The 144,179-nt window shown below is 45.3% G+C and overlaps 1 long non-coding RNA gene across 1 annotated transcript; it reads left to right on the top strand.

Moving 5' to 3' along the window:
- The first annotated feature begins 60,244 nt into the window (after positions 1-60,244).
- Positions 60,245-117,196, top strand: LOC147120463 (uncharacterized). Its single transcript, XR_015077854.1, has 3 exons — positions 60,245-60,438; positions 62,073-62,163; positions 116,892-117,196. It is a non-coding gene; the product is annotated as an uncharacterized LOC147120463 (long non-coding RNA).
- Positions 117,197-144,179: the final 26,983 nt, after the last annotated feature.

The following is a 144,179-nucleotide window of genomic DNA, read 5'->3' on the forward strand; positions in this document are numbered from 1 at the left end:
CAGATCCCAGGGGATCTGGCTCACACTTGCATGAACCTCTTCTTGTGGTTGCACACCAGCTGCGTATTGATGGACAAATATCCCTTGTGGTTTATAAAAATTCCAGGTTGCTGTGCTGGTGCTCGTATTGCCACATGCATGGTGTCAATGGCACCCTGTACCTGTGGGAATCCTGCCAGAGAGGCAAATCCGAGTGCCCGCTCATTCTGGCTATTGTCATCACAGGAGAAGTTTATATAACTCCCAGCCCTGGCAAATAATCCATTTGTCACCTGCCTTAGGCATTTTTGTTTATTCATTCACAGGATGTGGGTATCGCTGGCAAGGCCAACATTTATTGTCCATCCCTAATCGCCCTTGACAAGTTGGTGGTGAGCCACCTTCTTGAGTACAACTGAGTAGCAGATTTCCTTCCCTAAAGGACATTAGTGAACCAAATGCTTTTTTTATGACCATCCGATAGTTTCATGGTCACCATTAATAATACTAGCTTTTTATTCCAGATTTAATTAATTGAATTTAAATTCCCCAGCTGCCCTGGTGGGATTTGAACTCATTTCTCCGGATCATTAGCCCAGGCCCCTGGATTATTAGTCTATGCTACCGTACCCCAACATTTATGCACAACGGACTGCAAGACCCTCGAGATGTCTTCGGTAGCACCCTGGAGGGAACCAGAGGAAAAAAATTGAGGCTGGTGATCTTCACAGCCACTGGTAATGCATGTCCACCAGGTCCAGGGGGTAGCAAGTCTTCTAGGAGGCTGCAGTTGTCTCCCACCATCTGACATGATGGCCTCAGCCTGCGGAAGCACTGCTCTTCCGAGAGGTCAAGGAAGCTGAGCCTCTGTCTGTAAACCCTGTGACGTGGATAGTGCCTCCTGCGACCTCGGCACCTCTCCTGTGCTCCTCCCTCCTGTGTACCTCTCCTGTCCACTTCTCTCCTGTGCACCCCTCTCCTGTGCACTTGCTGATCCCACCACAGCAGATCGTCGCTGCCGTGAATGGTGATGGTCTTCCTCTTCTGGTGTGCCGTCAAACACATCCAACGTGTCTCCCATCCTGATCTCATTAGTTTGAAAGCCTCCAAGGTTGAAAAAAGGTGTATCCACAAAACACTCTCTGCCAAAAGATTTGCCAGACACCAGCTGCAATAAGTTAGCTTTTATTCAGATGGGCAAATGACAAGTTTAAATGGCCATCTTAGCTGCGGCTCAATCCGTTTCCCTGGTCAGTTTCCGGAGGCCCGGGAAAACCTGTGCTGCACGCGTGAAATTCAGACAAAGTTAAAATCAATTTACAAAGACCACAATAATGTCTCCCAAGGCTGTTAATTGCACCAATAACTACCCGCTCTCCTGTAATAATTAAATTACTGATTTTGGCATGTAGTTTTCTCTCTGTCACCAAACGTACTGCCATGGCCTCGCGTCTCCCTATCTCTTTAATCTCCTCCAGCCCCACAACCCTCTGAGATATCTGCGCTCCTCTAATTCTGCCCTCTTTAGCATCCCTGATTATAATCGCTCAACTATAGGTGGCCGTGCCTTCAGCTGCCCCAAGCTCTGGAATTCCCTGCCTAAACCTCTCCGCCTCTCTGCCTCTCTTTCCTCCTTTAAGACGCTCCCTTAAAACCTCTTTGACCAAGCTTTTGGTCATTTGCCTTAATATCTCCTTATATGGCTCGGTGTCAAATTTTGTTTGATAACGCTCCTGTGAAGCGCCTTGGGACGTTTTACTATATTAAAGGCGCTATATGAATACAAGTTGTTGTTGTTGTTGCATAGGAAAAATTATAGGGGGGAAATTGAGAATCGCCCCGTTTGGGCCGCTAACCTTTGAAAGCTGGAAAAATTATCGGCAGGCGCTAATGATTCTCAGCTTTCTCTAAATTCGATGTTAGCGCTCCAGGAAGGAAGTGGAGTGTTAAATCAAGCGCTCCACTTCCTTCCTGGAGCGCTAAAGGACGCAGGCAGGGCGTTAGTGGTGCAGCACTGCCGAGACCTGAGGCTCCTTCCCTCCCTTAAAGGGAAGGGCCATTGCTGCAGGCTTTGTATTGGAACCAGTTAGCTGGTCCCCAACAGCAGCCACAATCTGGCCCGATCAGCCCCATGCACTCCAGCAGAGCGCCGGGCTGATCGATCGCGGCCAAAGAAAAATGGAAAAAATTGAACTAATGCATTGCACCAATTTTTATACTTACCGCGCCAACATCCCCTTTAACTTGCATCCCTGAAGCGCCCGGCCTCCTGAACAACGCCTCCTGCAGCTGTCGGTGTTGTCATCCGGCGATGCTGCAGGGGGTGGAACTGAAGTTTGGGTCCTGGGCGCTACTGGGGCGATGCACAGGACAATGACGTCACAATCTCTGGGCGATGAAGATCGTGGCACAATGTGTTACCGCTGCCGCAAACGTCTCGGCCAATTTAGTGGGAGATGTTCATTTCGCCGTGCCCGGTCGGTAAGTCGTTAGCGCCTCGTTCACACCCCCTGGAGGCGATAACGGGAGGCGCTAAGGAAGCCAATTTCTAGCCCATAGAGTGTTTCTTCTGGTAAACAGGGCTTCTGTTATTTGTTTTATGATTGGTAGACTGAAGTTTGACTGGCTAATGTGGCAAATGTCATTGTTGGTTTAGAAGGAGCTTTTTTTTATTAGAATAATGCAGGTTATGAGCAATATTTTAGAAACGTTTAAAGTTATGAAAAGATGGAACAGGGTAGATAGAAGCAGACTGTTTCCAGTATTTGAGGGGTCTTGAATGAGAGGCCATCGATACAAGATTAAATGTAAGAGATTTAGAACAGAAATCAAGAGAAACTTCTTCACACAGAGATTTGCGAGATTGTGGAATTCAATTCCAGGGTTAGTAGATGAGGCAGAAACGATGTCAACATTTAAGATTAGATTGGATAGGTAGGTGAGGGAAAAGGGGATAAAGGTCATAGGAACAGGGTAGTTAAATGTGATTGGGACGATTTGCTTGCATGGAGGGTAAATGCTCAGAAGACTGGTTGGTCTGAAGAGCCTGTTCCTGTAACTCCTGTGTATTTCTATGTGAAAACTTGAGGCTTAGTAATTTTCAGAATAACAGGCAAATCTGTTCCTGTGATTGGTCTTGCTTGGAGGTCGAGCTCAAACAAATGTCATAACTCCATGACAATTAACCCTCGTGAAGCAAAGATGGTGAAGGCAAGATTCCTGAAACATTCCCAAATAGGTCTGAGGAGACTTGGCTCCTGGGATAGATTCAGTGTGTGCCAGATACGGAGGGATGCAAGCATACCTCCATTTGTTCCCTCAACCTGAACTCTTCTTTCTCAAATTGCCATTGGAAAGCCCAATGAAATCCCCATGCTGAGCATTATGGCTATTGTCAATGAAGCAGCTACTATCAACAACAGTGCAGTAGCAAAAAGTATCTTCAATAGCTGTCTTGCAGTGCAAAAACACAGCAAAAGGAAATAATCCTCTGAAGGTAATGTAGGTACAGCTGTATGAAAAGTTAAAAAGATGAGAACATGCAATGCTAAAGTAAACTGTCACTCACAGGTTTAAGGATCAAACTTCTGAAGTACAGTGCAGGAAATCCCAGCAGTTCCTGTTATAAATGGGTGAGCAGCGATAAAAGAGTGACTGGCTAAAAAAGATTGTGAATATTATTTGGGACACACGCTTTGTGCAAGGCCTCAAAAGTGTGCAAAAATTTCAGGTTGCCATATTCAACACTTTGTGAATCGGGCACTCAGGCCTACTCTCCCGATTGATAGAATGTGCGGGTGTGCTCTCAAAGTGAACCATTGTTGAAATGTCCTAATATTCCATCTCCAGCCCTCATAGTGACAAATGCAATTGACTTAAAAGTTATCAATGATAGGCCCGGTGTTGTCTGATCCGGTGTTTGATATGACTTGAACCAGGTAAGCAGATAAACTTTATGGAAGAGACATGTGTGACTGATGTACATGAGGTGCTCTCTCTCTTTGGATCATGTGAGTTGGCAAAGTCATATTACTGAAAATATCTTTGCATAACAAGAAATAACTGTTCCAATATTTATACCATTCTGTTGAAACTTGTATAAGTGTTTGAGGAAGCAGGAGAATTTTAATCAAAAAGGGTGTTCAATTGATTTGACTATCAACTACTGATTTAGTTTCATTCAACAAAGGTACAAATATACATATCCTGGTTGTTGTAGCCTCAGCATTCCCAATACATTCCTATTGTTTTAAATGAATATTTTTATTATTTTGCCAATTAATGCTGCTAAAAACAGCAGTGGTAGTCTTCGGATATAGCTTTGCATTGCCTCCTTGGATACACTTTCAGTGCTGAATATCCTTCATTTAGAATTCGCTGATGGTTTCAGCAAGCTGTGGGCGACTTGTGCACTCAGCACTATTGTATTGTAATCAATAATTAAATTTAGTGCTGACATGCATCTTGTTCATGCAGCAATCTCTGACAATCAAATCTAAGGAAATTAATCCATTTCCACTGGTTTGATACAGATGTTAACAGTAAAATGATATGAAGTGCGATCGTCATAGGATTATTTTGTTTGATTTTACATGATTGTGCAATTGTCCACGTCTTTATTAGTGAATTAACTGTCAAATTTTAAAATAAGTTTCTGCTGTTTGAAGATAATTACTAGTGTTGTAGACAGGAAAGCACTTAACCTTGTTGTGAAGTTGTCTTCAGCTATGGTCATTTTATCTTTATGCTGATAACTCAATATTTGCCTACTCTAAAAACAACAAACTACAAACAGCATGCATCAAAACAAATAAGGTAATGTGGGACATTATAGCTAATTTATCTGAAATTAATTTCCAGATTGTAATCTGCTTCTGATGTATTTTTTTTTTATTGTAACTTTCATTGCTTAAACATTCATCAAATAAATCACAAAAATTGTCCAATTTTTAATTTGTTTCCATATTCAAAGAATTTTTTTCTTGAAATGTTTTTTTCTAAAGAATGCCCCGAGAACCTTTTCAGCAAAACGAAGATACTCCTTCCTTTTGTTCCCCTTTGCAATACACAGTTTTGATTGAAAGTTAATTCTTGAACCAATTGAAAATCAGTAATCTGGAGTGTATTGGTAACACACAGAGGCCACAGGTTTGAGTCCCAGGACACGTTGACACTCAAATCTGTCACCATTGATTGTGGTAAGTGTAGTTCTTACATAGGCTACTATATAAGAACATATAAGGGTTTTCAGGAACTGGAGAAAGCCATTAAGCTAAATAAGCCCATTCCCTTTTCATAGCTTAACCTCATGTATCCATCTTCTTATCAGATCTCCAATTCCTTTTCTCTCCAGAAATACATCAATTTGCTTCTTTAACCCATTTTTGCTGCCTTCCCTGGTAACTTATTCCACAAGTCTGCTACTATTTGTGTGAAAAGGTTCCACCAAACTTCCCTTCTTACTCCTAACTTTTTAAATTGTGTCCTTTGGAACTTTTGCCACAGTGAGTAAGAATGGGTAGTAGGTGGGTTCCTGTCACAATGCCATAAATAAAACAACTTCAATGACCATATTGTACCATTATAAGTATGCTTCCTGTCAAGCAAGCACTAGGCAGCCTTGTTGATGCCAATGGAGAAGTTTGCAGTTTAGACTGCTTTCACCTTTCTGGCTGAAGCAGTGTATGGGCGGCAATATCAATGGTAAGGGAAATCACTTGGGAAAATGGTGAAAGAATTAATTGAAGGATCAAGTTTTTTCTGTATGTGTATAAGATAACAGATGCTCCAGAGGTTTCTACAAGATTATAACACCATAGGGAATTTCAGATGATGTCATAAACCAGAAGAGAAGTTGGTGCAAAAGCAAAATACTGCGGATGCTGGAAATAGAAACATAGAAACACAGAAGTTAGGAGGAGGAGTAGGCCATTCGGCCCCTCGAGCCTGCTCTGCCATTCAATGAGATCATGGCTGATCATCCAAATTCAGTACCCTGTCCCTGCCTTCTTCCCATATCCCTTGATCCCTTTAGCCTTAAGAAATATATCCAACTCCTTCTTGAATATATTTAATGAATTGGCCTCCACTGCCTTCTGTAGTAGAGAATTCCACAGGTTCACCACTCTCTGGGTGAAGAAATTCCTCCTCATCTCTGTCCTAAATGGCTTACCCCTTATCTTTAGACTGTGACCCCTGGTTCTGGACTCCCCGGCCATCGGGAACATCCTTCCTGCATCTAGTCTATCTAGTCCTGTTAGAATTTTATAAGTTTCAATGAGATTCCAAAATAAAAACAGAAAATGCTAGAAACACTCAGCAGGTCAGGCAGCATCTGTGGAGAGAGAAACAGAGTTAACATTTCAGTTCGATGACCTTTCATCAGAACTGTGCCAACACTTGCACCAAGAGAAGTTGGTACAGTGTTGAACAGCATCAGATCCTTGAGAAATGGCACACCCTTGAAACATACGTGTGGCTCATACTGTAGACCTGCTGAGTATTTCCACCATTTTCTGTTTTTATTGCATGCTTGCACCATCTGCAGCTTGTAAAGCAGAAGAGATTGTGGGATGAGGGATAAGTGGGATGTGAGAAGGAGGATTAGGTATGAGGTAAGCTGCTATACACATAATAAAACCGCTGCTACTGTGTGGAAATTGAAATTGCGAACGAATTGTGAGATGATAAAGGACGGATTCAAAATGGAGGAGGTCAGTATGTGTTCCTTTGTTTGGAAGACCACATGGACAGGAAGGGGAAGCACAGGGTGAAGAGGAAGTCACGCCGGCAGGACAGACCCACCAGAGGTGGTGGCACCGTGGTATACAGTCGGTTCGAGGCTCAGCAGTGGCACAGCGTGGACCAGCAGCGGGGTCGGGAGGACCACACTGCAGCCTATGAAACCCAGGCAGAGAAGAATTGCGGGAAGGAGGGAGGAGGACAGAAGGAGTATGTTTGTGTGTGTGTGCTAGGCCGATGTAGCAGAGCCTGGTCGCCAATCGTCTTGGATCCCCCTTGCCATTGGACCAAGACCTTGCTCTGTCAAGCCTATGTGGTAGCTGGTGTGCAACGGCCACCCCAAGTTAAAAGAATTTGCGCACAGGCATCTTCCACCCTTTAAAATGAAGTTTGGGACCTGGAACGTCAGGACCCTCATGGCAACCACCGTCTGCCCCACCTGTGACAGAGATTGTAGGTCCCGCCTTGGACTCATCAGTCACCTGAGAACTCATTTTTAGTGTGGAAGCAAGTTATCCTCGGTTCTGAGGGACTGCCTAAGAAGAGAAGAGAGAAGAAGAAGTGAATAAAAAAAGTAATGGGTAAAATTTCAGAGTCCGTACTGGTGACCAGGAATCTCACCTGCCCTCAGCGTGTATTGGATGTTTCTGGGAAATGCGCCTGTGATTTTACAAGATGCACTGGCGGTGGGTGAGGTGCCTTACCACCGACAAGTACTCTAAAAATTTAGGCTTTTTGGAGGTAATTTGCCAAATACATACTGGTGGGGGAAACTCACCCATTGTCACACATACCTGGAAAATTCTGCCTGTTGCCTGAAGTGTCTGGATTCTTACTGGGGCTCACTCATATGGTTTGATTCACTTCTTAGCAATCTCTGCTCACCTCGGCTCCTGCCTGCCCAATTCCCACTCCAATTTAAAATCAGGACTATTGTGAACTGCACATTATTATAATTTTATGAGTCCCCAGTTTCTCTAAATCGGGAGGGATATCATAGGTCCTGTCTAAATGCACTGCAGCGTCACTGTACTTTTTGGGGTGGTGAGAAGGATTTATTAGTTTGTGGTCCTATTTTGACCTTTGAGAGGTGGTTTCATTGTGTATGATGGTGCCTGAGTCCTGTGGGTTGCCAAAAATGCCTCCAACTCTACTCCTTTAAGACCCCCCACCCCCTTAAAACTTGAATTCTTGGCCATGCATTTGGTCACCCCTGCTAATCTCGGCATCTTTGGCTCGGTGTCCATTTATCTCACACTTCGGTGAAGTGCCTTGGGATGTTTTTCTGCAGTAACAGTGTTATATAAATACAAGTTATTATTGCTGCTGTTTTGTACAATATCTCTTGCAATTAATATTAGAGGTTACTGGCCCCAGTAAGATGGTAACAGAATCTGTTTGAATCAACGTCATTAGCTGTCATTGTGCTCATTCTTGGGGTGGTGGTGGGGGTGGGGGGTGGCGGTGGTGGGGGGAGTGGGGGCGGGAGCGGTTTGGAACCTCTATTTAATTTCTTATCTCATTCTTTATTTTATGAATTTTCTTCCTATTTTGTGTATCATCTCATTCTTTTGGATGTTTTCCTGGGGCTTGTCTTTCATTCTCAGTGTTATACTTAGATGTATATTCATTCCTGTTGGGAGAATATGCTTAAGAAAAAACACTCACTGGTGGAGCTCAAAATAGCAAGCGGCTCTGTGCTACACTGACATTTTTAGTTTCCAATATATTCCAGCTAGTAATAGCAAGCATTGTGACATTATCATCTGCTGACAAAGAGGGCTGCCCATGATTTATTCAAAGCAGTTTGAAAAGTGCTTTTATTGTGTAAATTAAATTATAAAAAATGAATTAGTGCTGGGAGCTAGACATTGGAAGAGTATTCATAGTTTAAACTTCAGTTATTTGGAACCTGGAATTTTCCTTAACAAATCTTCAATGGCAATATCTGCACAATGAAACTGAAATAAATCACAATTGGTTTCAAGATTAATTTACTGTAGTAAACGCTGCTGAATTTTATATTTATTAAGTACTTTGTGAATAAACGCAGCATTAAAAGCAAAGGGGAACTTTTTTGGCTTTTGTACAATGAAGCACCTTAGACAGTTATGTGGTCCTTAGTGCATCCATATGCCATCCAAATGAGAATACTGCAAATTCTGATACACATTGGAGCTGGAAATCTGTACCCCTGTTGACACATTCCCAGCATAATTCTGCTGGAAGTGCAGGGAAGGAGCTACAAATAGGGACCCAGATAGGCCAGGTCCTGGCCTCTGCTCCAAGTTTTCATGGGAGCTTGTTTGGGATAGAACTTCCAAATGTGTCCCCTGACATCTGAGAAGGCAGGGCTGGAGGAAGGGAATTATCAGGCCAAAATTGTCCTCATATCCAAATTGGCTTATATAAGAGCATTTGGTGTACCAGCACTTGGCCCAGCAGATGTGGAGCCCACCAAGGGGACCAGGTTTCTAGCCTGGCCTCCAGAATAAAAATGCCATTTGCGGAGAGAGATCAGCCCCCTTTCAAGGAGGTTAATAGGCCCTTCAAAAATTGCCACTGGATCTGGAACTGTTAGCAGAGAGGTGAGCTGCTGCCCAGCACCACAATACTTGCCCCCCCTTCTCCTGTTTACATAGCATTACATAGGATTACATAGGATACACAGCACAGAAACAGGCCATTCAGCCCAACCAGTCCATGCCGGCATTTATGCTCCACACGAGCCTTCTGCCATCTTTCCTCATCTAAATCTATCAGCATAACCCTCTATTCCCTTCTCCCTCATATGCTTGTCTAGCCTATCCTTAAATACATCTACTCTATTCACTTCAATCACTCCCTGTGGTAGCGAGCTCCACATTCTCACCACTCTTTGGGTAAAGAATTTTCTTCTGAATTCCCTATTGGATTTCTTGGTGACTATCTTATATTGATGGCCTCTAGTTATGCTCTTCCCCGCAAGTAGAAATATTCTCTCTGTATCAACTCTATCAAAATCTTTCATAATTTTAAAGACCTCTATTCAGTCACCCCTCAGCCTTCATTTTTTAAGAGAAAAGAGACCCAGCCCGTTCATCCTTTCCTGATATGTATACCCTCGCATTTCTGGTATCATCCTTGTAAATCTTTTCTGCACCCTCTCCAGTGCCTCTATATCCTTTTTATAATATGGCGACCAGAACTGTACACAGTACTCTAAGTGTGGTCTAACCAAGGCTTGATACAGGTTTAGCATAACTTCCCTACTTTTCAATTCTATCCCTCTAGAAAAAAACCCTAGTGCTTGGTTTGCTATTTAATGGCCTGGTTAACCTGTGTCACAACTTTTAGTGATTTGTGTATTTGTACTCCGAGATCCCTTTGTTCCTCTACCCCACCTAGACTCCCACCCTCCAAGTGATAAGTGACCTCCCTATTCTTCCTACCAAAATGTAATACCTCACATTTATCTGTGTTAAACTTCATTTACCAATTATATACCCATTCTGCAAATTTATTAATGTCCTCCTGTAATTTGTTGCAGTCCTCCTCAGTATTGACTATCCCCACCCTCCACCACCAATTTGGTGTCATCTGCAAATTTGGAAATTGTGTTTTTGATTCCAAAGTGTAAATCGTTAATGTAAATTGTGACCAGCAGTGGTCCCAGCACTGATCCATGTGGAACATCACTACCCACCTTCTGCCACTGTGAATAGCTACCCTTTACTCCAGCTCTCTGCTTTCTGTCCTGAAGCCTGCCAGCAATCCATTCTGATACTTGTCCCCTGACTCTGCATTCTCTGCCCTTGTTCATCAGTCTATTATGGGGCACCTTATTGCAGGCCTTTTGAAAACCTCAATAAATTACATCTACTACATTACCATTGTCTACTCTCTCGGTTACCTCTTCAAAAAATTCAATAAGGTTGGTCAAGCAAGACTTTCCCTTTTGAAATCAATGCTGACTATTCATTATTATATTTTTAGTTTCTAGATGTTCTTCTATTTTCTCCTTTAGTAGGGATTCCATTATTTTTCCGACCACTGATGTTAAGCTGACTGGTCTATAATTTCCTGGACATGTTCTATCCCCCTTCTTAAATATTGGTATTACATTGCTACCCGCCAGCCCTCTGGCACTACAACTTTTTCTAACAAATTATTAAATATACATAGTAATGTCACTGCTATCTCTTCCCTAGATTATTTTAAAATGCATGGATGTAATCCTTCTGGACCAGGGGTTTTATCCTCTTTGAGTTTGATTAGTTTATTTAATATATCCTCTTTTTTTATTTTAGATGCACTTATCTCATTACTAATCTCATCATCCAATGACATGTCCACCTGTTCTATCTCCCTAGTAAATACTGAATCAAAATAATTATTTAATATTTCTGCCATATCTCTATTGTTACCTGTGGTATTATCCTGTCTATCCCTTAATGACCCTATTCCCATCCCAGCCTTCTTTTTTATTGATGTGCCTACAAAATATTTGACTATTTTGTTTTATGTTCCTTGATAATTTAATTTCATAGTTCCTCTTTGCCTCCCTAATTGTTTTTTTGACTTCTCTCCTAATCTCTTCATATTCTCCCTTATCATGCACTCCCCTGCTGTCTATGTACTTAATGTATGCCTTTTTCCTTAGCCTCAATTCTTCCCTTATGGCTTTATTCATCTATGGTGTCTCGTTGGTGTTTAGTTTGTTCTTTCCTTTTAGCGGAATATATTTTTCCTGCACTCTGTTGAACACCGTTTTTAAATGTTTTCCATTGCTGTTCAACATCATTGTTTGCCAATATTGTTGCCCATTTTTTTTCCCAAGTTCTATTCTCAGCCCCTCAAAGTCAACTTTTCTTCAATCTATTAATCTGGTTTTCATCATACTTATGTCCTTCTCAATTATCATCTTAAAGCATGTTATATTATGGTCACTATTGCCTATATGTTCTCTACTTTTACTTACCTTATCTGCTCTGGTTCATTCCCCATTACTAGATCCAATAGCGAATCCTCCCTTGTTGGGCTTTTTACATATTGTTCAGAAAGGAGTCCTGTACACACTGTAGGAGCTCCATTCCCTTATCCCCTTTACCAACCTCTTCTGTCCAATTAATATTGGGGTAGTTGCAATCCCCCATGATTATTAATCTTTTTTTTACTCATTTCCCTAATTTGTCTGCATATTTCTTCCTCCACCTCCCTTCCACTATTAGGTGGTCTGTAGACTATGCCTATTAGTGTGATTGATTCTTTATTATCTTTTATCTCTATCCATATGGATTCTCTTTTGTCTTGCTGATAGTTGTGTCACTTTTTTCTGCTGTCATTATGTTATCCCTAATAAGTTCAGCTACTCCACCTCTCCTTTTTCCCTCCCTATTTTTTCTAAATATGTTATGCCCTGCAATGTTTAATTCCCAATCCTAAGAACATAAGAAATAGAAGCAGGAGTAGGCCATTTGGCCCCTCGAGCCTGCTCCACCATTCAATGAGATTATGACTGATCTGATCTTGGTCACAGCTCCACTTTCCCGCCCACTCCCCATAATGCTTGACTCCCCTGTAGCTCAAATATCTGTCCATCTCTGCCTTGAATATATTCAATGACTCCGCCTCCACAGCTCTCTGGGGTAGAGAATTCCAAAGATTCACGACCCTCTGAGAGAAGAAATTCCTCCTCATCTCCGTTTTAAATGGGCGACCCGTTATTCTGAAACTATGCCCCCTAGTTCTAGATTCCCCCACGAGGGAAAACATACTCTCAGCATCTACCCTGTCAAGCCCCCTCAGAATTTTATATGTTTCAATAAAATCACCACTCATTCTTCTAAACTCCAATGTGTATAGGCCCAACTTGCTCAACCTTTCTTCATAAAACAACCTGATTTTTCTGTAGCCATGTCTCAGTAATCCCTACTATGTCTGGTTCCTCACAGTGCATGATTGCCTCCAGCTCCCCTGTTTTATTCCGGACACTGTATGCATTGCTGTACAGTTTAATGCATTTTTTAATAAGATTTCCTCTCACTTTATGTTTAACCATCTTTTTAGACTTCTGTTCTATAACTCTATTTATTCCCTTGCCATCAATGTCCTCCCTTACTTTATTCTTTCCTATGCTCTCTTTTCCTGTTTTGTTTATATTTAGGCTGGTTACGTTTCTTGTAAAACCCTACCCCCAAATTACTAGTTTAAAGCCTTTGTCATCTCCCTATTTACCCTTTCTGTTAGGACATGAGCCCCATCCCGGTTCAGGTGGAGCCCATCCCATCAGTACAGCTCCTTCCTGTCCCAGAACTGGTGCCAGTATCCCATGAAAAGGAACCCCTCTTTCTCACACCAGCCCTTTAGCCACGTGTTAATTCTCCTGATCTGTCTGCTTCTATGCCAATTTGCACATGGCTTGGGCAATAATCTAGAGAATATTACCCTTGAGGTCCTGCTTTTTAATTTAGATCCTAACTCCTGATAATCTTTCAGCAGGACCTCCTCCCTGTTCCTACCTGTGTCGTTTGTTCCAACATAGACTACGACAACTGGATTTATCCCCTCCCTTTCCAAGTTCCTCTCCAGCCGACATGAGATATCCCTTATCCTGACACCGAGTAGGCAACACATCTTTGGGATTCTCATTCTTGGCTGTAGAGGACGCTATCTATCCCCCTAATTATAGTCCCCTATCACTAGCACATTTCTATTCTGCTCTTCCCCCCCTTGGACAGCCTTCTGAGCCACAGTGCCTTGTGGCTGTCCTCCCTGCAGTCTTTCACCTTGTCCTCACAGGTAGCGAGTATATCGTACCTGTTGGACAGGACCAGTGTCTGCAGGACCTCCTTCTCAACCTCTCCTAAATCACCGTTACCCATCTCCCTAACAGTCACACCCTCCCTTTCCTGAACCTGTGCTTTCCTCTGGGGTGTGACTGTATTGTGGATAAAACTGTCCAGAAATTCCTCCGCCTCCCTTGTGTCGGACTGTCTCCAACTCGCATTCCACCTCAATGACTCTGAGCCGGAGACATTCGAGATGGAGGCATCTCCTGCAGACCTGTTTGCTCGGGACAGTCTCGCTGTCCACAAACTCCCGCATACTGCAGTTCTTTGGGTGCATCTTCACATTTCATGTGTTATGTCAATAAGTGGTTTCTGAATTGGATACATGTTTTTCATCTCTCCCAGAACCTGCTGCTATAAAACCATCATCCAACCTTGCGAGGCAGCCCCAACTTGGCCTGAGCTGGGAATTAAAACATAGCAGGCTGGTTTTCCCAGCTAGAAGACATAAACAAAAAGTGAATATTCTGTCTGGATAGTGTAGTATGTTTTTTGTTAAGAACATAAGAAATAGGAGCAGGAGTAGGCCAATCGGCCCCTCGAGCCTGCTCCGCCATTCAATAAGATCATGGCTGATCTGATCCTAACCTCAAATCTACTTCCACTCTCCATCCCACCCGAACCCATGTGATCTCCTGGGAGAGGCGAAAAACCAGATAAAAAACCCAATGGCCAATTTGGGAGAAAAAATCTGGGAAATTCCTCTCCGACCCATCTAGGCGATCGAAACTCGTCCAGGAGATCACTCTGTCCCTGTATTTCCTGCAGTATTTACCTTCTGTAAAAGATGATCTCCACCCCAGCCAGGAATAGGCCCAATTTACTCTTGAAGGACTCCTAGCTGGCAGCCTGTTCCTGAGGTCTCCACTAATCCCTGTGAATAGAACCATCTCCTGAAATCTAACACAGAATTAGAACACAAGAAGTAGGAGCAGGACCAGGCTACACGGCCCCTGGGCCCGCTCCGCCACCCACAGGGCCATGACCGATCCGAACCTAGACTCATGTCCAATTTCCTGCCTGCTCCCCGTAACCCCTAATTCCCTTTACTTCTTGGAAACTGTCTATTTCTGTTTTAAATTTATTTAATGATGTAGCTTCCACAGCTTTCTGGGGCAGCAAATTCCACAGACCTACTACCCTCTGAGTGAAGAAGTTTCTCCTCATCTCAGTTTTGAAAGAGCAGCCCCTTATTCTAAGATTATGCCCCCTAGTTCTAGTTTCACCCATCATTGGGAACATCCTCACCGCATCCACCCGATCAAGCCCCTTCACAATCTTATATGTTTCAATAAGATCGCCTCTCATTCTTCTGAACTCCAATGAGTAGAGTCCCAATCTACTCAACCTCTCCTCATATGTCCATCCCCTCATCCCCAGGATTAACCGAGTGAACCTTCTTTGTACTGCCTCGAGAGCAAGTATGTCTTTTCTTAAGTATGGACACCAAAACTGTATGCAGTATTCCAGGTGCGGTCTCACTAATACCTTGTATAACTGCAGCAATACCTCCCTGTTTTTATATTCTATTCCCCTAGCAATAAAAGCCAACATTCCATTGGCCTTCTTGATCACCTGCTGCACCTGCATACTAACCTTTTGAGTTTCGTGCACCAAGACCCCCAGATCCCTTTGTACTGCAGTACTTTCCAGTTTCTTGCCATTAAGATAATAGCTTGCTCTATGATTTTTCCTGCCAAAGCGCATAACCTCACACTTTCCAGTATTGTATTCCATCTGCCAAATCTCTGCCCACTTACTTAGCCTGTCTATGTCCCTTTGCAGGTTTTTTATGTCCTCCTCACTCACTACTTTCCCTCCCATCTTTGTATCATCTGCAAACTTTGATATGTTACACTCGGTCCCCTCCTCCAAATCATTAATATAGATTGTAAAGAGTTGGGGTCCCAGCACTGACCCCTGCAGAACACCACTAGTTACTGATTGCCAGCCTGAGAATGAACCATTTATCCCAACTCTCTGCTTTCTGTTAGATAACAATCCTCCACCCATGCCAGAACATTACCCCCAATCCCATGATTTTTTATCTTGAGCAATAATCTTTTGTGTGGTACCTTGTCAAATGCCTTTTGGAAGTCTAAATACACTACGTCCACTGGTTCCCCTTTATCCCACCCTGTATGTTACGTCCTCAAAGAACTCAAGCAAATTTGTCAAACATGACTTCCCCTTCATAAAACTATGCTGACTTTGTCCTATTAAATTATGTTTATCCAAATGTCCTGTTACTGTCTCCTTAATAATGGACTCCAAAATTTTACCAACCACAGATGTTAGGCTAACTGGTCTATATTTTCCAGCCTTCTGCCTACTACCCTTTTTAAATATTTTCCAATCTGCCGGGACCTTTGCTGAGTCCAGGGAGTTTTGGAAAATTATTACCAATGCATCCACAATTCCTACTGTCACTTCCCTCAAGACCCTAGGATGTAAGCCATCAGGTCCAGGGGATTTATCCGCCTTGAGTCCCATTATTTTACCGAGTACCAATTCCTTAGTGATTTTAATCGTATTTAGCTCCTCCCCCCCTAGAGCCCCCTGTTTGTCCAGTGTTGGGATATTCTTAGTGTCCTCTACCGTAAAGACTGAAACAAAATATTTGTTCAGCGTTTTTGCCATCTCCATGTTTCCCACCATTAATTTCCCGGTCTCATCCTCTGAGGGACCAACATTTACTTTAGCCACCCTTTTACTTTTTATATAACTGTAGAAACTCTTGCTATCTGTTTTTATATTTTTTGCTAATTTACTTTCATAATCTATCTTCCCTTTCTTAATCAATCTTTTAGTTATGTTGTTTTGAGAAACTCTGTAAGAGAAGTTTGAAAAACATCTGGAATTGCTACACGTTTTTAGACACAGTATTCTGCAAAATAAACCTGCTTCTTAGCCCGTCATCAACCTCCTCCTGGGTTATTCTATTGTATAAGTAGATACTCAGGCATGTAAGAGATGTGGGATCTGCTTACAGAAGTCACTAAACCTGAGGAGGGATCGATAGCAGACCCTGAATTTGTAATAATAACCTTAATTGCTCTTGCACACTGTAATGGACAGTGTATCTTCTCCTGCTACAAGTAATAGAGTCATTGCTAAACTGCATCTCAATTTTTCTGCCACTTCTCTCCTAATTACTACCAGCATTGTCCTTTAGCAGATCTGGAATATTAGATGGTTTATTTCTTGCAGGGTGTCATTTCTAGGCAATGTCACCCATACTGACTCAGTTGAAACATTATACACACATTAGTATGTAATAGTTGAAGAACGAATTAAATTGCCTGAAAAAGAATAGCTTGTTTTTCTTCTGTAGTTACGTTAGCAACTACTACCTGAATGCATGCAATAGGAATGAAAGAAAAGAGCATAATTAAAAATATATATTTTATTAAGTGAGCAATTGGTAAATCACATTTACATCTTGTAGAAGTGCTCTTTCTGTCCTCCTTCAGTATCAGTACACTACTGGAAGTGGCTTGTTCATCTGGGTATTTCCACTTAGTTCTGTGGGAATCATAGATACACTGTTCAGCTGATTGATTATCTCTGTCCAAGCTTGCTTATTTACAAAGGGATTGAGGATATGTTCGAGCTGAAAATCGCTGCTCTCCTGACTAGTGTGTCTTATGCAATGAAAGGACATGTCCACTGCCCATGGGATCCAAGGGAAAGGGGCAAGTTGGATCCAAAATTGGCTCAGTGGCAGGAAGCAAAGGGTAATGGTCAACGGATGTTTCTGTGACTGGAAAGCTGTTTCCAGTGGGGTCCCGCAGGGCTCATTACTAGGTCCCTTGCTTTTTGTGGTATATATCAATGAGTTAGACTTCAATGTAGGGGGGCATGATTAAGAGGTTTGTAGATGATACAAAAAATTGACCATGTGGTTGATAGTGAGGAAGAAAGCTGTAGACCACAGGAAGATATCAATGGACTAGTCAGGTGGGCAGAAAAGTAGCAAATGGAATTCAATCCAGAGAAGTGTGAGGTAATGCATTTGAGGAGGGCTAACAAGGCAAGAGAATACACAATAAATGGTAGGATACTGAGAAGTGTAGAGGAACAGGGGGACCTTGGAGTGCATGTTCACAGATCCCTGAAGGTAGCAGGACAGGTAGATAAGGTGGTTAAGAAGGTATATGGGATACTTTCCTTTATTAGCCAAGGCATAGAATATAAGAGCAGGGAGGTTATGTTTGAACTGTATAAAACACTAGTTAGGCCATAGCTAGAGTACTGCGTACAGTTCTGGTCACCACATTACAGGAAGAATGTGATTGCACTAGATAGGATACAGAGGAGATTTATGAGGATGTTGCCAAGACTGGAGAATTTTAGCTATGAGGAAAGATTGGATAGGCTGGGGTTGTTTTCTTTGGAACAGAGGAGGCTAAAGGGAGACTTGATTGAGGTATATAAAATTATGAGGGGCCTAGATAGAGTGGATAGGAAGCACCTATTTTGCTTAGCAGAGAGGTCAATAACAAGGGTCCATAGATTTAAAGTAATTGGTATAAGGATTAGAGGGGAGCTGAGGAGAATTTTTTTCACCCAGAGGATGGTGGGGTCTGGAACCCACTGCCTGAAAGGATGGTTGAGGCTGAAACCCTAATCATTTGAAGTACTGCAACTTACAAAGCTACGAACCAAGAGCTGGAAAGTGAGATTAGGCTGGATAGCTCTTTTTTGGCCGGCACAGACATGATGGGCTGAATGGCCTCCTTCAATGCCGTAAATTTCTATGATTCTATGGTTGAAGTGCTGCTTTGCAAGCCAGATCTCTAGACTTTCTGATTCGCAAATCTGGAATACTGAATGGTCCATTTCTTGTAACAGTCAAGAGGTTCATTTCCTTCCTGTTGATGTGCTAAACTGTGATTATTACAGCTGAGTTCTGATTGGGCGATTTAAATTCACAAACATTTGGCATCCACGTGCTCCTGACAATGAGCTGCAATGTTCCTCTCGTTTCTAACTTGAGTGACTTGCAAGAACAACTCCACCATTTGAAAACATGCACAGGCACCGTCGCTACCTCGCTAGTGGTGCAAGTGTTTTTTTCACCCAGAGGTTGGTGGGGTCTGGAACCCACTTGGCACACAAGTCAGTGAACCTTCCCATCACCCCGGAAAATCTGCCAGAATCAAATGTGGAGGTTCTTGGTGGCCATATTTCACCACTTACATTGAGATGCACCACATTATGGATTTTTGGGGCCACTGGGGTAATTTTAACCTAACCCAGCCGCCGGGAAACTGATTTCAATGGAAAGTAAAATCGGACAGGGTAGAAAACGGGTGGACTACCTGATGTCGTCAGTTTCCCACCGGGCGGGTTAGTTTAAAATTACACACACCCCTCCCCCCCTCACCCCCACTGTGTCGACAACAGTAATAACTGAACTTTGCAAAAGGTTTAATTGATGCAATATGTAATCAACTAAATGTGTTTATGGTTTGATATAATGTAGGGAGCTGCAGTATTCAGTCATACCTTGGAAATGTTTTTTTTAAATCAAATTTGTTCCATTGCTGTCAAAGATTTGACTTTAGCTTTTTTATCTCTGAAATTTTACTGCTTCATTTAAGTATGAAGCTTGGTATTATTATAAACTGCTTTCAAGAGCAGTGTGGGTGTGTGTGCTAATGGTAAATCATACACAGATTAGTCATCACACAGCTAAAAAAAATACTTTGAAAAGCGATGTTTTCCAGTGCAATGATCTGTAATAACTCAGTCCCTCCTTGCCTGATAGAGCTGCAGACTAGGAAGATAAGCTTCATTAAGTGGACAAGCCTAGAAATGGTGAATAGATGAATAACTATAAAGCTGCCAAAGAGCTGAATTTCTCAGGTTCTTTAAATTTGGGCTAGAAATTCGTTATAGCCAAGGAATGGGTGGTGTCAGTAGAAAAGTTGGAGAATTAGTGCCAGGCACAAATGCTTTAGACTGCACGAAAATTTGTGCTCACTGCTCAATAAAATGATTGGAGTCCTAAATCAAGTCTTAAAACCCAAGCTCATTGGTGTTACACTTAAAGGGTGGACCAATATCGGGTGCAGTCTAATCGCAACTCATCATTGTCACAGGCTTTTTTCACTACTTAAAGGGAAGGTTCATTGATGCTGCAGCACCTCATTCTCAGCTTTGCTGGCTGTGCAGCTGTCTCAGCAAGCCAAAGCAGATGCAGAACAAGGAGACGAGCTGGAGGACTGAACCAGGTGTGCTCATGGCAGGTCCACACCCCAGGGAGAGATTCACTGATGAGGCATCGGAGGAATTGGTTTTCACTGTGGAGAGACGGAGGGTGGTGCTCTACCCGGCAAGTGGCAGGAGGCCTTCACCACAAGTCTTCCACACCATGTGGAGGGAGGTAGCGCAGCATTCCTTGGGCAGCACTGTGGTCCCCAGGACCCACACACAGTCCAGGAAGCAATTTAATGACCTCACTCGGGTGGTATGGGTGAGTGAATGCTTCAACAAATGCTACATACCACCATCTGTACCATAATCTTCACACACTGCCCAAAGCACCACACCCCCATCACTCACCCACCAACAATCTCTACCAAGCAACACTCACACCCACATCTCAGACCTTGCACACAATGACAGCTATTCAACTATGGCAGGCACAAGACTCATTAGTTATTAGAATTCATGTGATATGTGTGATACGTTTATAGATAAATTTATTAATGGTCTTTGGAATATTTTGTGGTTTCTCTTATTTCACCTTTATGCCCAGGAGGACGCTGTGATACGCCATGAGACAGGGATTATATGATGGGGATGTGGTGAGCTATGGGGATCTGGGGTTTCATTCATGTGTATCAGAGTCTGATGAGCTGGTCGCGGACAGCCCATCCAGAAGGCCGATTGTCTCGCTGCCTTCCCCCTCCCTCCTGTTCCTCCTCCTCCTCGTCCTCTTCCTCCTCGCCTTCCTCCTCATCCTCATCCTCCTCTGCCCCGTCCTCCTCCTGAGGTGGTCCCACAATCCCTGGTGGCAAGGGCTGCACCCTCATGATGGCCAAGTTGTGGAGCATGCAGCAGACCACCACGAAATGGGACATCCACTCTGGCGAGTATTGGAGTGCTCCTCCCAAGCGATCAAGGCAGCGGAACAGTTGCTTCAGTAGGTGGTTGGTCTGCTCAATGATGTCCCTGGCGGCAGCATGGCTCTCAGTATATGAGTGCTGGGCACGACTGTTGGGGTTGCAGAGGGGAGTCATGGGCCAGGTGGAGAGCGGATAGCCCTTGTCCCCAAGCAACCACCCTCGAGCTTGATGTGGTGGCTGGAAGAGTGCTGGCACACTGGTCTGGCACAGGATGAAGGCATCATGGCTGCTGCCAGGATAGCGGACATTGACATTAAGGATTTGCTGTGTGTAGTCGCACACCAACTGCACATTAAGTTAGTGGTAGCCTTTGCAGTTACAGAAGATCTCAGGATTGTTATGCGGTGCTCGCAAAGCCACATGGATGCAGTCGATGGCGACCTGCACCATGGGGAATCCCGCTATCCTGGGAAAGCCACATGCATGCTTGTCCTGCTTCTCTCTGATGATCCCAAAGCCAATGTAATTCCTTCTCCTGCTGTAGGGAGCCTCAGTGACTTCCCAGATGCAGTACTGGATGGCGAACTGTGAGCTGTTACCTATGCCTCCTGTTGCAGACTGGAAGGATCTGCTGGTGAAGAAATTGAGGGCCACAGTGACCTTGACTGCCACTGAAAGTGTCGTGGTCGCCCTGATCTGAGGCTGGAGGTCTGGTTGTAGGAGGTGGCAGAGTTCTGTGACCACCTCCTTGGTGAAGCAAAGCCTTCTAATACACTGATCCTCACTTAATTGAAGGCAGGAGAAGTGCTCTCGGAATACCCTCAGAGAGTAAGGCCTCCTGGTGAGAGCCCTGATGGCCGTTCTCCTCCCTCTGCGCACTTAAGAACATAAGAAATAGGAGCAGGAGTAGGCCATTTGGCCCCTCGAGCCTGCTCCGCCATTCAATAAGACCATGGCTGATCTTCTATCTCATCTCCACTTTCCTGCACTATCCCCATATCCCTTGATTCCCTTAATATCCAAAAATCTATTGATCTATGTCTTGAATATACTCGACGACTGAGCCTCCATGTTCCCATATTTCTCGCTGCCAATGCGCCCTCCGCCGTAGATCCTGGAGGGTGAAGTGGCATGCCAGTACAGCCCCCATTAATGTTACCAAGTTTAGCAGTTTGAATCTTTGAGGAATAAATGTAGCTACCTTTTAGTTGCCAGAAGATTCTTGATACAAAAGAATCTTTGAAGTTACTGAATTAAACTGTTGCGGTGGGTGAAACTAACAAAAAACCACAGAAACTGACAGCTGCGAGTGATTACTCATGATCCCTTTAAATAACATCCCTGGAGCCGGCTTCCTGGTGCTCCCCACCAGTTCTCCCTGTTGATGTTTACTCCAGGTGGTGAGGTAAGTGGTGAGGATTAATTTTGCAAATAGGCCGGTCAGTGAGAATTCCACGCTCACTGATGTCACGATCTACCTGGCGTTAACGTTCCCAGTGATACCTCTTACTGGCGGCGCTACGGGGGGGCCGAATTTGGCGTGCGCTGCTGCATTCGCCTCGCCCAGGCGGTACTGGTCTAGCACCCCATTAGCGTCATCTACTGGCACTAACAGGAGGCACTAAGGGGACGAATTTTTCCCCCTAATTTTCCAATCAGGTTTTTAGACATCCATAGAGATTATATATCATTTTATATTTCTTTCACAGGAAAGATTGGATACCCAGAAATAATTGTACAGTCAGACAATTTGAGTTTTAGAATGTATTTATGAATTTGCAAACACATCGAGGGAATTATAACCCCCAAGGATGGGTGAGTTGGGGGTGGGTGGGAAGGTAAAAATTGTAAAATTCTCAAACCTGACCCCAACCCGTTCCAACATTTAGGTTTAATGGAGCTGTATTTGGCTACATGCGAGTAACCTGCTCGACGGAGGCAGGTCGATCATTATCACATGCTAATGAGGCGCATTGGAAGATATTTCAACAGGGATTTGAACTTAATGGCCTCGATTTTCATTGGGCCGTGAGGCGGGCTTTTAGGCATGCGGGGGGTTAAAATCGCAAAACCTAGGGGTCGCGACCACCCCCCCCCGCCTGGTTCCCACCTCCACGCCATTTTAACCTAGGTGTGTCTGATTGACCCTAATCAGTCCCGCCTGCAACAGGCAGGACTGGTCTTTAGGGCCCTTGTACAGCACTGATTTGCCTTTATAATCCCATTTTAACAGGCCCTTGCCTGTTTAACCCCTTTCCCACGTAAAACACGCCTGGTGGGCATGACGCCTGTGAAACCTGGTGTGAACACTATTGGATTGTTGACTATCAGCTGCAGGTCCAACATTAAAGAGGATATTTGATCAGTCATCATTTGCAGGTGGCAGGACTTTGTTGTCTCAGGTCTGGGGGAACTTTTACCAGGCCTAGCCACATCTGTGGAAGGTTGTAGCCTTACACACTTCTCCAGTGTGATCTCCTGCGAGACCCCTCTCGCCACCCTCACTCAGCGCTTCTTCAACTGAGGCATCTACCAGAAGCATGGGAGGCCTTTTTTTCCTTCCCTTCTTGGCATTAGAGGACCTCCAGCACCAGGCGCGGCAGCAGCAGAACCAGGCACAACAGCAGCACCAGCAACAGCAACAGCAGCAGCAGCAGCAGCAGGAGCAGGAGCGACAGGCTGCTGCTCACCCACCTGAGGCAGCACAGGCCAGAAGGGGCCATCGCATGGAAGCCCGTTGGCACAGGAGATACCCCCCAAACAGGGTCTACAGACACAGGGTCAGCTACCTCAACATGACTGAGCAGCAGTGTCAAAGGCGGCTCCGACTTTCGCGACAGGTGGTGACTGACATCTGTGCAATGATACAGCAAGACCTGCAGCCCAGAGGACCAGGTGCACACTCCTTACCAGTGGCCATCAAAGTCACCACCGCACTCAACTTTTTTGCCTCAGGCTCATTCCAGGGATCAGCAGCAGACATCAGTGGCATCTCCCAGTCGGCCGCTCACACTTGCATCATGCAGGTAACCGATGCCCTTTTGCCCTCGCGCACAATCACATCCATTTCACCAAGGATCACACAAATGTGACGGCGCGAGCGGTTGAATTAGGTCATCTGGCAGACTTTCCAAGGGTGGAGGGTGTCATTGACTGCACACATGTGGCCCTTAGGGCACCCCCTTGCAATCCAGGTATTTTTGTCAACCACAAGGGCTTCCACTTCCTTAACATTCAGCTGGTGTGTGACCACAAGAAGGAGATTTTGCATGTTTGTGCCAAGTACCCTGGCAGTTGCCATGACTCCTTCATACTGCGCCAGTCTAGTGTGCCTCCGCTATTCAGTCCACCAGACCAACTTCACGGATGGCTACTTGGAGACAAGGGCTATCCCCTGAGGACTTGGCTAATGACGCCATTGAGGAGGCTAGCCAACGAAGCTGAGGAGCGCTACAACTGCAGACACATTTCCACCAGATCCATAATCGAGCAAACCATCGGCTTGCTGAAGATGCGCTTCAGATGCCTGGATAGATCAGGTGGAGCCCTACAGTACTCAGCAGCCAGGGTCTCCAGAATCGTCGTGGTTTGCTGTGCACTTCACAACATGGCACAGCGTCGTGGCTTGCAGATTCCTAAGGACCAAGTGGCTCCTCTCATACACTCCTCATGATGAGGAGGAGGAGGGCGAGAACGAGCATCCTGCAGAAGCCCATCAACCAGCGGCAGCATTACGCGAGAACATTGCTGCCCGGGATGCAAGGAACGCACTCATCCTGGCCAGATTTGCTTAGCCTAGTAAATCAAACTCTTTTGCCTCGCAGCTTCTTACCTGAGCATTGACAATGGCCAAGACACTGCGGATTCCGAGCTATTTGACCAGCATCCTGACAACTGCAAGTAATCCTAAGCCCTCAATGTGAAAGCCCCATTCGCGAAATGACACATGCCAGAACTGCATCAGTTGCCATCAGAATTTTTATGAAACACACAGAACTGATGGCATTTTTCCAAAATACACAGCATTTCACCCAAGTGACTACCCTTGTGACTATTTGTGCTTTATTTTCCTCTTACGCATGCTCCTACGTAGTGGTTCCCCTGTGGCTTCAGCAGATGTGGAGGCCCCTTGCTTACTTTCCTGCTGCTCCTGTCTCAACACCTTTGGCGGGCTTCCTCTGGGGTGGTGAGCATATGAGGGCTCGCCAGCAGTCTGCTGCTCCTGTGGCTGTGCAGGAGTTGAGACATCTATCTCCATTGGGTGTGGACTCCAGCGGGGCTCTGACCGAGGGCTCTGCAGTGGCATGGAAGTATGAGCACTTGGAGAGGAGCCCCCACTTCCTTGAGGTCTGCCACCAACCTCCCTCTCATGGGTCAGGTCCCCCTCAGTGCCTGCAAGTGGCTTGAGAGCAGCTTGCTCCACATCAGGGGGGCCATGGGGACCCGTATCTGCAATGGCAGTCCTAATCAGAAGGACCTCCATGAAGGTCTGGTTTCTCTGTTCAATAGATGCCCATCGCTCCTCAAGAGATGTCATTCTATCCTGAACACTCACCATGTTTTCCATACCCTGGCGACTAACCTCCTCTATGGCCGTAGCCCTCCTCTCCTCTACCGTAGCCAGCCTTACCACGGAGGCAGCAATCATTTCCACGAAGGTAGCCATCCTTTCCATGTTGATGGGTTCTTGCGCCACTGACTCCACAAAGGCTCTGCTCATGTTCGCTATGGACTCTTCCATTCACTCCACACTCGCAGCGACCCTGGAGACAAAACCTGCCAGAGACTCCTGCATCTGTGCATGGAGTTCCATCACCTCTGATCTTGCGGATGGACCCAAAGGCAGAGGGTCGACATGCAGCTGTGCCGAGCTGGCAGAGTCCTGCACCCACCGACGAGGACTCTCCACTGCTTTCCCTGTCTCCACAATCTGCTGATGCTCACTTGTGAGCTGTGATACACCAGGTGACAACTCTACTCTATGTCTCAAAGATCCCACCGAGGTGTGAGTGTCTGCGCTGGTGCTGGGTGCACTTATTTCTGATGACGCTGCGCCCCCAGATGTTGCAGATTCCTCTGAGGAGTCTGGCTGCTCAGGCTCTTCCTCCTGCAGAGTGGGGACGGGGGCTCTCGATGGTCCTGTGGGGGAGTCAAGGAAAAAGTTAGAGATGTGATGCCAAGGTTACATGCACATTGCATTTTGCAGATGATCATAAGTCCATATGATGTAGTTTCAGAATCATTATCAGCGACTCATGCAATGCCAATGAGAAAGAGGGAAAACTATTCTGTCACCAGCTTGCGGGGATGCTCCTGTCTGTCCTTCCCCAACTTCTGCTTCGCGGTCAGCCCCGGCAATCTCCAGGACACCTTCCTCCCAAGGGGTGAGCTGGGCTAATGAGGGCAGTCCTCCTCCTGTCCTGGCTCGCTCTCTCCTGTTGTGAGCTCTCTTTTCCTGCAATGAGGGAGACAAGTGGAGGTTGAGTGAGAATGAAGGAGTGAGTGCAGAAATTGCATAGCATAGATACTTAGAAGGAGACAAAGATGGAGTGAGTTTGCAAGACCAAGGGCCCTCCCTGTGTGTAGTCAGTTGTGTTCAAAGCATCAGAGTGAGAGGGAGTGTGAGGGCTGCATGGTGGAATAGTTCTGTGATTGTGAGCATAGAGAGAGAGGGAATGGCTAAGGGTGCATGGATGTGAGTGTCTAGTGGGATGTGCAGGAAGAGATTGCTAAAGCTGAGTGCTGGTGAGGAAAGGCAATGGGGAACAGATTGAGGGTGATGGAAACTTCATACAGTACTTACTTTTCCAGTGCGAAGAAGGTCATGGAATCTTTTCCTGCACTGCAACCACGTTCTGCATGTAAGCCCCAAGGAGTTGACTTAACCTGCCACCTCTAGCCACACAGCCTTGGTCTGGCTGGGAGGCCTCTTCCTCCCTGAAGAAGGGAAGAGGACCTCCCTGTGGGCCCTAGCACCATCCAGTAATGCCTGTAGTGAAGCCTCATCAAATATGGGCGCAGATCTGGCCCTCCTGCTGGCCGTTCCTCCTGCAGGCTCCTGTGCCATCTTAATGTTGAAGGTTGGAAGCCTGCAGAGGAAGCAAGGCTTGCTGTGGACCTTAAAAGCAGCAGCAATGATGACGTCATATTCTGCGACTTTCTGACTGGAAATACTCAATTGCCAAGGCTTCCCACATGCTGGAAATCAATTGGCCAATTGTGTTAAATTTGCATCAATCTCACAGACCCATTTACAATCGTGTCGGAATCACTACATTCGGGGAACCTGCCAATTCCCCGCACCTGAACTAAAATCAACCCCAATGTCTCCAGCACGGTTTCTTCGGGGCTCAGGAAACTCACCAGTGAAATGGAGGCAGGATTGAGTGGCACTTCATGATTTCTCGATATAAATAAAGGCTCAGTGGTTGCAGCTGCTTTCTCAGTTCCCTCTGGCAAATGTTTTGCAACAACAACTTGCATTTTTATATATAGCGTATTTAAAGTAGTAAAACGTCCCAAGGCACTTCACAGGAGCATTATCAAACAAAATTTGACACCGAGCCACATAAAGAGATATTAGGGCAGATGACCAAAAGCTTGGTCAAAGAGGTAGGTTTTAAGGCATGTCTTAAAGGAGGAAAGAGAGGTAGAAAGGCAGAGAGCTTTAGGAAGGGAATTCCAAAGATTAGAGCCTTGCCAGTTGAAGGCACGGCCGCCAATGGTGGAGCGATTATAATCAGGGATGCTCAAGAGGCCAAAATTGGCAGAGCGCAGCGATCTCAGGGGGTTGTAGGGCTGGAGGAGATTACAGAGATAGGGAGGGGTGAGGCCATGGAGGGATTTGAAAACAAGAATGAGAATTTTAAAATTGAGGTGTTGCTTAACCAGGAGCCAATGTAGGTCGGCGAGCACAGGGGAGATGGGTAAGCGAGTCTTGGTGCAAGTTATGACACGGGCAGCAGAGTTTCGGATGACCTCAAGTTTACGGAGGGTAGAACTAAGGAGGTCGGCCAGGTGTGCATTGGAATAGTCAAGTCTAGAGGTAACAAAGGCATGGATAATGGTTTCAGCAGCAAATAAGCTGTGGCAAGGGCGGAGTTGGGTTATCTTACGGAGATGGAAAAAGCGGTCGTAGTGATAGAGCGGATATGTGGTAGGAGGATTATCTTAGGGTCAAATGTAACACCAAGGTTGCGGACAGTCTGTTTTAGCATCAGACAGTTGCCAGGGAGAGGGATTAAGTCGGTGGCTAGGGAATGGAGTTTGTGGCAGGGATCGAAGACATGGCTTTGGTCTTCCCAGTATTAAGTTGGTTCTTGTAATCATAGACATGTTTGAGAAGTTTGGAGGTTTTCAAACGGACAACATCAGGATGGGGGCATCATAGATGTTTGCGATAGGACATCAGATGAGGAAGACAATTATCATCCACGGCAGCAAAGTTGTGCTGTGATGGGATCTGCAGGTGCACAAGAGAGAGGTGCACAACAGAGATCTGGACAACACAGATCCAGAGAACATAGTGGAGAGCAGCAGAAAGGAGAGCAACAGATAGGCTGAGATTGCAGGAGGCACTATTCACATGAGAGAGTCTACAGACAGAGGCTCAGCTTTCTTGACCTATCTGAAGAGCAGTGCTTCCGCAGGCTGAGGTTGACACAGTAGGTTGTCGTAGACATCTGCAGCGTCCTTCAAGAGCTGCTCCCTGCTGGACTGGTGGCCACACATTACCTGTTACTGTTAAAGTCACCACTGCCCTCAATTTCTTTGCCTCTGGCTGTTTCCAGTGTACCACCGGAGACATCTCAAGGGTCTCTCAGTTGGCTGCAGATAAATGTATAAGGCAGGTCGCAGATGGGATGTTTCTCCTTCTTCTTAGGCAATCCCTCAGAACTGAGGATGACTTGCTTCCACACTAAAAATGAGTTCTCAGGTGACTGATGAGTCCAATGCGGGACCTACAGTTTCTGTCACAGGTGGGGCAGACGGTGGTTGAAGGGGCGGGTGGGTGGGGTGCTTGGGTTGACGTGCACTCTTTCCGCTGTTTGTGTTTGGCTTCTGCTTGCTCCCGGCGAAGAGACTTGAGGCGTTCGACGCCTTTCCGGATGCTTCTCCTCCACTTTGTGCGGTCTTGGGCCAGGGATTCCCAGGTGTCGGTGGGGATGTTGCACTTTTTCAAGGAGGCTTTGAGGGTGTCCTTGAAGCATTTCCTCTGCCCAGCTGGGGCTCTCTTGCTGTGTCGGAGCTCTGAGTAGAGTGCTTGCTTTGGGAGACTCGTATCGGGCATGCGGACGATGTGACCCGTCCATCGGAGCTGATCGAGCGTGGTCAAAGCTTCGATGTTGGGGGTGTTGGCCTGAGCGAGAACACTGACATTGGTGCGTCTATCCTGCCAATGGATTTGCAGGATCTTGCGGAGGCAGCATTGGTGGTACCTCTCCAGTGCTTTGAGGTGCCTGCTGTACATGGTCCATGTCTCTGAAGCCTACAGGAGGGTGGGTATCACTACTGCTCTGTAGACCATGAGCTTGGTGCTGGGTTTGAGGTCCCGGTCTTCAAACACTCTCTTCCTCAGGCGACCGAAGGCTGCACTGGCACACTGAAGGCAGTGTTGGACTTCATCGTCGACATCTGCCTTTGTTGACAGTAGGCTCCCAAGGTATGGAATGTGGTCCACTTTGACCAAGGCCTCGTCATGGATTTTGATCGTTGGAGAGCAGTACTGTATGGCAGGGGTAGGTTGGTAGAGGACCTTTGTCTTATGGATGTTCAGTGTAAGGCCCATGCTCTCGTATGCTTCAGTGAAGGTGTTGACGATGGTTTGGACTTTGACCTCAGAGTGTGTGCAGACACAAGCATCGTCTGCATACTGTAATTCGATGACAGAAGATGGTACGAGTTGGATCTGGACTGGAGGTGACGGAGGTTGAACAGTTTCCCGTTTGTTCTGTAAATTAGCTCCACTCTAGCAGGGAGCTTACTGAGGGTGAGATGGAGCATTGCAGCCAGGAAGATCGAGAAGAGCGTTGGTGCGATGACACAGCCTTGCTTGACCCCGGCCCGTACATGAATTGGGTCTGTGGTGGATCCATTGGTCAGGATCACGGCTTGCATGTTGTTGTGAAGCAGGCGGGGGATGGTGATAAACTTTTGAGGGCAGCCGAATTTGAGGAGGACACTCCATAATCCTTCACGGTTAACAGTGTTGAAGTCCTTTGTGAGGTCAAAGAAGGCCATGTACAGCGGTCGGTGCTGTTCCCTGCATTTCTCTTGTAGTTGACGCGCCATGAAGATCATGTCCATTGTGCCCCTTAGTGGGTGGAATCCACATTGCGACTCTGGGAGGAGCTCTTCAGCCACTGGGAGAAGGCGATTGAGGAGGATTCTTGCGATGACTTTCCCTGTGGCAGACAGCAGGGAGACTGCTCTGTAATTACCACAATCGGACTTGTCATCTTTCTTGAAGATGGTCACAATTACGGCGTCTCTGATATCCCCAGGCATACTCCCCTCCTTCCAGATAAGAGAAATGAGTTCATGTATTCGCGCCAGTAGTGCTTTTCTGCCATGTTTTAGTGCCTCGGCGGAGATTCCATCTTCTCCTGAGGCCTTGTTGTTCTTCAGTTGTCGGATGGCCTTTTCAACCTCATGCCGGGCTGGGATTGTGCTGAGGTGGTGGCGGGTAGCATGCTGCGGGATGGAGTTGAGGACACTTGCGTCGAAGACAGAGTCTCGGTTAAGGAGATCTTCGAAGTGTTCCTTTCAGCAGGCATTGACTGCCTCTCTGTCCTTGATGAGTACCTCTCCATTCTTGGCCCGCAGTGGGGTAGGACCTTGGGTGCTTGGGCCGTAGGTAGTCTTGACTGCTCTAAAGAATCCACGCATGTCGTGGTTGTCGGTTAGCTGCTGGATCTCCTGCACTTTCTCCACCCACCATCTGCTCTTTAGGTCGCAAGTCTTTTGTTGGACCTCGGCCTTCAGGCATTTGTAGAGCTGCTTTCTTGCTCTCGAGTTCTGTTGCTGTTTCCAGATCAGGAATGCCTTGCGCTTGCAGCTTATTAGCTCCTGGATCTCCTGGTTGTTCTCGTCGAACCAGTCTTGGCGTTTCCTGGTTGAGTGACCGCACAGGTCACAGATGGAATGTTTGCAAGGGTGTCAACGTATGTCAATTTTCCATGTGAAGACAATAGCCAGAATAAGCGGACAGTCTGATTCGCGTCTCTGGCTGTCTTCCCACAAGTACAGGGTGCCATTGATTACACACACGTAGCAATGCAAGACCACCAGATGAACCAGGAGTTTTTATCAACCGCAAGGGATTTCATTCTATTAATGTACAGCTGGTGTGCAACCACATGAAGAGGTTCATAAAGGTATGCGCCTGATTTCCTGGGACCTGTCATGATGTGCAGTCCAACATTCCAAACCTCTTCGTATTTGGGAACAGAATTAATAGGGCTGGCTCTTAGGAGACAAGGGATTCCACCTTCAAATTTGGCCCATGACACCTGTGAGGAACCCCACCAATGAGGCGCAAAAGCGCTATAATGAGAGCCACATGACCACCAGATGTGTCATCGAGCAAGCCAGCGGAATGTTGAACATGCGCTTTAGTGTCTAGATAGGTCTGGAGGCTCACTTCAGTACTCGCCAGCGAGGATGTCCAGAATGATAGCGGTGAGCTGTGCCCTGCACAACATTGCACAGCAGAGAGGTAAAGAGGTGCAAGAAAATCAAGACGTTCATCAATCCTCTTCTGGTGATGCGAACATTGATTAAGAGGAGGAGAAAGACGTGGATGATGAGCAATATAAAGATTGGGCATCCATTGCCAGACCAGCCACATACATTGCTGCTTGGGATACCAGGGAGGCACGTTTTAAGGCTACAGATAAGGTATCTGTCGTCCTGTTTAAGGCAGCAAACATCTCCTGCATGGCCGTGGTCATGGCCTGCATAGACTCACTTGAGAGCCATGCTTGAAGCTCCAGGGAGGTGGCCACTCTCTCCATGGCAGACATTCTCACAATTACCGGCGACACAAATCCACTATTGTTGGAACTGGACTCCTCCATCCTCTCCACTATTGTGGAGAGCGTGTGTGGCACATCTGGCAGTATCTCGCAAAGTTGCTGCTGTACCTCCAGCATTCTCCTTGTCAACGATGAACCTTGGGGTTCTGCATTTGTGACCTGCTGAGCAGAGCTTGGAGAGGATTGGGCCGCCGGACTTTCCACTGCTGTCCCTGCTCGTGCTCACTTGTGAATTGCTAATCACCAGATGAAAATCCAACTCACTCTCTAACTGGACCCACCAAATGGTGCATGACCTGGTGGCCACACATGACTGTATGTTCTGTGATGGTGCACCCTCAGAAGCAATGAGGTCCTCTGCAGAATTGTCATCATGCATGTCCACAGACTATTGCTCGCGTGAAAGCCCTGGAAGAAAAAAGGGAGGGATATGAATTAGCCCTGGCAAAATAATAAGCTTGACAATCACCATACTCAGGCTTCTTATAGTTCAGTCATTGATGAAATAAAGTCACCATGTGTGTCAGAGATATTTTTAATTCTGTCACCAGGCATCTGCGAGTTCCCAGTCTCTCCATCTCCAATTGACAGGGCCACTTATCTCCATGGCCTCCTCCTCTGCATCTGTGAGCTGGACTATTTGTGGCAGCCCACCTCCAGTCCTGACCCTCTCACTTCCATTTTGTGCTCTGTTCTACAAGGGGCAAAAGAACAGACCTGTGAATGACTGAAAGTCACTTATTCATCTGATGGATGCAGTGCATTCATTGAGGGCGACTATCAGACAGGTGCATCACGTTGCATAAGGATTGGGGTGAGTGGCAGCGAAGGATGGATAAATGGGGAGGTTAGAAAGTGTAGGATCGGTGCTGTTCAAACTTAAGTGGGTGTGAGGTGTGATGTGATGGTGTATGCTTGGTAAGTCAGTGGCTGCGGTGTGTACCATCTATAAAATGCACTACAGCAACTTGCCAAGCCTTCTTCAACAGCCCCTTCCGAACCCGCGACCTCTACCACCTAGAAGGACAAGGGCAGCAGACGCACGGGAACACCATTACCTCCAAGTTCCCCTCCAAGTCACACACCATCCTGACTTGGAAATATTTTGCCGTTCCTTCATCATCGCTGGGTCAAAATCCTGGAACTGACTCCCTAACAGCACTGTGGGAGTACCTTCACCACAGGGACTGCTGCGGTTCAAGAAGGCGGCTCACCACCACCTTCTCAAGGGCAATTAGGGATGGGCAATAAATGCTGGGCTTGCCAGCGACGCCCACATCCCAGGAACGAATAATAAAAAAAGACAGAGTGGAAGGGCAGGGGCGGTGGTGATGGTGTTGTACACGACAGGATACAGGTGAATCAGCAACTGAAGTCACTTTTCCTGACCTGGCTAGGTCATTAAACCACTTCCTGCAATGCATCTAAGACCGGAGCACAATGCTCCTGATGCTCACCTCCTCAGCTGCCTCCAACCATGCCTTCTTGGTGACAGCAGCATGTTTCTTTTTCCCTTTGCTGTGGAAAATTATCTGCCTCCTTCTCCTGACTGCACCCAGCAGTAAGTCAAGGGAAACATCATTAAACCTGGGTGCTGGCCTTGCTTGTCCTGGATCCATGCTAAATCCCTCTCATCATCTCCTTCCAAAATGTCCTAGCTCCTCCAAATTCCATTTTTGCATTGGCCCTTTAAATAGTTGACTTGAGATCACAACATGTGGGTGCGCATCATGTGCAGCTTGGAGACACGAAACCCAGACGGAAAAATGTAATTAAGCAATCAACTTGAAATCAGAGATTCTTTCTGCTAAGTCTTCTTCCGGGTTTCACGCAAGCAAATCTTCCCCCCACCCCGCTCGGAACCCGCCTTTGCATTAATCTCTGGGCCATCTTCTCTCAAATACATTAGCAGATCATAAACAGCTTTTGAACTTAGATATTCTTCAATGTGAATTAAATGATGCTTCATGTACCAATAAGCAACTGATGGCATTTTAAAAATAAACATAACATTACACCCAAGTGACTACTTGTGCATTCTCTTCCTCTTACTCGTGCTCCTATGTGGTGCTTCCCCTGTGGCTTATGCAGATGTGGAGGCACCCTGCTCACTTTCTTGCTGCTCCTGTCTCGACACCTTTGGCAGGTGTGCTCTGGGGTTGCGAGCCTGTGAGGGCTCGGCAACAGTCTGCTGCTCCTGCGGCTGTGCAGGGGTTGAGACGCCAAGCTCAGTTGGGTGGGGACTCTGGTGGGGCTCTGACCGAAGGCTCTGCAGTGGCATGGTCGTGTGAGCGCTTGGAGAGGAGCTCCTACTTCCTTGTTGTATACCACCAACATCCCTTTCATGGGTCAGCCCCACTTCAGAGCTAGCAAGTGGCTGAACAGCACCTTGCTGAACTGCAGAGGGGCCATGAGGACCTGTTTCTGCACTGGAAGTCCTACTCCAGAGGACTTGCATGAAGGTCTGGTTTGTTTGCTCAATAGCTGACCATCGCTCCTCAAGAGATGTCAGTCTATTCTGAACAATTACCATGTTTTCAATACCCTGGTGACTAAGCTCCTCCATGGACGTAGCCATCCTTTCCTCTACCATAGCCATCCTCTCCTCTATGGTAGCCAGCCTTACTATGGAGGTAGCCATCCTTTCCACGGAGGTTGCCATCCTTTCCGTGGTGATGCATTCATGCGCCAACACCTCCACAAAGGCTCTGCTCAGGTTAGCGATGGACTCCTCCATTCGCTCCACACTCGCAGCGACCCTGGAGACAAAAACTGCCAGAGACTCCTGCACCTGTTCCTGGAGTTCCAGCACCGCTCTCCTTCTGGGTGGACCCAGAGGCACAAGGTCGACATGCAGCGGAGCCGAGCTGGGAGCGTCCTGCGCCCTCCGACGAGGACTCTCCACTGCTGTCCCTGTTTCCACCATCTGCTGATGCTCACTTGTGAGCTGTGATACACCAGGTGACAACACTACTCTATCTCGCGAAGGTCCCACCGAGGTGTGAGTGTCTGCGCTGGTGACGTGTGCACTTAATTCTGCTGACGCAGTGCCCTCAGAGGTTGCAGCTTCCTCTGAGGAGTCTGGAAGCTCAGGTTCTTCCTCCTGGACAGTGGGGACGGGGGCTGTCGATGGTCCGGTGGGGGAGTAAAGGAAAGAGTTAGAGATGTGAGGTCAAGTTTACATGTTCATTGAATATCGCAGATGATCATAAGTCAATCTGTTAGAGCATCAGATTCATTATCAGTGACTCATGCAATGTCAATGAGAGAGATGCCAAACTATTCTGTCACCAGCTTGCTGTGATGCGCCCATCTGTCCGTCCCCCGCTTGGGAATCCTCCTCGATTCCGGCAATTTCCAGGGCCGCCTCCTCCGAGGTGGTGAGCTGGGCTATTGAGGGTGCCCCTTCTCCTGTCCTCACTCTTTCCCTCTTATTGTGGGCTCTCTTTTCCTGCAATGAGGGAGAAAAGTGGAGTTTGAGTGAGAATGAAGAAGTGAGTGTAGGGATTCCATAGCATAGATGCTTAGAAGGAGACAAAGGGCCCTCCCTGTGTGTAGTAAGTTGTCATTGCATCACAGTGATAGAGAGTGTGAGGGCTGCATGGTCGAATAGTTAAGTGAATGTGACCATAGAGAGAGAGGGAATGGGTAAGGGTGCAGGGATGTCAGTGTCAAGTGGGATGTGGAGGAAGAGTTTGGCAAAGCTGAATGCTGGTGAGGAGAGGTGATGGGGATGAGATTGAGGGTGATGGGAAAGTCATACTCACTTTTCCTGTGCGGAGAAGGTCATGAAACCTCTTCCTGCACTGCAGCCAGGTTCTGCGGCACATAGAGATGGAGTTGACCTCCTGGGCCAGTTGCAGCCACACAGCTTTAGTCTGCTGGGGTGGTTTTTTTCTCCCTGAGGAAGGGAAGAGCACCTCCTTATTAGATCTTGCTCCCTGCCCCAGAGCTTGGAGAGAGGGCTCATCAAAGCGAGGTGCACACTTTTGCTTGCTGGTGGACATGGTCAGTTAATGAAGTCCTTCATACAATGTCCAAAGTGTTTCCAGTCTCCAGAAGAAGCAAGGCTGCTTGCAGGCCTTAAATCCAGCAGCATTGATGACATCATCGGAGGCGACTTTCAGGATGGAAAGACTAATTGGGCCAGGGGTTCCCACACGCTGGAAATCAAGTGCCCAATTAGGGGAAAATCGCACTTTTTTCCCACTTCACATCGGAGTCGGGTTCCTGACACGAAAACCACCTGACACACCCCCAGCCCACCCCAATGGCAAAATCCAGCCTTATGCGTCTAGATTTGGGTAAGGCCGGCTTCATCAGGATGAGACAGAGACTGTCCACCGTAAGCTGGGCAAATCTGTTAATGGGTAAAATGACAAAAGATCAGTGGGAGATGTTCAAAAAAGAATTTAAGGTGATACAGAACCAATTTATACCCCTGAGCCATGGACGACTAAAGAGGTAAGGGGCAGCATAAAACTATAAGAAAAAGCATACAAAAATGCAAAAAATACTACAGGTCCTGGCAAATGGAAAAGATACAAATAACAGCAAAGGGTCACAAAACAGATACAAAAAGGAGTATGAAAAGAAACTTGAAAGGGATATCAAAATCAACACAAAGAATTTTTACAATTAGGCAAAAGAGGGTAGTCAGGAGCAATGTTGGCCATTTAAAATCAGAAAGCGGTGATATTGTCAACGATAATAAGGAAATGGCGGACATGTTGAATAATTACTTTGCGTCAGTATTTACAGTAGAGGAAGAGAATAGCATGCCAGAAATCCCAAGGAAACTAATATTAAGTCAGGAACAGAGACTCAATAAAATTAACGTAAGTAAAATAACAGTAATGAAGAAAATAATGGCACTAAAGAGTGACAAATCCACAGGAGCAGATGGTTTCCATCTCAGGGTTTTAAAGGAAGTATGTGAGCACATTGCAGATACCCTAACAATCTTTCAAAGTTCTCTCGATTCAGGAACCATTCCTTTAGATTGGAAAATTGCGCATGTCACTCCAATATTTTAGAATAGCGAGGGAGGGAAACCAAGGAATTATAGACCAGTTAGCCTAACATCTGTTGTTGGGAAATTGCTAGAGTCTATAATTAAGGATAGGGTGACTGATTTGTGAAAGGTAGGTCATGCCTGACAAAACTGATTGAATTTTTTGAAGAGATGACTAAAGTGGACAGGGGAATGTCTATGGATGTTATTTATATGGACTTCCAGAAGGCATTTGACAAAGTCCCATATAAGAAACTGTTAACTAAGGTAGAAGCCCATAGAATTGAGGGCAATTATTGACCGGGTTAGGAAATTGGCTGAGCGGCAGGAGACAGGCAATAGGAGTAATGGGTAGGTTCTCTAATTGGCAGGAGGTGACTAGTGGTGTCCCGCAGGGATCTGTTTTGGGGCCTCAACGATTCACAGTATTTATTAATGACTTAGATGATGGCATAGAATGTAATGTATCCAAATTTGCTGATGACACAAAGATAGGCAGCATTGTAGGCAGTGTAGATGAAAGCATAAAATTACAAAGGGATATCGACAGATTAAGTGAATGGGCAAAACTGGAAAATGGATTTCAATGTAAGCAAATGTGAGGTCATCCACTTTGGACCTAAAAAGAATAGAACAGGGTGCTTTCTAAATGGTGAAAAGTTAAAAACAGTGAAAGTCCAAAGAGACTTGGGGGTCTAGGTACATAGATCATTAAAATGTCATGAAGAGATACAGAAAATAATTTAAAAGGCTAATGGAATGCTGGCCTTTATATCTAGAGGGCTAGAATACAAGGGGGTAGAAGTTATGCTGCAGCTATACAAAGCCCTGGTTAGACCACACCTGGAGTACTGTGAGCAGTTCTGGGTACCACACCCAGGAAGGATATACTGGCCTTGGAGGGAGTGCAGCGTAGATTTACTAGAATGATACCCGGACTCCAAGGGTTAAGTTACATGGGGAGATTACACAAATTAGGGTTGTATTCCCTAGAATTTAGAAGGTTAAGGGGTGATCTGATCGAAGTTTTAAAGATATTAAGGGGAACAGATAGGGTAGATAGAGAGAAACTATTTCCACTGGTTGGGAATTCTAGGACTAGGGGGCATAGTCTAAAAATTAGAGCCAGGCCTTTCAGGAGTGAAATTAGGAAACACTTCTACACACAAAGGGTGGTAGAAGTTTGGAACTCTCCCGCTAACAACAATTGATGCTAGATCAATTGTTAATATTAAATTGGAGATTGATAGATTTTTGTTAACTAAAGGTATTAAGGGATATGGGCCAAAGGCGGGTATATGGAGTTAGGTCGCAGATCAGCCATGATCTCATTGAATGGCAGAGCAGGCTCGAGTGGCTCAATGGCCTACTCCTGCTCCTATGTTCAAATGTTCTTTACCCGACTCCTAATAATGTGTTTGAAAAAGATGAAATAATAACCAGAGCTGTACCAAATGCTGGTAAAGGTGGCTGTAAGGAAAACCTATAAACATTAAAACAAATTAAGGTAAGCTAACGATATATTTACATGGCCAGTTTGAAGGGATAATTATAAGTCCTAGCCTTGTTCGGGCTACCCCAGATCAGACATATTCCCCAGACGTTCACCTTCAACTTAAATTAGAGATAGCCGAATTCCATAAGACACTTAAATGGGTCTAAAGGTTCAGGCTATCTCTCCCTAAAGGAAATGAACGACTGAAGATGTTACCGTCCTCCAGATAGCACTTTTAATAAGTTTAACTAGACTGTAGCCTTCCGGATATTATGAGGGTTCGGAATATCCCCCAGAATTCTGCAACTCCTTACAAAAGAGTGTACTGAAATTGGGTTCACGAGTTTATACAGAAATACTCTTTGAGACAATTCTAAAAATATATAATTTTATTTAAGAGCCGACATTCATTTAACAGCTGTTGAGTCAGTCGCAACATTAACAATTCAAAATACAAATAGCTCACATTTCTTATTTCTTACTTATCTCTAAATCCAGAACATCCACCAAAATCAAATTATAGTGCCATTTGATCCCCGAGACTCAAAGTTAAAAACTTACAGATGGTGCCTGTAAAGTTGAGAAACGCTTGGCTCGTTCAGTGACTTCTAACTTTCTGTTTGAAAAGGAATATCTTTTATACCCTTTTTGCAGTGGTGTATTCTTTGAAGTTCTCTGCTGATGTAAGCTAATTGTCTTTATTGTAGGGGGGCATCCTTTACCTGGTTTATGGTAATTTACATTCCTTTACCTGGTTTATGGTAATTTACCTGATCAAGCAGCCTTTTTTTCCACTGCACTGTGACCAATACTAATCAGTGGTTTCGAATCGCTAAACCCACCCTTCCAGTTCTGACTGGAGGAACTTATAATTAATAATATATTAAAAACGGACAAATGGTTTGGATGCAAGAAAGTCAAACTTTATTAACTAAATAAACTACACTACACGATCAATGTAATCACGGCAAAATTGCTTAGATGGGGAGGAAAAACGGGCATAACGAGGGAAAACGACTAAAATGACAATTCTAACAAAATCCCACTTTACTCCCCACCCCTATGCCTATCCTAAGTTGCCTTGTGGAAGGTCAGAAAAATATATGCTCACCACTATAATGCCAGCTCTGTGTCCCACGAGATCTTTACTGTCCTGAAGTAAAGAAACACCCCAGTGTTTTAAAAGTAAACTGCTGGTGTTCTTACTTCTTCAGACAGACTCCCACGCTGTAGAGGGCACATGGAGGCAAGCCAGAGAGAGAGAGGCCTCCGAGAAGCTATCTCTATATAGCCCAATTTTGGGGCCGAAATGTTCCCGCCCACATCTGGAATTTTCTGGGCTAAAACAAAGGGATCCAAACCATCCACTTGTCTGGGATGGGTTTGAATAAAGTTGCCATTGTCTGTGATGGCTGTCGATAAAACTGCAGGGGTTTTGAATGTGTCTTCATTCTGGGGCCGAAATGTTCCCGCCCACATCCGGAGTTTTCTGGGCTAACAAAAGGGATACAACTGTCCCCATTGTCTAGTAATGGGTGATTCAAACCCATTCATTCTTAAACTGTGTCTCTTCTGTAGTTTAGGTGTGTTTCATTGTGTGTGATGGGTTTTGAATGGAGTTGGATTACTATGTAAACAGAAACCCATTCTCTTGTGGTCATTGAAACCGCAGTCAAGTGGTTTTAAATCCCTTGTGCAAACATCCTTGTAAATAGACATCGATTGTCTCTGGAGGGAGGGGGAAACTCCCCTTTTGATTGACAGAATTTGACTGCCAACTTTGATCCTCCCCCTTTTCACAGACATACATGAGCTGCTTCCAAGCCCTTTGTCCTTGGCCATGCTTTTCTGATGGCCATTTTTATCCCTGGGCAATTTACCAAACTCAAGGGTACAATTTTTAATAAAAATGTACTGTCTTAAGGTGTGTGATTTTTTACAAAGTTCTTTGATTCCGGTGTTGTCCAAGTGCTGCTTAGCTCACGGGCCCCTTAACGCAGCCTTTTGCAGTTCTGGGCACGTTTTAAAACATTGTCCAACCCAGAGACAATTTAAATCACGCAGTCTTTGTCCACGATGTGGATTAATATTTCCCGATCTTCGGGGGCTGAGGGGATTTTGCGAACCCCTACATTATTGATACCTCTGTTGAATGCTTTCTATCTTACTGTCAATTCAACTATTGCATGCATAATTATGTCTCTACCTTTAGGTGTTCAATAGTTATCATAAAAACAAAATGACAGCAATGATTTCTGTTTGATGCCATTCTTATTGAAGATTTTCCATTCAATTCTTAATATTGGCTTTACTGGTTTTAGCAAACGTTGAGTCTCCTAACTGCTCCAAGTTCAATACAAACACAATGTAATTGCTTGGTGTATCTTTAGAAGTCATATCTTCAAAGTGTTCTTGTTGGTATCATATTTACTATGTATAAATTAAAGACACTTTGACTGAGTGTTTCCTTGTTTTCTAGCTATCTCAACTGGTTGCATATTTAATCGTGTTTCCTGTCTTCCAAGTTTAACACAAAAACTATTTGACCAGCAGGTGTTTCTTTTACTTGATGTCATCTTTTCAAAGGCACATGCCTCTTTTAATGTTTGTGTTTCTGTTCCACATGTTAGTTCATAACACTTTAAGCTGGGTCTTTTCATTGTGTTGGTTGCATACCCCAGACCCTCTGGAATCGCCAAACTGCCATTTCAATAGGGTAATTGTTTTAGTATATTTATCTAATTCCCATTTCAAAGCTTGTATGTTTACAACTTTGTTAAACAACTGATCTTTATCTCAGAAGCCTGTTTTCTGTTTGCAGCCTGTGTCTCCGAGGCTTTCCAGACTTTTAAACCCAATATATCATGTATTAATAATATCAGAATTCTGTTCATATTATGGTGTATCTTTCTAAAATATGGCTTATTCCATCACAAGTTGTCACTAGCTGCAGCTCCACTTCAGCAGAATATCAATGCAAATGAGACGTAGTTTTGATCAGTGGCTTCAACGGTAAAATAAAGATTGGAGATGACAGACGTGATTTTTAACTGCCTACAGGTGACAGTGGCCAAAGCACTCCAGCCTACTCCATACAGGCTAGTGAAGAGGTTTTGTGATCTTGCTCCAACTATTAGAGAAAGTACCCCTACCAACTAAATAGTTTCAATAGCTATTTTAGCCATTTGTGCCAATTCTCCAGGTGTTTATCCAAAGTTATGGTGGGAGATCAGGAAATTCCCTGCAGAAATTCCAGGCGAAGAGCTTTATACTACAGTTTACCCATGAAAAGTACGTCAACAACAATTTCTAAGCTCTTGTATCATCCAAACTGTTGTGATGTTTCTTTCCTTGGCACAGAACAATACATTAACTGAAAGTTAAATTGAAATGGGTGGTAACCAGGTTATCTCTAATCTTCTGCGCCAGAGCTATTTTATTTTCTGCTGCTACAGTCTATTAGAGTGCTTCATTCTCCATGCTTATGGCATAGGCATATTTTTCATTGACTTCAAGGTAGATACCCTTCCTAATGATAAGGGTATTCTACCACTTTAGCTCACATTGTAAAGCCACCAACTGCATATTTTGTAAAAAAATATTTTAAAGACTTGCTTTTAGTTGGCGGCCACTGCTTATGCCGAAGCAGCTGCTGAGAAATCCGGAGCGGAGCAGGTCCGATTCCTGTCCTGCTCCTCACTGCCCAATTTCTGTGAGGTGATCCAAAACAGATGCTAGGCCCTTTATTTGCATACGTAAGGAACCTAAGTTAGGGCAGCTGCCAAGGACTTTGGCAAAGTATTGACCAGTTAACAGCAGCTCTAACTTTGTGTGTAGGTTACTGAACTATTCAGAAACTGCAATGTGGCTACAATTTATTGGATCTGTTCAGCAATTAATGGTCTGAATTGCTGTTTTCCTGACAATATCATAAACTTGTTTCCAATATTTAAAACCTTCACATCAGGAACTAGGGACGACTGTTCATAGAATCATAGAAATTTACTGTACAGAAGGAAGCCATTTGGCCCATCGTGTCTTTGTTGGCTGAAAAAGAGCTATCCAGCCTAATCCCACTTTCCAGCTCTTGGTCCATAGCCCTGTAGGTTTTCAAGTGCATATCCAAATACTTTTTAAATGTGATGAGCATTTCTGCCACTTTCAGGCAATGAGTTCCAGACCCCCACCACACTCTGAGTGAAAAAAGTTCTCCTCAATTCCCCTCTAATCCTTCTACCAATTACTTTAAATCTATGCCCCCGAGTTATTGACTTCTCTGCTAAGGGAAATAGGTCCTTCCTATCCACTCAATCTAGGCCCCTCATAATTTTATACACCTCAATCAAGCCTCCCCTCAGCCTCCTCTGTTCCAAAGAAAACAACCCCAGCCTATCCAATCTTTCCTTATAGCTAAAATTCTCCAGTCTTGGCAACATCCTCGTAAATCTCCTCTGTATCCTATCTAGTGCAATCACATTCTTCCTGTAATGTGGTGACCAGAACTGTACGCAGTACTCCAGCTGTGGCCTAACTAGTGTTTTATACAGTTCAAGCATAACATCCCTGCTCTTATATTATATGCCTCGGCTAATAAGGGAAAGTATCCTGTATGCCTTCTTAACCACCTTATCTACCTGTCCTGCTACATTCAGGGATCTGTGGACATGCACGCCAAGGTCCCTCTGTTCCTCTACACTACTCAGTATCCTACCATTTATTGCGTATTCCCTTGTCTTGTTAGCCCTCCCCAAATGCATTACCTCACACTTCTCCGGATTTAATTTCATTTGCCACTTTTCTGCCCATTTGACCAGTCCAGTGATATCTTCCTGCAGTCTACATGTTTCTTCCTCACTATCAACCACAGGGCTAATTTTTGTACCATCTGCAAACTTCATAATCATAGAAAATGCTGGAAATACTCAGCCGGTCAGGCAGCATCTGTAGAGAGAGAAACAGAGTTAATGTTTCAGGGACGAAGGGTCATCGACCTGAAACGTTAATTCTGTTTCTCTCTCTACAAATGCTGCCTGACCTGCTGAGTATTTCCAGCATTTTCTGTTTTTATTTCAGATTTTCAGCATCTGCAGTATTTTGCTTTTGAACTCCATAATCATGCCCCCTACAAAAAGCAAGGGATCTTGTACTGAGCCCTGTGAAACCCCACTGGAAACAGTCTTTTAGTCACAAAAGCACCCGTCCACCATTACTCTTTGCTTCCTGCCACTGAGCCAATTTTGGATCCAACTTGCCACTTTCCCTCGGATTTCATGGGCTTTTACTTTTCTGACTCGTCTGCCATGTGGTACCTTGTCAAAAGCCTTGCTAAAATTCATGTAGACTGCATCAAATGCACTACGCTCACCGACCCTCCTTGTGAACTCCTCAAAAATTCTTAGACCATCAGCAAAATTATTTTTAAAAAGCAGAAAATGCTGGAAATACTCAGCAGGTCAGGCAGCATCTGTAGAGAGAGAAACAGAGTTAATGTTTCAGGTCGATGACCCTTCGTCAGAACTGGGAAAAGTTGGAGATGTAACAGATTTTTAAGCAAGTGTAGGGGCAGGAAAAGGGGGGAGGGGAGGAAAGAACAAAAGGGAAGGTCTGTGATAGGATGGAAGGCAGGAGAGATTAAGAAACAAAGGGGGAAAAATTCAGTTGGTAGCGCCACCCATTAGCGCCTTAAGAGGGCGCTAAGTGGGGCGCAAAGCAACTAGCGCCCGGGCGCGGTGATATCTGTGCCTCTCGCGAAATTGACCGGACATTTTGCGGCAGCACTAAACACTACCGCCACGATCTCCTGCGCCGGCAGATCGTGACGTCAGTCGAGTGCGCAACGCCCCGTTAGTGCCCCGGACCGTAAATTGAGTGGCACCCCTTGCCTTACCGCCTGCTGCTAGCAACGACAGGTTGAGGGAAGCGTTATGCTGTCAGAAAGGGACTAGGGGAGCGCTATTTATAGGCGACCACTTCCTACCTTTTTTTGTCGGTGACATTTTTGCACCACACATCCTGAGAGAGAGAGAGAGACTTCTGGAGAGATTCAACGCTGTGTGAAGGAGTTTTGGGTACTGAGCAGCACTTTGAAGGTTGGTTTTGATTTGCCCTTCCTTGTATCGATTTAGAAGAGACTATGGGGTCTGCACTCTGAGCTCTTTCCCTGGTTCTCTCCATTGTTCTTTCCAGCAGATTTGATGTACAGGTCTCTCCAGGCCGAGATTCAAGGCTGCAATGAGCAGGATGTGGATGGAGAGCAAGATCAACCCTCCCCTTTAAGATAAAAACAGAAAATGCAGGTCAAGCAGCATCTGTGAAGAGAGAAACAGATTTAATGTTTCAGGTCGATGACCATTCGTCAGAACTCCCCTTTAAGAACTGGATGGTGCCAGTGTGTCTGTGTTCCATTGCTGACTGAAATCACATGAGCTTCGCCAGCATTGTGAGGTAGCGCCTCGCTCCTCGGCCTTAGCGCCTTAAGAGAGGTGTGTAGCGTCTGATTTAGCGCTCCAATCACCTCCAGGGGCGATAAAAGCAAAGTTTGCTGTCGGAGGCGATAATTAGCGCCAGGCGCTAAACTTTGCGCACCGCCAATAAGAGCGCCCCAAACGGGGCGATAATGAATTTCTCCCCCAAAAGGGATGATGGTGCAAGGCAAAAGGAGATGGTAATGGAACAAGTTAAGAAACAAAAGATGACTCTACATGAAGTGTAAATGGCAATGGCTGAATGATCGACAGCTGCCATGTGAGAGAGAAAAAAAAGAAGAAAAAGATAGGGGCAGAGGTTATGGTCTGAAATTGTTGAACTCAATGTTGAGTCCAGAAGGCTGTAAAGTGCCTAATTGAAAGATGAGGTGCTGTTCTTCAAGCTTACGTTGAGCTTCATTGGAACAGTGTAAGAGGCCGAGGACGGAGAGGTCAGAGTGGGAGTGGAGCGAAGAATTAAAGTGACAGGAAGCTCGGGGTCACCCTTATGGACTGAGCGGAGGTGTTCCGCAAAGCGGTCACCCAATCTGCGTTTGGTCTCCCCAATGTAGAGGAGACCACATCGTGAGCAGCGAATACAGTATACTAGATTGCAAGAAGTACAAGTAAATCGCTGTTTCACCTGGAAGGAGTGTTTGGGGCTCTGGACAGTGGGAAGGGAGGAGGTAAAAGGGCATGTGTTGCATCTCCTGCGCTTTTATGTGAAGGTGCCAGGCGAAGGGGAAGGGATGTTGGGGGTGATAGAGGAGTAGACCAGGGTGTCGCAGAGGGAACAGTCCCTTCAGAATGCTGAAAGGGGAGGTGAAGGGAAGATGTGTTTGGTGGTGGGATCACGCTGGAGGTGGTGGAAATGATGGAGGATGATCCGCTGAATGTGGAGGCTGGTGGGGTGAAAGGTGCAGATAAGGGGAACACCATTGTGGTTCCGGGAGGGAGGGGCAGGGGTGAGGGCAGAAGTGCGGGAAATAGAACGGACATGGCCAAGGGCCGTGTCAACCACAGTAGAGGGGAGTCCTCGGTTGAGGAAAAAGGAAGACATGTCGGAAGCACTAGTATGGAAGGTGGCATCGTTAGAGCAGATGCGGCAGAGACGGAGAAACTGGAAGAATGGAATGGAATCCTTACAGGAAGCGGGGTGGGAGGAAATGTAGTCCATGTAGCTGTGGGAGTCAGTGGGCTTGTAGTGAATGTTGGACAATAACCTATCCCCAGAGATGGAGACAGAGAAGTCGAGGAAGGGAAGGGAAGAGTCGGAGATGGACCATGTGAAGATGAGGGAAGGTGGAAATTGGAAGCAAAATTATTGGTCCCTGGAAACTGGCATTCAAAATATGTCTGAAACTTATAAATAAGTAGTAGGTAAATAGTAATAAATAAAAGCCACACAAATTTACCCAACAATATTTTGATTCCCATTGTCATTTTTGATTACCATATTGCCTGTCACTAAATATTTATGTAAAAGTCAGGGGGTAGAATTTCCAAAGGGCTTCTCCTGATTTCTTGCTGTGTCCTCGAAGGAAGATCTTCAGAAACCCTGAAGAATCAGCAGAATTTTTTTTATTCGTTCCTGGTATGTGGGCATCGCTGGCAAGGCCAGCATTTATTGCTCATCCCTAATTGCCCGTGAGAAGGTGGTGGTGAGCTGCCTTCTTGAACCGTTGCAATCTGTGTGGTGAAGGTACTCCCATATTGCTGTTATGGAGGGAGTTCCAGGAATTTGACCCAGCAACGATGAAAGAACAGATATATTTCCAAGTCGGGATGGTGTGTGACTTGGAGGGGAACTTGGAGGTGATGGTGTTCCCATGCGCCTGCTGCCCTTGTCCTTCTATGTGGTAGAGGTCGCGGGTTTGGGAGGTGCTGTCGAAGAAGGGTTGGTGAGTTGCTACAGTGCATCTTGTAGATAGTATACACTACAGACAAGGTGCGCCAGTGGTGGAGGGAGTGAATATTTAAGGTGGTGGTTGGGGTGCCAATCAAGCGAGCTGACTTGTCTTGGATGGTGTCAAGCTTCTTGAGTAGTGTTGGAGCTGCACTCATCCTGGCAAGTGGAGAGTATTCCATCACACTCCTGACTTGTGCCTTGTAGATGGTGGAAAGGCTTTGGGGAGTCAGGAGGTGAGACGCTCGCCACAGAATACCTAGCCTCTGACCCGCTCTTGTAGCCACAGTATTTATGTGGCTGGTCCAGTTAAGTTTCTGGTCAATAGTGACCCCCCAGGGTGTTAATGGTGGGGATTCGGCGATGGTAATGCTGTTGAATGTCAAGGGGCAGTAGATAGACTCTCTCTTGTTGGAGATAGTCATTGCCTGGCATTTGTGGGGCGTAAATGTTACTTGCGATATTCAGTCCAAGCCTGAATATCGTCTAGGTCTTGCTGCATGCAGGCATGGGCTGCTTTATTATCTGAGGAGTTGCGAATGGAACTGAACACTGTGCAATCATCAGTGAACATCCCCACTTCTGACCTTTGATGGAGGGAAGGTCATTGATGAAGCAGCTGAAGATGATTGGGACATTGTCCTGAGGAACTCCTGCAGCGATGTCCTGGGGCTGAAATGATTGACCTTCAACCACCACAACCACCTTCCTTTGTGCTAGGTATGCCTCCAGCCAGTGGAGAGTTTTCCCCCTGATGCCCATTGACTTCAATTTTACTAGGGGCTCCTTGATGCCACGCTCAGTCAAATGCTGCACTGATGTCAAGGGTAGTCCCTCTCACCTCACCTCTGGAATTCAGCACCTTTGTCCATGTTTGGACCAAAGCTGTAATGAGGTCTGGAGCCGAGTGGTCCTAGTGGAACCCAAACTGAGCATCAGTGAGCAGGTGAAATAACAACAGAAAATGCTGGAAATACTCAGCAGGCCAGGCAGCATCCGTGGAGAGAGAGACAGAGTTAACGTTTCAGGTCTGGGACCCTTCATCAGAACTGGAAAAAGCTGGAGATGTAACAGATATTAAGCAGGTGCAGAGACAGGGGGCGGGGGGGGTGGGGGTTAGGAGGGGAGGAAAGAATTGAAAGAACATCCTGTACTTTTGTAAGAGGCAGGAAAGATAAAATGTTGCAAATGGGAGTGGCAAAAATCATACTGCATGAAAAATGGGGGCAGGGATAATTATCTGAAATTGTTGAACTCAATGTTGAGTCCGGCAGGCTGTAAAGTGCCCAATCGAAAGATGAGGTGCTGTTCCTCGAGCTTACGTTGAGCTTCATTGGAACAATGTAATAGGCCAAGGACAGAGAGATCAGAGCGGGAGTGAAGCGGCGAATTAAAGTGACAGGCGACCGGAAGCTCAGGGTCACCCTTACGGGGCCCTGGACAGTGGGAAGGGAGGAGGTAAAAGGGCATGTGTTGCATCTCCTGCGCTTGCACGGGAAGGTGCCAGGTGAAGGAGAAGGGCTGTTGGGGGTGATTGAGGAGTGGACCAGGGTGTTGCAAAGGGAGCGGTCCCTTCGGAATGTGATCATCCTCCGCCATTTCTGCCACCTCCAATGTGATCCCACCACCAAACACATCTTCCCCTCACCTCCCCTTTCAGCATTCCGAAGGGACCGCTCCTTCCGCGACACCCTGGTCCACTCCTCCATCACCCCCAACAGCCCTTCTCCTTCACCTGTCACCTTCCCGTGCAAGCGCAGGAGATGCAACACATGCCCTTTTACCTCCTCCCTTCCCACTGTCCAGGGCCCCAAACACCCCTTCCAGGTGAAACAGCGATTTACTTGTACTTCTTGCAACTTAATATACTGTATTCGCTGCTCACGATGTGGTCTCCTCTACATTGGGGAGACCAAACGCAGATTGGGCGACCGCTTTGCGGAACACCTCCGTTCAGTCCGTAAGGGTGACCCTGAGCTTCCGGTCGCCTGTCACTTTAATTCATCACTTCACTCCCACTCTGATCTCTCTGTCCTTGGCCTATTACATTGTTCCAATGAAGCTCAACGTAAGCTCGAGGAACAGCACTTCATCTTTCGATTGGGCACTTTGCAGCCTGCCGGACTCAACATTGAGTTCAACAATTTCAGATAATTATCCCTGCCCCCATTTTTCATGCAGTATGATTTTGCCACTCCCATTTGCAACATTTTATCCTTCCTGCCTCTTACAAAAGTACAGGATGTTCTTTCAATTCCTTCCTCCCCTCCTAACCACCACCCCCCCCCCCCCCCGCCCCCCTGTCTCTGCACCTGCTTAATATCTGTTACATCTCCAGCTTTTTCCAGTTCTGATGAAGGGTCCCAGACCTGAAACGTTAACTCTGTTTCTCTCTCCACGGATGCTGCCTTTTCTGTTGTTATTTCAGATTTCCAGCAGCCGCAGTATTTTGCTATTACATCAGTGAGCAGGTTATTGGTAAGTAAGTGCCGCTTGATAGCACTGTCGACGACACCTTCCATCACTTTGCTGATGATTGAGAGTAGACTGATGGGGTGATAATTGGCCAGATTTGATTTGTCCTGCTTCTTGTAGACAGGACATACCTCGGCAGTTTTCCACATTGTCGGATGGATGCCAGTGTTGTAGCTATACTGGAATAGCTTGGCTAAAGGTGCAGCACGTCCTGGAGCACAAGTCTTCAGTACTACAGCTGGGATGCTATCAAGGCCCATAGCCTTTGCTGTATCCAGTGCTCTCAGCCAGTTCTTGATATCACGTGGAGTGAATCAACTTGGCTGAAGACTGGCTTGTTCCTCCGATCTTCTGCCGAAGTTATGGTAGGAGATCGGGAGAACCCCACAAGATTTATACAAGACTAAACCGCTTCAGAAAGTGGTTCTGTAACATAGATATGCTATTAGACATTCGTTGAAGTTAACTGAGTCCAGATTGGCCTGTATCTCTGCATGGATACCCAAATTTCACAGAATTCTAAGGCAAAAACGGATCTGTGCAACGATTGCTGACAATAACCAATCTATAAGTTTTCTAGTGGCCACGTAATTACAAAATTGGTCACCAAGGGGAGAATGTCCATGGACTTCTCCCGATCTCCTCCCATAACTTCGATGGAAGATTGTCGGAAACCCTGGAAAAATGATGTAAACAGCTCTTTTTAGCTGTTAACACCATTGCGCTGGGGCTTCTGCCAATGTTATGGTGGGAGAGAGGGAGAGCCACTGGGGAAATTCCAGGTGCAGGAAGTCTCAACCTACTTCCTAATGAGTGCTAGCCCATAGCACTAAACTGCCCATAGTTAATATATGTTGGCAATGAAATGTTAATCTCAATCGACAACCCCACAGGGATGACAACTACTGGAAATGGAAAAATTCTTACTGCTCCAGGAGGTTGTGCTGTTTAAGGAAAAAGTTGAGAAAGACTTGCATTTATATAGCATCTTTCATGACCTCAGGATGTCCCAAAGCGCTTTACAGCAAATGAAGTACTTTTGAAGTGTAGTCACTGTTGTAATGTAGGAAACGCAGCAGCCAATTTGTGCACAGCAAGCTCCCATGAATAGCAATGTGCTAATGACCAGATAATCTGTTACATGGGCTCGATATATCGAGTCCATGTTATAATCTGAGAATGTTAAATGTTGGCATTGGGTGCCAAAAACAGAACATTATTCCATTCTTTACGACTGATTTTTTTTTCAACATGATAACCTTATCTTTTGTTTTTAAATTGATGTTCTTTGTCTGACTTTGCTAGGAAGGGAGGCTATGATATCATAGACATCACCAAGGTCTGGTTTAACAATGGCATGGTTTGGGTATATGACAGGAATACAGATTAGTTTGTAGGAATGGAAGAGACAAACTGGAAGGTGTGTAGCCTTTTATGTTAAACATAACTTAGTTATAACAGAGATGGACCTGTCTGGTCCTAATGCAGATAGGGTGTAAACCCTGTGAATAGGCATGAGAGACATGAGGGCATGGAAACTAACTTTGGGTTTGTGCTATAGACCAGCCGGTCAGGTGGAGGGAATGGATCAAAACTTTGTAGTCAAATAATGAAAGCATGTACAGGATCAGATGCAATTGTTATGGGTGACGTCGATTTACCAGTGATAAATTCAGAAATCTTTAAATGGTGCAATTCGGGTGCAAACAATATTGAATTGTTACATGGAACAATTGATCGAGGAATCTATATGAACAGGGATGCCATTGGACCTGATATAATTTAACAACCAGGAGATGATAGAGCAGGTTAGAGAACATCTAGGTAACAGTGACCACAGTATGGTGGAGTTTAAGGTTTGTGTTGCAAAAGTGAATGGTCTGGATTTCCTTTCATTTACTGGCCATTTTCGGAGTCTAAATGGAGTAAAATGAGCTGGCAATATCTACTGCCTCAACTTCACCAGTAAAAAATTGCACCAGAATTGTTTTCAAGAAAAAGTATTATTCTGCGTTAACACTCACCCAGAACCAACCTCGCCACAATTAAATGGGGTCAAGTAGGCATGGCCAACCTACCTGCTCCATTTTTCCCAACTTCTAATTAGTATTAGCACAATATAAGCAGTGTTGTGAGCAGTACAGTGGTATCCTTGAAGCAGATACTTTATTGGCGAGGCCATTTTGTTTGCTGAAGCTGAAGGTTTGACTAACTTTGCCAGCATATTCATTTTAGCTTTTTGGTGCTGTGGAGACATTATCAAGAATTTTACTCCTCTATTTAGTCAGCTCCACAACAAGTATAGTTTTAGACTGGGAGCATGGATTTCCCAATGGGATTCCCACTTTTCCTATGTTTTGAAGAGGAGGACATGGATATGGAAGAGACTGAATTTGAGGCACTTAGAGTGAAGTAACACAGAAGATGTTTGTTCCCTACATAGAGCTACTCACTCACCGGGGTTTATAGCCAGCAGAGGAATTACTTAGATTTCCCTGCATGTCAGTATCTCAGGAGGCTATGCTTCCTGCCAGAGATTATTTGACAGTTATGTCAACTGTTGGCTGAAGTCCTGTTTCCCCATTTCTATGAGAAGAAATGCATCACTGCCTTGAATTTCTTTGCAACTGAATCCTTTCAGGCAGCTTCTGGTTACCTATCTGGTTTCTCTCTCCATGGATGCTGCCTGACCTGCTGAGTGCTTCTAGCATTTTCTGTTGTTATCTGGTGACCTATATCACATTAGACAAGGAGCAGATTAACATTGGCCAGGAATTTCCTCAGAGCCGCTCCTGTTCCACCACTGTAACTTTACCAGAAGAACTGTTCTTTAACTCACCAGTGATAGACCACCAAGAATCAGCCCAATTTTCCTCAGTGTACCTTCATTACATATTCATGCCAAGCTATTATTGCTGTCTGTCATTTGGCAAAGAACATAAGAAATAGGAGCTGGAGTAAGTCATTTGGCCCTTCGAGCCTGCTCCGCCATTCAACAAGATCATGGCTGATCCTCTACCTCAACTCCACCTTCCCGCACTATCCACATATCCCTTAATTCCCTTTGTTCCCAAAAATTTATCGACCTCTGTCTTGAATATACTCAACGACTAAGCATCCACAGCTCTCTGGGGTAGAGAATTCCAAAGATTCACAACCCTTTGAGTGAAGTAATTTCTCCTCATCTCAGTCCTAAATGGCCGACCCCTTATTCTGTGGCTGTGACCCCGTGCTCCAGATTCCCCAGCCAGGGGAAATATTTTCCCAGCATTAACCCTGTCAAGCCCCTTAAGAATTTTATATGTTTCAATTAGATCACCTCTCATTCTTCTAAACGCTAAGGAATATAGGCCTAGTCTACTCAATCTCTCCTCATAGAGCAATCCCCTCATCCCAGGAACCAGTCTAGTGAACCTTTGCTGCACTCCCTCTAAGGCAAGTATGTCTTTCCTTAGGTAAGGAGACCAGAACTGTTCACAGTACTCCAGGTGTGGCCTCACTAATGCCCTGTATAATTGTAGTAAGACTTCTTTACTCTAATAGTCTAATCCCTTTGTAACAAAAGCTAACATACCATTTGCTTTCCTAATTGCTTGCTGTACCTGCATGTTAACATTTTGTGATTCATGTACAAGGACACCCAGATCCCTCTGAGTGCAAACATTTCCCAGTCTCTCACCATTCAAAAAATATTCTGCTTTTTTGTTTTTCCTACCAAAGTGGATAACTTTACATTTCCCCAAATTGTATTCCATTTGTCATGCTCTTGCCCACTCAACCTGTCAAACTGTCTATATCTCTCTACAGCCTCTTTGCGTCCTCCTCACAGATTACTTTCCCACCTAACTTTGTACCATCTGCAAACTTGGATATGTTACACTCAGTCCCTTCATCTAAGTCATTAATATAGATTGTAAATAGCTGAGGCCCAAGCACTGACCCTTGCGGTACCCCGCTAGTTACAGCCTGCCAACCTGAAAAAGTCCCATTTATTCCTACTCTCTGTTTTCTTTCCATTAACCAATCCTCAATCAATGCTAATATACTACCTCCAATCTCATGAGTCCTAATTTTGTTTAATAATCTCTTGTGTGGCACCTTATCCAATGCTTTTTCAAAATCCAAATGAGCTACACCCACTGGTTCCCCCTTATCCATCCCACTAGTTACATCTTCAAAAAACTCTAACAGATTTGTCAAATACAATTTCCCTTTCATAAAACCATGACCCTGCCTAATCATATTATGATTTTCTAAGTGCGCCGTTACCACGTCCTTAATAATAGATTCTAGTATTTTGCCTACTACTGATGTCAGGCTAACTGGTTGACTCTTAACTGCCTTCTGAAATGGCCTAGCGAGCCACTCAGTTGAAACAAATTGCTATGAAACACAATAATAAGAATGAAACTGGATGGACCACCCGCCATTGACCATGGCACCGGCTACGGACACGGCAACAGCATACCCAGCCCAGTCGACAATGCAAAGTCCTACTCACCAACATCTGGGGACTTGTGCCAAAATTGGGAGAGCTGTCCCACAGACTAGTCAAGCAACAGCCTCACAGTCATACTCACAGAATTGTACCTTTCAGCCAATATCCCAAACTCCTCCTTCACCATTACAAATGCAAAATACTGCAGATACTGGAAATCTGAAATAAAAACAGAAAATGCTGGAAATACTCAGCAGGTCAGGAAACATCTGTGGAGAGAGAAACAGAGTTAACATTTCAGGTCGATGATGAAGGGTCAACAGATCAGATCAAAGCTCTGCAATCCTGCCACATCCAATCGTGAATGGTGGTGGACCATCAAACTAACGGGAGGAGGCTCCATGAATATCTCCATCCTCAATGATGGTGGAGCCCAGCACGTGAGTGCAAAAGACAAGGCTGAAGCGTTTGCAACTATCTTCAGCCAGAAGTACCGAGTGGATGATCCATATCAGCCTACTCCTGAGGTCCCCACGATCAAAAAAGCCAGCCTTCAGCCAATTCGATTCACTCCATGTGATATCAAGAAACGGCTGAGAGCACTGGATACAGCAAAGGTTATGAGCCCTGGCAACATCCAGGCTATCGTGCTGAAGACGAGCAGCTAGCCGTACCTCTAGCCAAGCTGTCCCAGTGCAGCTACAACACTGGCATCTATCTGACAACATGGAAAACTGCCCAGGTATGTCCTGTCCACAAAAAGCAGGACAAATCCAACCCGGCCAATTACCGCCCCATCAGTCTACTCTCAATCATCAGCAAAGTGATGGAAGGCGTCATCGACAGTGCTATCAAGCGGCACTTACTCACCAATAACCTACTCACTGATGGTGTGGAGATGCCGGAGTTGGACTGGGGTGGACAAATGTAAGAAATCACACAACACCAGGTTATAGTCCAACAGCTTTATTTGAAATCACAAGCTTTCGGAGCGCTGCTCCTTCTTCAGGTGAAGTGGAGAAATGCATAAAGACACAGCTTATATAGTCAGAGAATCATGTCAGATGTTTACAGGTAACCTTTCCAACTGCCATTTATCGCACCTCGGCAGAGAGATAATCACAGCAGTCAAAGGTGTGAATGGTGTCCAAACAGGTCAGTCAGGGAAACATTACATCAAAGAACAATGAGGTGGGGTCACAAGGGGTCAAATATTGCAGATGCTGGGGTCTGTATGAAAAACAAAAAAAGACAAAAAACATTTTTTTTGGCTGGAAATCACAGCAGGTCCAGCCGCATCTGTGTAGAGAGAACAAGCCAATGTCGACTCGAGTCTGGATGACCCTGCATCAGGTGGGGTTACATGTAGCGTGACATGAACCCAAGATCTCGGTTAAGGCCATCCTCATGGGTGCGGAACTTGGCTATCAGTTTCTGCTCGACGATTTTGCGTTGTCGTGTGTCTCGAAGGCCACCTTGGAGAATGCTTACCCGAAGATCGGAGGCTGAATGTCCTTGACTGCTGAAGTGTTCCCCGACTGGGAGGGAACACTCCTGCCTGGTGATTGTTGCGCGGTGTCCGTTCATCCGTTGTTGCAGTGTCTGCATGGTCTCGCCGATGTACCATGCTCCGGGGCATCCTTTCCTGCAACGTATGAGGTAGACAACGTTGGCCGAGTCACATGAGTATGTACCATGTACCTGGTGGGTGGTGTCCTCACGTGTGATGATGGTATCTGTGTTGATGATCTGGCATGTCTTGCAGAGGTTGCTGTGGCAGGGTTGTGTGGTGTCGTGGTCGCTGTTCTCCTGGAAGCTGGGTAATTTGCTGCGAACGATGATCTGTTTGAGGTAAGGCGGCTGTTTGAAAGCGAGTAGTGGAGGCGTGGGGATGGCCTTAGCGAGGTGTTCGTCGTCATCGATGACATGTTGAAGGCTGCGAAGAACATGGCGTAGTTTCTCCGCTCCGGGGAAGTACTGGACGACGAAGGGTACTCTGTTGGTTGTGTCCCGTGTTTGTCTTCTGAGGAGGTCTATGCGATTTTTCGCTGTGGCCCGTCGGAACTGTCGATCGACGAGTCGAGCGTCATATCCCGTTCTTACAAGGGCGTCTTTCAGTGTCTGTAGGTGTCCATCGCGTTCCTCCTCGTCTGAGCAGATCCTGTGTATTCGCAGGGCTTGTCCATAGGGGATGGCTTCTTTAACGTGGTTAGGGTGGAAGCTGGAGAAGTGAAGCATCGTGAGGTTGTCCGTGGGCTTGCGGTAGAGTGAAGTGCTGAGGTGTCCGTCTTTGATGGAGATTCGTGTGTCCAGGAATGAGACTGATTCTGAGGAGTAGTCGATGGTGAGTTTGATGGTGGGATGGAACTTGTTGATGTTATCGTGTAGTCTTTTCAGTGATTCTTCGCCGTGGGTCCATACATGTCACGCTACATGTAACCCCACCTGATGCAGGGTCATCCAGACTCGAGTCGACATTGGCTTGTTCTCTCTACACAGATGCGGCTGGACCTGCTGTGATTTCCAGCCAAAAAAAATGTTTTTTGTCTTTTTTTGTTTTTCATACAGACCCCAGCATCTGCAATATTTGACCCCTTGTGACCCCATCTCATTGTTCTTTGATGTAATGTTTCCCTGACTGACCTGTTTGGACACCATTCACACCTTTGACTGCTGTGATTATCTCTCTGCCGAGGTGCGATAAATGGCAGTTGGAAAGGTTACCTGTAAACATCTGACATGATTCTCTGACTATATAAGCTGTGTCTTTATGCATTTCTCCACTTCACCTGAAGAAGGAGCAGCGCTCCGAAAGCTTGTGATTTCAAATAAAGCTGTTGGACTATAACCTGGTGTTGTGTGATTTCTTACATCTACTCACTGATGCCCAGTTTAGGTTCCGCCAAGACCATTCAGCTCCTGACCTCATTACAGCCTTGGTCCAAACATGGACAAAGGAGCTGAATTCCAGAGGTGAAATGAAACTGACTGCCCTTGACATCAAGGCAGCATTTGACCAAGTGTGGCATCAAAGAGCCCTAGTAAAACTGAAGTCAATGGGAATCGGGGGGGAAACGCTCCACTAGCTGGAGTCATACCTAGCACAAAGGAACATGGTTGTGGTGGTTGAAGGTCAATCATCACAGCCCCAGGACATCGCTGCAGGAGTTCGTCAGGGCAGTGTCCTAGGCCCAACCATCTTCAGCTGCTTCATCAATGACCTTCCCTCCAACATAAGGTCAGAAATGGGGATATTTTCTGATGACTGCACAGTGTTCAGCGCCATTCACAACTTCTCAGATAATGAAGCAGTCCATGCCCGCATTCAACAAGACCTGGATAGCGTTCAGGCTTGGGCTGATAAGTGGTAGGTAACATTCGCACCACCGAAGTGCCAGGCAATGACTATCTCCAACAAGCGAAAGTCTAACCACCTCCCCTTGACATTCAACGGTATTACCATCGCCGACTCGCCCACCATCAACATTCTGGGGGTCACCATTGACCAGAATTTAACTGGACCAGCCACATAAATACTGTGACAACAAGAGCAGGTCAGAGGCTAGGTATTCTGCGGTGAGTGTCTCATCTCCTGACTCCCCAAAGCCTTTCCACCATCTGCAAGGCACAAGTAAGGAGTGTGATGGAATACTCTCCACTTGCCTGGATGAAGCTCGACACCATCCAGGACAAAGCAGCCCGCTTGATTGGCACCCCACCCACCACCTTAAACATTCACTCCCTCCACCACCGGCGCACTGTGGCTGCAGTATGTATCATCTACAAGATGCACTGCAGTAACTCACCCAAGACTTCTTCAGCAGCACCTCCCAAACCCGTGACCTCTTCTACCTAGAAGGACAAGGGCAGTAGGCACATGGGAACACCACCACCTCCAAGTTTCCCTCCAAGTCACACACCATCCTGACTTGGAAAAATATCGCCAATCCTTCATCGTCGCTGGGTCAAAATCCTGGAACTCCCTCCCTAACAGCACTGTGGGAGTACCTTCACCACACAGACTGCAGCAGTTCAAGAAGGTGGCTCACCACCACCTTCTCAAGGACAATTAGGGATGGGCAATAAATGCTGGCCTTGCCAACGACGCTCACATCCCATAAACAAATTTTTTAAAAACAGCCCCATTGAGGATGCATCTTTGGCCACTGCGCCCCAGCGTCATTTACATGCAGTTGGGTGAGGTTGCAGTGACCAAAGATGTCTCTCCTAACTGGGGCTGGAAGATCCCTCCATTAGCTGCTTCAGGTGTATTTGAAAATGGATGGCCAATGGAAAGAAATTCAGCTGTTGGTTCCTGAAGTATAAAGATATGGGTAGCACGGTGGACTGAAATAAATATATAAACAAGATAAAGGATGTTAAGAATTTGTCAGGAGAGCTAAAATAGAATATGCTCTTAGGATAGTAGTGAATTGTAAAAGAAAATCAAGCATTTCTACAAATATATTAGCAGCAGACAGGCGAAAAAGGAATTGGTGGGGCGATTGAAATATCTCATATGGCGACATGACATCAAATGACCAAGGGATAGCAAATATACTAAGTGAATTCTTCTTTACTGTGTTGATTAAGGAGATGATGGACAGCTTCCCTGGTATGAAAATTGAATTTCCAGGAAGCACAGATGAAGCACTTAAAAAAAAAAAAGAAATTTCAGATAAAGTAATCGGTGATGAGCTGCAGAAATTAAAGGAAGATAAGGCACCAAGCCTAGATGAACTTCAGAAACAGGCACTTAAGAGAAATGGCTTACAGAGTCATTCACATTCTACCACTATCTTTAGGGAATTATTAGAAATGAGAGTAATGCTCTAGGATTGTAAATAGATAACAATACACCAAATTTTGAAGGGGGCATAGGGAGAGCCCAAGAAACTGCAAGCTAGTAAGCCTAACATCTGTTGTGGATAAAGTATTAGAAGGCATCCTGAAAGAAAGGATAATGAAACACCCAGATAGGTATGGTTTGGCAAGTCAGCATGGATTTATGGGAGGGATGTCTTGCCTAATAAATTTGCTGGAGTTCATTGTAGACATGACAGACCTTGTTGATAACGGAAATTCTGTGGATGTGATATAATTAGATTTCAGTTTGACGTTTGATATCGCACCACATAAGTAAAGAGTCCAGAAGACATGGGCCACGATTTCGTCATCAGAGGCGGAATCGTGGCGGGAGAAGTCGTTGGCGGATCCCAGACCTGTTCCCGACTCCAGCCGCCTTGTGAAAAGGATTTTCCCCTGATTGGGCTTGTCAAGCCCACCCTGCAAGGTTCCCGGCCAATTAAAAGGAAGTGGGTCTGATGACGTCATTTGATGATGCGTCATCAGCCGGTTTCCTTAAAGGGACCATGGCTACATTCATTTTGACAGTTCTGCTGCCAGTGTTCTACAGCATTGAGGTGCTGCAAACACTGACAAGCACTGCACAAAGGTGCACGGCTGCACCCATGCTCCTGCATGTCTCCCTCCATATGCTTATGGAGGGAGTCACAGCATGCAGGGAGGTTCTCTTCCCTTCCAAGGATGGAAGAGACCGCCCCAGGAGACCAACACAGCCCGGTTGCACATTGCACAGGAGGACACAGCAGGGATGTGGTCAGGAGGACAGGCTGCAGTGGTGCAAACCTTTCAATGATCACAGTAGATCACAAAATGTTACTGCAAGTCCACACCCAACCTCACCCTGCTGTGCCACTCATCACATCCCCATCACTCTGCCTTCCCTACCCTACTCCTGCACATCCTTACTCACACCAACTTATCTTGCACCTCCACCCATCCCTCTCTATCTACATTATCATTTCCCCATCTCACTAGCCACCCCTCACACTCACCCTCATCCCAGTGCAATCATACCAACTAACAACACACAAGGGTAGGCACTTGGGTGTTTTATGCAAATTTCATGTAAATTTTCTTTTAAAATGTTGTCAAACATTGAAATCTATATTTTCAACACTTTCCCTTATTGGACGGATCTGTGCTCGCCTTTGGAAGTGTCTTAGTGAGTTCCAGTGAATGTTGAGACATAACTTCCCCCTCAATTGTGATGAGTGTGAAATGAATGGCTTGGACATTGGAGGGATGCTTTACGGTGTTGGTGTATGGTGATGTCAAACTGCCGCATCATGTGGCAGCCAGGGTGTACAGTGTCAAGTGAAGTAAATCTGGCCATGGTGATGCCATCGCTGGTCTCCCGGGCAGCAATGTTGTTGGGTGCTGATGCCCTGTGTCCTGTGCAGCACCAGATGATTGCGGAGAAGGTTGGTGTTGTTGGTGATGTTGGTGTTGGGGCTGATTGTGGAGGGATTCAGAGGACCAAGGTGAGATTTTTTCAAGGGCACCGATGCTGCTGGAATAGATGGCAGCTGCAGTTGAGATAACAGAAGTGATCTGCCAATGATGAGAGAGCTTGCTCCAAGGAGGTGACAGTGGATAGAGAGTTTACTCCAAACACTTCCAAACTGCATACAGTTCAAAAGTGTCTTTCAAGTTATGAAGGCTCAAGCTTCTGACATTGGAAAGTGAACAGTTGTGAAATGGTATCTTTCATACCACTTTTGCAGCTGTCACCTATTCACAGCAATGGGGAAACATAGAGAACCCGACCTACTTACTTGACGTGATTCCCCAAGCAACGAGAACCTCGTAAAAAAAAGTGGGAAAATAGGAAAAGGCTGGCAAAATAGTAGTTAACAAGCGTTTAACAAGCATTTAACTATCTTAAATGCCTCCCCCGCCACTTGGTGCCAGGTCTGTCCTGAAATCGCAGACCTGACACTTTGGAAACTTACATGGAGGCAGGTTCGGAGCGGGTTCCCAACCTGCTGTCAATCATTTCGATTTTGACAGCGGACCCGCCTCCAAACCTGCACTCTGAGCGCTGGCAAAATTCAGCCCATGGAGTGGGAGGCAAGTTTTTGAGGTGGATTGAAACTGGTTAAATCAGAGAAAGCTAAGGTTGGTTGTGGATGGAGCTTCATCATGGTGAGGGGTGATCAGCGGGATTGATACTGGGGCCATTGTTTTTCACAGTGTAAATAAATGATTTGGACTAGGGTCAGAAACAAAGTTGTCTAAGTTTGCAAATGCTACCAAAATGTGGATAAATGCAAGGAAATGAGACTAGGGAAAGGAAATAAATAGTGGGAATGTAAATTAAATAGCTCCAGAACACAAAATAGGAAAGGGATAGGGGGTTACAGCTGAATAGCTCACTGAAACCAACAATATGAAAATTTGATTTTGGGGTCTATGGCCAAAGGGATAGAACATGAACCTCCGGTGGTGATATGAGTCTGTACAAGGCACTGGTACAATCATATCTAGAGTACTGTGTCTAATCCTGGTCATTGCACCACAGCATTTATATCCAGGCACTGGAGACAGTGCAGAAAATGGCAACCAGACTAATTATTCAAGTATTGGCAATTCTTAAGTGAATAAATAAACTGAATCTCAATAATGGGCCAGATTTTGCTGAAAAAATACGCAAATCGGCCAGCATACCCTGTGAATTGCGAATTGCTAAAAGTTGCTGAATGATTTGGGCTGCTCCGTCATTAGCTTCGCTGAAATGGCATCTCACCCTTAACTTCCCTGTGATTTTTCTGAAGCTGCTGTATTTGCACATTAATTACCCATTAAACTTGCCACAGAAAGCTAAGTCTAGTAATTAATAGTGTAAGTACCCTTTTAACGACGTGATAATTGTTAATGACTGTCAATCAACCTCTCTTGCCCAGAAAGTGAACAATTCTAAGTGTGGAGTCTCAATTCTTAAGGTTGTGAATTCTTACTTTTCCTTTCTGTCCCTTTTTTCTCTCTCTTTTAATCCAATCTTTCTTTCCCTCTCTTTATTTCTTTCTGTACCTGATTTGATATTGAATTCACTCACCTCTCATTCAGCCTCCCTCTTGGTCCTAATTCTGTTTATTTCTCAACCTTTAAATATCATTGGTTAAGGAGATACACTGTTTGTCCTGTTGCTCACCAAGGTCCCAGATGCCCTCGCTGTGATGTTATTAGCTCACACATCCAGCAACTTTGTGGGCAAAAATGTTGAAACCTAAACGTGTATGAACAAATCTAACTAACGGGGCCGTGAAATGCCCCGCTCCAGCAAAATGTTTGCAATCGCCAGAAACTCTAGAAACATCAGGCATAGCTCAAGTTTAGAAGCGGATTTTAGTAGAGAGTGATGACCAAGCAAAGTAGACTGCCCTCGGATGCATCGGGAGCATATTTAAGGAGAATTGACATTTGAGGGAGTGGAAGATCAAAAGCAAACAGTTTTTGGGACCAGCCAGATAGACCGAAGAGTCTTTTCCATTCCTGCACTTTAGTATGTTCTAAATAGTTTGTTAAATATTTTGACAGAGAATACATTTATTTATAACAAGGTCATGTTAAAAGCCTGATTATAGTGCGGCTAAAATAATATACAGGCGATCTTGTTAAAATTCCTAGAGAATCTCAGAGGATTTCTATAGATTTTTGGAAGCCTATAGAACAATTAAAAAGCACTAAGGGGCTTTTGAGGATCATAGTTATGTTCATTACTGTTGTGTTGTACCTAATTCCAATTTTCACAGCTTTGGGCGATATCATAAAAAAAAGACTTCAAATTAAAGAAAGGAGAAATCTGAAGGAATATCCATAATGAAATATCCTGCTTCCTTTAATGTGAGTGCTATTTTAATGAAGCTCCTCTGACGGATTACTAATGTATAACTTTTTTATGTTGTGGGACAAAGCTGTCTGTTCTGATGATTGACATGGGCCAACATTATGATGTGGTTTTGGAAATGAGCCCACTGTGGCTCTTCTGAGGCAAGTTTCTGAATTAGTGCTGCCCTCCAAGTGCAGTGGAGCCTTTTTAACCCCACTCATTGGTATTCCAGTGTACTGTTACTGAATGACTTTTTAATGGCTTTGGCATCTAGGCTGGTACCCCTGACACATTACTCAGCAGAAGAATTCAAATGAGCTTCTGGAAATAAGCAGCACTGAATACAGAAATTAGAACAAGGCAACACAATTAATGAGCATACTGTTAATTCAAATACTGTATATCCCATTGTGTTATGCCAAACTTATAGATTTAAATGTAGTAAATAAAAATATATACAGCCTGTAATATACTATAATAATGTTTAACAAGGTTTTCAATATATGTACAATGAGCTATGAAGTCACGCTTTTAAAATGTTAGAGTCACTAATAAGATCAAATTATTTCTTCAGACCAAACAAGATTCACATTTAACAGCAGAATGTTGCAGACTGTAGGTGTGACAGAAACTGTGTAGCCACTTCTAAAGTTTTGATTCTGTCTGGAATAAAAATGTACCAAAGCCATTGGATTAAATCTGAGCAGCAGCATTCTAAATTCAGACCAAGTGTGATTCGCGACTCCATTTACACTGGAGATCCAATTCAGCTCAGATCACAGCTTCAAACTGAATTTGATTTCCCCGGTGTTTTCACTACACCTGTGCTCCATACTACAACATGGGTTGAATGGTATCAAATGAATGATGAATGCATTTGCCAGTCAGTGCTGCAGATTTCCTTGCATTTTAACAAACTGTTACACACCAACCTGATTTAAATCAATCTGACTCTGAACCTGTTTTAAACTGACATTTAAAGGTGGGGTATTTTTACATTCTATTGTCCCAATTTTAAGTTGGGTTGAGCATGGGGCCGGCGTGACAATTGTTAGCCCGTGCCATTTTAACTCCCGAGCCTCATTTAAATACACTAGGACCGACTCCTGCCCAAACCCGGTGTCATTGATACCAGGCTGATGGCGGGGGTCGCGCCCCAGCTGTCAGGTAAGTGGTGTGGTGTGATGGGGGGATGGGCAGGCGATCGCAATTGGGGAAGGAAGCTTGGGGCCCTAGCTTTCCTTGTGGGGCCCGGGAAAGCACTCCTGCTCCTCCTAGCCAACAAGGAAATGGTTAAAAAATAAATTTAACTTACCTTTTCAGCCCACTTCTGGGACTGCTGCTCCTTCGCGCTCCGTGCTCCGGGTGCCAGCCGTTAAAATATAGTCGGGGTCTCTATCCCCATAAAACTCAGCATTATGGGCCCATGTCTTGTATCAGCTGGCCGCTCATCAAATGCCACCACTGCTACCCCCTTCATTGCCAGTGCTTAGTGACTCACCCTATATTTGCTCTTCAATGGCACTACTCACTTCTCCTGAATCGTCTGCATCTGTTTTGGTGTCTGTTTGAAGTGGGGATGGTGAGGATTGGTTTTCTGATGAGTGGTGTACTTCAGATTCAACTGGTGAGTGAATGGCTTCTCCTTGCTCTGTGAGGAGAGCAAGTGGCACATTATGAGTAAATAAGCACACTTGCATTTGGGTACTGCATTATCATAACATGCACTATTAGTTGCTTGCACATAATAATGGTATGTGAACACATTGATAAAAATGGATTGGTTTCGCCTCCATCATCCTGCCTAAAATCAAGTGAGATAGCAGCAGAGAACGAGGGAAAATTCAAACAGTGAGGCTTACCTCACTGCCCAGCCTGGATTTCCTCACCCCCACCCCCACCCCCACCCCTGACAGGACGACTGTTGGTCTTCCTTCCCCAAATGTATCATTACTTATTTACTCTTGTAAACTAGCATCACTAAAACAGATCATGGTCATTATCACATTGCTGTTTATGGGAACTTGCTGTGCACAAATTGGCTGTTGGGTTTCCTTCATTATAACAGTAACTACACTTCAAAAATACTTAATTGCTTTGGGACGTCCTGAGGTCATGAAAGGTGCAATCTAAATGCAAGTGTTTCTTTCATTTCTTTATTGTCATTTCTGTGCCTTTATTTATAAAATCCAAAATGCTATGGGCCTTTATTACAGCTTTATTTACCTACACTCACTAGGAGGATTCAATCAGAGGTAAGTAAAATAAATAGGTAGGTTTAAGCATGACAGACATGACGGAAATTTCATGATGGAAAAAGCAAGATGGAAATGGACATGACAAGAAAGTGTTACAGGAAATAAGTGACGTTCAATATATTACTGGTAGATCTCCTGTGGTGTTGCTCACAGGAAGTTTGGATATATTGGGGATTATTTTGGCCAACGTAGGTGCTGTGCTAATAAGAGATGCCTGTTTGAAAGTCTGGATTTAAACTAGCTCGGCAGAGGGATGGGCACCAGCGTGTAAGAGTAGGAAAGAGCAATAAGGTGCATAAAAGTGTGAGTGTGTTGGATAGCACTAGAGGTGGTAGTAGTTCCATATTAGATGGGAGCAGACAAAGAAAGACTACGAAAAATTCAAAAATGGGTTTAGAATGCATGTACGTAAACGCACAAAGTGTGGTAAATAAGGTTGGTGAGCTACAAGCACAATTAGCTGTGTGGCAATACTCGGAGCTCTGACACAGCTAGAGAGCCCCAGGTGGGCAGAGGAAACGCTTCAAGGACACCCACAAAGCCTCCTTGAAAAAGTGCAACATCCCCACTGACACCTGGGAATCCCTGGCCCAAGACCACACAAAGTGGAGGAGAAGCATCCGGGAAGGCGCCAAACACCTCGAGTCTCTTCGCCGGGAGCAAGCAGAAGCCAAGCGCAAGCAGTGCAAGAAGCACACGTCAATCCAAGCACCCCACCCACCCGCCCCTTCAACCACCGTCTGCCCCACCTGTGACAGAGACTGTAGGTCTCGCATTGGACTCATCAGTCACCTGCGAACTCATTTTTAATGTGGAAGCAAGTCATCCTTGGTTCCGAGGGACTACCCAAGAGAAGAGAAGAGAATATGATGTTGTGGCAATAACGGAAATGTGGCTTAAAAATGGTGAGGACTGGGCACTTAGTATTCAAGGGTACAAGGTGTTCAGAAAAGATAGGGAAGGAAAAAAGGGAGGTGGGGAGGCTGTGCTGATTAAGGAAGACATTGTAGTATTGGAAAGGGAGGATGTTCTTGAGGGGACAAGGACAGAATCCATTTGGTTAGAGTTGAGGAGCAAAAATGGTATGATCACGCTATTGGGGGTATTCTATAGGCCTCCAAATAGTGAGAGGGAGGTAGAGGAGCAAATTTGCAGGGAAATCGCAGAGATATGCAAGAGCAATAGAGTGGTGATATTGGGGGACTTTAATTACCCAAACATCGATTGGGATAATGCTAGGGTAAAGGGAAAGAAGGGGGAGGAATTTCTGAAATGTGTTCAGGAGAATTTCCTTGACCAATATGTTGTTGGCCCAACTAGGAAGGAGGCATTGCCGGATCTGGTACTGGGGAATGAGGTGGGCCAGGTCGACCAAGTGTCTGTGGGAGAACACTTGGGTATGAGTGATCATCGTATCTAGTATTATCTTCTCATCTAGTTGTCGTGGTCCACGTAGGTACCAACGACATAGGTAGGACAAAGAAAGAGGTTCTGCTGAGACAGTTTGAGCAGCTAGGGACTAAATTAAAAAGCAGAACCACAAAGGTAATAATCTCTGGATTATTACCTGAGCCACAAGTAAATTGGCATAGGGTCAATAGGATCAGGGAGATGAATGCGTGGCTCAAAGATTGGTGTGGGAGAAGTGGGGTTCGATTTGTGGGGCACTGGCACCAGTACTGGGGAAAGAGAGAGCTGTTCCGTTGGGACAGACGACACCTGAACCATGCTGGGACCAGAGTTCTAGCGAATCGAATAACTAGGGAGGTAGATAGGGCTTTAAACTAAATATGGGGGGAGTGGGGAGGGTCCCGGTGGAGAGAAATTTAGAATGCTAAAGAGAAAAGACAAGGAAGCAGTGCAGGAAAGTGATTGGGGGAAGGATAACCAGATTGTGTCAGGAAGGGGCAGAGCGTACAAATAAAAGAATGCACTAACAAATAGGATCCAGGTAAGAAAAAATGGTAATAAGACAAATAGGGACATAGTACCAAAAAATGTTAAGATGTCTAAAAATGTTAAAGGCACTGTATCTGAATGCATTAACAGCGCAAATAGATGTAAATGGATACGATATAATTGCAATTATGGAGATATGGCTGCAGGGTGACCAAGGCTGGGAGCTGAATATCCAAAGCTATTCGATATTTAGGAAGGACAGGCAAAAAGGATAAGGAGGTGGGGTGGCGTTGTTAGTAAAGGATGAAATCAGAGCAATAGTGAGAAAGGATATTGGCTTAGAAAATCAAGATGTAGAATCAGTCTGGGTGGAGCTAAGAAGCACCAAGAGGCAGAAAACATTGGTGGGAGTAGTGTATAGGCCTCCAAACAGTAGTGGTAAGGTAGGGGATGGCATCAAACAGGAAATTAGAGATGCATGTAACAAGGGTACTACAGTAATCATGGGAGACTTTAATCTACATATAGACTGGTCAAACCAAATTAGCAATAATACTGTGGAAGATGAATTCCTGGAGTGTGTACAAGATGTTTTTTTAGACCAATACATTGAGGAGCCAACTAGGGAACAGGCTATCCTAGACTGGGTATTGTGCAATGAGAAAGGGTTAATTAATAATCTTGTGCGGGGTCCTTTAGGGAAGAGTGACCAGAACATGATAGAATTCCTCATTAAGATGGAAAGTGAAGAAGTCCAATCTGAAACTAGGGTCCTCAATCTAAACAAAGGAAACTACAATGGTATATGGAGTGAGTTGGCTATGATAGATTGGGGAGCTTCATTAAAAGGCATGATGGTGGATAGGCAATGGCTAACATTTAAGGAACGAATGCGTGAATTGCAACAGTTATACATTCCCTTCTGGCGCAAAAACACAAAAGGAAAAGCATCTCAACCATGGCTAAGAAAAGAAATTAAGGATAGTATTAGATCCAAAGAGGAGTCATATAAAGTTGCCAGAAAAAGTAGCAAGCCTGAGGATTGGGAGCAGTTTATAGTTCAGCAAAAAAGGACCAAGAGATTGATCAAGAGGGGAAAAATAGAGTATGAGAGTAAACTTGCAAGGAACATAAAAGTGGACTATAAAAGCTTCTACAAGTATGTAAAAAGAAAAAAGATTTGTGAAGACAAATGTAGGTCCCTTACAGTGAGAAATGGGAGAATTTATAATGGGGAACAAGGAAATGGCTGAGCAATTAAACAAATACTTTGGTTCTGTCTTCACAGAAGAGGGCACAAATAACTTCCCAGAAGTGTGAAGGAACCAAGGGTCTTATGAGAAGGAGGAATTAAAGGAAATTAGTATTAGTAAACAAATAGTGCTCGAGAAATGAATGGGACTGAAAGCTGATAAATCCAGGGCCTGATAATCTGCATCCCAGAGTACTAAAAGATGTAGCCATGGAAATAGTGGATGCATTGGTTGTCATCTTCCAAAATTCTATAGATTATGGAACAATTCCGGCAGATTGGAGGGTGGCAAATGTAACCCCACTATTTAAAAAAGGAGGGAGAGAGAAAACCGGGAACTACAGACCGGTTAGCCTAACATCAGTAGTAGGGAAAATGATAGAGTCTATTATAAAGGATGTGATAACAGGACACTTAGAAAATATCAACGGGATTAGACAAAGTCAACAAGGATTTATGAAAGGGAAATCGTGTTTGACAAACCTACTGGAGTTTTTTGAGGATATAACTGGTAGAATAGATGAGGGAGAACTAGTGGATGTGGTGTATTTGGATTTTCAGAAGGACTTTGATAAAGTCCCACATAAGAGGTTAGTGTGCAAAATTAAAGCACATGGGATTGGAGGTAATATACTGGCATGGATTGAAAATTGGTTAACAGACAGGAAACAGAGAGTAGGAACAAATGGATCTTTTTCGGGGTGGCAGGCGGTGACTAGTGGGATACCACAGGGATCAGTGCTTGGGCCCCAACTATTCACAATATATATCAATGATTTGGATGAGGGAACCAAATATAATATTTCCAAGTTTGCTGATGACACAAAATTAGGTGGGATTCTGAATTGTGAGGAGGATGTAAAGAGGCTTTAAGGCGATTTAGTCAAGTTGAGTGAGTGGGCAAATACATGGCAGATGCAGTATAACGTGGATAAATGTGAAGTTATCCACTTTGGAGAAACAGAAAGGTAGAGTATTATTTAAATGGTGATAGATTGGGAAATGCTGATGTATAAAGGGACCTGGGTATCCTTGTACACCAGTCACTGAAAGCAAACATGCAGGTACAACAAGCAGTTAGGAAGGCAAATGGTATGTTGGTCTTCATTGCAAGAGGATTTGAGTACAGGAGCAAGGATGTCTTACTACAGTTGTACAGGGCCTTGGTGAGACCACACCTGGAGTACTGTGTGCAGTTTTGGTCTCCTTACCTAAGAAAGGTTATACTTGCCATAGAGGGAGTGCAGCGAAGGTACACCAGACTGATTCCTGGGATGGCAGGACTGTCGTATGAGGAGAGATTGGGTCGACTAGGCCTGTATTCACTAGAGTTTAGAAGAATAAGAGGGGATCTCATTGAAACGTATAAAATTCTGACAGGGCTAGACAAACTGAATGCAGGGAGGATGTTTCCCCTGGCTGGGGGGGTCTAGAACGAGGGGTCAGTCTCAGGATACGGGGTAGGACATTTAGGACTGAGATGAGGAGAAATTTCTTCACTCAGAGGGTGGTGAACCTGTAGAATTCTCTACCACAGAAGGCTGTGGAGGTCAAGTCACTGAATATATTTAAGATGGAGATACGTACGAACATACGAATATATGAATTAGGCCCTTCGAGCCTGCTCCACCATTCAATGAGATCATGGCTGATATGATTACTCCGCATTCCCGCCTACCCCCAATAACTTTTCACCCCCTTGTTTACCAAGAATCTATCTACCTCTGCCTTAAAAATATTCAAAGACTCTGCTTCCACCACCCTCTGAGGGAGAGAGTTCCAAAGACTTACGACCCTCTGAGAAAAAATGTCTCCTCATCTCTGTCTTAAATGGGCAAACCCTTATTTTTAAACAGTGACCCCTAGTTCGAGATTCTCCCACAAGAGGAAACATCCTCTCCACATTCACCCTGTCCAGACCCCTCAGGATCTTATATGTTTCAATCAAGTCACCTCTTATTCTTCTGTTCATCCCAGTTTGGCATAAAAATAAAACAAAAAAGGTGACTCAACCGTGGCTAACAAGGGAAATTAGGGATAGCATAAGATCCAAGGAGAGGACATATAAATTGGCCAGAAAAAGCAGTAAACCTGAGGATTGGGAGCAGTTTAGGATTCAACAAAGGAGGACAAAGGGATTAATTAAGAAGGGGAAAATAGAATATGAGAGTAAGCTTGTAGGGAACATAAAAACTGACTGTAAAAGCTTTTATAGATATGTGAAAAGAAAAAGATTGGTGAAGTCAAGTGTAGGTCCCTTGCAGTCAGAATCAGGGGAATTTATAATGGGGAACAAAGAAATGGCAGACGAATTAAATACATATTTTGGTTCTGTCTTCACAAAGGAGGACACAAATAACCTCCCAGAGATGTCGGGGAACATAGGGTCTGATGAAAGGGAGAATCTGAAAGAAATCAGTATTTGTAGGGAAATGGTGCTAGGGAAATTGACGGGATTGAAGGCCGATAAATCCCCAGGGCCTGATAATCTACCTCCTAGGGTACTTAAGGAAGTGGCCCTAGAAATAGTAGATGCATTGCTGATCATCTTCCAACATTCGATGGAATCTGGAACAGTACCCATGGATTGGAGGGTAGCTAATGTTACCCCACTATTCAATAAAGGTGGTAGAGAGAAAATGGGGAATTACAGACCGGGAAGCCTGACATCGGTAGTGGGGAAAATGCTAGAGTCCATTATAAAAGATGTAATAGCAGAGCATTTGGAAAACAGTGACAGGATCGGACAAAGTCAACATGGATTTACAAAAGGTAAATCGTGCTTGACTGATCTACTGGAATTTTTTGAGGATGTAACTGGTAAAATAGATAAGGGAGAAACAGTGGATGTGGTGTATTTGGACTTTCAGAAGGCTTTCGATAAGGTCCCGCATAAGCGATTAGCGTGTAAAGTTAAGGCACATGGGATTGGGGGCAAGGTATTGACTTGGATAGAGAACTGGTTGGCAGACAGCAAGCAAAGAGTTGGAATAAACTGGTCTTTTTCCAAGTGGCAGGCAGTGACTAGTGGGGTACCGCAGGGATCGGTCCTTGGACCCCAGCTATTCACAATATATATTAATGATCTAGACAAAGGAACTAGATGTAATATCTCCAAATTTGCAGATGACACAAAGCTGGGTGGGCGTGTGTGCGATGAGGAGGATGCCGAGAAACTCCAGGATGATTTGGACAGGTTGGGTGATTGGACAGAAGCATGGCAGATGCAATATAACGTGGATAAATGTGAGGTTATCCACTTTGGTGGCAAAAACAGGAAGGCAGATTATTATCTGAATGACAATAGATTGGGAGAAGGGGAAGTGCAACGAGACCTGGGTGTCCTTGTGCACCAGTCGCTGAAGGTAAGCATGCAGGTGCAGCAGGCGGTTAAGAAGGCAAATGGTATGTTGGCCTTCGTAGCGAGAGGGTTTGAGTACAGGAACAAGGATGTCTTGCTGCAGTTGTACAGGGCCTTGGTGAGACCACATCTTGAGTATTGTGTGCAGTTTTGGTTGCCTTATCTGAGGAAGGATGTTCTTGTCATGGAAGGAGTTCAGCAAAGATTCACCAGGCTGATACCTGGGATGGCAGGAATGACGTATGAGGAGAGATTGGGTCGATTGGGCTTGTACTCGCTGGAGTTCAGAAGAATGAGAGGGGATCTCATTGAAACGTATAAAATTCTGACAGGACTAGACAGACTAGATGCAGGAAGGATGTTCCCGATGGTTGGGGAGTCCAGAACCAGGGGTCACAGTCTAAGGATCAGGGGTAGGCCATTTAGGACAGAAAAGAGGAGGAATTTCTTCACCCAGAGAGTGGTGAACCTGTGGAATTCTCTACCACAGAAGGCAGTAGAGGCCAATTCATTAAATATATTCAAGAAGGAGTTGGATATATTTCATAAGGCTAAAGGGATCAAGGGGTATGGGGAGAAAGCAGGGTCAGGGTACTGAATTTGGATGATCAGCCATGATCGCATTTAATGGCGGAGCAGGCTCGAGGGGCCGAATGGCCTACTCCTGCTCCTATCTTCTATGTTTCTATGTTTAAACTCCAGCAGATACAAGCCTAGCCTGTCCAACCTTTCCTCATAAGACAACCTGCCCATTCCAGGTATTATTCTAGTAAACCTTCTCTGAACTGCCTCCAACGCATTTACATTCTTCCTTAAATAAGGAGACCAATACTGTACACAATATTCCAGATGTGGTCTCACCAATGCCCTGCACAACTGAAGCATAACCTCCCTACTTTTGTATTCAATTCTCCTCGCAATAAACGATAACATTCTATTAGCTTTCCTAATTAGTTGCTGTACCTGCATAGTAACCTTTTGTGATTCATGCACTAGGACACCCAGATCCCTCTGCATCTCAGGGCTCTGCAATCTCTCACCATTTAGATAATATGCTTTTTTATTTTTCCTGCCAAAATGGACAACTTCACATTTTCCCACATTATACTCCATCTGCCAGATCTTTGCCCACTCACTTAACTTAACTATATCCCTTTATAGCCTTCTTATGTCCTCTTCACAATTTACTTTCCTACCTATCTTTGTGTGATCAGCAAATTTAGCAACCATACCTTCGGTCCCTTCATCCAAGTCATTTATATAAACTGTAAAAAGTTGAGGCCCCAGCACTGATCTCTGTGGCACACCACTCGTTACATCTTGCCAATCAGAAAATGACCCATTTATGCCTAGTCTCTGTTTCCTGTTAGCTAGCCAATCTTCTATCCATGCCAATATGTTACCCCCTACACCATGAGCTTTTATTTTCCGCAATAACCTTTGATATGGCACCTTATCAAATGCCTTCTGGAAATCTAAGTACAGTACATCCACCGGTTCCCCTTTATCCACAGCACATGTTACTTCCTCATCGAACTCCAATAAATTGGTTAAACATGATTTCCCTTGCACAAAACCATGCTGACTCTGCCTGATTACTTTGAACTTTTCTAAATGCCCTGCTATAACATCTTTAATAATAGCTTCTAAAATCTTTCCTATGACAGATGTTAAGCTAACTGGCCTGTAGTTTCCTGCTTTCTTTCCCCCTCCCTTTTTGAATAAAGGAGTTACATTTGCTATTTTCCAATCTAATGGAACCTTCCCCGAATCTAGGAAATTTTGGAAAATGAAAACCAATGCATTGTGGCGTACCAATCACAGAAAGGACACAATCAACTTTTCGGTCCGTAGACTATAAATCAGGCGTCATGCCTTTAAGAAGGATCACACCTTTAAGAAACTCGATCTGCAACATAGTTAAGCCCAGAGCGGGGGAGGAGCAGTCGAAGCTGTGGACTGATGAAAGGCAGTCGGACTTGGTGTAGTCTCTGATGCCATTTTTATGTTCAACATGCAGTCTCAACAATTAAACCTTTTCTGTTGAACCTCTCCGAGTTCAGTATTTTTTGTTAGGAGTATGTAGACTCCTACAGCATCAACTATCTCACTAGCTATTTCTTTTAAGACCTTAGGATGAAGTCCATCAGGACCCGGGGACTTGTCAGCCCGTAGCTCCAACAATTTGCTCAGTACCACTTCCCTGGTGATTATAATTTTCTTGAGTTCCTCCCTCCCTTCCATTTCCTGATTTACAGCTATTTTTGGGATGTTACTTGTATCCTCTTTAGTGAAGACCGATGCAAAACACCTGTTCAATTCAACTGCCATCTCCTTATTTTCCATTATTAATTCCCCAGACTCACTTTTTATAGGACCAACGCTCACTTTGTTAACTCTTTTTTAAATGTAGCCTGGCGAAATGGAGCAGCACAGGACACAGAACTTTCTTTTTTCTGGGGTTTTTTATTCTGAATTGATAACTTGGGTTCTAGGCTTAGGATGTAGTTGTAAATACATAAAACCACATTTAATTGTATAAAATACAGAAAAGACGGAAATACGGCAAATACAAGAAAACACAGTCGATAAAATACGGCAGTGGCTTGCTGTAGAACAGAACACGAGGCAAACCACAGGTGCAGTTAGTTAGTCAGCTAACACTCATTATACAAAACAAAACCAATAGTACAATACATTCTTATGTCCCGTTATCACTTGTTACATCTTACAAGAAAACACAGAATAAGTTCATTTCAAAAGTCATATTCACCCCAGCTCCCTCAGAGAAATCTCTCACGCTGGATGTAGAAAATGGAGGCTGTGAAGAAAGGGGAGGTTCCTTTGGCATCACATGGTCCTACCCATAATCCTTTTCTCCTTGTTCAAATTACTAAAGGGGAAAATGAACCGCGCCATCTAGTGGACTTAAATATTCACTGCATTTTCCCCACTTGGCTACATTCTCCCCTGCTTTAAAGTCAACGTCCTTGGTAACTTAGCACCGGTTTTTCACTTCTTTTACAGCTTCTCAAAAAAATGCAGCACCCAGACTAGATAAAACATGAGAGAACACCTCAGGACTGAGTGAGACTGCATTACAGGCTGACTGAGGCAAATGGTACGGGTTAGGGTTTACCCCAGCATTGGCTCTTTTAGTTCTGCGAGGAGCCGGAATGGGTACCTCAACCTCAGTCCCACACTCCGAAGGATCTGAATGCTCTGGCTCAGAAACAGCCTCTGATTCCTGTACCTCTTGGGCGTTACCAACAGGATCATTGTTTACTTTTTCCTCCTGAGTTAACTCTGGATAGGTGACTTCCTCTACCACAACAAACTCAGTATCAGAGGGCTCTGGCAACGATTCTGTCAAAAGAGTGACGGGGGTACGGTGACAGGGGACTTGGTTCTCATCCTCCTCGGCTCAGGGACAGGGGTAACACATGGCCTAAGATTAACTCTATGGACCCTTTTTAAAGGACCACCCTCTAAAGGCTCAACTGCATATGTAGTGCCCTGTACCTCCACCACTCTGTACACAGTAGGACCCCAAGCATCCTGAATTTTGTTCCTACCCAAAGGCCTGTGTCGTAAGTATACCAGCTGACCCACCTCAATGGTTGGACAGTACACTTTGTCTTTGTTAAGTTCAATTCTTTGAGCTGATTTCTTTTCAGTGTACTCTCTTGCCCTTGCATGTGCCTCATTCAAACACTCTTGGTGGACAACCAACCACTCATGTTTCTTGTCTAACACTTGCTCCTGACCTAATAAAGCATCTACAGGAAGGTGTGGATGAACCCCGAAAAGCAGATAGTACGGTGAGTAGCCAGTCGTAGCATGGGGTGTTACATTGTAGGCATACACCAACTCAGATAAGTGCTCAGGCCAGCGGCGTTTCTTTTCTGGAGGCAGTGTACGCAAAAGATCATGTAAAGATCTGTTGAATCTCTCACATTGAGCATTTCCTTCCGGGTGGTGTGGGGTAGTGCGGGTTTTCTTTACACCATAAAGCTTACACAGCTCGGCAATGATTTCACTCTCAAAATTTTGACCTCTGTCTGAATGCAATCTTTCTGGGACCCCATACTTCATGAACCACTCTTTGAGAAGGACTTTTGCCGTGGTATCAGCCTTTTGGTCCCGAGTAGGGAAGGCTTGTGTGAATTTAGTGAAAACATCTGTCACCACTAACACATTCTCACGACCATCAGAGGCCGGTTCCAGCATGGTGAAATCTACAGCAACTACTTCAAGGGGCCGGGAGGCTAGAAATGATTTCATAGGGGCATGTATCTTGGGGTGGGGCATTTTTGTCAAAACACACCTCTCGCATTTCTTGACCCAGTGTTCCACATCCTCATACATCCCAACCCAAAAACATCTCTGTCTCAAAAGGTTCTGTGTGCGCTCTATTCCCTGATGGCCCATACGATCATGCACAACTTCAAGCACGACTTCTTTCAAACAAGAGGGCAGTAGTAGCTGGTGACATTCACCAACATGGACATCCTCAATTACACAGTACAACAAGCCATCTTGCTCACAAATACGGTGCCACTGCTTTAACATGGATAATACTAGCTTGGATAACTGCGACCTCTCCTTGTAAGTTGGCTTTCGCTGCTCACCCCAAAACTTCCTAAACACGCTGAGGGTGGGGTCTGTGTCCTGAAACTTACGTAGTTCCTCTTTAGAGTAACCGGGAAGTGTTGGTGTGTTACCCTGCGACTCTCTACGCTCAGTACTTTCTTCTGCGTCTGAAACACGGATCTGTCTGACTTTACAGCACTTGACTCCTGCTGTCACTAAGTCTGGTCCTAGAGCTGTTCCCTTGTGAATGACATTACATATGGCCACACAATCATCATAGTCTGCATCCCCACTGTCTGACTCGGGCTCCCCTGCTAACGGCTGCCTAGAGAGGGCATCTGCTGCTGCATTACAGCGGCCTGGGCGGTACTTGACGTCAAAGTCAAAAACAGCTAACTGAGCCACCCATCTTTGCTCAACAGCACCTAACTTAGCTGTAGAAAGGTGACACAGGGGGTTGTTATCTGTTATGACAGTGAACTTGGAACCTAGAAGGTAACCTCGAAATTTCTCTGAAACAGCCCATTTGAGGGCGAGGAGCTCTAGTTTCATACTGCTGTAGTTTCTGTCATTTCTTTCAGCATTACGGAGCCTCCTACTGGCATATGCTATCACTCTCTTCCTATCTCCCTGCTGCTGGTGGAGGATGGCACCTAATCCTAGGTTGCTGGCATCCGTCTCTACAATGAAAGGCTGAGTGAAATCTGCGTAACCTAACACTGGAGCACTGATCAGCTTTTCTTTCAACTGTTCGAAAGCAGCTTGGCACTCAGCTGTCCATGAACCTTCAAACAACCGTTTTGCTTTTGCTGGGCTGTCTTCCCTAAGGCATGCATTGACTACGTCATGGAGAGGGCCAGCTCGTTTAGAAAAATCCTCAATGAACCTCCTGTAATAACTACAGAAGCCAAGAAATGACCTCAGATCTTTGACTGTACTGGGGACCTGCCACTTCTTTATGGCGGAAATTTTCTCTGGATCTGTCCCTATACCCTCCCCTGAAATTTGATGCCCAAGGAACCTGACTTCCTGCTGCAGGAAGTGACACTTTTCAAGCTTTACTTTCAAGCCTGTCTCTTTCAGTCGTCTTAGAGCTGTCTCAAGCCTCTCTAAATGGTCCGGGAAGATCTGAGAGAACACAAGGATGTCATCTAAATACACCAATAGGATGTGGAACACTAAGTCGCTCATAGTCGCTTGCATAAGTTGTTGAAAAGTCGCAGGTCCATTACAGACACCAAAAGGCATTCTGAGGTACTCAAAAAGGCCAAAAGGAGTTGTAAAAGCAGTCTTACTTTCACGAACAGCAACCTGGTGGTACCCACTTGCAAGATCAATGGTCAAGAAGAACTTTGCACCATGAAGGGCATCAAAACTCTCGTCAATGCGGGGCAAAGGAAATGCGTCACATCTGGTTTTTGAGTTTAGTTTCCTAAAGTCAACACAGTCGTATGTCTCCATCAGTCTTACGAACTACCACTATGGGTGAAGCGTATGAACTATTGCTCTCCTGGATGACACGCTTTCTTAGAAGCTTAGTGATGTGGTCCCTCACCTCTTTGTACAGTGTAGGTGGGACACGACGGTATGGTTCTGTAACTGGTACGTCATCTACCAAGTTAATCTCATGCTCAACTTTATCAGTGTAGCCTAGGTCCTCATCCTTAAAAGCAAATACTTCCGAATACCTGGCTAAAAGTGCACCTAACTCTGCTTGTTGGCCCTGTGTGCCACCTATGTGTAGTTTGTCCAAAAGCAACTGAATGTCTTGGTCTGTCATCTGTCCTTCTTTTCTGCCAACAGTTACTTCCTCTGTGTCAGCGGAGATGCGTTGAAATCGCACCTCACAGGAGTCCTTGTCTACACGCTCTGCCTGAGTCTGAGTACCAAGCCTGGTCCTGGGGCTTAACCACACATCCTCCTCAGAGAAATTTACCACCTGCACTGGAAATAAATGTCCCTTTGATTCAACTAGAGTGGGGACAACTACCAGGCCACCTGGCAATGGTGTGTTACCTGGCTCCAACAGCATTTTAGTGCTGTCACCTGACTGAGTTTTAAGTCCCTTTACATAGACTGTAGCTATGGAAGACGCAGGCACATGTACAGAACCCCTACCAGCTACACGGACAGAAGATGACTTTGGAGTGATGTTACACTGTTGTACTTGCTGAAATGCTTCCCTCCAATCTGAATCTAACTTTCCCCCTAGAGTAGTGTCAAACTCAGCATGAACTAGTTGTCTGCATCGGCTGATGATGTTCATACCAATAAGACCTGGTGCTGCAGGCTGTGACTGCTGATGCTCTTTGACTACCAGGAAACCACACTCGGGTAAGGTTATGCCCATAGTTTCAACGTCTAACTCAAGGTAGCCCAAGTAGGGAATGTCCAACCCGTTGGCGGCAGTGATCTTAAGCCACCCGGTTGTAGACAGCATATCCTCATCCCTCCCAAGTAGGTGCTCTCTGAAAAAACCTTCAGAAATAGTGCTGACTTGGCTCCCGGTATCCAGTAAACAGTTAGCAGTAACCCCCCCCAATCTTGAGATCTACTACTGGACATTTACCTATTGCACGGTCAAGAAATCTGTCACGAATACAAGTACTGTTCTGAGAGCCTGCAGGTTTTCCTCGCATTGCCCGGCTCATGGCAATTGAGGGAGCTAGTTTTCCTGCACCCTAGCCGGTATCGGTGGATGTGTTTGCTACCTTGTGCTTCTGAGGACACTGTTTGGCAATGTGTCCCGCCCCGTTACACTTAAAGCAAATAGGCTGACCATCATCAGTGAACTTTGGCTTGGCTCTAGGTTTCCCAACCTTGTCATTACCAGTGTTTTCCTTCTGTAGAGCAAGACCCCGTACTGCCTCTGTTAGTTCCCCGATAGCTTTACCCTGCTCCACCACCACTTTAAGAACATCCTGTAAAGTGACAGCCTGGCTGCCTGGTACCCCAATGGCAGAACACTGAAGATCCCTCCCCGTACTGTCACACACTACATTCTTGCTCTTTGCAACTTTAGTGCTACAGGGCTGGTCTTCTAAGGACCATAAGACAGCTTCCTCATGTACATCAAACAGGGTAGACTGGGGGTTGCCTCGTACAAACTTGCGCAACTCTCTCCGGAGTGAGGGATCTCTAACACCATCAACAAATCTGTTTCTGACAACCCGTTTTGTGTTCGGCACAGCATCTGGTGATTGCTTTACCACAGCTCTAATAATCTGAGAGAGTGCATGTGAGTATTCTAGGAAATCTTCACCCTCTTCTTGCTTGCGTCCATAGAAAGTTTCTAACAGCTGAGACTCACTGCGTTTTTCGGTGAAAGCCCCCCTTAGGTAACTGAACAGGTCACTGGGCTGCTTAGACTCTCCACCCAACCGTAACCCAATTTCCTGTAGGGCTGCCCCCCTCAACAAAGATCGAATGAAATCTACCTGCTCTGCAGGAGTCTGATCTCTAGCTCGTAGTACACTTTCAACCTCTTCAATGAACTCATCAACTGAACGACTATCTTTAGATACCTCACCACTGAATGGTTGGATCTGACGCTCTCTAGGTACATACACATATGACTTGGTTGCCCCATTACCTAGAGTGGCAATAATTGCCATTGCTTGGTCATGGTTTTTTTTCAACTCTAAAATCTGTGACTTGAGTTCATCTATCCGGTTGCCCGCACCCACACTAGAGGTATTGTCCTCAACATCCAAAGTGTGAGCTCCAACCTCCTCATCAGGAGACTCTAACATTTTGACTCAGTTCACAAGTCCCTGAAAGCCACTGAATGGGATGGCAGCTGCGACGATTCTTCTCCAATGGTGTCCCTCCTCGGTGCCTTGATGGGTCCTCTCCCAGATTGGTCCTGGCGCCCTCTGGATCCCGTCTGTCTGGTCTGGTCCTCCTTAGCAACCCCAGGCAGCACTCTCCGTCCGTCTCCAGGTCCACTTGGCACCACACCACTCTTCCCCCACTGCCGTATTTTATGTATTTTTTCTTTACCGAGCCTGAGAAACTCCAAGCTAACAGACCCCACTCCTGGTACCAAAATGTGTAGCCTGGCGAAATGGAGCAGCACAGGACACAGAACTTTCTTTTTTCTGTTTTTTTTTATTCTGAATTGATAACTTGGGTTCTAGGCTTAGGATGTAGTTGTAGATACATAAAACCACATTTAATTGTATAAAATACGGGAAATACGGCAAATACAAGAAAACACAGTCGATAAAATACGGCAGTGGCTTGCTGTAGAACAGAACACGAGGCAAACCACAGGTGCAGTTAGTTAGTTAGCTAACACTCATTATACAAAACAAAACCAATGGTACAATACATTCTTATGTCCCGTTATCACTTGTTACATCTTACAAGAAAACACAGAATAAGTTCATTTCAAAAGTCATATTCACCCCAGCTCCCTCAAGAAATCTCTCACGCTGGATGTAGAAAATGGAGGCTGTGAAGAAAGGGGAGGTTCCTTTGGCATCACATGGTCCTACCCATAATCCTTTTCTCCTTGTTCAAATTACTAAAGGGGAAAATGAACCGCGCCATCTAGTGGACTTAAATATTCACTGCATTTTCCCTACTTGGCTACATTAATATCTATAGAAACTCTTACTATCTGTTTTTATATTTCTAGCTAGCTTTCTCTCGTACTCTAATTTTTCTCTCCTTATTAATATTTTAGTCATTCTTTGCTGTTTATTATATTCTGTTCAATCTTCTGACCTGCCACCCATCTTTGCGCAATTATAGGCTTTTTCTTTAAGTTTAATACTATCTTTAACTTTTTTAGTTAACCACGGATGGTGGGTCCTCCCCTTGGAATTTTTCTTTCTTGTTGGAATGTATATATTCTATGTATTTTGAAATATCCCCTTAAATGTCTGCCACTGCAACTCTATTGACCTATCCCTTAACCTAATTTGCCAGTTCACTTTCATGCCCTCATAATTGCCCTTATTTAAGTTTAAAATACTAGTCTTGGACCCACTCTTCTCTCTCTCAAACTGAATGTAAAATTCAATCATATTATGAGCGCTGCTACCTAGGGGCGCCTTCACTATGAGGTCATTAATTAATCCTATCTCGTTGCACAATACCAGGTCTAGTATAGCCTGCTCTCTGGTTGGCTCCAGTTGTAAGAAACTATCCCGAAAACATTCCATGAACTCCTCATCTATGCTACCTTTGCCCATCTGATTTTTCCAGTCTATATGCAGATTAAAATCCCCCATGATTATTGCCGTACCCTTCTGACAAGCTCCCATTATTTCTTCCTTTTATACTCCATCCTACCATGTGGTTACTGTTAGGAGGCCTGTACACCACTCCCACAAGTGACTTCTTGCCTTTATTATTTCTCATCTCTACCCAAACCACTTCTACATCCTGGTTTCCTGAACTTAGGTCATCCCTCTCTATTGTGCTAATACCATCATTAATTAACAGGGGCAACCCTCCACCTTTTCCCACCTTTCTGTCCTTCCTAAATGTCATGTACCCTTCAATATTCAGGTCCCAATCTATGTCATCCTGCAGCCATGTTTCTGTAATGGCTATCAGATCATATTTATTTATTTCTATTTGCGCTATCAGTTCATTTGTTTTGTTTCGAATGCTATGTGCATTCAGATGCAGAACCTTTAGTTTTGTCCTTTTATAATTTTTGTAACCTCTAGCCTTATCTGTTGATTTACTCTTAGATTTGTACTCTCTATCCCTTCCTGTCACAGTCTGTGTAGTGTATGTGCCTTTAAGTCAGAACTACTTTTACAGCTCCTGTATACTGTAGTACCGGCAGTGACCACACCGGTATATAAGCTTTGCGCATGCCTCTGTACCCCCAGTCTAGAGACTACCCTCCTCCAGTAAAGACCTGTTTATTGTTAATGTACAGCATCCGTGTGATTATTTAATAATAGCATATCCACTGAACCATGGATCGAACAGTGGCGACGAGTGTTGATTCGAATCTACCTGCAAAAAAAAAAAAATAGTCGAGGCCAGGAACACAGGCGTTGACCACGAGCAACCGTCCAGCAGTCAGGCAGAGATTCAACTTCGCAGGGGAGGCTGTGGAGAGCCGGGCTTGGTTCCCCAGCCACTACGAGCAGTAAGAGACCGACGACAGGTCCAGCGCAGACCCTTCCCGAGCAGCGGCGGCTGGAGCCGACCGACGGCGGAGAGAAAGCCAAGCAGCGTCGACGGGTTAAGACAGAGGGTGAAGAGCGCAGGGCGCAGCCGGGGGTTGAACACCGAGCGGCATCGAGAAAAAAGAAAACAAACCGGAGAGAGAGAGGGTAAAGAAACAGTCGGGTTCTAGGCTGAGCGGCGTCGAAAAATATAAAAAGAAGAATGCGCAGAGCACAGCCAGGGCTCACGGGCTGAACAGGGTCCACGGGGCGAAGAAAGGGGAGACGCCATTGAGCCGCGGAGAAGAAGGAAGAGCGCGGGAGGCGTCATTTTTAGAAGCCACAGCGGAGAAGAAGGGCGAGCGCGGGAAGGAAGGAAAGCGCGGGAGACGCCATTTTGTGCCAGCGGAGAAGAAGGGGAAGCGCGGGAGGCGCCATTTGTGACAGTTAACTCACACCCAAGGATGCCGAAGAGCGGCAGTATCTCTACGTTCGACAATGAAGTCGAAGATTGGGCGACATATGTGGAACGCATTGAGGTGTACTGCAGGGCGAATGAAGTGTCAGATGCTAATAAAGCACTGGTTCTGTTAAATTCCATGGGTGCAAAAACTTATGGGTTACGGCGAAATCTGATAACCCCAGAGAAGCCGGTAAACAAGAATTTTGAAAGCATAGTAGAAATCCTACAGGACCACTTAAACCCCACACTGCTGCTGATAGCAGAACGATTTAAGTTCCATAAAAGGAACCTACACAAAGACGAAAGCAATGCTGAGTACCTAACGGAACTGCGCAAGCTATCGAAACACTGCCAGTTTGGAGTGGGACTAGCAGATACGTTAAGGGACAAGTTTGTGTGTGGGCTACAAAGTGAAGGAACCCAGAAATGACTTCTATCAGAAAAGGACCTTACGCTGGACAAAGATTTCAGTATGGCAGTATCACACGAAGCAGCCGCAATGGGCGCTGCACAGATACAACGGAGACCGCAAGAATATGGCACCAATGAAATGTCCTATGGAACAGGGAAGTGCTATCGCTGCGGCAGAACAACACATGATTCAAGGACCAAGTGTGCAGACAGTGTGGGAAAGCAGGACACATAGCAAGAATCTGCAGGTCTGGGAAGAAAACCAACAGTAAGAAATCTCCACAGGAGAAGTACAAAAAGGTACACCAGGTGATGGACAGTGGTTCAGACAAACAGAAAAGTGACACAGACTCTGGAAGCAAGGCGCTGGGTTGTCTGAAACTACATAAGGTAACAGAAATGGAGGACCACCACTGCTAGGACATGAATGGATCCGGAAGATACAATTAGATTGGCATTCCATACAGGCACTGAAGGTTGAGGCCAAAAAGGATGACGACGTCACACCTAGACGACTGTCAAAAATGCTAACTGACGCAAAAGAAGTGTTCCAGGAGGGACTAGGTACACTAAAAGGAATAACAGCAACGATTAAAATAGAGGAAAATGCAAGCCCAAAGTTTCTGAAGGTCAGACCAGTGCCTTATGCGATCAGACCAGCTGTTGAAGCAGAACTGGAAGGGTTGGAACGTTCAGGAGTACTGTCCAAAGTGGACTGGAGTGAGTGGGCTACACCCATCGTTCCTGTAATGAAGAGGTCGTTGAGTAATACGCCTGGGGAACCAAAGAAGGTCAGCATCTGTGGGGATTTTAAGGTGACAATGAACCCAGTCCTTCACACGGTGCAATATCCGCTTCCACGAATTGAGGATATTTTTGCCTCGCCATCTAGAGGTAAACGCTTCACCAAAATTGATCTAGCCCAGGTGTACTTGCAAATGGAGGTAGAAGAAGCTTCGAAACATTACCTTACGATCAACACTCATAAAGGTCTCTATCAATACAACCGGCTGGTGTTTGGAGTAGCCTCGGCTCCGGCTATCTGGCAAAGGGCGATGGATCAGGTCCTGCAAGGGATTCCAGGGACCCAGTGTTATTTGGACGACATCTTGGTCATGGGCGAAAATGACGGTGATCACCTCGCCAACTTGGAGAAGGTGCTCACCAGATTAAAGGAGTATGGGCTACGAGCTAATCGCCACAAGTGCGACTTTTTCCAGAAACAGTTCTTGTATTGTGGCCACGTCATCGATGAAGAGGGGTTACATAAGTCCCCTGACAAGATTGAGGCAGTAGTCAAGGCTCCAGCACCGGAAAATGTGTCACAACTGAGGTCGTCCCTCGGGCTGGTAAACTACTACCACAAGATCTTACCAAATTTGCCTACGGTATTACACGCGCTGAACACCCTATTGCAAACAGGGGTACCATGGAAGTGGGATGACGAACGTAGGCGAGCTTTCCAGAAGTGTAAAGAATTGATCACATCAAAAGAGGTGTTGGCCCATTTCAACCCAGCAATACCAATTCGTTTGGCATGTGATGCATCACCCTATGGTATTGGAGCGGTGCTGTCACACAAATTCCCAGACGGGTTGGAGAGGCCAGTAGCCTTTGCGTCTCGGTCACTAACCTCAGCCGAGCGCAACTACGCCCAGATTGACAGGGAGGCCCTCAGCCTAGTATGGGGAGTAAAAAAATTCAACCACTATCTGCATGGGCAGAAGTTCACCTTGCTGACTGAACACCAACCACATGTCTCCATCTTTAATCCCAAGAAGGGCGTTCCAGTGATGACTGCACAGCGGTTACAAAGATGGTCCCTGTTTCTAGGGGCGAATCAATATGAAATAGAATATAAAGGCACGAAACAGCATGGGAACGCTGATGGGCTATCGCGCCTGCCACTGCCTACTGTGGAGGAAGCACCAGCAGTGGACACTATCGAGATATTTTATTCGTCAATAATTGAACGATTGCCAGTAACAAACGTGGATATAGAGGAGACCTGCAATGATCCGACGCTGTCACGGGTATATGATTTGACGGTGAGGGGATGGCCAACACATGGCGACTCACTATTGCCAGCATTCTCATCCAGAAGAGAACAGCTGTCAGTATGCCAGGGGACAGTGATGTGTGGGTCCAGAGTGGTGATTCCACCCAACTTAAGGGAGAGAGTGCTAAATGAGCTACATGAAGGTCATCTGGGGGGAGTGAAAATGAAAAGCCTTGCTAGGGCTTATGTGTGGTGGCCGGGAATCGATCAACAAATCGAAGACCTAACTAAGAGCTGCTTAGGATGCCAGAAGGTCCAAAATGCACCACCACATGCCCCTCTACACCCATGGGAGTGGCCCTCCTCTCCATGGCAACGGGTGCATATTGATTTCGCTTGTCCATTCATGGACTCAATGTTCTTAATAGCAGTGGATGCTCATTCAAAGTGGCCTGAGGTGACAAAAATGTCTTCAACCACTACAGAGAAAACGATTGCAGTCCTACGGACCATATTTGCCAGGAACGGTTTGCCAGAGCAGATTTGCTCTGATAATGGACCACAGTTTGTGTCCGACGAGTTCCAAAAATTTATGAAAAGGAATGGGGTAAGGCATTACACATCCACCCCGTATCATCCAGCCACAAATGGATTGGCTGAGAGGTTCGTACAAACCTTTAAGAAGGCGATAAAGGCCATGTGCGACGATGAAATTCCACTACAGCATAAGATGGACAATTTCTTATTAGCCTACCGAAACGCGACACATGCAGCTACCAACCAGACCCCGGCCATGATGTTCTTTAACCGAAGGTTGAGATCTCGTCTGGACTTGCTCAGACCAAATGTGCGAAGAAATGTTGAGGACAAACAATTCCAGCACATCAATGAGAAGCCGACAAGGAGCTTCAATGTAGGGCAACCAGTCTTGGCCCGTGACTATCGAACAGAGAAATGGCAACAAGGAACGATATGTACAAGGCAGGGGCCATTAATGTACACAGTGGATGTCGGGGAGAACATTGTGAGACGCCACGTCGATCAGATCTTAGCGTCACAGGAACGCGTCAACCCCATGTCTCGAGTACCTGGGGATGAACCCGACATACTGGTAGCATCTACTTCAGACCCAGTAGCAGTGGAACCCGATGAACTACCCGGTAAAAAGGGGTCAGAATTGCCTCTGCACCAAGAACAAGAACCTCCGGAAAGGTGCTATCCCGAAAGGGTCAGGAAGCCGCCCCAAAGACTGAATCTATAAATGGACTTTTGTTGTTTAATGTACATGTTGAAATGTTAATTGTTATTTGAATATTAGGGGTATTACTAATCTAAAAGGGGAGGAATTGTAGTGTATGTGCCTTTAAGTCAGAACTACTTTTACAGCTCCTGTATACTGTAGTACCGGCAGTGACCACACCGGTATATAAGCTTTGCGCATGCCTCTGTACCCCCAGTCTAGAGACTACCTTCCTCCAATAAAGACCTGTTTATTGTTAATGTACAGCATCCGTGTGATTATTTAATAATAGCGTATCCACTGAACCACGGATCCAACAGTCTGTTTATCATTTCCCATATTAATACCTTTCTCTATTGCCTTGTCTCTAATCTTTGAATTACCACATCTTCCAAAATTTGATCCCATGCCCCCAATATTTAGTTTAAAGCCCTCTCTACTACCCTAGTTATACAACTCGCCAGTATACTGGTCTCAGCATGGTTCAGGTGAAGACAGTCCCAAAGATAGAGATCCCACTTTCCCCAGTACTGGTGCCAGTGCCCCAGGAATTGAAACCCATTTCTCCCACACCAGTCTTTGAGCCACACATTCATCTCTCTAATTTTGCTTGTGGCTCAGGTAATAATGCAGACATTATTACCCTTGATGTTCTGCTGTTTAATTTAGCCCCTAGCTGCTCATACTCTCTCAGCAGAACCTTTTTCCTAGTTCTACCTATGTCGTTGGTACCTACATGGACCATGACCACTGGCTCCTCCCCCTCCCACTGCAAGTTCCTCTCCAGCCCAGAGCAGATGTCCTGAACCCTGGCACCAGGCAGGTAACACAGCCGTCTGGACTCTCGCTCTTGGCCGCAGAGAACTGTATCTATCCCCCTGACTAAGCTGTCCCCAATTACCACTACATTCCTATTAACTCCCCCAGCTTGAATGGCTTCCTGTACCTCGGTGCCATGGTCAGTTTGCTCATCCACCCTGCAGCCACCACTTTCATCCATACAGCCCGCAAGAACCTCAAACCTGTTGGACAATTGCAAAGGCTGAGGCTCCTCTCCCCATACCCCTTGATGCCTTTTGTGTCTAGATTTCTAGACACAAAAGGCATCAAGGGGTATGGGGAGAGAGTGGGAATATGGTATTGAGATAGAGGATCAGCCATGATCATATTGAATGGCGGAGCAGGCTCGAAGGGCTGAATGGCCTACACCTGCTTCTATTTTTCTATGTTTCTATATATCATAAGATTTAGATTAGCAATGGAGAGGAGCAAGGAACAATCTAGAGTGGAACTTCTAAAGTGGAATAGGGCTAACTTCAATGGGATGCAAAAGGATCTAAGCCAGGTTAAAATGGAACCAAAGTCTGACAGGAAAAACTGTAACAGAACAATGGATGACCTTTAAGGTGGAGATGTTCCAAGTACAGGCTAGGTACATTCCAACAATAGGGAAGGGTAAAGGAACCAAAGCAAGGGCTCCGTGGATGATGAGGGAGATAGAGAAGATGATGAAACAAAAAGTAAGGGTGTATGTTGCATGCCAGGTGAATTCTTCAAAGGAGAACCAGACCAAATACAATAAGTTGAGAGGGGAAGTGAAGATGAAAGTAAGATTGGCAAAGAGAGAATATGAGAGTAGAATGGCGGTTAACATAAAAGGGAACCCAAAAATATTCTACCGGCATGTAAACAGTAAGTGGGTAGTAAGAGGCTGGGTGGGGCCTATTAGGGACAAAGAAAGTGATATATGCTTAGAGGCACAGGGCAAGGCTAGAGTACTCAATGAGTATTTTGTATCGGTGTTTACTAAGGAGGTGGATGCTGACAAAATATCGGTAGAAGTGGAAAAGGTAGAAACAATGGAAGGGGTGAAAATTGATAGACAGGATGTACTAGAAAGGCTGGGTATGCTTAGAGTGGACAAGTCACCTGGTCCAGATGGCTTGCATCCCAGGTTGCTAAGGAATTGGGGGAGGAGTTAACGGAAGGGCTTGCCATTATTTTCCAATCTTCCCTAGATGCAGGGGAGGTGCCTGAGGATTGAAAAGTGGCAAATGTGACACCATTGTTCAAGAAAGGGTGTAAGGACAATCCTAGTAACTACAGGCTCGTCAGTTTAACATCAGTGTTGGGTAAAGTTTTAGAAACAATAATCAAGAAAAAAATTAACGGGCTCTTGGAGAGGTTTAAGCTAACTAAGGAAAGCCAACACGGATTTGTGAAAGGCAGATCGTGTTTGACTAATCTAATTGAATTTTTTGATGAAGAGAGATGATTGATGAAGGGAATGCAATGGATGTTGTCTACATGGATTTTCAGAAGGCGTTTGACAAAGTACCACATAGAAGGCTGGTTAACAAGGTTGGGGCTCATGGAATAGGTGGGTCAGTGGCAGCTTGGATAAAGAATTGGATTAAGGACAGAAAACAGCGAGTTGTAGTAAATGGCTGTTTTTCAGACTGGAGGATGGTAGATAATGATGTTCCCCAAGGGTCAGTGCTGGGGCCACTGCTTTTTTTATATATATAAATGACTTGGATATTGGAATATACAGAGTAGAATTTCTAAATTTGTTGATGACACCAAACTTGGGGGCGTGGCAAACAGTGATTATGATACCAATCGACTGCAACAGGACATAGAAAGGCTAGCAGAATGGGCAGACAAGTGGCAGATGGAATTTAATACAGAGAAGTGTGAGGTGATGGCAGAAGGAACAGGGAGAGGCAATATACACTTAATGGCACAGTTTTAAAGAGTGTGCAGGGACAGAGGGACTTGGGAATTAATGTGCATAGGTCCCTGAAGGTAGCAGAACATATTGAGAGAGTGGTTAACAAAGCATATGGGATCTTGGGCTTCATAAATAGAGGTATTGAGTACAAAAGTAGAGAAGTTATGCTGAACCTTTATAAAGCGCTGGTTAGGCCACAACTGGAGTACTGCGTCCAGTTCTGGTCACCACACTTTAGGATGTGAAGGCCCTTGAGAGGGTGCAGAGATTTACCAGAATGGTTCCGGGGATGGGGATCTTAGCTACAAGAACAGGTTGGAGAAGCTGGATTTGTTTTCATTAGAGCAAAGGAAGTTGAGGGGTGATTTGATAGAGGTGTACAAAATTATGACGGGTTTGGCTAGGCTAGACAGGGAAAGGCTGTTCTCACTAGTTGTTCCTTGTACCATCAGAGGACACAGATTTGAGGTTTTGAGCAAGAGATACAGGGGGGATGTGAGGAAAACTTTTTTACACAGCGAGTGGTGATGACCTGGAATTCACTGCCAATGGAAGTGGTGGAAGCGGACACACTCAATGTTTTCAAGGGGAGACTGGATCAGCACTTGAGGGAATAAACTTGCAGGGCTACGGAGATAGAGCGGGGGAATGGGACTGATTGGATTGCTCTACAGAGAGCCAGCACGGACATGATGGGCCGAATAGCCTCTTTCTGTGCTGTTATGACTCTATGATCTCCTGTGGTGTTGCTCACAGGAAGTTTGGATATATTGGGGATTATTTTGGCCAAAGTAGGTGCTAAATGGGTGCTGTGCTAATAAGAGATGCCTGTTTGGAAGTCTGGATTTAGCATGCAATTTTGAGGCTAATTGTTGATTAACATGATTTGAACATGCCTGCAGGTGCTGAAACTGACAACTGTAGGTTTACCACTCAAGCACTGAATCAATGTAATTTTCCTGGAGCTGTAAATGTAGACTGCACTCACCCACTCCCACTGAAGGTGTGAAATGCGCTGACTGGGAGAGAAGACAACGTGGAACGATGCCTCGAGGAGCAAGCGAGAGGGAGGCCAGGTTCCCCGATGTAGCACTGGAGGTCCTGGTGGAGGAGGTAGAGAGGAGGAGAGATGTCCTGTACCCGGAGGGGGGAAGGAGGCCACAGAGTCAGCTGATGTGGCGCACCTGGGATAAGAGCACCCGAGATGTCACAGCTAGAAGCCCTAGACCCAGGACATAGCTCTAGTGCCACAAGAAATATAATGACTTGACATGAGTGGTCAAGGTAAGATCTCATCTCACAAACACACATCTTAATAATTGCACCATCACCACCAGCATCACAACTTCAACACACTTCATCCACTATCTAACTATACACTGACATTCACACACCCCACACTATTGCATCCTTCACAGGCACTACTCAAACCTCAGACACATCTCACAGCTCTTCAACCACGTGAGGCATCACAGGCACACAAGTACACCTGCCAGTACACTCATTCACAGCCACCACTCTTTCTTTTCCAGGAGAATTATCAGATAACATGTGGCAGTAGGACCTGACTGGGGGAGGGGAAGCACAACTTCATGCTATCACCCCCCTTGTGGATGGCAGTGCTGGCCGTGATTGGGAGGGGAGTGGGAGACGCCATCGCCAGAGGCAGAGCAGGGGGCATCTTACCTAGAGGGATGTGGCCACTGCAGCTTCCTTGCAGATAAACAACTATTCCTGATTCTGAATCAGCCAACGCTATCCTCACTCCCAAGCTCCATATGTTCTCATCACACACATCCTCCTATAGTGGCCACACACGGTGCACCCTAACCCTTCCAGCTTTATCATTGCAGGCTCCCAGGAGCAAGATGCACCTCACCCCATGGAGCAGGTTCAGGAAGAGTAACTGCTACCTCGCCTCCTGGAGGAAGAGGAGTAGGAGGAGGAGAATGAGGAAAAATGCACTGCATCAATGGCTACCACTATCACAGGCACAAGCTCAGAGACCGGCATCATGCGCAACTTAGAGGCTAGCTTAGAAGAGGGATCCTCACATTGGCACGCACCGGGCACTAGTGGGCAGCAGGCTCACAAGGTGGAAGCGTCACCACAGGTGCCACCTTTCCAGGATGCAAGATCACATACTAGTTTTGCTGCAGAGTAGTCAGATGAGGACCTCGCAGATCCAAGCTTCAGAAGAAGGCTGATGGGTGCAACAAACCAAATGCTTGGTGCAATGGACAGCCTGCCAAAAAGCTTATGGGTCGTGTCTAGGGGGATGGAGGAACCTCCACCTTGGTTGACGCAGAGCCTGGAACCCATCCTCTCCAGCGTGGAGAGGCTGGTGACTTCCAGTCAGCAACCTGTGCAACCCGACATCATCCAGCATCTGATAATTGAGGTTGCAGCTTCGACTGCAGTCATTGCAGCTTGCATGGAATGGCAAACTGCTGCAATGGAAGCTCTGGCAGCTGCCATGGTGGCTCTGGCTCCTCTGTTGAAAGGGGCTTGCAGAGTGTCTCCGATGCCCACAGATCTGTCCTCCACCAGATCACTGGATGGATTGAACAGAGGCCCTGAGGGAGTGGCGTGGGAATCATGGAGCAGGAACCTACTGGCCTCTCTCCAGATGCCAGCATTACTATGCCATCCACCTCGCCTGCTGCTGCCACTGAGGCTGCACTTCATAGATGCACTAGATTACGCAAGAGCAATTATAGATAGCCACTAAGGGTAAGCACCAGGGTGAATGTTATATTTACATAGTTTGTTTTGATGTATATAAACAGTGATTATGGTAATTGGGTAGTGGTAGAATAAGTGGACTTTTTATTGTGATCTTCATGGTGAAGGGGGTGAAAGGATTGAGTGCAGATGATGGACTGCTTGATGGAGCTAAGTCATGGAAGGTACAACATGTGGCAACAGTGCTCTGGAGTCTGATGGTGGAGCACGTCTCTCAAAAGTGCTCTTTAATTAGATGGCAGCGAGCATCCCTCCCAGGTTCAGCCCATCTACCTGGAAGCCTCTGCTGCTCCCCTGATCCCCTTACTCTTCCTCCTCCTCCTCCTTCTCCTCTTGACGCTCTGGCACAATTGCTGGTGGTAAGGGCCTGTCTCTCATGATCGCCAGATTGTGGAGCAGGCAGCAAATCACCACGAATGTGGACACCTTCTCGACTGAATATTGCAGGGCACCTCCTGACCAGTCAAGGCATCTAAACCTCTGCTTGAGGATCCCAATGGTCTGCTCAATGATAGTCCTGGTGGCTGAATTGCTCTCATTGTATGAGTGTTCAGCTGGTGTCTGGGGGTTTCTCAGGGGAGTCATGAGTCATGGCATCAGAGGGTGTCCCTTGTCACCTTGTAGCCAGACATGCACCTTGCATAGGGGCTCAAAGATCTGTGGGACGGATGATGGTATCGTTATAAAAACATCATGGCAGCTCCCTGGATAGCAGGCATTCACCTGCATGATGCACTGCCGGTGGTCACAGACAAGCTGTTCATTGAGGGAGTGGAACCCCTTCCTGTTCCTGAACACCTCTGAGTTTAAATGAACTCATATGTCCACATGTGTACAGTTAATGGCTCCCTGGACCATGGGGAGCCCCACAATCCTGTCAAATCCGAGAGCTCTCTGCCTCTGGTCTTTTCTGGCAATAGGAAGTGATATATAGTCATTCCTCAGAGTTTATACAGCCGCAGAGACCTCCCTTATGCAGAAGTGCACAGAGGATTTTGAGATGTGACTTCTATCACCTGTAGCAGCCTGGAAGGTTCCAGTAGTATAAATGTTAAGTGCTACCGTGACCTTGACTGCCACAGGAATGCAGTTCTGGCTGTGCTGCGACATCTGAGTCTTCGTTCCACAGATTACAGAGACCTTGAAGCCACAGATCTCTGTAATGACCTCTTGGTAAAGCGTAGCCTCCTAATGCTTGGGGCATATCAATGTAGGAGTAGTGCTCTCTGAAGATCCTGGGTAGATAGGGCCTCCTGCTGAGAGCCCTCCTCGCCCTCCTGTCCCTCTCTCCTGCAGCAGCTGGTGCTGCTCTGCCTGGCCTCATCTCCTCCTCCAATTCATCATGAAAAGCAAGGGGGAGCCCTAGCAAGATGCCCAGGACCAACTACTCCTTTCCTCCTGCTGACTCCTGTAAAGTGTTCAATAAGGTAGAGTAGCACAGCACTCACTGTTTTTAGGTGAAGTCCTGAGATAATATCTGGGAAAAATGTCGATAGAGTGTCGGTGAAGTCTTGACAAATTGTTCCAGAAAGTCTCCCGATGTGTCTCAAAAGTCCTCTTCAAACGCAGTGCAGTCAGTCGATCTCAATCAGGAAGTGAACAGTGAAAGCTGAGCATGGCTGTAAGTAGCGCTCAAAATCCTCAGCAACAACTTGTTTACTCCTGTTCAGCTGGTCATTGTTAGGAGAGGTTGTTAAATGAAGCGTTACCCACCAAAATGGCATGCAGCCTCTTTAATGAGTGCTCGCAGGCAACTTAATTGTCAATCCACCCCTTAACAATTCACCGGGAGGCTCTTCCTAACGAGCGCTTCAACTCTTTTACCAAGATGGCGTCTTGCACTAAATGCAGGCTAAACTGGCATTGCAGCTTAAGACCCCATCTTGGTCACCTCTTTACCACTTTAGCGCCAAAATCGCCCCCATTATATGTTGTATTGTCTTTGTGTGTTGTGGTGCCACCAGGTTTCACGAGCATGAGCTGTGCGTGTTGTGTGAAACTGTTGCCTGTTTTCTTATGTCACTACTGTTTGAGTTCTGTCATAATATTAATGATTGGTCTTGGCCTTTGTGTCTATGGGGATGTAAGATGTCTATTAAGGTGCATTATAATCTATTCATGTGATGTGTTAGCTAGGGAAAAGGGAGGAGAAATTCGGTTTGTTGCGCCACCCATTAGCGCCTAAAGAGGCCGAGAAGTGGAGCGGTAACCAACTAGCGCCCGGGCGCAGCGAACCCTGCGCCTCCTCTCATATTGAGCGGACATTTTGCGCCGGCGCTAAACCTTAGCGCCCGCTCACGGGCGCAGGCAGATCATGATTTTATTTCAGTGTGCAACGCCTTTATGGGCGCCCCGGACCAGAAATTCAGTGGCGCGCCCCTCCATTCCGCCTGGTGCTAATAAGGACAGCTTACCTGGAACGTTCCCCAGTCACTGTGGGGCTCGGGGGGCGTTCTTTAAAGGGGACTGCTGTGGTATAAAAGCGGCAGCCATTTTTGGAGCACAACTTCTTCGAGAGTTAGAGAGAGTTGCTGAGCTGCACACTGAGAGCCATTTCACCACTGAGCCAGCGCTGGCAGAAGAACTTCAGCCTTCTGACCATCACCTTGCTGTTGGTGAGCATATCAAACGGGGAGATTTTCTGTGCGCACTTATTATGGGGCCTGCATTGGAGGGGACCGTCCTGCTGCTAAATCATCTGGAAAGGGCACAGAGACGCAGGGAGAGAGGGGCAGGCATGGCCAGACGGAGGAGGGCCAACAGACGTTGCCACACCAGACCTTACGCTGCCAGGGTTTTCCGACAGCAGTTTTCCAACTTGAACATGTCGGAGGAGCAGTGTATCAGAAGGCTGCGCTTTAGAAAGGAGGTGGTGACTGAGCTGTGCCACCTGCTTCAGCCAGATCTGCAGCCTCAGATAAGGTGCAGGACATCTCTGTCGGTGGCTGTGAAGATGACTGTTGCCCTAAATTTCTACGCAAGCGGCTCCTTTCAGGCCGCAACAGGGGACATAGCCAACATCTTATAGTTTGCGGTGCGTTGCTGCATCCGTCAAGTGACTGATGCCCTGTTTAAAAGGAGGCGGCAGTACATCTCCTTCCCAATGACCCCAGACAAGCAGCGGGAGCGCGCAGAGGGCTTCGCAGCAATAGCGGACTTCCCCATGGTGCAGGGTGCCATTGACTGCACGCACGTGGCTTTGCGGGCGCCTGTATTGAATCCGGAGGAGTTCCGCAACCACAAGGGGTTCCATTCCTTGAATGTCCAGCTGGTCTGTGACCACCGACAGCTGATCCTCGCAGTGAATGCACAGTTCCCAGGCAGCAGCCACGACGCCTTCATCCTGCGCCAGACTTCTGTTGCAGACCTTTTCGAGGCCCCGGCTCACCCAGGAGGCTGGCTTCTCGGGGACAAGGGCTATCCTTTGTGCCCGTGGCTGATGACCCTGCTCCATTCGCCCAGCACCCCTGCTGAAGAATGCTACAATGCGAGCCATCAGGCGACGAGGAACATTGTGGAGCACACAATCGGCATGCTGAAGCAACGGTTCTGCTGTCTGGACCATTCCGGAGGAGCCCTGCAGTACTCGCATGAGCGAGTCTCCCACTTCGTGGTTTTATGTTGCATGCTCCATAACCTCGCTATCCTACGGACCCAGCCAATGCCACCAGACATTGAAGCACCAGCAGAGGAGGAGGAGGAGGAGGAGCAGGACCATGATGGGAGGGAGGCACAAACTGGAAGGGACGTCCGTCAGAGGCTGATCAGAAGTCGCTTCTAGGCCCCTCTCACGGAATGCATGCTGACATTCCAAGAAGACGAATGGAACCGTTCTGATACCCCAAAGCTTGTGAAGGGCAAAATACATGTAAATAGCAGATATGGCCATTGTAAATAAAGAAAGTTTTTTATTGTACAAAATGTGCTTCCTTCCAACAAGACAAAGCAATGGCAACTGAAAGCAAAACTAACACATTGACACATAAGTGCCTCGCACACCTGGAAGACTGTCCAGAACATAACTAACATTCAGACCAGCATTCTCGGCCTTGATTTCTACAAATAAGACGTTTCAGCAGCACCTTCTACTCTTTTCCCCTTGATGGTGATCTGCTTCTCTTTCGAGATTGGCCCCTTCCCTCCCTGCAGCTCCTCCGTAATGGGACCCCAGTGGCTGCAGCAAGGCTGGGGGAGGCCTGCTGACTGTCCGAAAGCACAGATGCCCCTGAGGGGTGGCCTGGATGACCTCTGGGCCTGGAGGGCCCGGCTGCTGACTGCTCCATCTGTGCATGGGTGGAAGCAGTTTGTCCTGCAGGTGGTGGCAGCTGCAGTGGAGACGTGCCAGCAGTGACATCAGGAATGCTGTCATCCTGAGAGCGGACAGCAGCTCCCTGGTCGGCCGACACACTGGCACTCTGACGGGGCAGCACCGCAGCATGTGGATGGTCCACAGATTGCTGGCCTGCTGTGGTGCTGCAAGGGCCCCGGGTAATCCTACCTGATCCAGCGAGGGTGGCAGCAGTCAGTGGTCGCGTGGCCTCAATTTGCGTCTGCATTAGACCAGCGAGTGACTGCGTGGCAGCACTTAGCAGTTGCGTGGCAGGTGCCAGTGCTTCGGTGAAGCCCTAGACAGTCCTTTCCAGTGCTGTCCCGAGACCCTGGACAGTCCTTTCCAGTGCTGTCCCGAGGCCCTGGACAGTCCTTTCCAGTGCTGTCCCAAAGCCCTGGACAGTCCTTTCCAGTGCTGTCCCGAGGTCCTGGACAGTCCTTTCCAGTGCTGTCCCGAAGTCCTGCGCACTCCTTGCCTGTGCTGCGCTGAAGTCTTGGACACTCCTTACCAGTGTCTCGATGGATTCAGGTATCCTTGCCACTGCAGCCATGAGCTCAGTGTGCCTCAGCCCAGCCTGGGTGCTCATTTCTGCGAGGGCACGCACCTCTTCTGCGCTCTGTGCAGCAGCACTCGCGGCCTGACTCACCCTCCGGGGAGACAGCCCCCGAGCTTCCCTACCCCCCTTGCGTTGCTGCAGCCTGCTGGTTCCTGGAACTGGTTCCTCCTCAGAGCATTCCCCCCCACTCCCCTCCAGGGAAGTAGTCTCCCCAGTCTGCAGAGGGGCTGGTTCGCCTGAGGGTGGTAGGGATGGTACGGCTTCCTCCTGCTCGTCGCCTCCGGTGGCAGTGGCAGCTTGAGGGCCCGGCTCCCGAGCTGGTGATGCAGCATCTGAAAACAGGGAGGTTGAAGAGTGGCTTTAGCAAAAGGACAGGGTGGCAGCAAGGGATGCATGAGTGCTGCAATGCACTGACTTGGGTCCAAAGTGAAAAAGCATGCTGGTGGGGGGAACAAGTGGAAAGAGAGAGCTCAAAAAGGTGATGAACTTACCATCGCTGTGCACAATGGGATCGGCAGCTCCAGAGGTGACAGGACCAATCATCCGGCTTCCAACAATCTGGACTCGCTCCTCGGGGTCTGTGAGGGTCTGCAGGTGAGGCCGGCCTCCTCCGGTACGAAGCTGCTCCCTATGGTTCCTGGCCAGCTTGGCCTGCAGGAGAAAGGACGGGAAGTGATGAAACATGCTGCCCTGAGCTGACATTACATGCCCCCCATGGTATAATAGCCCTTACACTATGCACTGAGCTGAATGTGCGTGGGTGTTTCCAGAAAGGGCCATGGGTGCTGGCTGGCAGATGGCCATTGGGACTTCGCGCACCCTCTGGCCATAAAGTCAGGTGCAGATGGAGGGATGAAGATGAATGTGAAAAAGGCACTCACCCTAACGACCCGAGTGAGGTCGTTGAACTTCTTCCTGCATTGCACAGGAGTCCTGGGCACCACGCTGCTGGAGGTGACTCTTTGGGCAACATCCCTCCAAGCTCTGCGGTATTCGCTCTGATGAGGCCTCCTGCCATTCTCGGGGTACAGCACAGCTCGCTGGCGCTCCACTGCGCCAACCAGATCATCCAATGCCCCATCGCTAAAGCACTCCGCTCTCTGCCTGACCCTCTCCATGTCTTGGAAGTTTTGAACGCCACAGGTAGGTCACCGCCGATTTTGAGGCCTACAAGGCGTAGAGTGTGGCTGCTGATGTTAATTGACCCGCCCCTTTAAGAGCTGGCCGGCGCCAGCATGTCTCGGGGAAATCGATTATTGACAGTGTGGTAAACCACTGTTTGTATTCCACTGTGTACATGCCTGTACATGCCTCGGCTGACTCCTCCCACGAATCCAGGTATAAAGGTGACTGCTCCACAGCCCCTTTGTATTCTGGACCGGTCGATCACTCGAGGTACACCTTCATTCTCTTGTTAATAAAAGCCTGTTAATTACTCGCTTAATCTCAGTCTTTTGAGTTATTGATAGCGCATCAGACAGCACCTGTGCTGCGCCGGGCTGCCGAGAAATTGAGTAGCGCCGCCGGGTTAGCACCTTAAGAGTACCGTGCAGCACCTGATTTAGCGCCACAATCACCTTCAGGGGCGCTGCAACCCAATATCGCTCGAGGTGGCAATAAGTTGCGCCTGGCGCTAAACTTTGCGTACCGCCAATACTAGCACCCCAAGCGGGACGATACCAAATTTATCCCCCAAGGTATTTTGGGTGTAAACTCGATTTATGGCTGCTACCTGTTATTTGTGGGTCATTATTGGTGTCCCTTAAATATTGGTGCCCTGTGCTCTAGTGCTGTGTGGAGATTTAAGGATTTCCTAGGCTCAGCCTGTTGTTGGGGGAATTTAAGTTTGTTATTTTTTTATTCAATCATGGGATGTGGGCGTCGCTGGCAAGGCCAGCATTTATTGCCCATCCCTAATTACCCTTGAGAAGGCTGTGGTGAGCCGCCTTCTTGAACCGCTGCAGTCTGTGTGGTGAAGACACTCCCACAATGCTGTTAGGGAGGGAGTTCCAGGATTTTGACCCAGCGACAATGAAGGATCGGCGATATACTTCTAAGTCAAGATGGTGTGTGACTTGGAGGGGAACCTGGAGGTGATGGTGTTCCCATGTGCCTGCTGCCCTTGTCCTTCTAGGTGGTAGAAGTTGCGGGCTTGGGAAATACTGTGCATCTTGTAGATGGTACACACTGCAGACATGGTGCATTGGTGGTGGAGGGAGTGAATGTTTAAGGTAGTGGATGGGGTGCCAATCAAGTGGCTGCTTTGTCATGGATGTTGTCGAGCTTCTTGAGTGTTGTTGGAGCTGCACTCATCCAGACAAGTGGAGAGTATTCCATCACACTCCTGACTTGTGCCTTGTATATGGTTGAAAGGCTTTGTGGAGTCAAGAAGTGAGTCACTTGCTGCAGAATACCCAGCCTCTGACCTGCTCTTGTAGGCACAGTATTTATGTGGCTGGTCCAGTTACGTTTCTGACCAATTGGATTTCTTTTGCTTTTTGTGGACAGGACATACCTGGGCAGTTTTCCACATTGTCGGGTAGATGCCAGTGTTGTAGCTGTACTGGAACAGCTTGGCTAGTTCTGCAGCACAAGTCTTCAGCACTACAGCCGAGATGTTATCGAGGCCCATAGCCTTTGCTGTATCCAGTGCACTCAGCCATTTCAAGTGAATCGAATTGGCTGAAGACTGGCTTCTATGATGGTGGGGATCACAGGAGGAGGCCGAGATGGTCATCCACTCAACACTTCTGGCTGAAGATGGTTGCAAATGCTTATCTTTTGCACTCGCTTGTTGAACTCCGGCATCATTGAGGATGGTGGTGTTCATGGAGCCTCCTCCTACCATTAGTTGTTTAATTGTCCACCACCATTCACGACTGGATGTGGAGGGACTGCAGAGCTTTGATCTGATCCGTTAGTTGTGGAATCGCTTAGCTCTGTCTATGGCATATTGCTTCCGCTGTTTAGCATGCATGTAGTCCTGTGTTGTAGTTTCACCAGGCTGGCAGATCATTTTTAGGTGTACTTGGTGCTGCTCCTGGCATGCTCTTCTACATTCCTCATTGAACTATGGTTGGTCCCCTGGCTTGATGGTAATGGTAGAGTGAGGGATATACCGGGCTATGAGATTACAGATTGTGGTGGAATACAATTCTGCTGCTGCTGATGGCCCACAGTGCCTCATGGATGCCCAGTTTTGAGTTGCAAGATCTGTTCTGAATCTATCCCATTTAGCATGGTGGTAGTGCCACACAACACGATGGAGGGTGTTATGTTCATAAATAAATAGACGTTTTCATTATGAACAGCTAGCTTGGAGCTAGTCATTTATTCAGCCATGTAGACTTGTACAGCATCCATCTTGACTACTGCCTTGTGGGTAGCCTAGTGCATCATGGGTAGCCCACTCTTATATACATACAGCTCCACCTAGTGTACCATTCTAGAATAACATGTTACTGATCATTACATCCCCCTTCCTTAGAGGTTAAACAAAATCAATATCAATCATAACGACATAAACATCTTCACAACAGTCAATACATTTTTTATGTAGTTTTCTTTGTACTCAAAGATTAAATCTATCAGGCTTTTTTACATCACGTGTGGATCTTCTCAGCACAGGTAAGTCTGATGTGTTTTCATGAGAGCCTGTATGTGTGTTTGTGTTAGATTGTTCTGGTGGTGAGTGACAAGATTCAGTTGCGGCATTGTCATCGATTTGCTCTTGGATAGTTTCTTGTGTTTTCAGGAGGGAACGGCGGTTCCTCCTGAGAATCTGTCCTTCCTCAGTTCTAACATTGTATGACCTTGGTCCTACTTCTTCAAGAACTGTAGCTTTCCTGTTCCATGCATCTGTTGACACTTTGATTCTCTTTGTTGGGTCAAAGAAGGTGAGTACAGGTGTGGTTGTCAGCACTGTTTTGAAGTTCATCCACTCTTGTTCATGTCTTTCTGTCCATGCGAACTCATTTGTTTTATGTAGCAGGTCTCGCAGACAGGCCGTCTTGGCTGACAAGTTAGGAATGAACTTTCCAATGAAGTTTATCATCCCCATAATGCATAGCACTCCTTTATTGTCAGTGGGCTGGGGCATGTTGAGTATGGCATTTACTTTTTCCATATCTGGCTCTATTCCTTTACCAGATAGATTATCTCCTAGGAAAGTGACTTCCTGGACGCCAAACTGACACTTGGCTTTGTTAAGCTTCAGTCCATTCCGGCGTATGCTCTGTAGCACTTTAGTCAGTCTCTCATTGTGTTCTTTCAGTGTGGAGCCCCAGATGATGATGTCATCAACATAGACCCGAACTCCTTCCAGACCTTCAATTATGTGTTCCATCGCTCTATGAAAGATTTCAGATGCAGATATTATCCCGAAAGGCATTCTGAGGAAACAATACCTGCCAAATGGTGTGTTGAAGGTACAGTATTTGGTGCTCTCTTCATCCAGTTTTAGTTGCCAAAACCCTTGTGAGGCATCGAGCTTTGTGAAGTATCTGGCACCTGACATTTCACTGGTGATTTCTTCTCGCTTGGGAATCTGGTAGTGTTCACATTTTATGTTTGCATTTAAGTCCTTTGGATCCATGCATACTCTTAGATCATTGTTCTTTTGCTTTACACATACCATGGAGTTAACCCAGTCTGTTGGCTCTTCGACTTTCCTGATGACTTCTAGTGTGGTCATTCTGTCCAGTTCATTCTTGAGCTGGTCACGCAGGGGTGCTGGAACTCTCCGTGGAGCATGTACCACTGGCAGAGCATCCTCCTTTAGCTGGATCTTGTAAGTGAATGGTAGAACTCCAAATCCTTTGAACACATCCTGGAAATTACTCACTACAGAATCCACTGATTCATCTGGTCTGCTTATGGCATAGTTTATACGGTAGACTCTCTTGACCAGTTCTAAGTCCTCGCAAGCTTTGTCACCTAGTAGTGAATCAAGTCCTTCAGCCACAACAGAAAGCATGAGATGATGCACTTTGTCGCTGACTGTCACTTTAAGTCTGCATACACCTAAGCTATCTATTTTCTGTCCATTATAGTTCTTCAGTAGTACTGACTTGTTCTGTATTTTGGGCTTTTCTTTCATATTTTTAATGTCACTCATACTGATTAAGTTTGCTTTTGCCCCAGTGTCTAGTTTCAATGTAACTAATGCTCCATTTTCCTGCAGTGACATTATCCATTTGTCCTCTTTTACTGCATTAACTTTATGTTCAGCATTGTCCATTCCTGAGGGATGCACATTTTCTGTATCCTTTTCAAAATTGTCACATGACACCATTCCTACAAAAAATGTCTCACTTAAATCAGTGTCCTCAATCACATTGACTTGTTGCCCGTTCTTTGTTTTTACTTTTGAAAAGCATTGTTTGGCAAAGTGATTCTTTCCATTACATTTTGTGCACATTTTCCCAAACACTGGGCATTGTCGTGACTGGTGTTTGTAACCACAGCATTTACAATTTAAAATTCCATCCTCCGATTGCTTTGCATTTCTGTTCTGCCCATGTTTCTTCCCCTTGTAGGACACAGCACCGACAGCAGCACTATCACTTACTACAATCGCACCACTATTAATTTCACTGAAAGTCTTCGCGTGCTTTTGAGCTAGCTCACTGGCATGGCATATTTTCACAGCATCCTCCAATGTTAGTTTGGTTTCTCTCAACAAACGTTCCCTGACCTTTTTATCATGAATACCAAACACAATCTGGTCACGAATCATGGATGATTTCAGTTCAGAGAAATTACATGTCTGTGCTTTCAGTTTTAGATCGGTCACAAAGCTATCGAAAGTCTCATTTTGCTGCTGTGTCCGTGAACAGAACACGTACCTCTCATAGGTCTCGTTCTTTTTGGGAGAACAATGTGTATCAAACTTCTGTAACACATTGTCCATCTTTTCTCTGTCCTCCTCTTGATCAAATACAAATGTATTAAATACCTCTATCGCCTGCGGGCCTGCAACCATGAGCAACAACGCTATTTTCCTTGTGTCTGGCTTCGTACCGAACCCGATGGCAGCAATGTAGAGTTCGAATTGTTGTTTGAAAGTCTGCCAATTGCAGTCGACATTCCCCGTGAGTTTCAAACCCTCCGGTGGCTTCAAATTCTCCATGTCACGTTTCACAATATTCAGCAGATTTTACCAATTCTGGTACCATGTTATGTTCATAAATAGATAGACGTTTTCATTATGAACAGCTAGCTTGGAGCTAGTCATTTATTCAGCCATGTGGACTTGTACAGCATCCATCTTCACTACTGCCTTGTGGGTAGCCTAGTGCATCGTGGGTAGCCCACTCATATACATACAGCTCCACCTAGTGTACCATTCTAGAATAACATGTTACTGATCATTACAGAGGGTCTCCTCAGTGTGAAGACGGGACTTCATCTCCACAAGGACTGTGCAGTGGTCACTCCTACCAATACTGTCATGGACAGATGCATCTGCGACAGGTAGATTGGTGAGGACAAGGTCATGTTGAGGCTGTTGAATGGGGGAAGCTGCTTGTTATTTTAGGGATTGGCATCTTATTGTTTTTTTTGTGCTCTGATCCTGTGGTGGGGCTCCAGCTGTGGGTTGCTGTGTGAGGTTCGTTGCTAAATTGCCACTTTAGTTGTGAGTGCAAATAGCACATAAGGTCAGAAAAGGGCTATTAAAGTTGGGAGCAGCAGCAGGGAAAGAAATAAAGGCCAAGAGATGGTGAAAAGTTCAGTCGTGGATTCAGAGAGATGGAATTTTGGAAATAAAGGTGGGAGAGGCCACAAATCTTGGCAGAACTGAATAAGGAAGTAGAGAGTGTGGAGATAGCACGGGAGGAGGCTTTGGTGGCAGTGGGAGAGTAAGGTAGGAGCTGTGGGCAGAAAAGCAGGATGGATCGGGCAAGTGAAATGCCAGGCAGGCTGCAGGCACCAGCAGATTGCTGGATGGGAGCAAAGCAGGAAAGAGGGTTAAAAATATGGCAGTAAAAGAATATTTTGCTACAATGCTGAATATTATGATGGAACTTAATAATACAGCCCAGTTTCTATATGAACAGTACCTTTTGATCAAACATCTATTCAATGTTCCTTCTTGTTTTCTGAAATAGTGTACAAATGCTACCAAAGCACTGAAAGGATTAATGTAACAATGTCCTTCATTTGGTTTTGAAGCATGTACTGCTCAATGCACACAAGGGCAACTTTTCATACCTGACCAATTCGTTCCTAACCTGTAAATCCTATGGCAATTGTCCATTCAGTACAAAAGATGGTAAAGATTCAAACACACTGATGAGCTCATGCTTCACATTTTAAATTGTTGAGCTGGAATGTTCCCTTAATGACAAATTAAGCAAGTATTAGACAAATGGAAAAATAACACAAAGGCAAATGTACAAATATTTATGTTTTTGATGTTGATTCCCCTCCTGTTCTTCACTATCCTCCTGAGTGCATTAACTCTTGTTAGAGTACAGGTCCATGAGTACTGATAACGCTCTGATACCTCTCCCAAGTAGCTATTCTTTATGTGTAAGCCTAGACAGCAAGTATTGAAAGGCTATCTGAAAATAGAACCATTACAACTGACCCTGAATACTGTACTAATGTCCACACAAGTGCTCTTTCTAGCAAAATTCACTAGACAGTGATCAGAACTGCAAATCTTGCATGTTTTTCCTCTTCACTATTGAATGATTTTGAAGACAATTGTGTAACATCCCCCATTGTGTTACCCTCCCTGAGATTGGCTGAGTTAGCAGATTTGGGGATCAAACCTTCTTGATCTGTGTGGCTCATGGCCACACCATGCAGTACATTTGCCCACTGAGCCATTCACGGAACAGTGCGAAATATGCTAACCTTTTCAAAATCAGTCCTTTATGGCTAATCTTCTGATCTGCTCCATAACCAGCTACAGGTATCTGCCAACAATTACACATTTGTCAAATAATTTATGTAAGTGTAGTATTAATTCCAAGAAAGCAGATTATGATTAAGATTTATGAAAAGTCAATAATGCTTTGCAAGAAGTCACTCTGGAACAAAAAGCTGAGCATGCAGAATGAACCTCTGCCATGAAAACATTCCATTATTTTAATGTGCTCTGGGATTGATTATCTGTGGTAACATCATATATACAAGGACATTAAGTAAAATTACTCTATAGTCACTTTGCTCACCTTTGATATAATAATAGAGTTTGCACAGTATTAATTTAAACTAAACCTTACCCTTGTAAACTTTCTGACAGGTAAGAGATTGAAAGTTTATACAACTGGGAGCAATGCTTTTAGGTCCGTCAATGGCTTTTTTCCCTCCCAGAAACTGTACAGGCTACATGTGACTGCAAATCTACTACATTTCCTGACCTCTTGCTGTACTGTGAATTGTCAGTGCCAGAACAGTAAAGGTTTTATTCAATGACTCGCTGGACCAGAATTTTCAAAGTATAGTCAGATGGTCACTTTGGATACAATTCTGTGGGTTTTTTGCAGAATAATTCATACATATAAATATTTAATGAGCATTAATCTTAACAAACACACATATTATATATATATAATAGATATACAGTAAATGTATTATTTTACTGATGGTGAAGTTTACAACAGCTAAATAGATTACCCTGATTACACTACAAAATAATTCAACTATGGAGCAAACTTTGTAGTGTAAACCCTTCAGCCTCATGTCATAGCATATGGCACACCTCAACTTCTGGTTTTCTTATTATTTTGGTAGCAGTGTGAATATAGACCTAGAATGACATCAGAATGCATCATCAAGGCAACAGTGTATACCAGTGTAGCTCATGACATCATCACACTCCTATCAATCTTGGCTTCCTGTTTTGGTGGATCTAGAGTAACAACTGCAAACTTTAGGCCTCTATTCTGTGTCATTCCAGGTATAAGTTAAATGCAGATTAACAGTGTGCTCAGTCTGAAGGTATGCATTCATTTAAATCACTAGAAAGTCACATGTTTGATTTATTGTAACCTAAGCAATCAAAAACTGTACTTTGAACAGCAAAGTAAAAAGCCAAAAAGTTGTATTATATCTTTTGAATATCACAAATAGAGAGATTATAGAAAAAAGCTGCAAGCCTCCCAAACCCTTTAGTTATGTCTCAAAGGATGTCTTTAAACTACAAGTGTAGTGATGTGTGAAGAGGTTTTGCATCCCACTTCTACTAAAGTTTTGTAGTGTAAATCTGGAAGTTCAGGCTTGACCTGAATGCAGAGCATAGCAGAGTGAGATATTACCATTGAGGTAGGCCAGGTATGCATGAGGATAAGATAGCTGCGGCCAATTAAAAATTTAGAAAATGGGGCAGAATCTCAATTAAGAATGAGCCAGGTAAATCAATATCATTTGCTATCTGGAATGCCTAAGATTCTGGATTGGCCATTAATCTTAGACAGGGGCATGGTATAAAAGAATTCTAGAAAATAATGGTCGCATTTGTGGAGCATTTATAATTCCAGGTTAGCAATACACAAGAATAAAATAAGATGAATACTGTGAGCTGGCACTGCTTTAGGACTGTGCAACCTGTGCAATTGTATGGGATGACGAGCCAGTCAGGAGCTCTGAGCAGAACCAGTGATAAGTTTAAAGATTGAGGTAAACCTGTAGTGTATGTGCTTTAAGTCAGAACTACTTTTTACAGCTCCTGTATACTGTAGTACCGGCAGTAACCACACCGGTATGCCTCTGTACTCCAGTCTAGAGATTGCCCTCCTCCAGTAAAGACCTGTTATTTGTTTATGTACAGCATCCGTGTAATTATTTATCCACTGAACCACGGATCTAACAGTGGCGACGAGTGTTGATGCGAATCTACCTGCAACGTTAAACAAAAACAAAAAAATAGTCGAGTCCAGGAACACGGGCGTCGACCGCGAGCAACCACCCAGCAGTCAGGCAGAGATCCAACTTCACTGGGGAGGCTGTGGAGAGCCGGGCTTGGTTCCCCAGCCACAACGAGCAGTAAGAGACCGACGACAGGTCCAGAGCAGACCCTTCCCGCGCAGAGGCAGCTGGAGCCGACCGACGGCAGAGAGAGAGAGCCGGGCAGCGTCGACGGGGTAAGAAAAAGGGTGAAGAGAGCAGGGTGCAGCCGGGGGTTGATCACCGAGCGGCGTCGAGGAAAAATACTGCAAAACCGGAGAGAGAGAGGGTAAGAAACAGCCGGGTTCTAGACTGAGCGGCGTCGACAAATATCAAGAGAAGAACGCGCAGAGCACAGCCAGGGATCACGGGCTGATCAGGGTCCGCGGGGCGAAGCAAGGGGAGACGCCATTGAGCCGCGGAGAAGCAGGGAGAGCGCGGGAGACGCCATTGAGCCGCGGAGAAGCAGGGAGAGTGCGGGAGGTGCCATTGAGCCACAGAGAAGAAAGAAGAGCGCGGGAGACGCCATTTTGTGAAGCCGCAGCGGAGAAGATGGGCGAGCGCGGGAAGGAAGGAAAGCGCGGGAGATGCCATTTTGTGCCAGCGGAGAAGAAGGGGAAGCGCGGGAGGCGCCATTGGTGATAGTTAACGCACAACCAAGGATGCCGAAGAGTGGCAGTATCTCTACGTTCGACAATGAATTCGAAGATTGGGCGACATATGTGGAACGTATTGAGGTGTACTGCAGGGCGAATGAAGTGCCAGATGCTAATAAAGCACTGGTTCTGTTAAATTCCATGGGTGCAAAAACTTATGGGTTACTGCGAAATCTAATAACCCCAGAGAAGCCGGTAAACAAGAATTTTGAAAGCATAGTAGAAATCCTACAGGACCACTTAAACCCCACACCGCTGCTGATAGCAGAACGATTTAAGTTCCATAAAAGGAACCAACACAAAGACGAAAGCAATGCTGAGTACCTAACGGAACTGCACAAGCTATTAAAATACTGCCAGTTTGGAGCGGGACTAGCAGACACGTTAAGGGACAAGTTTGTGTGTGGGCTACAAAGTGAAGGAACCCAGAAACGGCTTCTATCAGAAAAGGACCTTACGCTGGACAAAGCTTTCAGTATGGCAGTATCACACGAAACAGCCACAAGGGGTGCTGCAGAGATACAACGGAGACCGCAAGAATATGGCACCAACGAAATAACCTATGGAACAGGGAAGTGCTATCGCTGCGGCAGAACAACACATGACCAGAAAGATTGTTGGTTCAAGGACCAAGTGTGCAGACAGTGTGGGAAAGCAGGACACATAGCAAGAGTCTGCAGGTCTGGGAAGAAAACCAACAGTAAGAAATCTCCACAGGAGACGTACAAAAAGGTACACCAGATGATGGACAGTGGTTCAGACGAACAGAAAAGTGACACAGACTCCGGAAGCAAGGAGCTGGGTTGTCTGAAACTATATAAGGTAACCAAAATGGAGGATCACCAGACTATCTGGGTTACACTCAAGAGAGACGGAGTCCAAGTGGAAATGAAATTGGACACAGGGTCAGCTCTAACAGTCATAAATCAAAGAGACTACAAGCGGCTATTTTCACACATACCCTTGAAAGCTACAGAGATTGTCTTGAAGATCTATACGGGGCAAAAAGTCTACCCCAAAGGAAAAATAAGGGTGAAAGTGACATATAAAGGTCAGGAAATACCTAAAATGGATATATATGTATTGCCAAATGGAGGACCACCACTGCTAGGATGTGAATGGATCCAGAAGATACATTTAGATTGGCATTCCATACAGGCACTGAAGGTGGAGGCCAAAAAGGATGACGATGTCACACCTGGACGACTGTCAAAAATGCTAACTGACGCAAAAGAAGTGTTCCAGGAGGGGCTAGGAACACTAAAAGGAATAACAGCAACAATTAAAATAGAGGATAATGCAAGTCCAAAGTTTCTGAAGGCCAGACCAGTGCCTTATGCGATCAGACCAGCGGTTGAAGCAGAGCTGGAAGGGTTGGAACGTTCAGGGGTACTGTCCAAAGTGGACTGGAGCGAGTGGGCTACACCCATTGTTCCTGTAATGAAGAGGTCGTTGAGTAATACGCCTGGGGAACCAAAGAAGGTCCACATCTGTGGGGATTTTAAGGTGACAGTGAACCCAGTCCTTCACACGGTGCAATATCCGCTTCCACGAATTGAGGATATTTTCGCCTCGCTATCTGGTGGTAAACGCTTCACAAAAATTGATCTAGCCCAGGTGTACTTGCAAATGGAGGTAGAAGAAGCTTTGAAACATTACCTTACGATCAACACCCATAAAGGTCTCTTTCAATACAACCGGCTGGTGTTTGGAGTAGCCTCGGCTCCGGCTATCTGGCAAAGGGCGATGGATCAGGTCCTGCAAGGGATTCCAGGGACCCAGTGTTATTTGGACGACATCTTGGTCATGGGCGAAAATGACGGTGATCATCTTGCTAACTTGGAGAAGGTGCTCACCAGATTAAAGGAATATGGGCTACGAGCTAATCGCCACAAGTGCGAGTTTTTCCAGAAACAGATCTTGTATTGCGGCCACGTCATCAATGAAGAGGGGTTACATAAGTCCCCTGACAAGATAAAGGCAGTAGTCAAGGCTCCAGCACCGGAAAATGTGTCACAACTGAGGTCGTTCCTCGGGCTGGTAAACTATTACCACAAGTTCTTACCAAATTTGTCTACGGTATTACACCCGCTGAACACCCTACTGCAAACAGGGGTACCATGGAAGTGGGATGACGAACGTAGATGAGCTTTCCAGAAGTGTAAAGAATTGATCACATCAAAAGAGGTGTTGGCCCATTTCAACCCAGCACTACCAATTCGTTTGGCATGTGATGCATCACCCTACGGCATTGGAGCGGTGCTGTCGCACAAATTCCCGGACGGTTTGGAGAGGCCAGTAGCCTTTGCGTCTCGGTCACTAACCTGAGCCGAGCGCAACTACACCCAGATTGATAGGGAGGCCCTCAGCCTAGTATGGGGAGTAAAAAAATTCAACCACTATCTGCATGGACAGAAGTTCACCTTGCTGACTGACCACCAACCACTTGTCTCCACCTTTAATCCTAAGAAGGGCGTGCCAGTGATGACTGCACAGCGGTTACATAGATGGTCCCTGTTTCTAGGGCGAATCAATATGAAATAGAATATAAAGGCACAAGACAGCATGGGAATGCTGATGGGCTATCGCACCTGCCACTGCCTACTGTGGAGGAAGCACCAGCAGTGGACCCTATCGAGATATTTTATTCGTCGATAATTGAACGATTGCCAGTAACAAACGCGGATATAGAGAAGGAGACCCGCAATGATCCGACGCTGTCACGGGTATATGAATTGACGGTGAGGGGATGGCCAACACATGGCGACTCACTGTTGCCAGCGTTCTCATCCAGAAGAGAACAGCTGTCAGTATGCCAGGGGACAGTGATGTGTGGATCCAGAGTGGTGATTCCACCCAAGTTAAGGGAGAGAGTGCTAAATGAGCTACATTAAGGTCATCTGGGGGGAGTGAAAATGAAAAGCCTAGCTAGGGCTTATGTGTGGTGGCCGGGAATCGATCAACAAATCGAAGACCTAGCTAAGAGCTGCTTAGGATGTCAGAAGGTCCAAAATGCACCACCACATGCCCCTCTACACCCATGGGAGTGGCCCTCCTCTCCATGGCAACGGGTGCACATTGATTTCGCTGGTCCTTTCATGGACTCAATGTTCTTAATAGCAGTAGATGCTCATTCAAAGTGGCCTGAGGTGATAAAGATGTCTTCAACCACTACAGAGAAAACGATTGCAGTCCTATGGACCATATTTGCCAGAAACGGGTTGCCAGAGCAGATCTGCTCTGATAATGGACCACAGTTTGTGTCCGATGAGTTCCAAAAATTCATGGAAAGGAATGGGGTAAGGCATTACACATCTGCCCCGTATCATCCAGCCACCAATGGATTGGCTGAGAGGTTCGTACAAACCTTTAAGAAGGCGATAAAGGCCATTAGCGATGAGGAAATTCCACTACAGCATAAGATGGACAATTTCTTATTAGCCTACCGAAACGCGACACATGCAGTTACCAACCAGACCCCGGCCATGATGTTCTTTAACCGAAGGTTGAGATCTCGTCTGGACTTGCTCAGACCAAATGTGCGAAGAAATGTTGAGGACAAACAATTCCAGCACATCAACGAGAAGCCGACAAGGAGCTTCAATGTAGGGCAACCAGTCTTGGCCCGGGACTATCGAACAGAGAAGTGGCAACCCGGAACAATATGTACAAGGCAGGGGCCATTAATGTACACAGTGGATGTCGGGGAGAACATTGTGAGACGCCACGTCGATCAGATCTTAGCATCACAGGAATGCGTCAACCCCATGTCTCGAGTACCTGGGGATGAAACCGACATACCGGTAGTATCTACTTCAGACCCAGTAGCAGTGGAACCCGAGGAACTACCCGATGAAAGGGGGTCAGAATCGCCTCTGCACCAAGAACAAGAACCTCCGGAAAGGCGCTATCCCGAAAGGGTCAGGAAGCCGCCCCAAAGACTGAATCTATAAATGGACTTTTGTTATTGAATGTACATGTAAAAATGTAATTGTTATTTGAATATTAAGGGGGTATTATTAATCTAAAAAGGGAGGAATTGTAGTGTATGTGCTTTAAGTCAGAACTACTTTTTACAGCTCCTGTATACTGTAGTACCGGCAGTAACCACACCGGTATATAAGCTGTGCGCATGCCTCTGTACTCCAGTCTAGAGATTGCCCTCCTCCAGTAAAGACCTGTTATTTGTTTATGTACAACATCCGTGTAATTATTTATCCACTGAACCACGGATCTAACAAAACAAAACTATTTTCATATTACCCACTGCAAACATGCCTTTTCACAATTGCACGTCTGCGGATTTGACACCAAAATAAGTAGGTAGTATTTAGTATCATTGTCAATTAAAATGTGGGGGTCACAAACTGAAGCTTTGCACAGGGTCCCCACAAGGCAAACACAGCCCCTAACTGTGAGTGTACAATTAAATATTGTAGAAACCTCAGTCATATCTGGAGCGCATGCATGAATCACTGAAATCTGTGAAATAGAAGTTGATAAAACATTTCATATTGTGTATCTATGTTCATAATTGGTGTCAAAACACTTTCTACAAAGCAAAAGTTGTCCCTTGTGATAGGGAACACCAAGTCACCATGACTTATATCACTTTGAGTGGCTGACTTCCTAAACCAAGAGTTATCACTTTAGGGTTATTTCCATGTGACCTGTGGATGCCCATGAGTAGGGGGAGAGGACAGACAGTTTTCTCTGCTGTAGGTCTAAGCCACTCAGTGCAATCCTAAGGGCTGCAGAAACAGTCATTAAGTTACACGGTTGTCATTTCTTGTACATTCATTCAGAAGTAATGCACATTACTCTTCCCGATTGTAAAAACATTGTCTGCCTTTACCTATGGCAGATCCATAAAAGCCTTTAAGTTTGAACACTTATGGTGGAAGTATTCAAGATACCCAAAGGCTTGCATTGTACTAATCATACATTTATATTAAAACAACTGCATATCCCTTACAACCTTGTCACTACCACTTTAAAATAACATTATTATCAATTTCAGAGCACCTTCAACTTTATGACAAGTGAACTTCCTCGCCCCTCAGCCAGAAGGAAACAGCAGTCTAAGATACAGACTTCTTCAGAATTGCCATGATTGCCACTCATTTCTAGACTAGGAGGAGTAGGAATAGGTAAACAGTCACTCTCTTCTCAAATTTGACTGCTCATGTATCATACAGTGCCCCACTTAGTGGTCAAACCAAGAACTGATGAAACTCATCCCAACCATGGCAAGCAAATTTGAGTGATCAGTAACCATGTAAATTGAGTCTGATGCCATCTGTTAGGAGGCCAGCACTATAGTTACCAGACAAGCAGCATGCATCAACTTTTTTTAGACAAAGAGTAAAATTCACAATGTGGGACTATACGGGAAGCTTGGGATCCTGCTGCAGATTCCAGCACAAATGCAGTTTGCACTGAGTTTTATTTAGCCTTAAAATACAGTCCTCATTCCAAAAAGCCTACAATTTGGCCCCCCTGCCATTTACTATAGTACAGCTGGGTGAAAGGTAAACTCAATGAATGGGCTGTTTGCATTCTGTTCATATCATTGCTCAACTGGCAGTGGAAGGCTGAGTTTGACCCATGAAGCAGAAACAGCCATAAGAAAGAAAGAATTGCATTTATATAGCGCTTTTCACAACACGTCCCAAAGCGCTTTACAGCCAATGAAGTACTTTTTTTTTAAGTGCAGTCATTGTTGTAAGTAGGAAATTTGTGCCCAGCAAGCTCCCACAAATAGCAATGTGATAATGACAGATAATCTGTTTTTAATGATGTTGCTGAGGGATAAATATTGGCCAGGACACCGGGGATAACTCCCCTGCTCTTCTTCGAAATAGTGCCATGGGATCTCTTACGTCCACCTGAGAGGGCAGACGGGACCTCGGTTTAATGTCTCATCTGAAAGACGGCACCTCGGACAATGCAACACTCCCTCAGCACTGCACTGGAGTGTCAGCCTAGATTAATGTGCTCAAGCCATTTAATATTAAAGAATGACTAAAAGCAAGTAAAGTTCAAAAAATGAAACCCACGAGATGAAAGAATGAAGAGGATACTGATGGAATTGAATTGAATACCGCGGAAATGTAAGGAATAAATATTTTCTTTTTACAGGGCTCAATAATAATTTACTGGCCATAAAACTCGTGAAATTGGCACTGTTAATAGTCAGGCCCTATTTTGCATGATTATGCCTCCTCTTGTGAATGCTTTGCTGGAAGCTCTGTGTGCTACCATAATCCAGCAATGTTTACTTGAAACTGAATTTACAGAATACACCCCCATCCCACCAAAGCAATGCATTGGCACAAACAGGGAGACTGGAAGGAATATGGAAAAATCTAGGGAATATTGGGTAGAAATATAAGCAACAGTAAAAAATATTTAACAAACACATGTATCATACATAAACTGAACACTTCTAGACATACAAACACACATAGATCATTGATTTTAATATTAAAAGACTTGTGCATGCTGCACATTTTCTGTGAGTGTCATTTATTTCCTGTAACACTGGCCCTATCACACTTTCCCCATGAAACTTTGCTCTTGGCTCTACAGAAAATCAGAACTAAAGAGATAGAGAACGAATCAAAGACAAGAAAATTTGCTAGAAAACTGCCAACTTACTAAAGTCTTATGAAAACAACCCATCCTGAATGACCAGTCAAGAGAACCTTCTTGTAAAAGAAAGCTGCTAGCTACCTCTCCCAGTACTGCCAGATCCCAGCAACCCATCACAATACTGCCAGAACTTGGGTCCCCTAAGTGTTCCTGAGCCGATAATCCCAGCCTTCCTGGGTTTCAAGGTTTCCCTGTGATTTTCCCTACTCCCAGAACTCTGGACTTCTCTCCCAGTTATTACAGATCCTGGGACCTGCCTCACTGCTCCCAGTAGTCCAATACTGTGTGCTCCTAGGCCGCATGGCCCTTCTTTCAATGCTTCCAGATAGATCATGGATCTCCCACAAGGCATTGCTTGACCATGAAGTCCATTCCAGCACTACCAGGTGTTACACCCCCCTTCTCAGTTCTCCTAAATACCAGGGTTCCCCCCCCCCACCAACCGCCGGGTCCCTCCCCTGCCGCTAGTGCAAATAAATCCGTGTCCCTATCTGTCATTAATAGATCTTACGAGGAAAATCTCAAATAATCAATGAACAAAATCAGGCTCAGAAGAATATGCTGATCGATCAAAACATTGTTGAATAAACATTACTACCCATTGTAGGAAAGTGTAAACTTGTAAATGTTGGAGAACTGTTGTAGGAAGTACATTTAAGCAACTAATGAATAATTACGCACGCAATCTATTGAATTTGATGGTGACTAAACAATGGCATCAAATAGCTGCAATGGTGGAAGACAGCATAGATCAAACAGCAAAACATGAGATAACAAAAACAACAACAACTTGCATTTATATAGTGCCTTTAACGTAGTAAAGCATCCCAAGGCACTTCACAGGAGAGCTATCAACCAACATTTGACACTGAGAGATATAAGGAGATATTAGGAAAGGTGACCAAAAGCTTGGTCAAAGAAGTAGGTTTTAGGGACATAGAGATGCCAGTTAACTCTTTAACCTATAGAACCTGCTTTGGATGATGTATCCTCAGTTCCACTTAATGGATGTACTATTGATACCTGTACAAAAATCTCAGGACAGTTATTTTTCATAGAAAAAAACAATTTAATATACTTGTCAGGAAATCACAGGCAGTAATGTTGAGAGGTAAAATAAACCATCCAATATATTTTATTTCATTGGTTGTAAAGCTCTTTGGGATGTCCTGAGGTTGTGAAATGCACTATAGAAATGCAAGTCTTTCTTTCTATTTTTTATTTGAGCATGTAAGAACACATGTTTTAAGCTGTCATATTAGAGCCTTTCTCATATGGAAATAACAGTACAATCTAACATGAAGCAAACAACTTATTCTGTAGGAACCTTGAATTTTGTTCTGATGTTAATTCTCAACCTATTAATAAATAATTAGCTGATAAATAATAATTGATTATAGAATTTGTTTTGTTCTCACTTTAGTACCAAAAGCACTAAATTGATGGATAGCAACAAGGCCAAATAAATACAAGAAAAAATAAACTTGTCTTTCACATTAAGGCTGTAATGTTTTATTTTTGAAGTGGCATGTAATGGAATTAGAATCATCATAAATGTACTGTGCAAGCTGAATACATGGAAAACTGAAAACAACTTGTTTTCTTAAAATACTATAATGCTGTTCTCTAATGGACTGACCATTGCTGTGCTTTAATTTAATTAATAGAGATGTTTAAATACAAAACTAAATTTTTAATACAATAGCTCATAGGTTTTTAATGAAGAACAGTTAGCCGATATTGAGTTACACAGCTATAACCTAATCAATGGGTTTAGATGAAATCACAAATTGCAAAAGCACAATCCAAAACTGTTATGAAGCCATCTGAGATGTGTTACAGCCTTTAACTTTCTCACAGCTAGCTGTTATATTTTCTGTTTTTACAATTTTTATTTGGTTTTGATAATACCATCTCAAATGCTTTCCTGTGTCCATGACTTCCTCCATCACTGGAATGGAACAGTCTGCATAAGCGTCCCTGTGGCTGGCTTCCAAAGGCCAGGAATTTCCTTGGAGCTGATGTCATTCCACTGCCGTAACTTTGCCTGAAGTGTGACGGAATCCCCGTTTACGCATTTCTGACAAAGTTACGGCAGCAGAGCAGGAACAGCTCCAAGGAAATTCCTGGCCAATGTCATTACTGATTCATTGATGGGAGCTCTGGTTTAGCTGTCCTTTAAAATGCTGCAATGATTTCTGGAGGCAAAATAGGGTCCCCTTATTGATTTTTCCTCCCTCTAAGAATGAGCTTTCTGACATTGTGAGCTGTTCCATCTAACAGCCTGGCTGAAAACTGATGAACTCATACATTGGTATCACTATCCCTGAAAGTCAGTAAAAGTGATTTGATCTGTGTTTTTAACATGACAATCAGTGTTTCATTAGCAAGCTTATGATGTGCATGTGCCCATGGTTAAAACATTTCATCTGAATGCACATGTGTGTAAACATGCATGCAGAATTCCTTAAACTCTTTTCACCAGTAATGCTAGTATTGAGCCTATCAATAACTTATTTGAGGGCATTATGCAAATAAATACACTTTACAACCTACATTCTGACAAACACAACAATATATATTGTTATATGACTGCCACTAGAGTGTTGAAAGGTTATATTCTTGCAGCATATTACTAGGCTATTCATTACATTTATGTATTGCTTTATTTCAGAAGAAAATGTTAACACCATTCACAGTTGTACCTATCATCTCCTCAAGCATTCTCTAAATCCATACTCAATCTGGATTCCAAGACCTAACTATCAGAAAAGCTTTCTGATTTGTGTGTTTTGTCAGAAAGCTATTTTAAATTAAGATATAACATGCACAATCACACAAGAGGTGATAGTTGTTCTTACGTTTGTTTTATGTTCTATTCCGAAGAAGAGTTGCACAGCCTTCAGTCTATATAATATGTATAATGTACATATTGGTCATTAAAAACCCAATGACTGCAAGCACCATTGATCACTGCAGGCTGCTGTATTCTATATTTAAGCTATCAACCACATTACAAGAGAGTGAATATGCTGGGAGTGTATTGCACACACAAGCAGAACAACTGTTTTCAGTCCTCTCCGCTGGAGCAGAACTAAAATCTGGAAGTAATCAGTGACCAATGAACATAAGAAATTTACCAGAAAACACTTGAGCACAGTTGGTGTCTTTCTGGTACTCCTGCTAGTACATAGGTACATAATCCCATCCCCCATCTTCCTTGTTTGGCAGCAGCAGTCTGCTGTATGCAACCACAAGCCTCGGGGTGTTGATGGTTGCAAAGAAGCTGTGGTGTCTGACACCTGCTGGGATCCAGAAATATAGTACTATGGCTTCCATTGTTTGCTTACTCCTTCCCAACTCTCTGCTCCTCTTCCTGCCTCGTCATTGTAAAAGCTGAAGAGCTGGAGAACTGCCAGGGCCTCATCCTTGATATCAACAAAAATGTGTCAAAGCCAAATTTATTAGCCTAGGTTATTAGTGGGAGCAAGCAGGACTGTTTACAGAGCCTAATTCTCTTCTAATTGCAGACACTATAAAATAATTACTATCCACAGGCTGGCAGCACAAGACGGAGTGGGTAACAGAAGAAACTGCGGGGGTGAAGAGAAACAAACAGTACAAAGGATTTTGTCGTGCTGAGGTGATTGTAAGCTGGCACAAACAAATTAACTCAACTCATTAAAAAATTACATTTTAACATCATTCTCGTTTTACTTTCTCTTTTAATTGAACATCGATTACATTGATTTATCACTACTTTCCTAATGAGGGAACTCCTTCACCGCATTACTTGAAATGCTGAAATAGGTTTTTCTTCCTGTTAGTCTACGCAAAAAAAATACTGCTCATCTCCCCTCCCCCACCATCCCACTCTCCCCTCCCCCCAAAAAATCCATGTTTTAAAAAAACTTCAACTGCAGATTCCTGAATTACTGCTGCTCCAGTTAAGCCATGGGTAACTCGCAGGGGCTGCAAAACATCATGAAAAGTATGAGAACTCCTCAACATAAATATTGCTGTTAGCAAAGGTTAGGAAAACAAATGGCGGATGAAAAAAACAAACACAATTGGTATGGAAAAAAAGGACCTCAGCAGGAATGCCACAGTGGCTCCATTAATGGAAACTGAGAAACATGAAAAATCAATAAAGTAATAATTAAATTGTGGCCTACAGCATCCTGCCCAAAACACCAGCTGCATTAGTTAAAATATAAAAACGGACCAGAGGATTAACATTTAAGAGAAAACTGGCAACATGCTCTATTCGTGCAATGGAGACTTTAGAGCTGGGATTGTTTACTAGCTCATGCCAGCAATTGTTTTAGGTTTGGGGACTGTCCTATTAGTAGAAGGTTAACAATACAAATTGCCAAGCTAGAGTCACAGATCTTTGATTGACCTGCATTCTTAAAAACATCCCTGTCCTCACTACCACACCTGGGGCTCTACTTTAGTGTAGCTGTCACTGGTGTTATATGCAGTAGTGAATTGATGACATTCATTCAGTGATGAAGAAGTATACATCATGTCTGTCCGGACTGCACTGGCCAGATGGACCCTGACCATCCATCGCCTGTCAGGGCCACATCTGTTCACACTGCTGGTTAGAGTACTAACAAGTCCTTTGCTTTAGAAAAGATGGTGTCAGCTATGTAAAGGGACATGGGCGCTCACGATTTCTTTAAGAGAGCAAGAGACACAAATTCCAAATCTGAGCAACACAAAAAACTGACACTTAAACAATAAAACTTTGCCCTGCCAGCAGGCATCATGCTATTGTATACTTTCTGTATTCTAAACACACTGTGATAGACTCCTGCTGTGAATGGTTTTAAATGACAAGGGCTCGCAGCTTTTCAGGATATTGGAAGTCGCAAAATTTACTTGTGTGTCATGTAAATAAAACAAGCCTAGGCCCTTTCCACGATGAGCAAACTTTATTTCCACCCATTTATTTTCTCAGAGTTAGCTGGGAGAGTTCATTAGGTTCCTTGTGAGGTGTGAAAGAAGGAGAGGAAGCCTGTGTGAAGTTATTCATTGTCTTACGACTCAATTCTAATCACCTCACTCAGCATGACTGACAGGGAAGCGCTTTACACCATGATTGAGAGTATTGATTTCTCAGCCCCTTTCGGGGCATGCTGGAGATACACAATCAGAGCCTTCACTTTCAAAAAAACCTCTTCATCTGCCTTAATCATCTGATCAATAATTAGCATCAGTATAGTGGGTCTTCGACAAAACCATCTCTGCAGCCTTTCTCTCCACTGAGCTGCAAATCTGCTGAGTCAAGGTGATCCATTAGTTAAAGAAATGAGCAGTAAGCAGCACAACCTGACTCGCAGCAAAGAGCATCAGTGATAGGAACCCCTATTTTTATTATACCAGAGCTTCTCTCCTCCCACCCCCATCCTTCATGGACCATTGGCCAGCAACCCATCACCTGCATAAACAGCTGGAAACTGAGAGTCCCAGTGAATGAATCGCATCTCTCAGCTGCTCAGCTGGAACCTCAGTTGAAAAGCCCTGCAAAATAAAACAGTACCTCGGCCCTGTCTCAAACTGAGCGATATCAGAAACAAGACGGGACTAGAGCAATCAGATTCGGTGGAGGATAGTGTGTTAAAGATCGGAGGCCACGGATAGGCCACTCAAGCAAGATTGGGCTATTTATTCAACACTGTCACCAGCAGTATTAGAATGCAATGGAGTGAATTATTCAGTGTCCTGCCGTGCAAATAATACAGCAGTGGTACAATTAGTAAAAATGAATCTTATACTGAAAGTGGTCACCGCAGAACATTTGCTGCTGCCTTCTTCAGTATGCAAAGTCCATTAATGATTGGCCCGTTTTTGAACCATAAGTGTTAGGTTTAGCTATGTAGTATTACAGAATTCAGTGCCGTGCAACAAATATTGGCAGGTGATTATTATGAAATGGCCTGCTCCAAATGGGAACTATATAAAAAATGCATTGGTATTTCTGTGCACGCACTGCACACAGGGCTCAGTAAATGCAAGTCCTCCTTTGCTGTTAAATCAGAGTAAAATTTAGATTTAATCGAGATAACAATCTAATTTTATAAATTCTATCCTCTAAATCAATGATAAAATAAAATTACACTCTGTCTTAAATTTCAAGTTATTTAGAGCCATTGTTAAGAAAACTTTTTTAACTTTGGTTTACCAAGCCACCCAACTCTGAGCAATTGATTCTGACCCTGGATTTATAGTTATCCCTGAATTCATGGTATTTCTCAGTAAGAGATTTTAGAATGGACCTTTCAGACTGTTTGAAAACACTGTTGTTGTGAAAGTTGTGGGAACCTTGCACGTCTACCACAATCTTTGATATTTCTGACCCAAGTGTTGGCATCAATGAAATTTTGTCTTTCTGGCAATACATCTTTAAGGGAACAGAGGTGTTATTGTTTAGCTGATCTTGTTACTGAAAAACATAGCATTTTAGTTGTATGGCGCCTGAAATTGCCACAAAATAGCTGTCCAGAACCTTTCAATAAATAATATTATAAAAGGAAAGGTACAACAAACTGTACAAATATCTCAAGAGAAAGTTGTAGTGGCTTCTTGCAGCACCTTCTTGATTCTGATTACAAACCACATTTGTAATGCTCAGTTCCCCCAGCAGTGAAATACTGTACCTCAGTGCAGTAGCTTTGTTCTGCCCCTTTCAAACCCTTTCTTAAAGTGTGACTAATCTAGTGCCGGATGACAGCTAACTTCAACATCAGACAACATGAAAATTGAAGACACTTTTTATCCTCTCACCAATCTGTGGCCGTCTGAATAAGCCTCGTCAACTTCATTACAAACTCATCATCTCTTGTGCAGATAATGATAGCTTGGGCTAGTGTGGAGCTCAGCTTCTTGTTGTTCTACTGACTCTCTCTGCCTCCAGGCCAGGCATCTGCAGGGATAATGAATGGAGCAATTCTTTTGGCACAAAACAAAAGACTCTTGGGGTGGGAAAAAAAAAGACATGGCGAAAACCTATGGGTCTTACAGCCTGAGATTCTTTCCTGCGAATTAGCTCCAGTAAAATCAGCCGGGCTCCAAAATTAGTATAAAGAAGGCTGATGATATGACTTTATATCATATCACTGGAGGTCATAACCAGCAAAGATACTGCGTATGTCAGAGATTTTTCAGCTAGAATTTATTCTAAATGCAAATAGATTCTTAAAGCAGCAGCATTATTGTGATTTGGAGAATGCTTAAAAAAACAGTATCCTTTTTTCAAACAAACAAGGTATATTGAACAACTGTCATAAATCAAATGAACACAGGATTTTATTTTTCTCGACTGCTGGTTTAAATGATGATGTTTATCCTTTTTTAATTACCACACCACTTTTCTTCCAAATGCTGAAGATTTTTAGGTCAGTTCAGGAGAGTAGTTAATATTACTTTAAGCATTCATTAGTTTGTTTCACTTACAGACTCATAAAACTAAGTTGGAATAGTTCCTAGTTGAATTTCAACGTGGGACTGGAATGTATTTCTGTTATATAACGGCAATAGTAACGAAATTTAAGTTTTTCAAATATTTGCAAATAAACTACAGCTGAGATAATTGGATGAGGCTGTCTCTGGAATTAATTACAACTAATCTAGATCCTGCTCCACAGTTTATCAATTAAATGCAATAACCTTTAATATGCTGTGCTATAAAGAATAATTTCTTCAAATGGTTCCCCAATAGTGATGGAATTATCTTTAACCCTAACAGTTTTTTACAGGATTATTAATCTATAGACAGTATATATAATAAATCCTCCAAAAATGAATTGTTCATGACAACATAATCAAAGCGAATCATAACAATCATAGTCATGGTATATGCTAACAGGTAGTCTCTGTGACAAAGTGGATTTCCTTCTTATAAGAGCGCAAATTGCAAGAGGAGCACAGAAGAGGATTTTCACGGTAAGAAGATCATCTCCAACCAGTTTCTCTTGTTTGACTAGTGCATGGATTTGATATGGGCCAAGACATCAATCCACCTTACTTAGCGTTTAGAAATTTCAAATGTCACCCCAGGCTGAGGTGATGTATCTCCATACTTTCCAATATTGAAGCTGTATGGAAACTTAGTAATGGTTCAACACATCGTGAATTTGCACTACTCTATTACCAATATAGATAGTAGAGTTGTATTCATTTTTAAAAACATTTTTTAATCTTTTCCCCCTCCTGTGTAAAAGCCATTGGAGGTCAATTTCAACTTGGTCTCCTGGATGGTAACCTAGACAATGAGCATTAGCAAAATATTCAACTATGGAGGGCAATATATTGTATCTGAACCCGATCACCCAACACACTGCATTTTTCAGCAGGAATCACTGGACAACAATCTGGAGTGGGAACTCTGATTGCTTTCCCTTCCTCACCCCCACCCCCCCGGACCCCCATCCCAGAAAGGTGGAAGTCAATTATAGCACCCCAACTGCATCCTCTGCTGAGATCAGTAATACTGCACAGCCCATGAACCTGTGATCGTCTTGCCTGTGCGTCTTAGTACCGGTACCTTCATCCATTAGAGTTCTATTTCAAAGCATTGCCAAAAACTCTATTCTGCTTAAGTGACCAATACATAAGTATTTTCTTATTATTTTCTAAGCATAGTCCTGTTTTAATTCTAACTTCAACGACCATTTTGTTATCTTTCATTTTGATTCAAGATGCAGCATACCTTTTTTCCCAAATTTCTCAGTTAAAATTGCTCCTAATTTCAAATTCAGTCATTTTAATTTGTGATTTACATATTGTTGCGTATTTGTTGATAGCTCAGCTTCTAAATCAGTCACAGTACTCAGAGATAATTGGCAGAGTGTTCGATGCAAATTTGATGTAAAACTGATAAGTAGACTATAGAAAAAGAAATGCAGATTTAATCTAAAGAACATTCTCATAATTTTGGCTCTCAAACAAAACCTATCTTTTTGTGATAAAAGTCTTCATTAATCAATGATAAAGAGACATTTTACCTAAAAATTAAACTATATAAATGTACCTTCTACATTTGCTGGCAGACATGCTTGTGTCGAAAACCAAAACAGATTAATGTATTGTTTTGCTGCCTTTGACCCCACAGCCTTGGATCCCTCGATTCAGTGTTGTCAAACATACCACTGTAATAGACTTGGGGCCTACCTAATAGTGTGTGCTATTCTGACTGTCATGCTCCATCACTGTAACTTACTGCTTGTGGTCTTTAAAGCAGTCACATGTGATGAATGAAACAGAACCTTGGAAACAAACCAAAGCTACGATCACTGGAAAAGTTCAGGGTGTCCATGACTGGAAAACAGAGCAGATTTTTTTTAAGTGAAATAATTACAGCTGCAAATAGCTTCATGCTTTTGGTACAATATCATCAATCTGACATAAAAACACGTACGGCATTGAATGAGTCACCAGAAAAATGGCAATTTACCTTATGTTTAATTTGCCTGAAGAGCAAGAGTGATTTTAAATCCATTTTTATGTTGGTCTTCCTTTAATTCAGATTCTGGTCAGTTCCCAGCTTTTATGCTACAAAGTCCAGTTTCTGTAGACTGGTGATAGATTTGTGGATCCATGGAGGTCAAACTCCTGGATTCGAAATTTAAAAAAAAAACCTATACAGAAAGCCCATACAGCCTGTGTTACTAGGCTGTGATGTTTAAAATCTGGCTTTATACTGCATTGGAATTAATCTGTATGAGACAGCTTTGCCACAGGGCTATCACACCCTCGTGTTCTAAAGTCAGATCAGGACTTGGCTCTGGAGTTATAACAACAGCAACAACTTGCATTTATACAGCATCTTTTACATAGTAGAAACATCCCAAGGAGCTTCACAGGAGCGTTATCAAACAAAATTCGACACAGAGCCACACAAGGAGCTATTAGGCCAGTCGACCAAAAGCACAGTCAAAGAGGTAGGTTTTAAGGAGCATCTTAAAGGAGGAGAGAGAGGTAGAGAGGCGAGAGGTTTAGGGAGGGAATTCCAGAGCTTAGGACCTAGGCAGCTGAAGGCACGGCTGCCAATGGTCGAGCGACTAAATTTGGGGATGCGCAAGAGACCAGAATTGGAGGAGCGCAGAGATCTCGGAAGGTTGAAGGGCTGGAGGAGGTTACAGAAATAGGGAGGGGCGAGGCCATGGAAGGATTTGAAAACAAGGATGAAAATTTTAAAATCGATTTAACATTTTAAGAAGGAGTGATTTTAAAGCAGCACCCAAAGCAAGCGCAAAGTCAGCGGAGCAGCTGCTTCATTCAACCATTTGTGCCAGCTGCTACTGAAACTGGCAAGAATTTGAGAAAAAGCAAGATGGTCCAGGTCATCTCCACCCTGCTCCAGAAATTATGTTTCTTTATCGAGATGAATGGTCAGAAATGTTGATGACATACTCAACAGGATGGATTGTTCCAAGGCTCAGTGCTAGCTGCTGTTTAATATTTATACAAATGACCAGCCAGAATTTCCCAATGTGCAAAGATTCACTTGTGCAGATCAATTGGAAAGCTTTGAGGACACTCAACGCATCCTAACTGACTCTCTGGGCAGGATTTTCATTGAGCCGTGGAGGCGGGATTGGAGGCGTGCGGGGGGTTAAAATCGCAAAAACTGGCGTGCGGGAACCCCCCGCCTGGTTCCCGACTCTGAGCAAGTTTAACTCAGGCATGTCTGATGGTCCCGACTCCGTCCCACCTCCAACAGGCGGGACTGGTCATTAAGGCCCTTAACAAGCACTAAATGGCCTCTATAATCCTATTTTAAAAGGCCCTTGTGATTTTAACCCTTTTCCCACGTGAAACACGCCTGGTGGAAAACACGATGGTGAAACCTGGTGGGAGCACTATTGGATTGCTGACTATCAACTGCAGATCAGCCATTAAAGAGGAGATTTGATCAGCCATCATTTGCAGGTGGCAGGACTGAGTGGTTTCAGGTCTGGGGCAACTTTTAGAAGGCTTAACCACACCTGTGGAAGGTTGGAGCCTGACACCCATCTCCAGTGTGACCTCTTGGGAAACCCCTCTCACCACCTTCCCTCAGCGCTTCCTTAACTGAGGCATATACCACAATCATGGGAGCCATCTATTCCCTTCCCATCTGGGCATTAGAGGAGCTCGAGCACCAGCCACAGCACCAGCAGAACCAGGAACAACAGCAGCACCAGCAACAGCAGCAGCAGCAGGCGCACCAGGCTGCTGCTCACCCACCTGAAGCTGCACAGGCCAGAAGGGGCCAGCGCCTGGAAGCCTGTCAGCGCAGGAGATACCCCCCAAACAGGGTCTACAAACACAGGGTCAACTATCTCAACATGTCTGAGCAGCAGTGCCAAAGGCAGCTCCGACTTTCGCGAGAGGTAGTGAGTGACATCTGTGCAATGCTACAGCAAGACCTGCTGCCCAGAGGACCAGGTGGACAAGCATTACCAGTGGCCGTCAAAGTCACAACCGCACTCAACTTTTTTGCCTCAGGCCCATTCCAGGGATCAGCAGCAGACATCAGCGGCATCTCCCAGGCGGCTGCACAGACTTGCATCACTCAGGTAACCAATGCCCTCTTTGCCCTCGCGCACAATCACATCCATTTCACCAAGGATCGAGCAAGTGTCACAGCACGAGCGTTTGGATTAGCTCATCTGGCAGGCTTTCCAAGGGTGCAGGGCGTCGTTGACTGCACACATGTGGCCCTTAAGGCACCCCATCACAATCCAGGTATTTTTGTCAACCACAAGGGCTTCCACTCCCTTAACGTTCAGCTGGTGTGTGACCACAAGAAGGAAATTTTGCATGTTTGTGCCAAGTACCCTGGTGTTGTGTCGGTACCTTTCTACCTAGACACAATTTAGGACTCAGAACTCAAAGATTCAAACATGAAGTGCTTTATTGGAAGGAAAGGAAGTTCTGGCAAGTTCCGAACAAAGAGAGCTAAACGTAACAGAGAACACCCAACTGTGGTGTATGTAACCGTTCCACCTTTAAGAGAACTATTTTAAGAGTTGCACTACTTTATCTTGGCTGCTGTATACTGTAATACCGGTGGTGACCACACCGGTATATAAGTGCTGTGTAATGATTTATGGGGCAGTTCCGCCCTGACCTTCGACTAGTAAAGACCTGGTAAAGTTTACTCTTGTGGTTGTAAAGTCTGTTGGTTATATGGTGAATTAATACACAGACTACAAGAGTAACTTTAACAGGACTTTACTATTCGAAGGTCAGGGCGAATCTGCCCAATAAATCCTTACACAGCACTTATATACCGGTGTGGTCACCACCGGTATTACAGTATACAATAGCCAAGATAAAGTAGTGCAACCCTTAAAATAGTTCTCTTAAAGGTGGAACGTTACATACACTACAATCCTCCCTTTTTAGGTTAACAATATATACATATTCCCATTAATATAACATCTTAACATATATACAACTTTATGTGAAACAGTTCACACATTCAGTCTCTCTGGAGGCTTCCGGACTCTGTCCGGATAACGCCTCGGTGGTGTAGTCGTTTTCGGTGGTGTAGTAGGTTCTTCTGGCAAGGTCGATTCGGCTTGAAGGACTGTTTCAGGTTCATCGGATTCCAGTATTACCGGATCGGAGGTAGATGCTCTGGGTATCTCTGCTTCAACATTAGACGTATAGAGTTGTGGAGTAGGTTGGGCCTTTGTGGATGATTCTATGATCTGGTCAACATGGCGCCTTATTATGCTTTCACCAATGTCCACGGTATACATCAACGGTCCTAGCCTTTTTCCAATAGTTCCCGGCTGCCATTTCTCGGTACGGTAGTCCCGGGCCAAAACTTGTTGACCTATCTGAAAGGATCTAGTTGGCCTTTCATTCATGCCTTGAAATTGCCGGTTCTCTACGTCCCTTCTGACGTTTGGCTTAATCAAATCCAGCCGGCATCTTATTCTTCTATTGAAAAACATCATGGCGGGAGTTTGGTTTGTGACCGCATGTGTTGCATTCCTGTACGCCAACAAGAAGTTATCTACCTTATGTTGTAGATTTATGTCTTCATTACCCATGGCCTTTATGGCCTTCTTGAAGGTCTGGACAAACCTTTCAGCTAATCCATTGGTGGCGGGATGGTATGGGGCGGACGTATAGTGCTTGACCCCATTGCTTTTTAAGAACTTCCTGAATTCTTCGGACACAAATTGCGGTCCATTATCAGAACAGATCTGTTCCGGCAGCCCATTCCTGGCAAATATGGTCCTTAATACTGTGATGGTTTTTTCCGTGGTGGTGGAGGACATTTTTATTACCTCCGGCCACTTGGAGTGTGCATCCACCGCGATTAAAAACATTGAGTCCATAAATGGACCAGCAAAGTCGATATGTACCCTTTGCCATGGAGATGAGGGCCACTCCCATGGATGCAGAGGAGCTTGTGGTGGCGCGTTTTGGACCTTCTGGCATCCTAGACAGCTCTTGGTTATTTCTTCGATGTCTCCATCAATACCTGGCGACCACACAAACGCTCTGGCTAGGTTCTTCATTTTCACTCCACCCAGATGCCCCTCGTGAAGCTCCTTTAGTACTTCCTGCTGGAGTTTGGGTGGAATCACCACTCTAGATCCACACATCAAGGTTCCTCGGCACACTGACAGCTGTTCTCTTCTGTGCGAAAATGCTGGCAGCATTGGTTCGCCATGTACTGGCCATCCCTCCACCGTTAAATCGTAGACTCGTGAGAGAGTCGGGTCATTTCTGGTTTCCTTTTCGATCATGGAATTTGTTACTGGTAGACATTCCATTGTGGTTGAGTGGAACATCTCCACTGGGTCCACTGTAGTCGCCTCTTCTTCCACTGGCAACGGTAGGCGCGATAACCCATCAGCATTTCCATGCTGTTTGGACCTTTTGTATTCGATGTCATATTGGTGTGCCCCTAGTAGAACGGACCACCTCTGTAGCCTTTGTGCTGTCATAGTGGAAACGGCCTTGTTAGGGTTGAATATGGACACCAACGGCTGGTGGTCTGTCAGCAATGTAAACTTCTTGCCCTGCAGGTAATGATTGAATTTCTTTACTCCCCACACAAGGCTGAGAGCCTCCCTATCTATCTGAGCATAATTTCGCTCAGCGGAGGTCAATGATCAGGACGCAAATGCGACTGGCCTTTCCGAGCCATTTGGTAACTTGTGTGAGAGTACCGCTCCAATACCATAAGGGGAAGCATCACAAGCTAGACGAAGAGGTAGCGTTGGGTTGAAGTGAGCCAACACTTCCTCAGAGGTAATCAACGCCTTGCTTCTGCGAAAGGCCTTCTTACAGTCCTCGCTCCACTTCCATGGTACTTCTTTCCGCAACAGAGCATTCAGCGGATGCAGCACCGTGGATAGGTTTGGCAGAAACTTATGGTAATAATTAATCAACCCCAGAAACGACCTCAACTGTGATACATTTTCCGGAGCGGGGGCCTTCACGACCGCTTCGATCTTGTCAGGTGACTTGTGCAGCCCCTCTTGGTCAATGACATGACCGCAGTACGAGATCCGTTTTTGGAAGAACTCACATTTCTGGCGATTAACTCGAAGGCCATATTCCTTCAACCTGGTGAGCACCAGTTTCAAATTTGTGAGGTGTTCCTCCTCGTCTTCTCCCGTAATCAGGATATCGTCCAAGTAACACTGAGTGCTTGGAATACCCTGTAAGACCTGCTCCATGGCCCTCTGCCAAATTGCTGGAGCCGAAGCTACTCCAAAAACCAGTCTATTATATCGATACAAGCCTCTGTGCATGTTGATTGTGAGATACTGGCGTGACTCTTCCTCGACCTCCTTGTGCTTGTGCCAGGTCTATCTTGGTGAAGTGTTTCCCGCCAGACAATGAAGCAAAGATATCCTCAATCCGCGGAAGTGGGTATTGTACCGTGTGAAGCACCGGATTAACTGTGATCTTGAAGTCTCCGCAGATGCGGACCTTCCCCAGTCCCCCTGGCTTGTTACTTGATGAAGACTTCATGACGGGAACAATGGGCATGGCCCACTCACTCCAGTCCACCTTCGACAGTACCCCTGCACGTTCAAGCTCTTCCAGTTCTGCCTCCACAGCAGGTCGTATCGCGTAAGGTACCGATCTGGCTTTGAAAAATTTTGGGCTTGCATGTTCTGCAATCTTGATTTTTGCCTTAATTCCTCTCAGTGTTCCCAGTCCCTGCTGGAATACCTCTTTAGCCTCGTCCAATATTCTGGACAACCGTTCAGGTTTGACATCTTTCTTTCCGAAATCTACCGTCATTGTGTTTAGTGAGTGCCAGTCTATCTTTATTTTCCTGATCCACTCCCGTCCCAGAAGTGGTGGACCTCCCTCGGGTAGTACATATAAGTCCATTCCTTGGTGATCTTTGCCCTTGTGTCTCACCTTGACTATTATCTTTCCGATGGGGTATACTTTATGCCCCGTGTATGTCTGCAATACTATCTCTGTATCCCGTAGGGGAATATGTTTGAATAACTTTTTGTAATCTTGTTTATTCATGACCGTCAACGCCGATCCGGTGTCCACTTCCATCTTCACTTGGACTTTTGCAATCTGCAGTGTGACCCAGATAGTTTGTCGGTCAGCTTCCTTACTCACATTGTGAATCCTCAGACTACCCAGTTCCTTGCTGTTGGGGTCTGAATCCGAATTCAGTTCATCTGGACTCTTCACAGTCACCTTATGTACCTTTCTGTACTTCTTCTGCGGTGACTTATTGTTGCTGGTCTTCTTTCCTGGCCGGCATACTTTAGCTATGTGACCAAGTTTGCCACATTTTCTACATTCCTGGTTTTTAAACCAGCATTGGTTCTGGTCGTGTGTTGTCTTCCCACAACGGTAACATTTCGTTGTACCCGAAGTCATTTGATCCACACTGAGTACCGCTGTCTTCAGCTGCATTTCCGCCGTGCCTCTCGCTGCGGCTTTGTGCGATGCTGCAATAAGGACAGCCTTATCAAGTGTAAGACCGTTCTCTTCAAGCAGTCGCTTTTGTGTTCCTTCCTTCGACATCCCGCACACGAACTTGTCTCTCAGTGCCTCTGTCAGATTTACCCCAAACTGACAGTATTTTGCTAGCCTATGCAGTTCAACCAGGTACTCCGCGTTGCTTTCCTCCTTTAGTTGCGTTCTCCCGTAAAATTTAGCTCGTTCCGCTAACATCAGCGGTGTGGGGTTCACATGATCCTTCAGGACAGCAACAATATTAGCGAAAGACTGATCCGCCGGTTTAGCTGGTGATAGAAGATGCTTCAATAACCCGTATGTCTTCGCACCCATTGAGTTTAGTAAGGTTAGAGCTTTATCATAATTTGCTATCTTATTGACCTTACCATATATCTCGATGCGTTCTACATACGTGGTCCAATCTTCCACATCAGAATCGAATTCGTTGATGTTGCCACGCTTAGGCATCTTCACAATCTTCCTGAGAAACAACAACGAAATTTTTCTTTAACTTTTTTTTCCCAAAAATGGTGGTTTCCCGCGCTTGTCTTCTTCCCCGCCCACTTTCAAAATGGCGGTTTCCCGCTCCTGTCTTCTTCTCCACCTACTGGCGGGAGGGGTAAGCTTTTCCCTCGGGTGACGACTGCTGGCTTTCGGGGTTCGCAGCCTGCGCGCCAGCTTCAGTGCGTTCTTTGTTCCCTTTTCTCGGCAGGGCAACCGGCGCTGGGGCCAACCCGTTGACGGCGAACAGTTCCAGCCGCTGGCTGAATCTCCTCGGCCTCCCTCGCTCGGCTCTGTCTCTCCCGCTCGCTCGGGCTCTGTCTCTCCCTCAGCGGCTTCCAATCGCGCCTCCCAGCCCTCTCGCAGTCCGGTCCTTTCCTCCCCCGGCTGCGGCTGAGTTCTCCGCGGTTTCTTATTTTTATTTCTTCCTGCGCCTTACGATCCCGGTCGCAGCGCCTCGCGGCCTCGGTAGCTGCCCGGCCTTTCGCCGGTCGCGGTCGAGCTGTCTCACGACGCTGTTGCGTCTCCCAGCCCACTTGTAGCCCGGTCTCTCACACCGGCTGCGTTCCCGCTGGTAGCCCGGTCTCTCACACCGGCTGCGTTCCCGCTTGCACCGCGGCTTCCGTGCCCCACGCTGCCCCAGTCTCAGCGCCTCTGGGCCCGACTTCTGTCCGGCTCCTTTCCCCCCCGACCGTGGTCGAGTTCACCGCCCTTCCTCCGTTCTTTTTTTAAATTTTCCCCCTACTCACAGTCAACGTGGCCGACTTGCTTCTCGTGGCTGATCGACTCACTCACCACCGTGGCAGAAGGAACGATCACTGCCTGTTGCTGATGGACGGCTTCGTGTCTGAATTCTTCCTTCTTCCTTGCTCTGCAGACTCGAGTCTTCTCTCAGCAGAATGACGAGGGCGGGTGCCTCCTCTCGACGCTCGTTAACTGCTTCGGATGTATCGCTGCCGCAGGGTAAGATCGAACTCGTCGCCACTGTAAAGTCTGTGGGTTATATGGTGAATTAATACACAGACTACAAGAGTAACTTTAACAGGACTTTACTATTCGAAGGTCAGGGTGAATCTGCCCAATAAATCCTTACACAGCACTTATATACCGGTGTGGTCACCACCGGTATTACAGTATACAATAGCCAAGATAAAGTAGTGCAACCCTTAAAATAGTTCTCTTAAAGGTGGAACGTTACATACACTACAGTGGTCTGTGTGTTAATTCTCAATATAACACACAGACTTAACAGTGGCGACGAGTACGACCTTAACTTGCGGCAGAGATACATCCAAGGCAGTTTAACGGGCGTCGAGAGGAGGCATCCGCCCTCATCATTCTGCTGAGAGAAGACTCGGGTCTGCAGAGCAAAGGAAGAATTCTGACACGAAGCCTTCCATCAGCAACAGGCAGTGATCATCCCTTCTATCACGGTGGTGGGTAAGCCGATCAGCGACGAGCAGCAAGTCGGCCACGTTGGCTGTGAAATAGGGGAGGGAAAAACGGAGGATATAAGGGCGGAGAACTCGACCACGGACGGGGAAAAGAGCCGGACAGAAGTCGGGGCCAGAGGCGCTGAGACCAGGGCAGCGTAAGGCGCGGGAGAAAATAGCGGGCTGGGAGGCGCAACAGCGTTGAGAGAGAGCTCGACCGCGACCGGTGAGAAAGGCCGGGCAGCTACCGAGGCCGCGAGGTGCAGCGACCGGGACAGCATAAGGCGCGGAGAAAATAAAAAATTTTTTTTTTAAAACGCGGAGAACTCAGCCGCAGCCGGGGGAAAGGACCGGACTGCAAGAGGGGCTGGGAGGCACGATTTGAAAACCGCTGGGGAGGGCGAACGCAGCAATACGGCAATTGCCGTTACAGCCAGCGGGGGAGAAAGGCAAACGCGGGAAGCCGCCATTTTCGGAGGCGGGGAAGAAGACAAGCGCGGGAAACCGCCATTTTGAAAAAAAAAAGTTAAAGAAAAATTTCTTTTTGTTTCTCAAGAAGATTGCGAGGATGCCTAAGTGTGGTAACATCAACGATTTCGATCCCGATGTTGAAGATTGGGCCACGTATGTAGAACGCATAGAGATATATTGTAAGGCAAATAAAATATCAGATGAAGATAAAGCACTAACCTTACTAAACTCAATGGGTGCGAAGACATACGGGCTATTGAAGCATCTTCTATCACCAGCTAAACCGGCGGATCAGACTTTCGCTAAAATTGTTGCTGTCCTGAAAAACCATTTGAACCCCGCACTGCTGATGTTAGCGGAACGATTTAAATTTTATGCGAGAACGCAACTGAAAGAGGAAAGCAACGCGGAGTATTTAATTGAACTGCGGAAGCTAGCGAAATACTGTCAGTTTGGGGAAAGTCTGACAGAGGCACTGAGAGACAAATTCGTGTGTGGATTGTCAAAAGAAGGAACACAAAAGCGGCTGCTTGAAGAGAATGATCTTACACTTGATAAGGCTGTCACTATTGCAGCATCGCACGAAGCCGCAGCGAGAGGCACTGCGGAAATGCAGCTGAAGGCAGCGGTACTCAGCGTAGATCAAATGGCTTCGGGTACAACGAAATGTTATCGTTGTGGAAAGACAGCACACGATCAGAACCAATGCTGGTTTAAAAACCAGGAATGAAGAAAATGTGGCAAACTTGGTCACATAGCTAAAGTATGCCGGTCAGGAAAGAAGACCAGCAACAAAAAGTCACCGCAGGAAAAGTGCAGAAAGGTACATAAGGTGACTGAGAAGAGTTCGGATGAACAGAATTCGGATTCAGACTCCAACAGCCAGGAACTGGGTAGTCTGAGAATTCACAATGTGAGTAAGGAAGCTGACCGACAAACTATCTGGGTCACACTGCAGATAGCAGGAGTCCAAGTGAAGATGGAATTGGACACCGGATCGGCGTTGACGGTCATGAATAAGCAAGATTACAAAAAGTTATTCAAACATATTCCCCTACGGGATACGGAGATAGTATTGCAGACATACACGGGGCAAAGAGTATACCCCATCGGAAAAATAAAAGTCAAGGTGGTACACAAGGGCAAAGAACGCCAAGGAATGGACTTATATGTACTACCTGAGGGAGGTCCACCACTTCTGGGACGGGAGTGGATCAAGAAAATAAATATGGACTGGCACTCCCTAAACGCGATAACGGTAGATTCCGGAAAAAAAGATGTCAAACCTGAACGATTGTCCAGAATATTGGATGAGGTTAAAGAGGTGTTCCAACAGGGACTGGGAACACTGAGAGGAATTAAGGCAAAAATCAAGATTGCAGAACATGCAAACCCAAAATTTTTCAAAGCCAGATCGGTACCTTATGCGATACGACCTGCTGTGGAAGCTGAGCTGGAAGGGCTAGAACGTTCAGGAGTACTGTCTAAGGTGGACTGGAGTGAGTGGGCCACGCCCATTGTTCCCGTCATGAAGCGTTCATCGAGTAACAAGCCTGGGGAACCGGGGAATGTCCGCATCTATGGAGACTTCAAGATCACAGTTAATCCGGTGCTTCACACGGTGCAATATCCGCTTCCGCGGATTGAGGATATCTTTGCTTCATTGTCTGGTGGGAAACACTTCACCAAGATAGACCTGGCGCAAGCTTACTTACAGATGGAAGTTGAGGAAGAGTCGCGCCAGTATCTCACAATCAACACGCACAGAGGCTTGTATCGATATAATAGACTGGTTTTTGGAGTGGCTTCGGCTCCAGCAATTTGGCAGAGGGCCATGGAGCAGGTATTACAGGGAATTCCAAGCACTCAATGTTACTTGGACGATATCTTGATTACAGGAGATGACGATGAGGAACACCTTGCAAATTTGAAACTGGTGCTCACCAGGTTGAAGGAATATGGCCTTCGAGTTAATCGCCAGAAATGTGAGTTCTTTCAGAAACGGATCTCGTACTGTGGTCATGTCATTGACCAGGAGGGGCTGCACAAGTCGCCTGACAAGATCGAAGCTGTTGTGAAGGCTCCCGCTCCGGAAAATGTACCCAGTTGAGGTCATTCCTAGGGTTGATTAACTATTACCATAAGTTTCTGCCAAATCTATCCACGGTGCTGCACCCGCTGAATGCTCTTTTGCAGAAAGAAGTACCATGGAAGTGGAGCGAGGACTGTAAGAAGGCCTTTCGCAAAAGCAAGGCATTGATCACCTCAGAGGAAGTGTTGGCTCACTTCAACCCAACACTACCTATTCGTTTAGCTTGTGATGCTTCCCCTTATGGTATTGGAGTAGTACTCTCACACAAGTTGCCAAATGGCTCGGAAAGGCCAGTCGCATTTGCATCCAGATCATTGACCTCCGCTGAGCGCAACTATGCTCAGATAGATAGGGAGGCTCTCAGCCTGGTGTGGGGGGTAAAAAAGTTTAATCATTACCTGCAGGGCCAGAAGTTTACACTGCTGACAGACCACCAGCCGTTGGTATCCATATTCAACCCTAAAAAGGGCGTTTCCATTATGACAGCGCAAAGGCTACAGAGGTGGTCCCTTTTCCTAGGGGCACACCAATATGACATAGAATACAAAGGAGCAAAACAGCATGGGAATGCTGACGGTTTATCGCGCCGACCGTTGCCAACGGTAGAAGAGGCGCCTACAGTGGACCCAGTGGAGATGTTCCACTCAACCATAGTGGAATGTCTACCAGTAACAAATTCTACAATCGAAAAGGAAACAAGAAATGACCCGACTCTCTCACGAGTCTACGATTTAACGGTGAAGGGATGGCCAGCACATGGCGAACCACTGTTGCCAGCATTTTCGCAAAGAAGAGAACAGCTGTCAGTGTGCCGAGGAACTTTGATGTGTGGATCCAGAGTGGTGATTCCACCCAAACTCCAGCATAAAGTGCTAAAGGAGCTTCACGAGGGGCATCTGGGTGGAGTGAAAATGAAGAACCTAGCCAGAGCGTTTGTGTGGTGGCCAGGTATCGATGGAGACATCGAAGAAATGACCAAGAGCTGTCTAGGATGCCAGAAGGTCCAAAACGCCCCACCACAAGCTCCTCTACATCCATGGGAGTGGCCCTCATCTCCATGGCAAAGGGTACATATCGACTTTGCTGGTCCATTTATGGACTCAATGTTCTTAATCGCGGTGGATGCACACTCCAAGTGGCCGGAGGTAATAAAGATGTCCTCCACCACCACGGAAAAAACCATCACAGTATTAAGGACCATATTTGCCAGGAATGGGCTGCCGGAACAGATCTGTTCTGATAATGGACCGCAATTTGTGTCCGAAGAATTCAGGAAGTTCTTAAAAAACAATGGGGTTAAGCACTACACGTCCGCCCCATACCATCCCGCCACCAATGGATTAGCTGAAAGGTTTGTCCAGACCTTCAAGAAGGCCATAAAGGCCATGGGTAAGGAAGACATAAATCTACAACATAAGGTAGATAACTTCTTGTTGGCGTACAGGAATGCAACACATGCGGTTACAAACCAAACTCCCGCCATGATGTTTTTCAATAGAAGACTAAGATGCCGGCTGGATTTGATCAAGCCAAACATCAGAAGGGATGTAGAGAACCTGCAATTTCAAGGCATGAATGAAAGGCCAACTAGAACCTTCCAGATAGGTCAACAAGTTTTGGCCCGGGACTACCGTACCGAGAAATGGCAGCCTGGAACTATTTGCACACGACTAGGACCGCTGATGTATACCGTGGACATTGGTGAAGGCATAATAAGGCGCCATGTTGACCAGATCATAGAGTCATCCGAAAAGGGACAACCTACTCCACAACTCTATACGCCTAATGATGAAGCAGCGATACCCGTAGGATCTACCTCCGATCCGGTGATACTGGAATCAGATGAACCCGACACTGGCATTCAAGCCGAATCGACCTTGCCAAAAGAACCTACTACACCACCGAAAACTACTACACCACCGAGGCGTTATCCGGACCGAGTCAGGAAGCCTCCAGAGAGACTGAATCTGTGAACTGTTTTTGCATGAAGTTGTGTATATATGTTATTATGTTATGTTAATGGGGAATATATACTGTTAAGCTAAAAAGGGAGGATTGTGGTGTATGTAACCGTTCCACCTTTAAGAGAACTATTTTAAGAGTTGCACTACTTTATCTTGGCTGCTGTATACTGTAATACCGGTGGTGACCACACCGGTATATAAGTGCTGTGTAATGATTTATGGGGCAGTTCCGCCCTGACCTTCGACTAGTAAAGACCTGTTAAAGTTTACTCTTGTGGTCTGTGTATTAATTCTCAATATAACACACAGACTTAACACCAACCATTTATCTGCTGTGACAGCGCCACCACAGGTGGGAGGAGAACACACAATAGAACACACAATACATAACATTTCCTCCCCTCTTAAATGGAAGGTCCACATTATTCCTCAACAGGTAAGTTACTTTCAATGCACTCAATGAACCTAGGGTAGAGGTAGACTGCCTCAAACCCTGACTTTACCCTGGGGTTTATTCTGCCCCAGCCTTGTGGGTAAGTCACTAAGCCTACAGATCCAAGCGTCTTGGAGGCCACCGCTCTCTGACAGGATACCGGCGGTCATCACTGGCTTCCACAGCAGTAGGCATTGACACAGGCCTGCATGGAGAAGGTGCCTGTGTCAGTCGAAAGTCAGGAGTTTGCACAGGTGGAACAGTCTCTTTGACTTCCTGTGTTGGAGAAGAGCACTGTGGCAAAGGATGCTGGTTTGCGGTATCATCCGGAAACAGTTCAGGCCAACCAGCCATTGGAGCCTCTGTGGCTGTGTCTGCTCCTAGCAACAGTTGATCTGTGTGTCTTCTCTAGACGACGTCCTCAGCAGTCTCAACCGTGTAAGACACAGGGCCCGTCTGCGCGATCACCGTAGCAGGAACCCATTTCGGTCCAGTGTTGTAGTTTCGAGCTAGGACGTGCTCTCCAGGGTGAAACCGTCTCTCCTTGGCTCTTTTCTCTCTCTTTTCAACTTGAGCTTGTTGTTGACAATGGACAACCTGTTCTGCCCTTGGAGGTTTGAGTAAGTCAAAACTTGTCCGCAACTGCCTCTTCATCATGAGCGAAGCGGGGGAAGTTTTGGTTGTGGCATGCTGTAGGACAACAGGAAGCTGTTCAGACGTTGGTGGATTGAGCCCTGACCTTGCGATGCCTTCAAGGCGTGCTTCAAAGTTTGCACAAACCTTTCTGCCTGGCCGTTAGTAGAGGGATGATAGGGCGCAGACCTGATGTGTTGGACACCATTCACATGCAGGAAGGTTGCAAACTCCTGTGATACAAATTGTGGACCGTTGTCACTTACGAGTTGTTCCGGTGAGCCATAACAGCTGAACACCTCACCAAGTTTCTCAATTGTTTTCTCTGCCGTGGTAGACCTCATCACAGCGACCTCCGGCCACTTGCTACGAGCGTCCACAACCACCATAAACATCTTCTCTTCGAAAGGACCGGCGAAGTCCACATGTACTCGCTGCCACACTTCTGCAGGCCAATCCCAGGGGTGTAGGGTTGCCAGCTGTGGAACATTCCGGACCCTTTGACATGGGGAACAGGTTTTGGCTTTCTCCTCAATATTCCCATCGAGACCTGGCCACCAGAAGTAGCTTCTTGCCATTTCCTTCATCCGAACCATCCCACTGTGGCCTGTATGAAGTTGTTGCAGTATAGGTTCCCTCAGAGGTGGCGGAATGATGACACGGCGTCCCCAAAGAAGACAACCTGCCTGGACGGAGAGCTCATTTCTTTTTGAAACGTAAGGTTTCAAACTAGGAGAATCTCCTATAGCTCTCCCTCGAATGACATCGTCCATTACCTCAGACAGGACTGGATCGTTGCGGGTGTACCTTCGCACCTGAACTGCAGTGACAGGTGCTCCCTCCACTTGTCTAAAGTAGAAGATGTCTATCTGATGAGGCTCTGGGGGAGTAACAGGCAAGGGTAGCCTCGAGAGACCATCTGCGTTGCCGTGCAAGGCTGATTTGCGATATTTGATGTCGTATGTGTGTCCTGACAACAGTAAAGCCCACCTTTGCATCCTGCTTGTAGCGAGAGACGGAATTCCGGTGTGGGGCCCGAAGATTGAAGTCAATGGACGGTGGTCCGTCAGGAGTGTGAACCTTCTCCCAAACAGGTACTGATGAAATTTTCGAATTCCAAAAACGATTCCCAAGGCCTCGCGCTCGATCTGCGCATAGTTACTCTCGGCCTTGTTCAAGGTGCGTGATGCGAAGGCGATAGGTTTCTCTTCACCCGAAGGCATGATGTGGGATATGACTGCTCCCACACCATATGGTGATGCATCACATGCTAGCTGCACGGGTAGCTTTGGGTCGAAGTGTGTCAGGGCCTCCGATTTCAGCAATGCTTTCTTTGCTTGGGCGAAAGCTTCGTTGCACAGTTCAGTCCATTTCCATATTTTGCCTTGACATAGCAACTGATGTAACGGCTTCAGCAATGTTGCTAAGTCTGGAATAAACTTCCCATAGTAGTTAAGTAGCCCCAGAAATGAACGTAACTGGCTCACATTCTGGGGTGCTGGGGCCTCCACGATCGCCTTGACCTTTGACGGTGCCTTATGCAGGCCAGTAGCGTCAATCACATGCCCCAGGTATTCAACTGAAGACTGAAAGAATTCACATTTGTCTTTACGAACTCTGAGTCCGTACTCTTTCAGTCGTTGTAGTGTCGCATCCAAGTTCAGAAGATGATCCTCCTCATTTGTCCCAGTGACAAGGATGTCGTCCAGGTAGCACTGGACTCCTGGCAGTCCACTCAAAATCTGATCCATTGCCCTTTGGAATAGAGCAGGGGCCGACGTAATTCCAAACGGAAGGAGGCAGTACCTGTATAGCCCCTTGTGTGTCATAATTGTCAGCAGCTCCTTTGATTTGTCATCGACATGCATTTGTAGATAAGCCTGGCATAAGTCTATTTTGCTGAACTTTTGCCCTCCGGCCAGGCCCGTAAAAAGATCATCAATGAGGGGAAGAGGGTGTTATGTTCATTAATAACTAGACATTCTTGTTATGAACACAGCTAGCTTCTAGCTAGTTATTTATTCAGTACACGTTCTCTAGGTGCAGTATCTGTAGAGGCTTCCATGTGTGCTCCTGTGTGCAGGCTGCCATCTTGACTGTTGCCTTCTGGGTAGCCTAGCCTCATGGGTAATGTAGTCTTAATATATATATGGCTGGGTAGTGTAGTTTTTACATACAGCTATATACAGCTCTACTGCTCCACCTAGTGTCCACCACAGAATGACATGTTATTGATCACTACATCCCCCTTTCTTTGGAGGTTTAACAAAATCAATATCAATCAACTTTCAAGAAAACAATAAAGATAATATCAGTAACACTTTTGTTTGTGCTCTATAAACATAAACATTTTCAAAACAGTCAACACATTTTCAAAGCTTTACATTGTACTCAAAGATTAAGTCTATCAGGCTCTTTTACTTCACGTGTGGATCTTCTCAACACGGGTAAGTCTGATGTGTCTTCATGAGCTTGTTCTGGCGGTGAATGACAAGATGCAGTTGCGGCATTGTCATCAATCTGCTCTTGTATAGATCGAGGTCTCCTTGCGATCTTTGCTTGGAGAAGGTTTCAGTGTTTCCTTCACTCTTCATGCCATAACTCTCAATGTAGTCAATGCACTCTCGAAAAACTGCTGGCAGCTGGATCCCATCATACAGCATAGTCCTCTCAGCAGCCTCGGCTAATGGAACACCAAAGATTGGCCTGAGGAAAGAAGGAGTATCCACCGGAACTGCTTCCTGCTCTGGTGCAGGCTTCTTCTTTTTCTTTTTCTCTTTCTGCTTAAAGTCTTTTTCTTTCTTCTTGGAGAAACTAGGCTTTTTGAAGACATGGATACCCTTTGGCCTTTTCATCCTTGATGGGCTCTCTGCTTCATCACCTGAGTCATCTGGTCTGCTTATGGCACAGTTTATACGGTAGACTCTTTTGACCAGTTCTAAGTCTTCACAAGCTTTGTCACCTAATAGTGAATCAAGTCTTTCAGCCACAACAGAAAACATGAGATGATGCACTTTGTCTTTGACTGTCACTTTTAGTCTGCATACACCTAAGCTATCTATTTTCTGTCCATTATAGTTCTTCAGTAGCACTGACTTTTTCTGTATTTTGGGCTTTTCTTTCATATTGTTAATGTCACTCATACTGATTAAGTTTGCTTTTGCCCCAGTGTCCAGTTTCAATGTAACTAATGCTCCATTTATCTGCAGTGGGATCATCCATTTGTCCTCTTTTACTGCATTAACTTTATGTTCAGCATTGTCTATTTCTGAGGGCTGCACATTTTCTGTATCTTTTTTGATATCGTCACATGACACCATTCCTACAAAAAATGTCTCACTTACATCAGAGTCCTCAATCACATTAACTCGTTGCCCTTTCGTCGTTTTTACTTTTGAAAAGCATTGTTTGGCAAAGTGATTCTTTCCATTACACTTTGTGCACATTTTTCCAAACGCTGGGCATTGTCTTAACTGGTGTATGTAACCACAGCGTTTACAATTAAAAATGTCATCCTCCGATTGCTTTTCATTTCTGTTCTGCCCACGTTTCTTCCCCTTGTAGGACACAGCACCGACAGCAGCATTATCACTCATTACATTCGCATCACTATTGATTTCACTGAAAGTCTTCGCGTGATTTCGAGCTAGCTCGCTGGCTTGGCATATTTTCACTGCATTTTCCAAATTTAGTTCGGTTTCTCTCAACAGACGTTCCCTGACTTTTTTATCATGAATACCAAACACAATCTGGTCACGAATCATGGATGCTTTGAGCTCAGAGAAATTACATGTCTGTGCTTTCAGTTTCAGATCAGTTATAAAGCTAACAAAAGTCTCATTTTGTTGCTGTGTCCGAGAACAGACGATGTATCTTTCATACGTCTCATTCTTTTTGGGAGAGCAATGTGCATCAAATTTTTTTAGCACATCTTCTAATTTTTTTTTGTTCTCCACTGGATTAAATACAAATGTATTAAATACCTCTATCGCCTGTGGGCCTGCAACCGTAAGCAGCAACGCTATCTTCCTTGCGTCTGGCTTCGTACCGAACCCGATGGCTGCAATGTAGAGTTCGAATTGCTGTTTAAAAGTCTGCCAATTGTTGTCGATTTTTTCTGTGAGATTCAAACGCTCTGGTGGCTTCAAATTCTCCATGTCGCTTTTCACAATTTTCAGCAGATCTTCACCACCCTGGTACCATGTTATGTTCATTAATAACTAGACATTCTTATTATGAACACAGCTAGCTTCTAGCTAGTTATTTATTCAGTACACGTTCTCTAGGTGCAGTATCTGTAGAGGCTTCCATGTGTGCTCCTGTGTGCAGGCTGCCATCTTGACTGTTGCCTTCTGGGTAGCCTAGCCTCATGGGTAATGTAGTCTTAATATATATATATAGCTGGGTAGTGTAGTTTTTACATACAGCTATATACAGCTCTACTGCTCCACCTAGTGTCCACCACAGAATGACATGTTATTGATCACTACAGAAGGTACTGTTCCGCAGACAGCACCGGGTTAATAGTCACTTTAAAATCCCTGCAGATTCGAACAGATCCATCCTTTTTCAGGACAGGAACAATGGGCGTGGCCCATTTGCTCACGCTCACAGGCTCCAGGACTCCATTCTCGACTAAGGCCTCCAAGTTAGCCTCAACTTTTGGCCTAATTGCATAGGGTACAGGTCGGGCTTTGTGAAACTTTGGCTTGCTGTCAGGTTTAATGTCCGGTCTCACGCTGATCTTTTTCATGCTCCCAAGTACCCCATTGAAGAGTTCTGCATGTTTGTTTAACACTGCAGTCAGACCTGACTCCCCTTTTGACATCATGCGGACTGCAGGCCAGTCCAGCGTGATTTTCTCTAGCCACGCACGTCCCAGTAGCGATGGGTAATTTCCCTTTACCACATATAGTGGCAGTTTTGCAGTCTGTCCGTTCAATTTAACTGTCACCTCAATGACGCCTCTCATGGCCACAGGTTCGCTGGTATACGTCTTTAGCACAATGTTTGTTGGCTGAAGGGTAAGATGCTTTAGCATTTTGTTGTAGACAGTGTCTGAAACAAGGGACACAGCCGCGCCTGTGTCCACCTCCATCCGCACTAATTGTCCCTCCATCAGTGGTGACACCCAGTAGCCATTTAAATCACCTGCAACCGTCAGTATGTGCACCTCTTCCTCCTCAGAGGTGTCGCTCCCCTCTGTTTTGCTTGTTCCATCATACTGCACTGAATGAACACTCTTTTTCCTCTCTTGTCCAAATACAGACATTTTGCTTCCATGCTTCCCAGCTCTGTCTGTTCTTTTTTTTACCTCTACAGGCGCGTTCAATGTGACCCTTTTTGCCACAATTTCGGCATTCCAGCTCCGTACACCAGCAGTCATTAGCGTGATGGCCCGTTTTCCCACAACGGGCCATCACGCACCTTTAGGCTCAGATGACACCTTGTGAACTCTCCCTGTTGAACTCAACTGGTGAGCCTCCTTTTCCACCATCTCCATGGAGACACTAACTAAGGTTGTCCTTAGTAAGAAGGCGCTTCTGTGTGGCTGCATTTTGCAGACCACACACAAGTCTGTCTCAAATGGTATCATTCAGCACCTCCTTGAACTGGCATTGTTCCGACAACCTTTTTAAAGCAGCAATAAACATCGTCACTGATTCCCCCTCCTCTTGATTCCGTTTATGAAATCTAAATCTCTCAGCAATAAGGTTTTGGTGAAAAATGTGCTCCAAGAATTTCCACTAGTTGCTTATGTGTTTTAGTTCCTGGCTTATCTGGTTGCACGAGGCTGCGAAGTAAATTGAATGTCTTCGGCCCGATTACACTCAAAAAGGTAGGCATGACCTTTTCATTTGCCATCGCATCCGCCAATACAAAACAGTCAAAATATTCTGTATAAGCGCTCCATTGCTCCACATTTTCATCAAAATCACCGATGTTTCCTAATATAGTAGCCATCTCACGTTTCAAATTAAATTTTCTGTTTACTCACTGCACCCGTAACGTACGCAGATTCGTCCGCTCCTCGTTGCCACTTGTTGTGTCGGTACCTTTCTACATAGACACAATTTAGGACTCAGAACTCAAAGATTCAAACATGAAGTGCTTTATTGGAAGGAAAGGAAGTTCTGGCAAGTTCCGAACAAAGAGAGCTAAACTTAACAGTTGTAAGAAGTCACACAACACCAGGTTATAGTCCAACAGCTTTATTTGAAATCACAAGCTTTCAGAGCGCTGCTCCTTCTTCAGGTGAAGTGGAGAAATGTATAAAGACACAGCTTATATAGTCAGAGAATCATGTCAGACATGATTCTCTGACTATATAAGCTGTGTCTTTATGCATTTCTCCACTTCACCTGAAGAAGGAGCAGCGCTCCGAAAGCTTGTGATTTCAAATAAAGCTGTTGGACTATAACCTGGTGTTGTGTGACTTCTTACATTTGTCCACCCCAGTCTAACTCCGGCATCTCCACACCAAACTTAACAGTGAACACCCAACCATTTATCTCCTGTGACAGCGCCACCACAGGTGGGAGGAGAACACACAATAGAACACACAATACATAACACCTGGCAGTTGTCATGACTCCTTCATACTGTGCCAGTCTAGTGTGCCTCCGCTATTCAGTCCGCCAGACCAACTTAACAGATGGCTACTTGGAGACAAGGGCTATGCCCTGAGGACATGGCTAATGACGCCGTTGAGGAGACCATCCAACGAAGCTGAGGAGAGCTACAACTCCAGCCACATGTCCACCAGAGCCATAATCGAGCAAACCATCAGTTTGCTGAAGATGCGCTTCAGATGCCTGGATAGATCAGGTGGAGCCCTGCAGTACTCAGCAGCCAGGGTCTCCAGAATCATCGTGGTTTGCTGTGCACTTCACAACATGGCACAGCGTCGTGGCTTGCAGATTCCTGAGGACCAAGTGGCTCCTCACATATCCTCTTCAGATGAGAAGGAGGAGGAGGAGGAGGAGTGCAAAAATGAACATCATGCAGGGGCCCATCAACCAGCGGCAGCATTACGCGAGAACATTGCTGCCCGGGATGCAATGAACACACTCATCCTGGCCAGATTTGCTTAGCCTAGTCGATCAAACACTTTTGCCTCGTAGCTTCTTACCAGAGCATCGACAATGGCGAAGAACCAGAGGATTCCTAGCAATCTGACCACCATACTGACAGTTGCAAGTATGCCTAAGCCCTCAATGTGGAAGTTCCAATAACGAAATGACAGACACCACAACTGCAACATTTGCCATCAGAATTTTTATGCACAATAATGAAGTGATGGCATTTTTACAGTAAACACAAAATTGCACCCAAGTGACTACCCTTGTGACTATTTG

This window comes from Somniosus microcephalus, chromosome 4 (assembly GCF_052327205.1).
Source record: "Somniosus microcephalus isolate GS21.2 chromosome 4, FLI_Smic_1.0, whole genome shotgun sequence".
Taxonomy (NCBI): domain Eukaryota; kingdom Metazoa; phylum Chordata; class Chondrichthyes; order Squaliformes; family Somniosidae; genus Somniosus; species Somniosus microcephalus.